The sequence below is a fragment of the Solanum verrucosum genome, unplaced genomic scaffold, assembly GCF_900185275.1.
Source record: "Solanum verrucosum unplaced genomic scaffold, falcon-dt-bn FXZP01000230.1, whole genome shotgun sequence".
NCBI classification, from domain to species: domain Eukaryota; kingdom Viridiplantae; phylum Streptophyta; class Magnoliopsida; order Solanales; family Solanaceae; genus Solanum; species Solanum verrucosum.
The window spans coordinates 2351511-2475047 of NW_026019954.1; the positions used below are offsets into that span (position 1 = coordinate 2351511).

A 123537-nucleotide genomic window follows, 5' to 3' on the forward strand; every position below is an offset into this window, starting at 1 on the left:
GATGTTCCATCACGGACCATTGTAGATAAAACCTCTTAAAATAAATGAGAGCTGTCGCCTACAAACAAGCATGAGAACTGTTTAACCATCTAGTTGATCCATTATAGTAGCAGATCCAATACTCAAAACTTTATACCTGAATCTTACGTGGGAACTTAAAGGCATCACAGACGTCTTGAATTTTGAACTCGTAGAAAGCCCTTAGAAGTTGTTCTTCTTCAACCTTGAGTGGTTTAGGACGCTTTTCAGCTAACATGCCAACCAAAATAGCAACCAAAAGAATGATAAGAATTATGATTATCTTCCAAGATTAAAGGAAGGCAAACAAGAAACTTTATAGTCTCTAGTTTTACTTTGGTCTGAAAATATACAATCTTACCACTATCTTTTGCGTCATTTTGAATTTCAGCATACGAGAACGACCCATCAATATCAACTTCCATTCGCGTTGTTCCATACTTCACAACAGAATTAGCTATCAGTATTATTAGTACACCCACAAGCACTATAAATCAGACCTATGTTCTGGGCCATAAAGTTTCAGGTAATGCTGCCTAAAAAATTAGGCAAATCGTTGAAGCAGAGAGAAAGGTAACATAATTGTTTGAAAAAAACATAATGCCGGCATACAGAATTTCATACACCAAACACATAAAATGGACAAGAAATTCTACTCTGTCTAACTCTATGGGGCAAGAATCGGACTTAAGACTTGGGCCAATCAAAAACGACACGTGGAAAGAAGAGTAGGTCAAGAGTGACTCAGCAGGGACAACACCAAATGCTATCCTCAGAACGTGACCAGTAAAGGTAATCCTATCAATGAAAAATCCAGAGTCAAGACAATCGGAGCCAGAGTCCTAGCGGCAAAGCCATCTAGCTCCAAAAATACGGGACCGGGCACCAGGTTGTGACCTAACAAGATAAGGTCAAAATAAGTTCAGGGGTCCAGCCGTTGTGTTGCCGAAGAGTCTGAGATCTCTGCCAGCTGTTGTGGAAAGAGCTGGCTCAATCTACGCTAGTCGATGGGGAAAGAGCCCAAGATCTCCGTCAGCCATTACATAACTGAAGTAAACGTGCAATTAGTGAACTTTATGAGGGCGGGAACCATAGAAGTTGCTCTCTAAGGTTTAGCTATGAAAAGTCTTACATCTACTCGTTGTAAACCATCCATGTTTTACTCATTTTACCAGCATTATACTCTTTCTTTGTGTTCTTAAGCTCTGAAGCTCTATGATTTCATTGTTCTGAATAATATCAATGAGATCAAGCTTACCCGATGACACTGCTAGCTATCAGAATCAGAACTCAGGTTCATTCTATTCACTTAACTTACTGTTTCATGTCTATACCATATTTGTTATTCATGTTGCCTTGTTCATATTGATTAAGCAAGTTACAGAATACAAACCATGTGTTTTGGACATCTCAATATGCATGTGCATGAACCACGTCTTAAAGATAAACACTAACTACAACAGCAAAAGGTCAAAGAACACAATCATATTGCCTTCATCAAAACAAAAACTAATTAGGTGAAAAGGGTATCTCAACAAAAGAAAAAATATCACACAGAAAATGAACAAGCAAATTAAACAAAAAAATATTAAGAAAATGAGCTAGCATACCTTCTCTAGTGCTTGTTTCACTCTGTGATTAGCAACTTTATACTTGTGTTTCTGCGAATACAGTAAACCATTCATAAACCCAAAAATTCAAATAAAAATGGGAAAATGAAAAAAAAATGATATTCTCCAAGATTTTTGATGAACAATTGTAACTCACAATATCTTGGGGAGTAAAAATCCACTTGGTTTTATGAGTAGATGTCACGAAATCAGCCATGTCTTCTCTCTGCCAATTCTAATTTTCGTTTGGATGTGATCTTCCAATAAACTATGCCATGGCCCAGCGTTTCATCTCTGGAATATCTTCAAAAATAATGTATAAACACTCCTAGATAGTGGTGTCAAAATAATTCTATAATCGATTGAACCAATTAAATTTAACCTAGTTACTAAAATTTTAAAATAAGATCACAGATTTCAGTATATATTTATAATTGTATCAAAACTAGTTGTTATCAGAAAATTGAAAAAACATAATAGTAGATATTCAGAAAAGCATCAGAGTAAAAGCTAAAGCAGAAAGACATTCGTCAAACAGACAAGCAATTCTTCTGCATATAAGCTAAGCAAAAGAAAATATTTAGAGGAAAATAAAAATAAATTAAAATTGTAAAGCAATACCCAAATTAGTGTTATTGACAAGTATTACAACACAAAAAAAAACTATCTCACGCATTTCCCTTGCTAATAACACAGGAAAAGAGCTGTATTTTCAGCTTCTTATGGAGTAGTATCTAATTTTAACACCAAATTAAAGCTTCCACCTCACGAAGGGGACAAGAAAGTACAGACCCATAAGAAAATAAATTGGATATGGGCTTAGTTTTAGGAAATAAATAGAGAAAAAATCCAGTTAATCGGAGAACTTACCGCAGATTTTTCGCCGGTGAAACGATCGCCGGAGTGACTAGCAGCGGGTTAATATACCGGAAGGGCTTAAGGCTTTGTGATGGAGGAAATTTAATAAGCACGGTACAGTGACTGTGAAGTGCTCTGATTTATTCATGCGTAAGCTATGCTAGTATAAAACATCTCGCACAATCACGTTACTCCCTCTACGTCAATTAATTTACATGAAACTTTTCGAATTTCGAGAATTAATTTTTATAATTTAGATTATTTGAATCTTTAGAAATAAAATATAAATATTCAAAAATTAGATTCAAAAAATTAACATAATTTAAGAAAACTTCGAATACATATGAAAAGATATCTTGCAAAAAATTCATTTGAATTTGAGATTCTAATAATATCTCACAAATTGAATTGGAATTTGAGTTGACTCACAAAATAAATTAGAAACATATTATTGTAATATTTTACTACCCTCTATTCAATTAATGTAAAGTTACACACTTCTTCTACCAAACATATTAATATGGTACTTTTTAGAGTTTCTTACGTCTTACATATATTTTAAAAGAGTGCCATAGAGGTATATCCTAGTTATCATATTTTATGAAAAAATAACTTACATAAATTTCACAGTGTAAAACCTAAATTACATTATATTCTTACTTTTTTCTATTTTACAAAATTTCTTAAAAATTGTAGATACATTATATTCAGTCGGATACATAAATTATGATACATAAAATAACTTAACTGTTGTGCTTAAAAAGGAACTAAATGTAAAATTAATTGTCAATCTCACGAATCACGCAAAACAGATTGATATTAATTATTCCAATTCGTAACAGATTCAGAGAATTCAAAATTCAAATCTTCTTCTCCTCCATCTATCCCAAATCATAACAGATCCAAAATACATGATGAATATATCGATTTTTGTTGAAATTTTCAGGAATTTGGGTGATCGATCTGAGTTATGAACGATATAATAGTGATGAAATAATTGTTAGGCAAACAATTTCTTTTGTGAATCTCAAATCAGCCATTACAACTGAATTGAATCTCAAATCTATCATTGATACAATAGACAAGATGGCTGGAGAGATACATTGATGATACATTCGGCGATTCATCAAGCCCCATTAGCTGATGTTCAAAAAAACACGAGAAGATTTATCAATAATGGTTCAAATTTGCTGAATCTGGCAATTTTTTTAGTTGTTCAAATAAGAGCAAAAAAGAAGAGTTTTTTGAATGATTGGGTTGTTAATTTGGTACAGATGTAGATGGAGATGGACGTCTTACTGGTGGAGATACCACCAAGTTCTTTGCTATGTCCAATTCGCCTCGACCAGAACTCAAGCAGGTTCTTTTCTATCTTTTCATGTTTCTCAATGCTTGAATAGTTAGAAAACTTTGATCAGTCTTGATTTAAAAACACCAAAAAAGATATTGCATTTAATGTATCATTGACTTATTTAATGTTTGCAGGTTGTTGCATCATCTAAATTTATTCTTTTAGTTTATGAATTTGGAAGAAGATACATTATTTAGCCTTGAGTGAGAAATATGTAATTGTGGGAGATTTCAACTAGACGAAATATCTTGTGCACACGCAATTGCTATTTTGAAGAGCAAGAATATCACAGAAGTGCATCCCCACTGCTTTGATTACTATATTGCAGTGAATATGTATTAGATATATTAATACATACCTAAGAGCAAGAATGTTACAGATATGCATCCCCAATTATATGGATTTGTTATGTATCCCTTTTATCTTTTTATTTCTGAATTTGTACATTGATATATAATTCGTTATACATTATTGATTACAAACTAATACATAACTAGTTTGACGTATATGTATTGTGTTTTTAGATCTCTGAGTTAGTGTGCTGATAATATGAAGTATCAGATACATGTGAATTTATTTTTTTATTTTTTATTTGTGCTTTAATAAGTATCTTTTGATGTTGAATTTGTATATGGATATATAAGTCATGATACATTAATGGTCACAACTTGATACATCACTAGTTTGACGTATATGTAATGACTTTTTAGAGCTGTGAGTCAGTGTGTTGTTGATATAAAACATCATGATACATTACTATTTATGTATCTTATTGTGTTTGTGAAAAACTATATTTTGTAGATGATACATTATACATGTAATTTGTTGTAAACACATCAAAATGTTCGCGAATGAGGGTATGTATCAACTTATATTTATATTTTGTATATGATATTAAGTATATGTTAGTTGTGTGATTGTTTGTGATTGATACATAAAAGGGATAAGAGTTTGAAAAATACCCCAACTTTGGTCGAATTTGTTGTTGCGATACTAAACTTTCATGAGGACCTATTACCTCCCTAGACTATTTAATACCGTATTTTTTACCCCCTGAACTATTTAATAGTGTATTTTAAAGGTATATATGTGCCCACGTGGACACATTACTATTTATAATTTTGCATTATTTTTTATGTCCACGTGGACAAATATATATGTTTAAAATACGGTATTAAATAGTCTAGGGAGGTAATAGGTCCTCATGAAAGTTTAGTATCGCAACAACAAATTCGACCAAAGTTGGGATACTTTTCAGACCCTTCTCCCTACATAGAAATACATATTTTATGTAATGTATCACTAATTTTTTTTAATGTTGACATGAGGTTGTTTCATTTGAGTATCTTTATTCAGACTATGATTCTAGAAAAAGATACATTGTTTGCCTAGAAAGATAAATAATCAATTGTGATAGATTCAATGATTCCATTACCAGATAAGGAAATTGTCTTGCCACCTCGATACAAAAGGATGCCTGGATGATCATGAAAAGAAAGAAAAAAAACTCTAGTGATAAGCCAACTACGAGCACAAATTGTTGTAGACGTTATAGACATGAAAGTCACAACACGGGATCTTGTACTTTCTTACCTAAAGAGAAGTGATACATTTCTTTTTAGAAAAATACATTCAAGTTCCAATATGATGAAGTGTTACTATTAATAAATAAAAAAATGTTCAACTTTGTGTACATTTCTTCTTGATAATGATTTAATCACACTGTTAAACTATTAAATTTTGTAAATCTAGTACAATATTTATATAATGTATGTTTTTTTTTTTTTGATAATAATGTGTTTGATACATCATGATTGTGAACGACTGTCGTGGTTAGATATCAAGTGTATCAATAACTTAATAAACAACCTCTTGAATGATAAAATTGTGTGATACTTAAATTTATAAAGCTTATTTGTATCACATAATTGTTAAAAGTATCCTATTTTGTATTGTGTACCACAAGCACTATAATTACAACAAAAAAAATCAAGAAAAATATACATACTGAGATTAAAAAAACAATATATATTGAAATTTGAATTCAAAATAACCAAATTTTTAGAGAAATATTCTAAAACTTAATTTAATGTATCTTAAAAATAGTAAAACATTCAAATGGATGTGTCCACAAATACATAATGACTATTCTATATTGACGAAGTAACCATTTATCCAGAAACCAACCTCCTAAGCTTGTTAATCCTAGATCATTTTCTTCAAAGATAACACACCACATAGCAGATGCAACGTTTCTATCCTTCTTTGGGGTTCTTCCACATTCGCCTTAAAAGATGAAGTTTTATCCTTCTTCGACTTCGTCTTCTAAATATTATGATTCGCCATTGTTAATGGATCCTACAACCTTTTGAATCTATTTTCAACCCAATCATCATCGTCGGAATCATAATGAGTTGATTAGAACTATTTTCATGAAAGTTTTCATCATCAACATCAAATACACAAGGTACCATACTAAAAAGAGGGAGCAGAATTCATATGTATCAGAAAATTGTAAATGAAAACATTAATTTTTTTTTAAAAAAAACGACATCTGAAGAACTAGGAATAAAAAAATTGATGAAGAAATAGTTCTACCTCTTTAGGAACTTGAAATTGATGAACTTGCAAGAGAACATATTTGAAATTAAAAAATTGAGTGATTGATGTAACTGCTGATATATGGGAGTGATTTTAGGCATGGAAATAGGAACAAAATCGTTGGATTGAAAGGGATGTGAATAATGTATCCGAAAAAGGAAAGAAAAAGAGGAAAATAGGGATTTTTGAAATATTTTGAAATGGTAGGGAATTTTAGAAAATATGGAAAGAAAGATTATGTAGTTAGGTAATTTATCCTAAATAATATAAGTTTGATTTATATTTGACCCGCTTTTGACTATGAGTTCCTTCTATGTTACCGTCATGTGACAAGAATGGTGGCCTATGCACTGGCGGATCCAGGATTTCCATTAAGAGAGTTCGAAAAGAAAAAGTAATAACTAAGATTTGGACTTGGAACCTCAAGGTGAGTTTTGAAACCCTCAACCATTAATGCCTCATTTGTTTTCATTAAGATTAAGACCTCTGAATCTGAATACGCGTCTGAAGAGATAAATGTATAGATCTGAATACACATCTGAATATTAAGATGCTATCTCCAAATCTGAACACTGAATGATTATTTGTTTTCAATATCTAAATGTGCATATGAAATCAAACATTATATTAATAAAATGTTATAAAAAATTCATTTCAACAAAAAATATTACTTTTTGATTAAAAAAAATATCATATTAATCAAGCATAACATTAAAAAAATCACGAATAAAAAGTATTTTACAGGCACAATATAATATCAAAAAGTTCAATAAGTATGATAAATACTAGTTGAAAAATAATAAATAAGGTATCACATTATCAACGCCTAACATATATTTTGGCTAATTAGAAAAACTAAAGAATTTTTATCTTTTTTCCGATAACCTTAATCCAATCCTCTATCTTGTGAACCTCTAACGTCATTCATGCTTTTTTGTAGTGGATACTTTCACAAACACACATGTACTGTATAATGACTTCCCATCCAAGTCCATCTAATTTTTCCATATATTCTTCAAATGTAGGTGCACTATTTTTTAATCAATAACTCCATAGCAGTAATCATCTTCTCATCAATTTCCAATTCAGACGAATAAGTTTTTTTCTTCTCCAAAAGTTTTTTTCCAGCTGAAACTGAAGATTGGAATGGAGAATTATTAAGAGCTCCATTATTTTTGTCACCAACTAGTTCAACAACAATAATATATTAGTGTTATCTCACAAACAGATTTGATGATCAAAGAGTTTCAATAAAATTATTGGCCTACGACAATTCTAATAAGAGACCTCTACATAGTTATTATTTTTAATTATGAATAGTATTTTTTTTCACTCAAAAACCTTGATGAACATCAATTCACTAAATATATTATTGCAACAAGTGTTCTTGACAAACATCAATACACCCTAAGAAAATTATTAATATAAAAAAAATACTTGTAAAGATTATGAAAACTTACCAGTTCAAGAGGAAAAAATTGGTGTTTGACTGAGAAAAGAGAGGAAGAAAATTTGTAGTTGTGAGAGCAAAAGTCACGCAAAGACCGAGAGAGGCGATAAAGTATTATTTTATAACTTATTAAATAAGTCTGAATGGTGTTAAAGACTCTTCTGCAGATCTGATCCATTCAGATCTTTTCAGGCCCATTGAGAGGCTTTTAAAAAAAATGGACTTAATTTTAGATTCAGACCTAAAAACCAAACACACTTAATGGACTGAATCTGAATGATTAAGATTCAGACCTTCATTAAGTGCCAAGCAAATGAGGCCCAACCTCTAATTTTTCATTCAGGAGGTTCAAAATCGATATATAAACATAAAAATTCTTTAAAATACCTTATGTATACAATGTAAGTTTTTGTCGAGGGGGTTCGGGTGAACTCTCAACTACCTCTAGGTCCGCCCCTTGCCAATGGCCACTTAATTATGCAAGGAAGGCATTCAAGTTGAACAACCTTCATAATAGTTCCTTAAGGGCCAACGACAGGGTATTAACTACTAAAACTCCATGCAGGAGCAAGAGCCATCCTTAAAATGATGAAACTGATGTTGATCCCTCACCACAATTTCGCGATTAAAAGCTTTTGTTAGTAGTTTTGCAGCTGAATGACAATCACTATATATTTTTAAGTTCTTGATTATTCTTATAGGAGGAGAAGGAGCCATAGAAATGAGCCCATAGGCGATTGCAAGCTTTTCGCTATGTCTAAACAGGGTACTTTCTTCTTCTTCTTTATCAATATCAAGTAAAACCTCATCTGTGCCTGGAGGCTGGAGCATAGTCCATTATTTTCAACCGCTTTTTCATTTCAGCCAACATTTCTTCGATTTCATTTATCTGACTTGTCTCCTGCCAATAATTCATGAACAGCACCATTTGGTTCAATCATACTACAGCCAGGAGCTTTAACAACACCCTGCCGCGTCATTGCTCCTCTAACATCCAGAACACTATCCCAATTGATGGATATATGTTGGATAGTAACACATGAAATCCATCATGATCTGGCTGAAGTTCAAGGAGGGAGCTTCCTTCCAACCCTTTCCCCCATTTCACTATTACCATGTTTTCTGCAAGCTCCAAGAAGAGCACCCCAAGTGGCAACATCAGGAGCTATAGGCATACTGTCAATAAGTTTCTCAGCTTCTTTGAGCAACCCTGAACGCGCAAGAAGATCAACCATGCGTACATAGTTCTTGATATTAGGTTCAACATTGTAATATCTGGTCATAGCATCAACGTAGGAGCGGCCCTCATCTACCAGGCCCATATGTCGACAGTCACCAAGATGGCAAGAACTGTCACAAATGTAACCTCATTAGGGGTTACACGTCCACATTAATTCCTTCATCTCATGAAACATGTCTAGTGATCTTTCCACCTGCCCATTCATTGCCAACCCAATAGGAAACCCCCTTTTTCTTCCATTCCATTGAAGACTTTCAATGCATTCTCCACACAACCACATTTCACTTACATGTCAACAAGAGTTGTACCGAGAATTATATTCACTTTGGGCCCATTATTTCGTATGTAAGCAAGAATCCATTTTCATAAATAAATCCAAAGCTTGTGTGTACATACTACATCCCACATTGCTCATAGCAAGAAAATAAAGCAGTCCAAGAAACCACATCTTTCTCCATCACTTCGTCGAATAATTGACAAGCTTCACTCATCCTACCAGACCTACCCAACAATACTAAAATCATAGAATTGAAGGGATGAATATCAATGCATTCTACTCAACTGTCCTCTTCCGATCCGTTGGTTTAGGAAATAACTCAGCTTTTCTAGGTGCTGTTATTCTTCGATTAGTAAATCCTGGCTCTATCCTCTTTAACATACATGCATATAAGTTAAGACATGAATTATAGGAATCATTAATTAAATCTAAAGTCTCTTAATGTCATGAATTTAATTAGTAATTTATTAACACACCTAATTAAATATTAACCGTTACCTTTGAAAGGTTCTGCACTTGGCGCCACCAATAACAGTCGAAACATAACCATTTCATCTTCTTCTTCCCCAAAAACAAAAAAATAGGGCATATTTTCTGTTTGTTTTTTTCCCCATTTCTATTAGAAAATTAATCCAAAACATGGGACTCCATAAAATTATTGTGATCACCATTATCATTTCCTTTCTCAGTAATACTGAATCAACTTGTCTTCCATTTTCTTGTGACGCATCCAATCCAGATACAATAAAATTACAATTCTGTAATTCCTCATTACCCGTTGATCAAAGAGTAGATGATCTCATTTTACGCCTGAATTTGGATGAGAAAATATCACAATTGGGTAACACTGCACCAGCCATTCCTCGGCTAAATATCCCTGCTTATGAGTGGTGGTCGGAGGCGTTACATGGCCTATCGATGGAAGGATTAGGGGTGAAATTTAATGGAAGTATTAAAGCTGCAACTCAGTTCCCTCAGATCATTCTTACTGCTTCTACTTTTGATGAACATCTCTGGTATCGCATTGCTCAGGTATAAATTGAATTTCTCTTTTTACGCTCTACTACAGTATACTTTATTGACTCTGTGGTTGATTTTATACACGACGTTTAATTGGACACACAACATTAAGCAGAGGAGGGATAGAGGGTTTGTTTGTGTGCATATATTTAAGTTTTCGAATCCCCTTGACATAAGATTTTTTTTAATCTTTAGTTTGAGGGAATAGTTGTAAAAGAATAATGATGTAGAGTTGATCATTTGGACCTTTCAGTTTATACCAAATCTGCCAAATCACTCATGTTATGATCTTCTATATCTGAATATTTGTGTTCCGTCATCTAGCTTATGTTCTTCCTGTAGCATTCAGAACAAATGACTCTATGAAATCTGGTTGATACTTCCACATTTTATGGTTAACGTAGGAGACATCTCTATTTTTCCCCCGGGTATACAAAGTAGTTCTAGCTACTTCCCATTTGATTTGGAAAACAATTTTTCTTAGAGTGATCACTCGATCATTGAAATTAACTTTTGGTATTTGATCGATAACATTTGTAAGAAGATCCTACAGATAATTGTATGGCAAATACAGAAATTCTAATGAACGCATTAAATAGCTAGTATTATAAGATGTTGTACTTTGCATAGGCAATTTCGAGAGAGGCAAGAGCAGTGTACAATGCAGGTGAACTAAAGGGAATGACATTTTGGGCACCAAATGTGAACATATTAAGGGATCCAAGATGGGGAAGAGCACAAGAAACAGCTGGGGAAGACCCGATGATGGTAGGAAAATACGCAGTGGCATATGTAAGAGGACTTCAGGGGGATAGTTTTGAAGGTGGGAAGCTCAAAGATGGGCATCTTCAAGCTTCAGCTTGCTGCAAGCACTTTGCTGCTCAAGATTTGGATTACTGGAACGGCCACCATCGTTTCACATTCGATGCTCAAGTCAGTAACTAACCTGCTATCACATGTTAAATTACTTTTATTATTCAATTTCACCTTTTGTTTACCAAAAAGATTGATATTGTTATCTAATACTACAATGTGTCATTCAGGTTACACCACAGGATATGGCAGATTCATTTCAACCACCATTCAAGACTTGTGTGGAAGAAGGAAAAGCTACCAGTCTAATGTGTGCTTATAGTCGTCTCAATGGGGTCTCAAACTGCGCTAACTATGATCTCCTGACCACGACTGCTCGCAGACAGTGGGGTTTCAATGGGTAAAATTTCGATGCAAATTAAGAAACAAATGTCTGATACCAAGTTATTACTCCTTATAAGATGTTAAATGATTTCAGCAATCTTAAAACTAACTATTGTCTATTGCTGAAAAGTTACATTGTATCAGATTGTGATGCAATTCGTGTTATGCGTGATTCCCATGGATACACAGCTGAAGATGCAGTTGCAGCTTCTCTCAAAGCTGGTAAGTAGTACTCTATTTAGTTTCTCTGCTCTCACTTTTCTGTAAACTCAATGATGTCTTTCCTGTTACTGAAAGACATCATTGACATAAAGTTCTATTTGTCTCAACTATCTGACCTTTTCTTTGTCACTTGCAATTTAGGTATGGATGTGAACTGCGGTTCATTCGTGGCAAACTACACAAGATTAGCTTTGGAAAAGCAAAAATTACAAGAATCTGATATAGACAGAGCTCTTCGCAATATTTTCTCCACTAGAATGAGGTTAGGACTATTCAATGGTGATCCAAAAACACTGGAATACGGTGACATTTCTCCTGCAGAGATTTGTAGTCAAGAGCACCAGGATCTATCTCTTGAAGCAGCAAAAAATGGCATTGTCCTTCTAAAGAATTCTGCCAAACTCCTTCCACTTTCTAAGATAAAAACAACATCCCTTGCTATAATAGGTCCAAAAGCAAACGATTCCGAATTACTTTTAGGTAACTATGCAGGCATTCCCTGCAAAAATGTTTCGTTACTCCAAGGATTTCAAGGCGTTGTGAAAAACATAGGCTACCATCCAGGCTGCAATTTTGTTAACTGTACTTCTGCTGCAATAGATGAAGCAGTAGATGTTGCTAAAAAGGCTCAGTATGTTGTTTTAATAATGGGATTAGACCAGCAAGTGGAAAGGGAGAACTGGGATCGCGTAGATTTAGGACTACCTGGACAACAAGAGATTCTTATTAACGCAGTGGCTGAGGCTGCTGTTGAACCTGTTATACTAGTGTTAGTAAGTGGAGGTCCTATTGATATTTCTTTTGCCAAGAACCACCCGAAAATCGGAAGCATCTTGTGGATTGGTTATCCTGGAGAAGGTGGAGCAGCTGCACTAACACAGATTCTTTTTGGTGAACATAATCCAGGTTAACTTAACTTCAACATCAATAATCTTTAGCTCTTAATCCGTTTGGTTGAAAAACTTGCTTAATATGCTAATCACATTTAACCTTACAGGGGGAAGGTTACCAGTAACATGGTATCCTAAGGACTTCATAAAAGTACCAATGACAGACATGAACATGAGGCCTAATTCATCGACTGGATATCCAGGGCGAACTTACAAATTCTACAAAGGGCCAAAAGTTTATGAATTTGGCTATGGTCTTAGCTACACAAATTATTCGTACAACATCACATCTGTCAGCCATGAAAAACTCTATTTCATTAACCAAACATCATCAGACAAGAGAAGAAAGCACGGTTCACATATTCATAATATTGCAGTTTCGAAATTTGGCTCAGAGGTTTGCAACAAGGCGAAGATATCGGTTAAGGTTGTGGTGAAAAACAAGGGGAAACTAGGTGGTAAACATCCTGTGTTGTTGTTTGTTAGGCATTCTGAAGTGAAGAATGATGAAGTTCCAAGAAAGCAGTTGATTGGATTCAAAAGTGTACATTTAGGTGCAAGAGAAAAAAGTAAGATTAAATTTATTGTGAGCCCTTGTGAACACTTTAGCAGGGCAAATAAGCATGGTATATCAGTAATTGATGAAGGCAAATACTATCTTGTTGTGGGAGATAAGAAATATCCTGTTACTGTTTCCATATGAAACCTTTAAATCACATATGAATATACAGTCCATAATGATTAGATCACACTTGTAGTGTGCATTATAGTTCTGTAAAGAGGATTCATCACCTTGTTGAGCAGAATAAATATGTTAATTTCTTGATTTTTATTGTTGTTGATTAGCTGGGTAATTGAGAGGTGTGAATGAGAAATGAACAGTTGTTTTCGTGATGAATTTACTTTTAAAATTTATGAGGAAGAGTGACATAAATGGAAGTTGGTTCCTCCTCCTTCTATGGTTCTTATGAGTTTGTGTTACATAGATTTTCAGTTGCAGACTGCCCAGCTCTTAAATGTGTCGATTTAGATCAATAGACTGGTCAATTTATCAACCGGTGATCTTCCTATTTTTCATCCGCTTGATCTATCTATCCAATTTCTTATAGTTAAATGAACTACATTATTTTAGTAAAAGCTAATTGAAAGCATATATTAAAATGTTCCATAATCTTTAATTTCAGAAATGTCACTTAATGTTGTTTAATGTATCTTCAATTATTTGAAATTGGTGCTCTAAATTATCTAACATGATTTTGAATATTAAATGAACGATATTTTCAATTACCTTGTAGCTCGCACAATTACTCGAGGCTATATTATAGAAGCTTTTTTTAATCCTTGAAATTTTGTTTATCTTCTTTAACTATTAGTACAATGTTAGGCATACTTCAGTTGCAGGGATTCAAACCCGCGCTGGCGAGCATGTCTCACACCACTGGTCCTTAGAGTTTCATTGTATCAAGGATGTCCAATGTATTAGATTTAACCGTCTTAAATAATATTTTACTTACATATACAGTATTTTTCGGACATCATTGGAACACTGTAGCTCCGCCTCTGCCCACACTCTCTTTTTAACCTCAAGGGTTTCCTAGTTATTGTTGTCTTGTAATACTTTATGTCCCTTTTTGCAAGGGGTTTATAGTTTTATACACTTGTATCCGCATACAAAGACGGAGTTTTAGGCTAAAAACATCATGAATTATGATTCAAACCTAAAGTACATCCTTGTATTACTATAGTAAACAAAATACATCCCTAAACTAATTCAAAAGTTGCAACAATCATCCATCTGTTTAAGTTTCTGTCAAAAACTAACGACATACACATAAACCACATCATTTTCTCCTTTAATTTCTCAATTTTTTACCTAACACGTAAAAGGCATTTTGACCTAGCTTAGCATATCTTTGGTATTGTGTGTTCCTTTGGAAAATAAGCTAATCTCTTTCAAGATGAAGAGAACAAAAATTAATTAATGTCACTCGTCAATCATATTAACCAATTGAAACACTTTTGGATAGAGAAAAATTATGGACTTGATTTTTGCTTTTATGTGTGAAGCACAACTATATATAGCGTAGAATACAAAGCTATAGCTCTTCAATTGTTAAAGGTGTAAAGAGTTAAGTATATGATTTCTCTATCCAAAAGCTTTAGGCTTTTCAGAAGGAAAGAAAAAAAGATTGTTGAAGACGAAAAGGAAGAATAGAATAGGGATATTTGAGGTGGAGGCAGTTAATTTTTGGCAGAAACTAAACAGAAGGGTGATTGTTGCAACTTTTAATTTTAAATTAGTCAAGGAATGTATTTTGTTTAGTATAATAATAACAGGGAATGTATTTTTTGTTTTTTAAGTACCCTAAAATATTTAAGCAAAGGAAATTCCTAAAATACCCTGACCCAGGGTAAACAGAGAAGTCAACTGGTAAGAACCGCCGCCGCTACTGTCTGGTTTCTGTCGCGGCTCTCCTATATATATATATACTAGATGGGGGAGGCCCGTGGCAAGCACGGGCCCAATAGTCAAAATATTATGCTTGTAAAAATATTAATACTAATGAATCAAGGGTGATACCTTTTGCAGAAGATGGATAATATCATATATTATATACTATTAGAAATATTTAGAATATGTACAACAGACATCAGTATGATGCCAACTTGAACGATCTGCAAATACTAACTAATGTAATACAACCAAAATAATGACTCTTACTTAGAAGAGTGATATAGCAGATGTTTCAGTTTTGATATATAAGATTAGCATGTCATTGTTTATCATATGTAGAGGATACAAATTGTGCAACAAGCTAAGAAATGTCTACTTTATAGTTTATACTTGGATCCATATGTGACTATTTAACACGTGTTTGCTCTTTAGTTCCTTATTTCTCTTCATCTTCTTTTGGATAGCCCCATTTTGTATTCACAAATTTTTCTGGTGCTTCTCTCTCTTCTTCACTCTTTGCATGTATCATCTCTCTTCTTGTGTGCTTGAAGATTTTGGGGCGTGACACTTTCAAATGAAGTTGAGACGGTCCGCAACCCTATTGTCATTTCCTCTTAAACTATATATCTTGAATTTCACTTATTTAAAGGAAAAGTTGAACAAGAAATTTTTAAAGCAAAATCTATCCTACATGCATAATGACATAAAATGTGAAAACTTGTTCATAAAATATTATGTGTGTCAAAAATATAGATAATAACTCATTAAGGAAATGAATATTACCGAAATCATTTCCAAACATCATTAGTCTCCTATTGTATGATCATCCTCTCAATTCCACAATTGTAATTATGAATATGATAAAGTATGGTGTTTTCGTATCGTCTGCCAGTCTACTAATAAATCAGAAGTTGCAATTCAAACAATACAAAAATAACGGAAGAAATTTAGATGATACTAAAAGCATAACTTCTATCTAAGAATAACTACTAAATACTAATACAACATCATCCAAAATAGAACACTATGGTTCCCTACAAATCTTAAAAGCTTGAAAAGGGTGTGAAATTGTACTTGAAGGCTTGAAAATTAGAGAATCTGAAATCAATCATTTTTCAATGCAGGTCTGTTTCTAGAAGTTGACTGTTTTTCTCGGTCACTTGCCTCACTCAGCAACACAATTGTTTAAGCGAGTGAGGATCCAAAAGTTCTAATTGGCAAGTGTATGAAACGTTTTTGAATTAGAGAGGAGTCAAATAGTACTTCCAGGAGGACAAACAGCTCATTCACGTTTCAAAATTCCTATTGACATTGATGAGAATTTCACTTACAATATTAGTAAACAGAGTTCATTAGCGACTCTAATTCAAGATTCAAAGTTAATTGTTTGGGATGAGCCTTCATCTTTTCCCTGTTGACACGTGTATTGTTATTTAGTTTGTAAGCAAACCACGTGCACTCCTGAACACGGCCACAAAAATTGTACTATGTGCGGGGATATTTTAGTCATTGAATAAAAGTTTTAATATTCTAGCCAAGTAGTATGTATGTAAAATTTCATACCATTTATAAAAATTACAAAAATCTCCTCTTGGATACATCCCTCCCATTATGAACCATGTTCATATATAGTTATGTATCCCACAATACAGAAATGGATCCAACACAACAACATAGTAGAAACAAATGTATCCAACAATAGAGGAATGTATCTCACACAACAGAATCAGTAGAGATCAATGTATCCGACAATAGAGGAATGTATGACACAACAACGAAGTAGAGACCAATGTATTCGACAGTAGAGGAATATATCCGACGCAACTGAATCTTAAGTAATGTATCATTTACAATGTATCGAACAATTGAGTAATGTATCTGAGAGCAATGAAAATTTCAAAATTATTGTAATTAAGAAGACTTCCGGAATAGGATGTAATTAGCACGGTATGAGATTTCTCTATTTTATACAAATTTTAAAGAACATTTTACCCATCAATTTTCTTTTCTCTTATTATTTTACTCCTATATTATATATTTATTACCCTTATTTAGAAGTGGCACTTCTAAAGGACTAACACAGCTTAAAATAATTGTACCTTGTGCTGAAAATGTGATGAGACAAATAAGGGCAGTTTTGGTATTGTGAGATAATTTCATAATTCATAATTCTATATCCTCATGTTCATTTTCTTAGTTTAATATTTCAGATGAGTTGAATTTTTCAGTTCAAATTTCAAGAAATTGAATCCCTAAATTATGTATTTTGACTTCAAAACTTCTAAATGCAACTTATAAGTATAAAGTATTAAATATTAATCAAAAATTAACATTGTCAATTTTGCTATTCTAAGTTTGGATTTTTCAGTTCAAAATTTAGAACATTATTATCCTAAATTTCAGTTTCCAATTCAAAACATCATGGCACTGTCATAATATTAGTTTTCCAATTTAAAATTAGTATATTATATCCTTATGTTTGGTCTTGAAATGTTCATCATGTAGCTCAAACTTGATGATTTTAATACCAATCTTCCAACTTGTATATCTATGTTCAACAATAATTATATATGTACAAAATAAGGCTACAGAATAAGGCTTAAAAGGAGGAAATGATTCAGACAATGATTGGTTCACATATAAGGTGAAAGGACGGCCACACTGGTTCATGTGTAGAGGAGGTGGGAGTGAATATATTATAATTGAGAAGCCAATAGAGAAGGTGATGTGGCACCTCTCTATTTCTTGACCTTTTTTTCTTCTTGCAAAATCATCTTCTTAACGTATACCTCTTCAATTATATAAATTCTATTCTTAAATTAGAATTAATAATATTCATAACTCCCAAACCTTTCATATTCATAACCTCTCAAGCCTTTCATATTTGTAACCTCTAATTATTTAATGTAGAAGGTTATATTAACACTATAAAATCACCCTAAAATTGTGTGTTATATTGTAGTGATCTTCAATTAGAGAATTAGTGGTAGACAAGTTACAATATTTTTAAGCTTTAAGGTGCATTATGTTTTGGAAATATGATTTCATATATTACTTTTAATTAGCAAGTAAGGCTAATATGTCAAAGCATATTTTTGTTTCTTTTGGATAAATTATTTTGGTTTGTTATTTTTATGATTCTCTTTATAACCATAAAAATGGAGATTCATTTTAGGAGTAATAATTTGTTATTATTTTTCTTGACTCTTGTATATAGGATGAAATGAAATCATCCAAAGATGGAGATTAATGGATTTTTAGCTATATAGATTGATTATTCTTTATTTTTTTAGGTGCTTAAGAAGTAATGTTTCTATTATATTATTTCCTTTTGGATTATTTATGTTTTGTCAAAAATGATTATATGTGTAGGAGGACTTATGATTAAATGTAATTTTCTCCTTATTCTTTATCTTTTTCTTCTTTTGCTAGATAATTTTTTTACTTATTTGATTATATTTTGCAAATTATAGGAGATATATCTATAATGAAAATGGTTAGACATTCTTACATAATTTGATTTTACAAGGTAAAATAATTTGATATGTCTAATATAATTACAACTCTTTCTTTGTTGAAATCATACATTTAATATTATTTGTTTGTGTTCGTGAAGATATAAATCTTGAGTTTTTTTTAAAAAATTATTTAATTTAAGGAAAAGAGTCTGATATAACCCTCAACTTTGTCATTTGAAGCTGATATGCCCCTCGTTATGATAGTGGCTCATATATACCCTTACCGTTATACAAACGGCTCACATATACCCCTACCGTTACAAAATGAGCTCACATATACCCTTAATTTAACGGAAGTGAAAAAAAATAGTTTTAAATTTATATTTTTGACTTTTAAATTTTTTAAAAATCATGTAGGGGTATATATGATCCTTCTAGCGAATTTCAAGGCATATTTTAATCTTTTTTATACATAAATTATTTTTTGAAGTCTTTGATTATCATTTTTTGAGTTTCTTATTCTTATTTTAATTTTTTCTTTCGTTCGTTAGTGTAAAGAGAAAATTTTAAAACCAATTTTTTTTGTGGCTATATTATAATTTAACACAATTTTTTTCCACTATATTGTTATTTAGTTTTTGTATTGAAAAAAATTTGGGACATCTATAATAAAGTTTACCATAATGAGGGGTATATCAGCTCTAATTGATAAAGCTGAGGGGTATATCAGGCCGTTTTCCCTTTAAATTTTTCTCTTTAGACCTCTATGTAATTCTTAGATAATTTGATTATATTATATTGATAACACTCTTCAAAAAATTTATTTCTTAATGTAAATTCATATCTCACTTTTTTGTTGATAATAGTAGTTTATTGTGTTTGTGGGCTATAATATTTTAAAACATAAAAGCATGAAATGAGTCGATGGATATTGATATGCTACTTAAAGAAATACGTACATATACTTTCATAGTTTGGTGGAACAATTTTTACTAACAAAAATGATAGAACATGAAAATGAAAAGTTAGTTTATAATTTTGAAAATACAATTGGTTTTATTAAAAAAAATTTATTTATTAATGTGTAAAATTGCAGTCTTTAAAATTTTCATTTTTGTTGTTTTTGAGGAGATTTCAAGTTGTTTATTAATAAGTGAAGTTGCAGTCTTTATATTTTTCATTTTTGTTGTTTTGCAGGAGTTTTCAAGTTATTTCAAAATTGCGTTAATTTATAATTTTGAAAATACAGTTAGTTTCTTTGCTTTCTATTTACTTATAATAGAATATTTGTCTGAATAACTCTATTTTTATTGTCTTCATTTTCTATAATTAATTTCTTTATTAGTGTAAGAATGTACAAATATAATTCCTATTATGTTACAGAATTTATTATATTGAATGCAATATTTATTTAAAACGTGAAATATACTTTTTAATATTTTTGTGTTTAAGCCAAGCAAAATTAAAAGAAATAGGAATTTGTATGTGTAATTTTTTTGAATCTTTTTTGCGTAGTTAATTGTCTTTTTTGTTCTGTTTTATGTTTATTTTTGAATTTATTTTCTTATATTCTTTTGTTTTCCCAATATAAGTTGTCCCAAAAAGTAACTACATGTCTGAACTTAAATATAATAATATATTAAGATACGGAAACTAACTAATTAAGATTATTATTTTTCATCATTTAAATATGTAAACTTATTTTCATTTAAAATGCTTTGTGTACAACTTCGTAGTGCCGTGTTTGTCCTCTAAAGTGTCACTTCTAATAAGGAGTAATATAGTAGTATTTTTTAATGTTTTATCGTAACGATAAATAGGGTTAATGAGAAATAGTTTTTTTATCTCTAAAGTAGAAGAGATGAGATCTGTTTGCACTTTACCATCTTCAGATTTTACTTTATAAGACTACACTAAATATATTTATTATTGTTGTTGTTCACTATCACAAACAGAGATCTTCACTACCGTGAACCAATTAAAAAATTGTGTTAAGTCCCCACGCGTCTATAAACTTGGTCCAATCTGATTGGCTATTCAATATCTTTCACTTTTGTATAAATACCTATACTATAGTTCTTTCTCATCAAACCACGTCTACTATTTAGGAAAATTTTATTTTCTTGATTTGCCTACCACTGATTTCTTCCATTGCTTTCTAAATTTTTATTTAAATCTCTGTATGGTTATACATTTTTTCTTTTTAATGGTTTTGAAATTTTGTCATCTGATAGTGAAGAATTTATCGTTCAAATTTCTTTATTATTGAAATTTTGTTGTCTGTAATCACCATTTGTTTTTTAGGGTTGTTTTGAAAAAACAAAAGGGTAAAATCTAAATGGGTCTACAATACAATTCCTAGAAATCCAACTTGAAAAATTATGTTAAAAATGGAAAATAAAAACTGAAATAAATTTAATTGAGAGTTATCCTCCGTCTGTTCCATTTTATGTGACACTTTTTATTTTTCGAGAATCAAATAGTTTAAGTTTGATCGAAAATTTGCGCATGGTATCTTAAATTTTTTAAAAATGGAATTTATATATTTGTAAACTACGTAAATATCAAAGTATTATAAGTCACAATAATTAATAATTCAAAATATTTTAAAGATCTATAAAAAATGTAATATCAAAGATTAACTAAAGAGAGAGTAAAAGGGGAGAATGGAAAGTAGAAAAAAAGAAAATTAAAAAAAATGAATATATAGAGAGAAACTGAGGAAAAACTCAGAAAAGTAATTCTTCATGTGAGTTGTTGTATATGTAGAAAGACACATGTAAAATTAATGAGGCACAATTAATTTTATAGTACAATTTGAAATGCTTTGTGTACAATTTGGTAGTGCCGTGTTCGTCATTTAAAGTGTCAACTCTAATAAGGAGTAAAATGAGTAATAATAATAATTCTAATAAGGAGTAATGAGTAATAATAATAATTGCAATGTTAGTCCTTGTAATTGTCATTTATAAAAGTTAATGTACAATTCTTTTTGCACAATGTACAAAATTCTATGCATGTTGTACAACCAATTTAATGCAGTGTTAGTCCTCTAAGTCTCATTTCTAAATATGAGTAACTAGATAATGTTGCCCGTGCTATGCACGGGCCCAATAATATAAATGGTATGTTTTGGGGCTAATAATCGAGTTTTTGAAGCGATTGTTTGCGTGGATAAAAGAATAAGTTTTTTTATCACAAACCTGTACTTTCTTTGATGCTATTTAAGACATAATAAGACTACCCACATACAACATTTTGTAAATATTTTATGTTGTCAATTATCATGATTTATAGTATTTTTACGATAGATTCACTTCAAGAATCAATGGAATTTTTTGTATTTTTTTCAAAACATATTTTATGTTGTCAATTATCATGATTTATAGTATTTTTACGCAATTTTAAATATAAAAAAAATAAGACAAATAAATTAAAATGGACCCAATTTATGTTATTTTTGTTGTCTCAATTTATGTGACACAAATGAAATTTGGAGAGTCATCCAAATTTTCATATTTTTTTTAAAAAATGTTTTAAGTTATTAATTATTGTGATTTATAATATTTTTATGTAACTTTGAAATAACGTACATTACTGGTCAATTTGTCTTAATTTATGTGATATGAATAAAATTACAAAATTAACCCTTTTAAAATGTCTTTCAGATATTTTAAGTTGTTAATTATTATGGTTTATAATACTTTTTTGGTAATTTTAAAATGATATGTGTTATTTTTTCTATCCCAATATATGTGAGTCTGATAGAATTTTGAGAATCAACATATTTTATTATATAACTCTTAAATATTTTAAATTGGTAATTATTGTAATTTTTAATATTTTTTAAGTCATTTGTAAATAATAAATGTTGCTTCCTTCATTGGAACTTTTCCATTTGTGACATATATATATTATTTTAAAAGGGAGTTTATGCCCAAGTTCTACTATATTTATATATTATACTTGGGCATAAACTCCCTTTTAAAAGTTCCACAAGTATAATATATAATATTCAAGATTGGAAAAGTCTCAATCTTGAATATTATATATTATATTTGACCCTAAACTACCTTTTATAATATAGTAGAATATATATATCTAACAGCCATCTCCGGCGGTATGTTATCCAAAAGAGCAATCTTGCATCTTTTGTTCTGCTATTTCTTTCTTTCTGTTCCAGGGACTATATTTTAGTTTTAATTTCTTCGATTAGGTTTTTACTCTTTCTCTTTTGGTTTCTAAACAACTCTATTGTTATTTATATATGTCCATGTTAGTCGTGATTGATTGTGGTAGTTGTAAGAACAAAGAAAACATGCAGACTTTAGCTCATTCTAAGTTATGCAGGTAATTCATGGGGAAAAGACAGCAACTTTCCATTAATTTTGCTCTAAAGAAGGTAATTAATGCTACAAGACTTGTGCTTTATGTATTTTTTATTTGTTTGTCTCATAGATTGATTTGATGAAACTGTTCTAATATTTAGTGTCCTTGCACTCAAGAAGATCGCATTAGTCAGTTGCCTGATGATATTCTGGTTTATATACTGTCTTTCCTTACCATTAAGGAAGCAACATACACTAGTCTCCTCTCCAAGAGGTGGTTACCCGTGTGGAAATATATTCCTCGACTTGATTTTGATGCCACCGAACCATTACACCAAGTATTTTTGAATCACAAACTAAGGAAAATGCATATGAAGAAGTATGTGAGATGGGTTAACCGTACTTTACACAAGTGTGAAGTACATAGATTAGACCAATTTCGTGTTTGCTTCGATTTAAACAAATTTTCCCAGCATGAGATTGACAAGTGGCTTGAGTTTGCCTTTGCTAGGCAAGTCCAGAGGCTAGAGTTGGACTTGTTAAAAGGTGGGAAGGAGACTCGAGATTTTGATTATTGCTACACTTTCCCGGCTCAGCTCCTTGGTCTCAATGATAAGTTGCCAGCTCTCTGGCATAATTTTATGTCTGTAAAGGTACTGTTATTGAAGTCAGTAAATGTGACAGGCGAAGTTCTTGAGTTCTTCCTTCATAACTGCCCGTTTCTTGAAGAAATGGTGGTTCATGGATCTGGAACGCTGGTAAATTTGCAAGTCATTGGTCCTTCCCTCAAGTTGAAACACTTGGAAATTTGGCGCTGCCAGTGTTTAGAATCACTTAAAATCCATGATACAAACCTTGTAACACTTGTGGCTTCAGCAGCAACCAAATTATTTCTCTCAAATGCTCCTATGCTGATCAAGGTAGAGATTGTTGGTGCATTCAGGCCTATTCTGAAAGACATATTGGCTCCGATTTCTTGTGTTCTCTCTCAGCTGGAGGTCCTCAAAATAACTTCCTCTGATGGATTGGTATTGGTTAGTGAACAAAAATTGTGAAATCTCTATCCTACTACTTCGCATGTGCTAATTGGTTCGTTTTAATATCTCCCAGGGGAATTACAAGTTTCCTGAATTTACCAAGCTCAAGAAATTTGTCGCTCATGTTTTTGCATGGAGAGACACGTCTCTCTTAGGTTGCACACATGTGATAGGGGCTGCACCACTGTTGGAGGAATTTGAGTTGAAGGTAAGTATCAATTTTAATTTGATCATTTTGAGTTCTGGTTCAAGAAATTAGTGCTGCTTGCTTCAACACTTCAATTCAGTTACATCACAAATCAACCTCAGGTAGAATAGGTTATGACAAGCTGGGCATGAATGTGTATTACTTCTAGTAGTCCCCTTCCTTATGTAGGTGTCCATTCTTCTATAGGTTGTGGACAGCTGAGTTGACTTAAGGCATTTATCACCTGAAACCAAATCTGATCTTTCACAACTCTTCCACTTAAAATCTCTTACCGAATTACTGCCTTAAAATCTTACAGCTCGTTTGGTATGGAGGTATGGCGGCAGAATGGAATTATGATTCTGGCATTTCGTTGGTATCACTAATTCTGTAGGCGCTTGTAATTGACCGATTCCCCTATCAATCAACGTTTTCATTTCAAAGACATTTCGTTATACAATGACTATCTTGCTCAAAAACTTGTCCAAAAACTTTGTACTGTAAACTCACTTGTCCTCATTTTGTGAACCAATTTCAAAACAGAACAGGCCAGCAGTAAGGTTGAGAATTAAGTTGCCATAGGTAGTGGATAGGTGGTCCTATGAAGGATGAATAGAGTAGAATAGAGGCTGTGGAGATGAGGACTTGGACAATGTTGTTGCGAATCAAGAGAACACTTGGTAGGAGGAGCATCAGGAGTTTGTATTCCAACTAAATGACTGAGGAATAGGTGTTTGAATTGATGGTATTTTCTGGTAATGGAGCCGGTGATATAGAGAATACTTGAGGTAGAGGTTTTATGTTGGGAAACAAGCTATTTTTGAAGAGGAAAGCTGACCCTTTTTTATGAAATAAATTTCAAATAGTTAATGGTGAGATAGAAATAGTATTGTGATAATTTAATAGAACCTCGTTTAGTGTAAAGCAGTTTTTTCATGAATACAATGTTCACAGACTCCAGCTGAGTGTTTCATTGGTAAATCAATTCCAGGTTTGAAAGTTCCTTTGGATTCCAATGTATATGGACCTGGTATGGGATGAAGTAACGGGGCAAATGTCTAGTTTATTTTATTTTCTGTAATTAAGCTATTTTAGAGTCTTATTATTTCTCAATAGCTTGGGTAGCAAGGAATTGCCTTGGAGGCATAGTCATCTCTCTTGCAGATGAAAGTCACAAGTTTTTGATGGCAAAATTCATAGTCAACAAGTAATTATTTCTGAAAGTTCTGCAGCCTAACGGATAGATTCCCTGAATAGAACTTTTATTTTGATATGACGTATATTATCTAATTCGGCGATTACTTATTTCTCAGCACACCAACCATTCACTTCATATACCTCGAGTATATTGGCCTAGGAAAAGATATTGTAAAAAGGAAAAGTAGGATAGCCGTCATTTATTTCCTGTGGAACTCATTGCCTTGGGACATAAAATAACTTTCAAAAATTTATGTGTAAGCACATTGAACAACATTTGAATAGTTGAAAATTAACTGTAGAATTACTCTATCTAAGTTTTTTCTTAGAATGCTAACCTGAAATGTGATCATAAGCAGGGAAGTTGATAACAGTCAAGAACAAGAATCCTTTAAATTTACTTCGAAGTGATATTTGAATAAAGCTACCTGGTTTTAATGTTGGAAAAGAAAATCATTTGAGATTTTGAAGGGTCAGAGAAAAGTTGAATGCTTTGAGTTTGAAGCACTCGAGGAAATAAGAACAAAGTACGAACAACTCCAAAAATTATCTTATCTAAAAGTATTTTGTTGTTTAAACAAATTTGAAATGAAATTATAAATGTTTACAGCAGCTTTCTTTGATCTCCTTGATTAAAATAGCAGAAGATATATGTTTAGATGTTTTCGATGTTTATATTTTGAGTTATGAATGTCCGGATGAGCAACTATAGATGCTGTCTGAGGGATGGAAAATCTATACTTGTGTTCTAGGCTATTTCTTTAAACGAGTTACTACTTTGGTGGTTATTTATGCATTCAGTTCATGGTTTGATAAAAAAAGATGGATGCTAAGTAGTAGAGATACCAAGAAAACATAATAAATAGTTCCAATGAGGGAGGGAGTTAAGTGGAGCTATGTTGCTCGGACTGTTCGACGGGTGCGTGTCGGATTGAAGGATTTGACATAGGTGCAGAAACATTTTTGGAGAGTCCGAGCAACTTAGAAGTGGAGGGAGACCAGATCTTTAGTTCCATTCTGGGCGACTTTGGGACAAATTGACCTGAATACTGGGTAATGGTATGTGGATTTTGCTAGTGTTATGTTGTAACTCGTAAGTTCCCATGAATTGCTTTTACCTTGATGGATGCCCAACTTAGTGATTCTTCTCATTTCCAATATACTTTTGTCATATTTATACTTGTGTAACTGTGGTTCAATTTTCTTGTTGACAGTTGGTTTGGTTCAAACCATTGAGGGTAAAAAGAGAGTGTAAGAAGATGGTAAGTTGTCCTCTCCGTCACCTCAAAGTGATCAGGTTGTGCGGATATTTTGGCCGTACGTGCGAATTTGAGCTCGTTAAATATTTTTTGGAAAATGCTATTGTGCTTGAGAAAATTATTATTGATCCTCGTTCTCAAATCGTTACTCCTGTGTTGTCACTTTCGACAATTGAAATGGAGCAAATGTCAAGAAATTTTGCTAAGCTCCAACTTGAAGGTGAAGTTCCTCCGCGTATTGAGTTGGTGATATTGTGACAGTAAGTTAATTACGAAATAACATATGTTTGTATTCAGTTATTTGGGCCTTCTGTTACACGTTTGCAATTAAAAGACATTTATCAATGTAAATTAGTACAATCAAGTATATATATTATTAAGAAATCACAACAATATAATGAATAAATTAGTACAATCAAGTTCATTCAGGAAAGAAATAAAATTAAGTTTGGACGGGTTGAAAACAACAAATTATTCTATCCAGATCGGGTTAAATTCTCTTCGTAAGAGGAGGGGGTGAATTCCTCTGGCTGAGGAGAATGCCTCGCCACAAAAGCGTCACTGGGAACTCATCCTTTTAATTGTACTAGGGGAATGTGGCCCGTGCCAGCACGGACCCAACATGGAAAACGTTATATCAAAATTTAATAGTTGAGTAAAAGTTGAATTGTTAATATGTATCATAAAGTGCAAAACGTACTTAAAGAAGATAAACTTTTTACATATTACTTAATTGTTTGACGATATTTGCTAAGGAGTCAAGTTTACAAGATAGGTATGTACATTTTATTTACATGATAAAAAAAATTCAATGCTTCGTACGGAAGGTTAACTAAGGTGTAGTCTTAGTTATTGTGGTCTTTGAACATAAGATTGAGACCTGTTACATTAGGTAGAGAAGATGAATTAGTGTAAATTTCATATATGACATATATTATAGTACTATTTTCAGGCTATAGCAGTAGATTTAGACTTTCAAGCTATAACATTAAAAATTTCAGGTTATAACAAATTCACAAATAAAAGAAATATTTTTATTAATTCGAAAAAAAGTTTAAAAAGAAAAAGAAAAGATAAACGAAAATTTTTAAAAAAAATGGAATTAGAGATTTAATTTGAATTTATTGTAGATAATTAATGATTAGCATTAAATAAGGGATTCAAACAAATTAACAATATTTTTTATCCTTATTTCAATCAAATCAGTTAAGATAAACTAAAAAATCAGATCATATTATTTTTTTTGTAGATAATTAATAAATAGCACGAATTAAGGGATTTAAACTAATTAAGATTATTTAGTATCCTTAATTCACTCAAATCAGTTAAAATCAAATAAAAATTCAGATTTTATCTTCTTCTTTTTTCAACGTTTCTCTCTCTTCAATTTGCAACAAAAAAAATTCAACGTTTCTCTCTTCAATTTTCAACAAAAAAAAATCCCACATTCGAGTAATTGAAGTTTGTTTCATCTTTGAAAAATCTTGATTTTGTTGTGATGGACAACTATGTATCAGTTTTAATCAAACATGGTAAAAGATGGGATCCTTCGGGTTAGTATTTATTATTGTTTAACGTTTGTTTTAGAATAATAGCGAAATGAAACAAAAATGATCAAATTGTCGATTAATTGAAGGTGAAGTCAGATTTTGTTAACTGTTGATATCATATTATGTTTACTGTTGTGAAATGTAAAAAATGTAGTGTTTTTTTTGTTTATTTGTTTATTTTGTATACGGTTGTTGTTTTGTGAAATTATAAATTTAATGTGATTTTATGAATAAATTTGATAGAATAAATTAAATTAAATTTCTATGAAAGTGTGCTAATTATTATGTAAAAATAGTTTAATTATAATGTTGACGAATTTATGAAAATTTATTTTATTTGATAATGAATTTGATAGTATAAGTCGAATGAATTATGTATGAAAAGTGAGTTAAGAAATATGTAAAAAAAATTTGGAATTCTTAACGAAGTATATTACAAGTGTTTTAAATTTGTATTAAATGTGAAATTGTTGAGTTTATATTAGTTTTGTTATTTATGTATAAAGTTGGTGACAATAATTAATTATTTGGGACATAGTGTGAATGAATAATCGTTTTGTATGAAATGTATATTAAATGAGTATGAAAATGTATAAATTTAGTATGAATGATGATTGTTGTATGAAATGTGTATCAAGTGAGTATTAAATGTGAAATATTATGTTTTGTATGAAATTTGTTTTGTAATGTACTGTCTGAATGATATTTGTATGAAAAAATAATGACGAGTGTGTATAATTTTGTTGTTATTATAATGATTTTTATGGATGAAATTTGTATTGTCTTTGGAATGAAAAGTTAATATTATTTAAGGTATTTCTAATTGATTTGTATAATGTTAGTCTAATTGTTATTTTTTTTTAATGAAACAGAGAATTATGTTGATTTTCAAATGAAATGAATTATATATGAAAGAGGGTTGCTGATGTGAAATTCAAAAGGTCCAAAGTTACTTGCAGTAGATGTTGTCAAATTAGCCACAACATGAAGCATGTTCAAATTATCCTATGCAAAACTAATGACTGTTTATTTGTTTAGACTTTATATAATTTTTATTTTATTTTGTCGTTTAGATTAATGTTTTGTTTTGATATGAAACATAATTGGTTTGAAGTGCATTATAAACTTAGGGGCCGTTTGGTTACTGGATAAGGATTGAGTTATTCAGGTATAAAATGTTGCATAACCTTTACCATGTTTGGTAGCATTTTTCTGTCAAAGTATAAAATTCAACACACATAATACTATGTTTGGTTAGAAAATTAGAAAACCACATAACTAATACATGCTTAAGTTATGAGTCAATCTATGTATTATTTTATGCAGGGTAAAAGATGGAATAAGTTATACCTGAATAACTAATACCTGAATAAAAATATAAATTGACTATTTTGCCCTTCACTCTCAATCAAATATACACTACTTATTTTTAGATAAACATTCCAATCCTCTCTCCATATCTCTAGATCTAGAATGACTCTTCAGCTTCCAGGCAAATAGATTGAAAAACTTTCAATCTGGCGTTCTTTCTTTGAGGTTAGAAGTTCTGAAACTCAAAATTTGGCTGATCTTGCTTTATTTTCTTCTTCTTCTCCTCCTGTTTTCTCTTTTTGTGTTTTTCCTCTTGTTAATCTGATGAGAGACGAATGAAATTCTAGATCTTCTCAGTATTTTCTAGTTAGGTTGATGTTTTAGTACACCCAAATTTGATGTGGGTTTTGTTTTGTTTGTTCAAAAATCGTGCTTTCTGAAAAATGGGTTCATTAAGTTTCGTTGTTTTAGCTTCTAAAACTGCAAAAGATGAACATGTTATTTGCAGTTTGACAAAATAGTATTAGTATTCTAGTTATTGAAGCCAAACAAAAATAACGATTTTACCCTGTTTTTCAATGTTACTTTTCATTTTCTTTTTAATAAAATTGAACATTCTAGTATGAAACCATCTATTACCTTCCTATTATACACATTGTGTCTGCAATAATTAGTTAAGTAACATGATTGATACTTTTGTTTCTTTTGGATTCAATTTGATAATGATGTTGCAATTTTTAAATGGAAAATAGGTGTAAATGGATTCTCAGCAATTGTGCGATGTTGAATGCTTTATGATCCTCGAGGAGATTGTGGTGCATTCGTATATTGTCCTTATTTGCTTTTTTATGGCTATTTACAGCATGTTATTAAGAAACCAATCTAGAAATAGACGGGTCATTCGATATAGTATGAGTGCTAGAATTCCTAAAATCTTGTCTCATCTAAATGTTCTCATTCGTGACAATGATATAGTATGTATTGACAAGCTTAGGATGGATAGAAATGCCTTTCACATATTGGCCTCCTTAGCCAAGAATATTGGAGGGTTGACTGATAGTAAAAATATGTCGAGTACTGAAAAGTTAGCAATGTTCTTAAATATTTTGGCTCATCACGAAAAGAACAGGTCTGTCAAAGTTGATTATATTAGATCGGGGTGGAGTGTAAGTCGAGCCTTTAATGAATGTCTAAGAGCTATTCTTAAACTAACTCCATTGTTACTTGTTAAACCTAATCCGGTGCTCGAAGATGATACTGATGATCGATGGAAATGGTTTAAGGTAGGTAAATTTCAATCTAACATTTGATTTACTACCACAAACTTGAAATATTATGGTGAAAATATTTTTACTTTTAATAGTCCTTTAGTATTTAGAGTTGAATTTATCTTATAGGGTTGTCTTGGTGCATTGGATGGTACTTACATTTCCATTAGAGTTGAAGCAATATATAAGCCAAGATACAGAACACGAAAAGGAGATATAGCAACTAATGTCTTGGGGGTTTGTGATAGAAATCTCAACTTCATTTATGTATTACCTGGTTGGGAGGGATCAGCCGCTGATGGTCGCGTATTGCGAGATGCTGTTGTACGAAGAAATGGGTTGAAAGTACCTCAGGGTATGCGAAATAATAGGCAGACCCTTGTCTATTTCTACTACATCAAAATAGAATAATATTTAAAGTAATTATATTATTGTTTACATTTTTAGGCAATTACTATTTGTGTGATGGAGGATATACAAATGGAAATGGTTTTCTGTCTCCCTACCGAGGATATAGATATTGGCTAAAGGATTGGCAGGGTGACAATCCATCACCTCGATGTCGAGAAGAGCTTTTTAATATGAAGCATGCTAGGGCGCGTAATGTTATTGAAAGAGCATTTGGACTATTAAAAGGACGTTGGGGAATTCTTAGAAGTCCTTCGTGGTACTCGGTTAAAGTTCACAATAGAATTATTAGTGCATGTTGTTTGATACACAATTTCATTCGAAGAGAGATGGAAGCTGACCCATTAGATGTGGAAATGGAATTCCACATGGAGAATCAACATGAACATGACAATATTAATACAATTGAAGCATCTGATGAGTGGACCACTTGGAGGGATGAACTAGCTCAGTCTATGTGGAATGAAAGATTGGGAAATCAATCTTTATAATTTTAAACTATGTGGTCACTTTTGGTGTGCTTCTGCACTTTTGTTTTTGGTTTTCCGCTCACTGTAATATGTAATAGCTTTAGTATTTTGTGAAAGCGAATGGTCAATCTTTTGTATGTCTCACATTGTTGTCTGTACAGACAAATAGTGAAACTCAATGTATATCTATTATTTTTTAATAGAAGTAGTGAATTTGTATATATGTCTTCACATTATCTTTTTCCTAGATCAATCAAGTTGTATTACAATTTATTTGGTTATAATTAAAATAATTTACTTGTAAGTTGTAACTTAGTATTACTTGTGATTTCATTTATAATTTTACAGATTGAAATGGCTAGTTCTGCTGCTGCAACATCTAACGTGTCCAGAAAGAGGGCAAGAAAATCAACACCTTCATCTCGAAGGGTATGGACTCCAGAAGAGGAACTTACTCTTGTAGATGGATTAAAGGAATTGTGTGTTAATGGTTGGAGAGGGGATAATGGAACCTTTAGACATGGATATTTAATGGAATTGGAACACTACATGAATGCTCGTCATCCTAACTGTGGATTGAAATCTCTACCACATGTTGATTCTAAAATAAGAGCATGGAAAAAGAGTTATGAAACAATATCGTTGCTAAAGAGTCGAAGTGGTTTAGGATTCCAATATAGTGATGGAAGTATCTTAGTTGATGATCCAAAAGTTTGGGATGACTTGATAAGGGTGATTTATAGTTATTTTAAAACATTAGGGAATTGCTACTTACTTATATTTTCTCTTGGTTAATGGATCTTTGTCTGTGGAATATTTTCAGTTACTTCATGTACTTGTTCTTTATTTTCTTAGGTTGATCCAAATGCCAAGTCAATGAACTTAAAAAAATGGCCATTATTTGCTGACTGGGAAGTGATATTTGGCAAGGATAGAGCTACTGGAGAGTTTGCCGAAGGGCCAGAAGATGCTGTTGAAGAAATAGAAAGAATTGAAGCTCAAGAAATTACTGATGGCATGTCTGTGGGATTTCCTATTGATGTTGTCGATGTAGATGATGCTTCAGGCACAAGAGAAGATCAAGCTGCTCAAGAGGAACCTAATGTATCAACTGGAGCAACACAAAATAGGCTTGCCAGATTTTAGAACTGTTGGAAAACCATTTGGACTAAATTTCCAAGTTAAAACGCCTAATTGCACAAACACAAAACGAAAGCCTCGAAACTCGAACCAGCCATCCTACTAGACCAAAAATGACCTTTCAGATCTAACCGCACTGACGGAATTCTCATCCGATCACTTTTTATTGAGAATATTGACTGAAGTCGATATTTGACTAAATTTCCAAGTTAAAACGCCTAATTGCACAAACTCAAAATGGAAGCCTTGAAACCCAAACCAACCATCCTACTAGACTAAAAATGACCTTCCGGATCTAACCGCGCTGACGGAATTCTCATCCGATCAATTTTTATTAAGAATATTGACTGAAGTCGTTATTTGACTAAATTTCCAAGTTAAAACGCCTAATTGCACAAACTCAAAATGGAAGCCTCGAAACCCAAACCAACCATCCTACTAGACTAAAAATGACCTTCCGGATCTAACCGCGCTGACGGAATTCTCATCCGATCACTTTTTATTAAGAATATTGACTGAAGTCGTTATTTGACTAAATTTCCAAGTTAAAACGCCTAATTGCACAAACTCAAAATCAAAGCCTCGAAACCCAAACCAACCATCCTACTAGACTAAAAATGACCTTCCGGATCTAACCGCGCTGACGGAATTCTCATCCGATCACTTTTTATTAAGAATATTGACTGAAGTCGTTATTTGACTAAATTTCCAAGTTAAAACGCCTAATTGCACAAACTCAAAATGGAAGCCTCGAAACCCAAACCAACCATCCTACTAGACTAAAAATGACCTTCCGGATCTAACCGCGCTGACGGAATTCTCATCCGATCACTTTTTATTAAGAATATTGACTGAAGTCGTTATTTGACTAAATTTCCAAGTTAAAACGCCTAATTGCACAAACTCAAAATCAAAGCCTCGAAACCCAAACCAACCATCCTACTAGACTAAAAATGACCTTCCGGATCTAACCGCGCTGACGGAATTCTCATCCGATCACTTTTTATTAAGAATATTGACTGAAGTCGTTATTTGACTAAATTTCCAAGTTAAAACGCCTAATTGCACAAACTCAAAATGGAAGCCTCGAAACCCAAACCAACCATCCTACTAGACTAAAAATGACCTTCTGGAGCTAACCGAGCTGATGTAATTCTCATCTGGTCACATTTTACCAAGATATTTGAAATTTAGTTAAAGTTTGACTTCTGTCAATATTCTTGGTATAACGTAATCAGATCAGAATTCCGTCAGCGTGGTTAGCTCCGGAAGGTCATTTTTAGTCTAGTAGGATGGTTGGTTTGGGTTTCGAGGCTTCCATTTTGAGTTTGTGCAATTAGGCGTTTTAACTTGGAAATTTAGTCAAATAACGACTTCAGTCAATATTCTTAATAAAAAGTGATCGGATGAGAATTCCGTCAGCGCGGTTAGATCCGGAAGGTCATTTTTAGTCTAGTAGGATGATTGGTTTGGGTTTCGAGGCTTCCATTTTGAGTTTGTGCAATTAGGCGTTTTAACTTGGAAATTTAGTCAAATAACGACTTCAGTCAATATTCTTAATAAAAAGTGATCGGATGAGAATTCCGTCAGCGCGGTTAGATACGGAAGGTCATTTTTAGTCTAGTAGGATGGTTGGTTTGGGTTTCGAGGCTTCCATTTTGAGTTTGTGCAATTAGGCGTTTTAACTTGGAAATTTAGTCAAATAACGACTTCAGTCAATATTCTTAATAAAAATTGATCGGATGAGAATTCCGTCAGAGCGGTTAGATCCGGAAGGTCATTTTTAGTCTAGTAGGATGGTTGGTTTGGGTTTCGAGGCTTCCATTTTGAGTTTGTGCAATTAGGCGTTTTAACTTGGAAATTTAGTCAAATATCGACTTCAGTCAATATTCTTAATAAAAAGTGATCGGATGAGAATTCTGTCAGCGCGGTTAGATCCGGAAGGTCATTTTTGGTCTAGTAGGATGGTTGGTTTGGGTTTCGAGGCTTCCATTTTGAGTTTGTGCAATTAGGCGTTTTAACTTGGAAATTTAGTCAAATAACGACTTCAGTCAATATTCTTAATAAAAAGTGATCGGATGAGAATTCCGTCAGCGCGGTTAGATTCGGAAGGTCATTTTTGGTCTAGTAGGATGGTTGGTTTGGGTTTCGAGGCTTCCATTTTGAGTTTGTGCAATTAGGCGTTTTAACTTGGAAATTTAGTCAAATAACGACTTCAGTCAATATTCTCAATAAAAAGTGATCGGATGAGAATTCCGTCAGCGCGGTTAGATCCGGAAGGTCATTTTTGGTCTAGTAGGATGGTTGGTTTGGGTTTCGAGGCTTTGATTTTGAGTTTGTGCAATTAGGCGTTTTAACTTGGAAATTTAGTCAAATAACGACTTCAGTCAATATTCTTAATAAAAAGTGATCGGATGAGAATTCCGTCAGCGCGGTTAGATCCGGAAGGTCATTTTTAGTTTAGTAGGATGGTTGGTTTGGGTTTCGAGGCTTCCATTTTGAGTTTGTGCAATTAGGCGTTTTAACTTGGAAATTTAGTCAAATAACGACTTCAGTCAATATTCTTAATAAAAAGTGATCGGATGAGAATTCCGTCAGCGCGGTTAGATCCGGAAGGTCATTTTTAGTCTAGTAGGATGGTTGGTTTGGGTTTCGAGGCTTCCATTTTGAGTTTGTGCAATTAGGTGTTTTAACTTGGAAATTTAGTCAAATATCGACTTCAGTCAATATTCTCAATAAAAAGTGATTGGATGAGAATTCCGTTAGTGCGGTTAGATCTGAAAGGTCATTTTTGGTCTAGTAGGATGGCTGGTTCGAGTTTCGAGGCTTTCGTTTTGTGTTTGTGCAATTAGGCGTTTTAACTTGGAAATTTAGTCCAAATGGTTTTCCAACAGTTCTAAAATCTGGCAAGCCTATTTGTGTCATTAGTTGCTCAAAGTCTAACTTCATAATCCATAACAGGATTGCCATTCAATTTTCATTCACTTCTTAGAATTGCATTAATCTTCCATTACTAACCAAAGGACGGATTGATTTAATGCCTCCAAAGCTGACCATTTCAATTGTGTATGGTAGATAGATAACTGTGACCCTTCATCACTTCTAATTAAAAACAATCAGATACATTATGAGGAATAGATAGCTATTGTAGATAGATAGCTGTAACCTTTATCAGAATCACTTTATTTCCATTCTTTACTCGAAAGTGCATTAGTTGCTCTTTATTACTTTCACCAACTATCAATCCAAAGGTTCCAATTGTGTATGGTAGATATATAATTGTAACCCTTCTTCACTTCTAATTAAATACAATCAGATACATTATATGCCTTTTTATAGATCTAAAATTACATTATCTTCTAAGCGGCAAATCTTGAAGAACGCTCAATCTAAATTCTTTCTTTGAGGTTAGAAACTTTTGAAATCTTAACCTTTTCTTATGCTTTCGTCTTCTTCTTATCATATTGTTTTTTTTCTCTTGTAAATCTGGTGAGAGACAAATGTAATATATGTGAAAATAAGTTAGTATACTTTTGTAGTGAATTATAAGTTAGTATAAATTGTGATTTTTGACATTCTTACAGATTAAAATTGGCAGTCCCACTAAAAGAAGGTCTAACATGTCTCAAAAAAGGGCAAGGGTGTGGACTCAAGAAGAGGAACTCACTCTGGTTGATGGATTAAAAAAGTTGTGTGCTAATGATTGGAAAGAAGATGATGGAACCTTTAAACATGGATATTTGATGGAACTTGAACAACACATGAATGTTTGTCATCCTAATTGCGGATTGCAAGCTTTACCACATATTTTTTTTTAAATAAGAGGGTGGAAAAAGCATTATATGACCCTATCGTTGGTAAAAAGTCGAAGTGGCTTAGGATTTCGATACAACGATGGAACTATCTTGGTTGAAGATCCAAAAGCTTGGGATGACTTCATAAAGGTGATTTACAATTGTTTAAATTATTGGTAAACTAAAACTAGTTAGTTATATTTTCTCTTGGTGAATATAATCTCTGTTTTTGGAATATTATCAGTTACTTCATATACTTGTTTCTTTTTTTTCTTAGGTTGATCCATATGCCAAGTCAATGACATTTAAGAAATGGCCATTATTTGTTGATTGGGAAGAGATATTTCGCAAGGATGGAGCTACTGAACAATCTGCCGAGGGGCCAGAAGTTGGTATTCAAGAAATGGAAAGAATTGAAGCTCAAGAAGTTGCTAATGACATGTCTTTTGAATTTCCCATTATTGTTATCGATGAAGATGATGTTCCAGCTATAAAAGAAGATCAAATTGCTCAAGGGGAACCTAGTGTATCAGCTGGAGCAACACAAAGTTCATGGAGTGCTTTTTAAGCATCAATGAACTTGATCGTTACACTATGGTATGTGATTATTGATGATAAACTTTAAACCTTTGAATGGTTTTTGGTGTAGCTACTTTGTAAGGTATAACCATGGCCTAGTTAAGTTTTATTTTGCCTATGTTTTATGTGCCAGTTTATATAATTTAACAATGAATTATGTAAGTTTCTTTCACGTTTAATGAAGGTGGGTCTAGTTTGATTCCGTGAGGCCACGGTACTAGAATTTTAAGTTTGTCTCAATGGTATATGTTAGATTTGTTGTATTCTTCATCTTATAAAATTTATTTTGTCACTATTTTGTTGCTTGAAAAATGGACTCTCAATTTTAGGATATGGCAGTATGTGAAAATTGTAACTGAATGAATTATTTAGTATGACGAAACTGAAATTTAGATTTAATGTACTCCATTATTATTTTGAAAATTAAGTAGACATTCAAATTGTTGAGGATATTGTCTATGGGTGAGGACAATGTCGATAATTGTTGAGGATAGTGTCCAGCAATAGATTGTTCTGTTGGAAGTAAGCATCCTCTATCAATGGTTCTTGCCATTGGAAGTAAGCCATATCTATCAATGTGCATATCAATGGCTTTGCTTGAAGTAAACTCTGGAGCTTCAACTAGTTCTTGCCAAAACTTTAGTAAATATGATCTCCTTCATCAAATAGAAAAAAACAAACTTCCTCATTTCTATATTATAGATTATTGAAGTAAAGGCTCCAAATATAATATCTAGCATTAGTACGCCGTGTTGCTAAGATGTTAACATATATGTATCTATTTTTGTTATATGTACACATAATTATATGTACTAGCATATCAATAAGTTTCAACTATTACAATATTGGTCCCGTGTTAACACGTTTCATATATATACATCGGTTCAACTATATGAGGAAGTTGAAAAATGTGGCATTTAAGTTTCTGTCCAAAATTTTGCCTAAACAAAATGCAAAAAATAAATAAAAATACAACGATAAGAAAGGTCTAAGATATAACAATAACAAATAATTTATTTTTAACAAGTATATAATGTTTATTAATTTTTAATATAACAAACCAAACACCCAAAAAAATTATTAAACTCTGCATAACTAAACTCTGCATAATTAAACCCTGCATAACTAAACTCTGCATAACTAATACCTGCATTACTAATACCTGCATAACTAATACCTGCATTACTAATACCTGCATAACTAATACCTGCATTACTCTAACCAGTAACCAAACGGCCCCTTAGTGTTTAATATACCATTCATTCTTTATACACTGTTCATTCATTAATCATATAGATTGCATACTGTTAAAAATAAAATTTATTCCAGCTTAATATATAAGATAGTGTAAACATTAGTGATAATTATAAAATGTAATTATGGTATCCTGAGTATTTAATTTAATGTAAGTTTACTTGAATATTAATTTGGTTTTCAACTGGTGTCCTACTATAAATAAATTTAAAACAAATTGCAGTTAGTGTTTCATTCCCACACTAAGTTAGTGTCATACACATATTAATCAAAATTTCATACACGTTTTATCCAAACAACATGTATAAAAATTGATAAATTCATATAATTACACAATTTATACCATTTGTATATCAATATTATATCACAATTCATACAATATCCAACAATAAAATATTAAACTCATAGGCATACACGTATTAATCAGATTTCATACACGTTTCACCCAAAAACATGTTTAGAATATAAAGTAAGCATAATGTGATTTTTTTAAGAAAAAATCAGTAGTTTGACAAATCATACCAATTTAATAATTTATACTATAAACACAGTTAATAGACAATCACACCAATGTTAAAACGCAATTCATACCATTTGCATACCATTATTATATCACAATTCATAAAATTTTCAAAATCAAAACATTTAAGCGTAGTCATACACATATTAATCAGATTTCATACAGATTCCATCCAATAAATGTACAGTTTGGAAACACACTGATATTTTCAAAATAGTATTTTGAAATTGTAATAAGCAAACAGTAATTCATATGTAAACGGTATCTGCCTGAAAGAAAACATATGATATTATATATCATCAAATACTTAAACACAAAAAAATTGTCCAAAAGTTAAAAAAAATAACTTTTTGTTGTTCTTCTTGTTGATGGTTTTGAAGATGCTCCAACTTCTACATTTGTTTTTTTTTTCTTTTTTTCTTTTTGATTTCAGTAACAAAATCAAAATCGGAATCAGAAGGGGTTTCAACAATTTTCCCCTTCCTCTTCTTCCCCTTTTGATTTGCAGGGGTGACCTTTTTTTTCTTCATTTTTTCTCTCTTTGTCGCTCCTTCAACTTAGATGAACCATCCGTCATCGAATTTTGAATATTCGCCGGATTTTCAACAATTTTAGGCGGGGGAGGGGAGGGGGGGGGGGGGGTTGAGTTAATATATTAAAATTTGAAACATGAACATCATCATTAGATGTTCCTTCACCCAATCTAGGACTCTTTTGAGGCGTTTCAATGGGTTTCTTAGACATAATTTTGTTGGGAATAAAATTGGACGAAAGATTGAATGTTGGTGTAGTTGGCTAGTGAGAAAAATGGGAGAGAAGAAGGTGAAAGTGGGGTGATAGCGTGTATAGTTGGATATGTGTGGGGGAAGGGTGGTGGGATTGACTAGTGGGATGTTATGAGTATAACATTAAATAAGGAAGTGTAATCAATGTAAAATCCCTATAATTGTGTAAGAGATAATTATGGGGTATTCTTTATTTAAATAATTTAATAATAATATAAAATTATAAAAAAATACTTATTTAATAAAGTAAAATTTAATTAATTTATAAATAATTAGTGATATGTTATAACCCGTAATTAAACTGTTATAAGCAAGAATTTTTTAAAAGTAGATTTAAAATCTATAATATTGACTCTTAAATGTGTATATGGGGTAATTTTTACAAAGATTTTTCACTGGCGGTAAAATTAAAATACAAGAGTAAGTTGCATTTGTAAGCAAAAAAAATGGTCTATAAACAAAATAGTTATAAGCTAAAAAATTTCATCAGCTAATTTTACTACGTAGTGACTACTCCTATATATATAGTGATGTGACCACTCACAAAACATAGAAAGGTGGTCACCGAATGTTTTTCCACTTCAAGCCTTCACTCCATTTATGGTTTGCAGATTTAATAGTAGCAAAATTGACAAGTTTCCTCAGTGGAAGATAAGCCAAAAAGAATGTAAGTACACCAAAAACGTGATGCAACGGATGAGGTCATTATTCTCTTAACTAGATCCCCAAATATAGAAAAATATTGATTAAGGAGCGTTTTTCTCTAAATGAGCTTTACGTGATATAAATTCGGATTAATCAGACTCTATCAAATGAAAAAATAAAAAAAGGAAGGAAGTAGATTTTAATATATTTTTTAGAACAAGTAGAATGTAGCAATATGAAGCAGACTTTGTCACTATTCTAGATAAAATAAAAGGAGCTCCACATATCCTAGGTTTATTTTGCAAAAAAAAAGACACTGAGATGGCCGGAAACCAAAATTAGGATAAAACTAATTCATCATCTTAAAATTAATATCAAATATTTGAAAATTAATTACGAGATCCTTTCTTCTCCTTCTTTTTCAACGGATAATGACCAATAAGTCATAACTGTTTTACGATTATAGTAATTGTGAAGCTTTCTTAATTCTCCACCATCAAATTCAAATAGAAAACATATCCTCAAAATATGTGAAATTCACCGATCATAAATGATTGAAAAAGAAGAGGCGCCACGGATTAAATTCATCATTGGCTAATTTTAGTAAATTGGCATCTTTACGTATTGTTACATTTAATTTTAGCCATAGTCAAGTACATTATATAAGTGACTTGTTTTACAGAAGAAACAGCATTAAAATCACCAAACAAAATGGGACACCCAACAATAACTAATAAATTCATTGTCACGTTTATTTCAGTGCTCCTTCTCCTCCGTACTGAATCAACTGAACCTCCATTTTCATGTGACTCGTCCAACTCAAATACAAGTTCATTTCCCTTCTGCAACAACTCGTTACCAATTTCACAAAGGGTAAACGACCTCGTTTCGCGTCTCACTGTGGATGAGAAAATCTTACAGTTGGTTAATGGAGCGCCTGAAATACCTCGACTCGGTATCTCCGCCTACGAGTGGTGGTCGGAAGGATTACACGGCGTTTCTAGGCATGGAAAAGGCACGTTTTTCAATGGCACCATTAAAGCTGCAACTCAGTTCCCTCAAATCATTCTTACTGCTTCCACCTTTGATGAAAATCTCTGGTATCGCATCGCTCAGGTATGTACTTATGGCTCTGTCATTTCTACTTGAAGGACATGGTTTTGTGAAGTAGGAAAATGAGTTGTTGGACATCGAAAATGTTTTGTTCGATAGAAGAAGCGCAAAAAATTACTATTGCTAGTTGATTAAACTTGTTGTTTTCTGTAGGCGATTGGAAAAGAGGCAAGAGCAGTGTACAATGCAGGTCAGCTAAAGGGAATGACATTATGGGCACCAAATATAAACATATTCAGGGATCCAAGGTGGGGGAGAGGTCAAGAGACACCAGGGGAAGACCCTATGGTGGTGGGAAAATATGGAGTGGCCTATGTAAGAGGACTTCAAGGGGATAGTTTTGAAGGTGGGAAGCTTAAAGATGGGCATCTTCAAACATCTGCTTGCTGTAAGCACTTCATTGCTCAAGATATGGATACTTGGAATAACTTCAGTCGTTACACCTTTGATGCTCACGTAAGTCTTAACTAACTCTGTTACTGCTGCACATTCATTTTAGCGTTATCTTGTTGATAGCTTAAGTTTGTTTACGGAGGAAATTTCCATTTTTGGAATGACAAATATACTTCTTTTGGCTCCCTGTGATATATATGCCACAACCAAGAAGGTTCGCACGTGAGAGGAAGCTTTTAGATTAGACGGTTCACACAATTCAATTAAGTTGTTAAATGAGGTTGTATTCACACACTTCAAGAGTAACATTTACAAGATTGTTAGCACTATTTCTGTTCTAATACATGGAGTTATTCAGGTCTTGAAGCAAGATTTGGCAGATTCATATGAACCACCCTTCAAGAATTGTGTGGAACAAGGGAAAGCCAGCAGTGTAATGTGTGCTTACAATCTTGTTAACGGGATCCCAAATTGTGCCAACTTCGATCTTTTGACAACTACTGCCCGTGGAAAATGGGGTCTCCAAGGGTAATTTCCAAAAAATAGAAGAGAATGTTTAATCATGTTTCATTTCATTCGTACATGAAATCTAACTGCATATCTATGAGACTAATTGTTACATGTAATTAAAGGTACATCGTATCAGATTGTGATGCAGTTGCCATTATGTATACTCACCAAGGTTATGCTAAAGAACCTGAAGATGCAGTAGCTGCTACCCTCAGAGCTGGTAACTGATCTATCGACTGTTTCTATTACTTTGCTGCTAAAGAGCAAACTTTTCTGAAAAACTAATTAGTAGAAAAAACAATAGGTTGCTTGTTTATGAAATCGAAGACTGAAAGCCTCACATCAATTATGTCTTGGCACTTTTTATTCTAAAGTGTGAAGTGTGACACCATGCATGTCGTGACAGAAAAAAGTTGATTGATGTACAACCCATTCTCTAGTGCAGCATGTTTTGTAAAATGCAGGACCATTGCATGCCCATGACTTGGTCCATTCTGTCCTGAAGCTGGATGGTCTGTGCATTATTGCTACTAGCATGTTTTCTGGCCTTTTTTATAAATGCTGTCATTTTTTCCAAAAGTTCTTCTCTCTTTAAGCTTTTTGGTACTATTGATCTATTTGAGATTTTTCTGGCATAGCATTTACATGCTAAAACATCTGTTATTATTATTTGTGAGTTGAAATTCAATACTTCCTATTGTCCAATATGAATGTAGGAAAGAAGTAGCATGCATGACTTTTCTTGGTAGAGATGAATTTGTTTCAGATGAATCCTTGATTGAACGTAGTCAAATTTCTACTTGTAAAAAAAAATGTAACAAAAGAGAATTGTTTATATTGCATAATGAGACAATTTGTCAAAACAATGTATGACAACTAGAATTTTTTTTCAAATCTAAGAAAATGTCATTGATGAAAACTAAATGTGTCTTTGTTCTTGGCAATGAAATTTTAGGCATGGATGTGAATTGTGGTTCCCACTTGAAGAAATACACAAAATCAGCTCTAGAGAAGCAGAAAATACAAGAATCTGATATAGACAGAGCTCTTCACAATCTCTTCTCTGTTAGAATGAGGCTAGGGCTGTTCAACGGTGACCCAAGAAAATTGGAATATGGAGACATTTCTGCAGCAGCGGTTTGTAGTCAAGAGCACCGGGCACTAGCCCTTGAAGCAGCAAGAAATGGCATTGTCCTTCTTAAAAATTCTGACAGGCTCCTTCCACTTTCAAAGATGAAAACAACGTCCCTTGCTGTAATAGGTCCCAAAGCAAATGATTCTGAAGTACTTCTAGGTAACTATGAAGGCTATCCTTGCAAGAATGTTACATTACTTCAGGGACTTCAGGGATATGTTGAGAATATAACGTACCATCCAGGCTGCGATTTCACCAACTGCACTTCTGCTGCAATAGATGAAGCTGTTGATATAGCGAAAAAAGCAGACTATGTTGTTCTAGTTATGGGATTGGACCAGACTCTTGAAAGAGAGAAGCTTGATCGGACGGAATTGGGGCTACCTGGTATGCAAGAGAGACTCGTTACAGCGATTGCTGAAGCTGCCTCAAAACCTGTTATACTGGTTTTGATGTGTGGAGGTCCAGTTGATGTAACTTTTGCAAAGGACAACCAAAATATAGGAGGCATTTTATGGGTTGGTTATCCTGGTGAGGGTGGAGCTACTGCATTAGCAGAGATTATTTTCGGTAAACACAATCCAGGTGAAGTTCATTTTAAACAATTCTTGTGGTTACTCTATTATGATGTTTAATTATTATCTATTGTTGGGAGCATCCTAAACATGCAACATTACATTACTTTGCAGGGGGGAAATTACCGGTCACTTGGTATCCCAAGGAGTTCAACAAAATACCGATGAATGACATGAGGATGCGACCTGTATCATCCTATGGATATCCAGGGCGGACTTATAGATTCTACAATGGGCCAAAAGTTTTCGAATTTGGCTATGGTCTCAGCTACACTAATTATTCTTACTCATTCGCCTCTGTCAGCAAAAACCAGCTGCATTTCAAGAACCCGAAGGTGAACAAAGTAACTAAACACAGTTCTGTTCTGAACATTGCTGTATCAGACGTTGGACTAGAAGTATGTAACAACGGGATGATAACAGTTAAAGTTGCGGTGAAAAACGGGGGAGAAATGGCTGGTAAGCACCCTGTATTGTTGTTTCTGAGGCACTCTAACACAGTAGATGAGGTTCCAAGAAAGACATTGATAGGATTCAAGAGTGTGAATGTGGAAGCAGGGGCAAATACCCATGTTACATTTGATGTGAAGCTTTGTGAGCACTTTACTAGGGCCAATAGAGATGGTATATTAGTTATTGATGAAGGGAAATATTTCCTTCTTGTGGGAGATGAGGAGTATCCTGTTACTGTGTTTGTATAATCTCCCAGATCTAAGTAAATATCAAGTTAAAATTAATTATGGAAGGTGACTTATCCAGTAATTTAGTGTCATACTCTATGTTCTCGCCAAGGTTTTCAATTTTTATTTGTCCCCTTCTCGTCTTTGATTTACATCACTAACGACAGTACCAACATGCATGTTGCCAGCAATATTCAACTGCTAATAACCGGATCTAACGAGTTAAGCTAAAACATGTGTCCTTGACCTCACTGTACCATTTTTCCGATAAACAAAACAGCGGGGGTACGTACATTGCTTCTGCTTCTTCAGAAAATCAATCCAATATATAAACTAACAATGTGTTTGAATTTCAGTTTTCAGTTTTAAACTTAAGGCGCTATGTATGTCCTGAAGTTTACTTTATTACATTGTGTCGTGATTATATTTTTTAGTTCAGAACTTCAGGATATTATGTCTTGAATATAGTTTTTCAGTTCAAAACCTTGAGGCCGTATCCTTAGGCTCAGTATATTAATTTTCAATTCATCCTACTACATTCCTTATCAGTAGGAATCATGACTAAAAAAATCTTATCAGTGTGTCAAAGTCAAGAAAGCGTTGAGGAGAAATTCCCCACAAAAGTTTGGCATTCGTACTTGTACATTAGAAAAAAACATGACATGTATTTAGCAAACATAAAAATCATATTTGTATGCTATAACTATAGTTTGTATAATTGCGTTTCATAGCAAATTTTATGTTTGCTATGGCTATTAATATGTATATTTCGGTATACATATACATAAAAAAATATGTATTTGAGTCTATTTGTATATTTCAGTCTACAAATGGGTCATGCATTTGTATATTTCGGTATACAAATGGATCCTGCATTTGTATATTTTGGTATACAAATGTGCCCTGCATTTGTATATTTCGGTATACAAATGGGATGGCAAAAATCATGGAATGTTCGATACGAATTACAAATAAAAGAAACTATGACTATAACATTTAATTTGAATTAATAGTTTCCTATTTCATACAATTTTTCCTATTTTGAAAGGCTATAGGACGGAATAATTACATTTAATTCGGGAAAAAAAAGTAAAATGTTTTGAGTCAAATGGTGATTAGGCAAACATATTTGTTGTTTTGCCATCATAAAACATCAAGTAAACGAGTTGAATTGAATTTGAATAAGTTAAAATAGATTGAATTGGTAAATAAACACGTTATTCATTCACTCAAAAGTTATTTGGGTTGAAATAAATTGGACTGAACTAAACCATAATTTGGATCATGACCCAACTTACTCGATTTTTACTAAGTTTTATTTGTTTGATTGTAAAGTAGTACCTTATAAAATTATTTTCTTCCTTTATCATGATTATATATAACCTATCAAATTAAAAAATAAATTCTTAAAAATACTTGTGAGTCAATACAAAAACATATTAACCCATTTTTTTATAAACTAAAGTGAATTTTCATTGGCTAATTTTGTCACATCTACTCCTATAGTGATGTGACCTAATTCACCGTTGCTATGATCCACTCACAAAACATCGATAGGTGGTCACCGAATGTTTTCCACTTCAAGCCTTCAATCCATTTACGATTTGCAGCTTTAATAGCAAAAATGACAAGTTCCCTTAGTGACCACTAAAAAAAAGTAACGCACAGGTTTTGAATTCGAGTCTTTGAATATAAAAAAAAATCTTGGGTAAGAAGCACTTTCCCTTGAATGGATTCTATGCACCATGCATTCGAATTAATCAGACTCTAATATAAATATCGAACATCATAGAAAAGGAAAAAAAGGAAGGATAAATATTTAAAAACTACATTTGAAAATTAATTACGACAAAAATGAATCTTTCTTCTTCTCTTTTTTTCAACCAATGATGACCAATCAATCTTAACTGTTTTACGGCTCTATTAATTGTGAAGCTCTCTTAATTCTCCATCGTCAAATTTACGTAACAGACATCAGTAAAAAATATCCTCAATGATATTCACCGATCATAAATGATTGGAAAAGAATAGGCATATTTTCTAAGTATAGATTGCATTAAATAGGCATCACGGATCAAATCCATCATTGGCTAATTTAATTTAAGTAAATTGGTATCTTTATTTATTGTTACATTAAATTTTATCCATAGGCAAGTACATTATATATAAGTAACTTGTTCTACAGAAAAACACAACAAAATGGGACACCCAATAATAACTAATAAATTCATCGTCACGTTTATTTCAGTGCTCCTTTTCCTCCGTACTGAATCAACTCAACCTCCATTTTCATGTGACTCATCCAACCCAAATACAAGTTCATTTCCCTTCTGCAACGCTGCGTTACCAATCTCACAAAGGGTAAACGACCTCGTTTCTCGTCTCACTGTAGATGAGAAAATCTTACAGCTCGTTAATGGAGCGCCTGAAATACCTCGACTCGGTATCTCCGCTTATGAGTGGTGGTCGGAAGGGTTACACGGCATTTCTAGGCATGGAAAGGGGACGCTTTTCAATGGAACCATTAAGGCGGCAACTCAATTTCCTCAGATCATTCTTACTGCTTCTTCTTTTGATGAAAATCTATGGTATCGTATCGCTCAGGTACGCCCTGTCATTGTTATCATGTTTGTTAAAAGATAAATTTTACTCTATTATTTTTCAACTTTAGGGCGTATCACCGGAATTCATCATAAATTGGCTTAGTTTTGTATTGGTTGTCAATCTATATCAGCCAGACGTACACGGATCGTGAATTCATGAATCGTGATCGTGTTTACGCTATAATGTCACATAAAATGTACTCCTTCTGGTCCTTTATAGTTGTCATGTTTGTCTTTCACACCTCTGCCTCTACCGTATTCTTATTTATTAGTTGATCTTAATTTAATATTTCTGTTTTTTCTTTCACCACATTAATCTCTCTCTATTGGAGTAAGGGTAAGGTGGAACAAACTAATTAAATTCTATCTTGATTTTTTAAAATTCGAAAGTATTTATAGATAACTTAATGATCCTACAATTTGAATGACATGTATTAAAATCATATCTACTTGAAGTTATGGTTTAAAGTTGGAAATAAAATTATTGGACAGAAGAGGAATGTGTTTGTTGGATAGAAAGAAGAAAATTAGTACTAGTTTGTTAAACTTGTTGCTTTCTGTAGGCAATTGGAAGAGAGGCAAGAGCAGTGTACAATGCAGGTCAGCTAAAGGGAATAACATTATGGGCACCAAATATAAACATACTCAGGGACCCAAGGTGGGGAAGAGGCCAAGAGACACCAGGGGAAGACCCTATGATGGTGGGAAAATATGGAGTGGCTTATGTAAGAGGACTTCAAGGGGATAGTTTTGAAGGTGGGAAGCTTAAAGATGGGCATCTTCAAACATCTGCTTGCTGTAAGCACTTCATTGCTCAAGATATGGATAATTGGCATAACTTCAGTCGTTACACCTTCGATGCTCAAGTAAGTCTTAACTAACTCTGTTGCTGCAGTACATTGATTTTAGCTTTTAGCGTTATCTTGTTGATAGCTTTCAAATGTTTAAGTTTGTTTACGGAAGAAATTTCCATTTTTGGATGACAAATACTCCTTTTGGCTCCCTGTGATATATATGCCACACTCAAGAAGGTTCACACGTGAGAGGATGTGTTGCATATCTAGAATAAACTTTAAGTATGTATCTCCACAAAAATAAACTTTTAGATACATTAGATGATTCACACAATTCAATTAAGTTATCAAATGTGGTTGTATTCCCACACTATTTTTGTTCTAATAAATGGAGTTATTCAGGTCTTGAAGCAAGATTTGGCAGATTCATATGAACCACCCTTCAAGAATTGCGTGGAACAAGGGAAAGCCAGCAGTGTAATGTGTGCTTACAATCTTGTTAATGGGATCCCAAATTGTGCCAACTTTGATCTTTTGACAACTACTGCCCGTGGAAAATGGGGTCTCCAAGGGTAATTTTCCAAAAATAGAAGAGAATGTTGAATCATGTTTCATTTCATTCATATGTGAAATCTAACTGCATATATATAAGACTAATAGCTGTGTGTAATTTAAAGGTACATCGTATCAGATTGTGATGCAGTTGAAAAAATGTATACTGAGCAACATTATTCTAAAGAACCTGAAGATGCAGTAGCTGCTACGCTCAAAGCTGGTAACTGATCTATTGTCTGTTTCAATTACTTTGCTGTTAAAAGAGCAAACTTTTCTAAAAAAAACTAATAAGTAGAAAAACATTGTCTTGCTTGTTTGTGAAATCGAAGATTGAATGCCTCACATCAATCATGTCTTGCTTAATTCTAAAGTGTGAACTGTGACACAACGCATGTCGTAACAGAAAAAAGTTGATTACTTTATAACCCATTCTCTAGCTTGCATGTTTTGTAAAATGCAGGACCATTGACATGCCCATGACTTGGTCCATTCTGTCCTGAAGCTGGATGATCTGTGCATTACTATTATTAGCATGCTTTCTGGTCCTTTTAATAAATTCTGTTGATTACTAAAGCATCTGCTATTATGATTTGTGAATTAAAATTCAGTACTTCATGTTGTCCAATCTGAATGTAGGAAGATGAGAAGTAACATGCATGACTTTTCTTGGTAGAGATGAAATTTGTTCCAGACGGATCCTTGATTGAATGTAGTCAAATTCTACTTGTAAGAAAAAATATTATAAAAGAGAACATTTATTATGCATAATGAAACAATATGTCAAAACAATGTATGACAACTAGAAATTCCTAAGAAAACTTTGTTGATGAAAACTAAATGCGTCTTTGTTCTTGGCAATGAAATTTCAGGCATGGATGTGAATTGTGGTTCCCACTTGAAGAAATACACAAAATCAGCTTTAGAGAAGCAGAAAGTAAAAGAATCTGACATAGACAGAGCTCTTCACAATCTCTTCTCTGTTAGAATGAGGCTAGGGCTGTTTAACGGTGACCCAAGTAAATTGGAATATGGAGACATTTCTGCAGCAGAAGTTTGTAGTCAAGAGCACCGGGAACTAGCCGTCGAAGCAGCAAGAAGTGGCAGTGTCCTTCTAAAAAATTCCAACAGGCTCCTTCCACTTTCAAAGATGAAAACAACATCCCTTGCTGTAATAGGTCCCAAAGCAAATGATTCTGAAGTACTTCTAGGTAACTATGAAGGCTATTCTAGCAAGAATGTTACATTATTCCAAGGACTTCAGGGATATGTTGCAAACACAATGTACCATCCAGGCTGCGATTTCATCAACTGTACTTCTGCTGCAATAGATGAAGCAGTTAATATAGCCAAAAAAGCAGACTATGTTATTCTAGTAATGGGACTAGACCAGACTCTTGAAAGAGAGAAGTTTGATAGGACAGAATTGGGACTACCTGGTATGCAAGAGAAACTCATTACAGCAATCGCCGAAGCTGCCTCAAAACCTGTTATACTGGTTTTGATGTGTGGAGGTCCAGTTGATGTAACTTTTGCAAAGGACAACCAAAAGATAGGAGGCATTTTGTGGGTTGGTTATCCTGGTGAGGGTGGAGCTGCTGCATTAGCACAGATACTTTTCGGTGAACACAATGCAGGTGAAGTTCATTTTTCAACAATCCTTGTGGTTACTCTATTTCCTCAAATCATGTTTAATAGTTATCTATTGCTGGAACACTTGCTAAACATGCAAGACTACATTATTTTGCAGGGGGCAGATCACCAGTCACTTGGTACCCCAAGGAGTTCAACAAAGTACCAATGAATGACATGAGGATGCGACCTGAATCATCCAGTGGATATCCAGGGCGAACTTACAGATTCTACAATGGGCCAAAAGTTTTTGAATTTGGCTATGGTCTTAGCTACACTAATTACTCTTACACATTTGCCTCTGTCAGCAAAAACCAGCTGCTTTTCAAGAACCCAAAGGTCAACAAGGCAACTGAAAACGGTTCTGTTCTGAACATTGCTGTATCAGACGTTGGACCAGAAGTATGTAACAACGCGATGATAACAGTTAAAGTTGCGGTGAAAAACCAGGGAGAAATGGCTGGTAAGCACCCTGTGTTGTTGTTTCTGAAGCACTCTAACACAGTGGATGAGATTCCAAGAAAGACATTGATAGGATTCAAGAGTGTGAATTTGGAAGCAGGGGCAAATACCCATGTTACATTTGATGTGAAGCCTTGTGAACACTTCACTAGGGCTAATCGAGACGGTACTTTAGTTATTGATGAAGGAAAACATTTCCTTCTTGTGGGAGATCAGGAATATCCTATTCCTGTATCTCTATGATCTCCCAGATCTAAGGATTTTAGTTAGTATTAAGATAATAGCAAGTAAAAATTAATTATGGAAGGTGACTTATATATGCTAAATCTGCCAATATTTGCAGAAAGAAATTAGTTCTACTCTAGGTTTATGACAAAATATAGGTTAAATGTGACAAGTGAATTGATGAATGATTGTTTTAATTAGTACTATCAATAAATATCATGCCTTAAGTATCATCCTTTATCATAAATTCTACTTTAATTTTGAATAGTTTAAAGGATGATTAGTCCCTATCCTTTCTACCGATGAATATGATTAGTCCCACCATTAATTATGTTAGAATGCTCATGGATTGTCATTGTCCTACTCACTCGTGTAGCTTACCTCCACCAACTGCATAAAAATTATTCTTTAAACTTACTCTATATATTTTACTAAGTTTTAGGTTGCTGATTGTACATTTAATATTTGCATTTCGTAACAGGGGTAAAGCGCTCTTTAACAAGATCATTTTAAGTTTTAATAAAAAAAAATTATTTTGTGTTGTTGGTTAAAAGAGTATGAGATCAACATGATTACTTTTTACGTATGTCAAGGATTATTCCTGTTAAAGGGTATGTATCAATGACCAAAACAGTCCAACCACCATATATTAAGGATCATTTTCGTAATCTTCTCTAAAACGTGACAACCAAAACTTTTCTATCCAAGAACGCAAAAATGAGCTCCATTAATTAGTATGATCTTAATAAATATGGCCACAAAAAGTGTTTAAAGTTAGAAATTCTTGATACTTTAATAACGAATTAACTGAACCTTCGAATATTGTGATAAAATTATTGGGAATAGAGCACGATATGTCCGTCCACTTCACAATTTAGAACGATATATCTATATTGCAAAAATAGCTTACATATACTTCTATAAATTGTTCAAATATATCCTTACTGTTACACTCTTATATGCCAATAAATTTCTTAAAACATGACTATTTACTATTACCTCGAATGATAATCTATATTACTTTAAAACATGACTCCGTACCAATTATGATTGAACTTTTTATCTTTCGTTAAAAGACCACATAATAGATAAAATTATTATTTACAATTTATCCTAAAATATTATTTAGTTACATTTAGTAAAATAAAATTTGATACGACGAAAAAGGAAGAAGAAGAAGAACAAGTTGTTGTTTTTCTGGTTGAAGGTTAATTGTCAATACAATTGGAGTAGGTAAAACAACACGGGAAAAAAGGATAAAAATAGGAGAATAAGTATAAAATTGAAAAAAAAAAAAGATTTAATATTTAATTTGAGAATAAGTAGGAAACTTATTAGTAGTACTGAACTTCCTTTAGTTCCTAAGTATTAATTAAACTGTTGAGAATTTTTTTACAGTTCAGAATAGGTGATTTTTTTAAAGTTCCAGAGAAGTGTTGAAACTTTTTTTCATATTTATCATTTTTTTAATAAGGTTCTTAATTACTTTACATTTTTTAAAAGAATAATTTAAAAATACTCAAAGGAATAATAACAAAAATAATCTTTAATTTATGTTCTTAAATATTTTTCTTTAGGGTTGTTTGTTGAATTTAGTTTATTTGGAATCCATGTTATTCTAATATAATAAATAATTTATGAAAAGAAAATTAAAAATCCTTCATATTTAGATAACTCCGTTTAGTAGAAAATTATAGTCTAATTATTTAGAAATTCAAGCCACACTATCCTCACTAAAACATAAACAAATGTAGTATTCACCTAAGTTATTAGGGCTCGTTTGGTTACCAGATTATTTTATCCTTCTTTTTTTCTTTCTTCCATACATGCATTTATAATGAATGAGAAGTTGGTACTATGACTAACCAAATCTAAAAACGAAGTACAAACTAACAAAGCAAAAAGTATTAATACTAAAGTTTCTTCCTACTCTCGTTTTATAATAAATGATGTTTTATCTTGGACACATTTCTTACAAATATTACTCACTTCTATAAAGTAAAAAGTATTTTTATTAATTTGTCCTTAATAAGATATTAAATAATTTCTTGAAAATTTTATTTATTTAAATAAAAGTAAAATTAAAAGAAAAAAAAAATCAATATAATGAGATGGACCAAAATATCCCTCCATGTAACTCATTTGATCAGAACTTCAAAAACACATAATAATTTATATTTAGCTAATCATTTTTTTAAAAAATTATTAATATTGAACACCAACTTATGCTTAACCAAGTTTTTTAATGTACTTTTAGAAATAAACTACTTCGTTTGCTTCTGAATAGTAATGGCTTATGCAATTACTTTCAAAGTACTTTTACTCTTTAATTTTTAAGTCACCTAAGATAAAGATTTATGTTAAGTTTAGATATACACATAAAAAAAATTAATTTAAACATCTAATTTAAGTATATCAATCAAATATTCTAATTGGGAAAGTTACTAATGAGTACTGACCACTCATAACTCTGACTTAATATAAAATGGGTCGAAAATTAAAGTACTACAAAGAAATAACTTACATATATGTGTACTACATGAGATTTAAAAACTTCTCAAAAATATTTTTTTATTTATAATAATTTTTATTCAAGTATATAATACATGAATTTTACTTGATTTGCAGGGATATAAAAGTTCACGCTCAAAATTAATATAAAATAAAATTATTTTTTTCTATACTCGATTTAATCTGCACCAAAAATCATCCTCATTAGATAATAAAACTTATTTCAAAATGCTTTAGGCTTTAAATAGACATCTACTTAAAATTAAATGGATAAATTCAATATTGTATATCCAAAACTAGTAGATTTTATCTTACACGATATAAAAAGTAAATAACTAATATGACTTGGCATGCCAATCTAGATTTTTTTTTTATAAAAAAAGAGATTATTGTCTTTCTAGGACATAAATTTATAGTCCAATGATTTTATAAGAAAAAAAGCCAAACTCTAATGAAATATTTTCAATGGTTGAACATTCAAAAGTAACTTTAGTGAAATATTCTTTTACTACCAATTTTTTTAAAAACGATATAGTTTCTTTTTTCCCTTATAAATAAGTTCACCTCTCTTTGTACCACTCCTAACTCCAACTTCTATTTTCCCCCATTTTTCACTTCACAATGAAACTTCACATCTCAACTCTCATTACTACTATTCTCTTATGTCTATCATTCGTTTCGATTGTTGAATCAACTCAGCCACCCTTCTCTTGTGATTCGTCTAATCCGCAAACCAAATCGTTAAAATTTTGCCAAACAGGACTTCCAATTAGTGTACGTGTACAAGACCTTGTTTCTCGACTCACACTCGATGAAAAAATATCTCAACTAGTTAACTCAGCCCCTGCTATACCCAGACTCGGTATTCCGGCGTATGAGTGGTGGTCGGAGTCGTTACACGGCGTTGGTTCTGCCGGAAAAGGTATTTTCTTCAATGGGAGTATTGCCGGAGCCACCAGTTTTCCCCAAGTTATTCTCACTGCTGCTACTTTTGATGAAAATCTATGGTACCGCATTGGTCAGGTTAGTAACCAATTTAAAAATCTGTTTGTTTAATTTTTTACTTTTATGCATTTTGAATTCTTAGAGCCGCGATTTATTGAGTTCTGTCAAATTCGTAAATAAAATTATAGTTCAGTTGATTGATTATTTGAACTTTGATCTTGTTAGTGAGGATTCAATTTTTTTACCTCCATTTCCCACCTTAAAAGAAACAATAATAAGGGGAGAATTGATTTTGAAGGCACTAATAGTATTTTATTAAATTTTAAGCAAAAAATAAAATAAATATACCTTCTTAATTTTGTGATTTAGAACAAATACACCTTATCTTTAACAGCGACACGTATACATTATTGTTTTAATATAGACTATCTTTGCTTTAAATTGTAAAGTTGAGCGGAATAAATTTACCCATATATTCTTATTTTTATGATAAGTTAATTTTACATATAAGATATCTAAAAATATCATTATTTCCTATTCAATTTATGAATGATCAAAGAGATTAGTAACTTGAAATATAAAGTACACATTAGGTATGTAGGTTAGTATAGTACTACATTTTGATTGTGTGTCGGCGGATCTATGGGAATTTATAGTGTCTCAAAATTCAATTATTGTTACTCCATTTTTTAATAAAAAATAAAAAAAAATATTTTTCAGTATTAATGATTCATTTAAAATTCAAGTAAAACAAAGTTGAAAGAAATAATCATCCATTATACGAAATCTTTACACCATTAGATTAAGTTTACTTACCATAATAGACGCTTGATATAATAACCTAGAAAATAAAAAATAACATGTTGTAGTGTAAAAATGTGAATTAGGTGATTGGAGTAGAGGCAAGGGGAGTATACAATGCAGGTCAAGCAATAGGTATGACATTTTGGGCACCAAATATAAATATATTTAGGGACCCAAGATGGGGAAGAGGTCAAGAGACACCAGGGGAGGACCCAATAATGACTGGCAAATATGCAATTAGGTATGTGAGAGGAGTACAAGGTGACAGCTTTAATGGTGGACAACTTAAAAAAGGTCACCTTCAAGCTTCTGCTTGCTGCAAACATTTCACTGCTTATGATTTGGATCAATGGAAAAACTTGGATCGATTTAGCTTCAATGCCATTGTAAGTTACTCTTTCTTTTTTCTCGATATAATTGTGATGTTTGAATCAGTTTGTGACGTATGTTATTCCTATTGCACATATTTTAAGTATTGCATTTTTTATAGTCTTTTTTGTTAAATGGCCAATGAGTAATCAGTATTCAACCATTCTTCACTACTTTCGAAGTTTAGAAGACTTTATTGTCTTGATATGTTATGTACTTTTCCTATCATGGAAACAGTGGTCACGGGATTTAATTTTCTGAATTATTTTTAGGGCAACAACCTTATCTGTCAGATCTTTTTTAAAAGAAAAATATTATTTAATGCTTAAAATTTGGAGGGAATAATTCTTAAAATTTTAGCATGGAAAAAAGAATGCTGTTTACTGTTTACTAATACTATATTTTGATATTGGCGGTGGGATGCAAAAAAAAAATAATTGAAAATATAATTTGTCAACATTTTGATGGACCAATTTCAAAAAACTGGCCCCTTTAATATTTGGTTTTTTCTTCTTTAAAATTAGCATAATTCATCTCTAGTCGAATAAATATATATATTTATTGATTATCATGTTGATGAATGACCATAGAAAGGTAAAAGTCTCAAGGTCAAATTGTTCATTTTCTATTTATTATTGCACAATAAGTGGAGTGGATTAGGGAAGTCGTTTCAGTCTATTAGAAATAATTTTTCTTTTGGTAGGAAAAATAAAATTTACATAGATTTCACTATAATTATACTGAATATATAATTATTGATAAAGAGTCGTATTTGGACCAGACAAAAAAGTGAGCGTGCCAATGTCCACTATTGAATAAAAGATAAAACAAGTCTTTGTCTTCTTTTTAGGATTCACACTTTTTCTCAATAGATTTCTCTTAAGTTTGAGAAAATTGGAGTATTTAATCTTCAACATTTAGTGGAAAAAATGAAGAATGAGAATGATACTTTTTTACAATGTACTTTTATTCTTTTTGTCACATTACTTCAAGATTTAAGGAATCTACAAAAAAATTTTATAGTAGTAATTTTGTACTATAAAGTTTAGTATATTTCAGTTTCACTTTTTTTTCTTTTGCAATCATGACCTCTGATTTTTCTTATAATTACTTAGGTTACCCCTCAAGATATGGCAGATACATTTCAGCCCCCTTTCCAAGATTGTATACAGAAAGCACAAGCCAGTGGAATTATGTGCTCTTACAATAGTGTTAATGGAATCCCAAGTTGTGCTAATTATAATCTTTTAACTAAAACAGCTCGTCAACAATGGGGTTTTCATGGGTAATTCTACTATTTACTGCAATTAAACTCTTATAATTAACTGACTTCAATTTATATACACTAGTAGTCTTTTAATATATATAGAAGTTAAACTCGTTTAAATATGATAGGTACATTACATCCGATTGTGACGCAGTTCAAGTCATGCATGATAACCACAGGTATGGAAATACACCAGAAGATTCAACAGCATTTGCACTTAAAGCTGGTATGATTTGACCCTAAAACCTTTTTTTTTTACTTTTTTATTTAATGATGTGACTAAATTAAGCTATGATAATAATCAATATCACCAAAAAAAAGTTAAGTGGAAACAATCCATGTGCTCTCTGGGCTCGATTGGGCCTACAACAATCTCAACACCAATCTTTTGAATTTATTTGGGCCCAGGCCCAATGGTATTGGTTTTGTGGGCTGAAAGGGAGCAAATAAAGTCCAAAATGAAAGCAGTAGGGGACTTCTATAATTTAAAACAAAATTAAAATATTTTTTGTGTCTCTATTTGTTTGTCTTGTTTTCCTTTTTAGTCCGTTTCAAAAGAAATGTTTTCTTTTCTTGTTTGGCAACTTTTTAAATTCTAACTTTTCTACGTGACATGTTTATGACCACAAGATTAAAGGATATGTTGGTAAATTAGACTACAAGTTTAAAAGTCTACTTTGTTTTTGCAATATAAACTAACCTTGTAAGTGGTTGAGCCACATATACGTGAGGGGTGTCAATTCACATCTCTTTGTCAGAAAATTACATTGTGTAGCTAGATAAAAATATTTTTATGTATATGTATTACATATTGACACACATTGGCTTGTGTGCGATTTTACTTCTATATATTTTGACGCCTCTTAGTCAAAATTCTGACTCCGCCACTATAACTATGTTGTTTCAAAATGTGATGGGAATTGAAATTTCACAGGCATGGATATAGACTGTGGGGATTACTTGAAGAAATACACAAAATCAGCAGTAATGAAGAAAAAAGTATCACAAGTTCATATAGACAGGGCTCTTCACAATCTTTTCTCCATAAGAATGAGGTTAGGATTATTCAATGGGGATCCCAAAAAACAGCTCTATGGAAACATTAGTCCTAGCCTGGTTTGTGCTCCACAACACCAAGAACTAGCCCTTGAAGCTGCAAGAAATGGCATTGTCTTGCTCAAGAATACCGGCAAGTTGCTTCCTCTTTCCAAGGCGAAAACCAACTCCCTTGCTGTCATTGGACATAATGCCAACAATGCTTATATTCTTCGTGGGAACTATGATGGTCCTCCTTGCAAATATATCGAAATTCTCAAGGCGTTGGTTGGTTATGCAAAGTCAGTGCAGTACCAACAGGGTTGCAATGCGGCTAACTGCACGTCTGCTGACATTAATCAAGCTGTCAACATTGCAAGAAATGCAGATTATGTTGTTTTAGTCATGGGGTTGGATCAAACTCAAGAGAGGGAACAATTTGATCGCGATGACTTAGTGCTCCCGGGGCAGCAAGAAAATCTCATTAATAGTGTTGCTAAAGCTGCGAAGAAGCCTGTTATATTGGTGATTCTCTCAGGAGGTCCAGTCGATATTTCTTTCGCAAAATATAACCCTAAAATAGGAAGCATTTTGTGGGCTGGCTATCCTGGTGAAGCTGGAGGAATTGCCTTAGCTGAAATCATATTTGGTGAACATAATCCTGGTAAGACTAGATCACTTCTTTACTACTTTTTCCCCTTCCTCAAACATGCTTGATTTTGATAACGACAACGTTTTTCTTAATGTCAGGGGGTAAATTACCTGTTACTTGGTATCCTCAAGCCTTTGTCAAAATACCAATGACAGACATGAGGATGAGACCTGATCCAAAAACAGGTTACCCCGGTAGAACATATCGATTCTACAAAGGTCCCAAAGTTTACGAGTTTGGATATGGTCTTAGCTACACAACTTATTCCTCTGGATTCCACTCTGCCACTCCAAACACAATCCAGTTAAATCAATTATCATCTGTAAAAACAGTTGAAAATTCAGACTCAATCCGTTACACGTCTGTGGATGAAATAGGAAGTGACAACTGTGAGAAGGCGAAATTCTCAGCTCATGTTAGTGTGGAAAACTCAGGGGAAATGGATGGTAAGCATCCAGTACTACTTTTTGTGAAACAGGACAAAGCGCGAAATGGAAGTCCTATCAAACAGTTAGTTGGATTCCAAAGTGTAAGCTTGAAGGCAGGGGAAAATTCACAACTTGTGTTTGAGATCAGTCCTTGTGAACATCTTAGCAGTGCTAATGAAGATGGATTAATGATGATAGAAGAAGGATCGCGTTACCTTGTCGTTGGAGATGCAGAGCATCCTATTAACATCATGATGTGAAACCAAAAAAAATTGGTTGCAAAAGGTTATTGTTACTATTTTGAATTTCAAGAATCCTCTCTAAATACCTATAGGAGTGGCAATGTTGCAGCAGCAACAGCTAAAGTATAGATATCAAGATGAATTTGAGCTATTATCTCTTTGTCTTGCTAGATATCTATTTTATTTTCTCCTCTTTTTTTTCAAGAACTCGAAAAGTTTTATAAGAAATTCAAGTACCAACCACAAGGATTACCTGATTTTAGTTTTGCCACAAAAGGAAGGGAAAATGATCAATACATCATTACATTGTACTTGGCTGGCATTACTGCTAGCAATAAGTTGTTAAGGATGAGTATAGTAGTTTCATTCCGAAATATATAGTCTTATAGGGCCTAACAAGATGAGTTTCAATCTTGTCGGCTTTAACTGCCTTCAAAACAAACAAAGGTGGAACTGTCTAATGCACAATACAACCATCCCGCGTTCGGGAAACATTCAATCTTCCCTTCTTGTGTATTTTATGAGGAGCCATGGGGAAAGACTATTGGTATTCATTCAGACTAGTATTCAAGATTTAAATGTAACCTTTAGGACAAGGTTCAAAGTTTTGTGAAAAGATGTTAACATTGCCTTGCTTTTGGTTTGGAATGAAATATGAACAAAAAATGTTTCTAAATAATATAAGTTGCTTAAAGAAATATGAGCAAAAATTAGCAGCACTAATGGAATTATGTAGACTTTTATCAACACTACTAGTGGATATCATTATGAATTATAGAACAATGTGAGAGGACTAAACAAAAAAAAACTGCATATATCCTTACTAACATATAAGAGAAGTCTTGAACGGGTTCAAGTCGTGGAATCAGTTATTAATATCTGCTACCTTGTTCACATCACACTTGTTCGAGTACAGCCAATCCTCGCAAACTGACCTTTTTATATTTGTACTATGCTAGGTTGTTACAGAATCCATAATTAGCTACAAATACAAAGTTTTAAAAAAGTGATTGTGCCTTAATATATGACATTGTACAAATAACGTGCAAGCCTTAAAAGGGAAAAAATTGAAATTGAATAGGAAATATTTTTCGATCACTTTACTTGATGGAATTTTGTATATTTTATATATAGAAAGAGGCTATATCTAATTAATTAGCCGTCCAAAGGAACTAGTGCAAAATTCTTATAAGTGGAAAAACAAGAACCAAACTTTTCCATTTATTTCATTTTATTACCACTAATATATTTTGTAGCTCTTCATGAGTAGGATCAAAACTAAATGGTCCATTTAAGATTCATCTAACTATATAAAGTTATGGTCCATTTAAGATTCATCCAACTATATATATCTTCCCAAATCATAAATATGTATTAAAATATTCTTGTGAACTCAATAGTTAGCATATATTAATTTAAATATATTTTAAAAATTCATAAATTTTAAATTTTGGATCGTCTTTGAAAGTATAATTGAAGACATCTATCTCTAATTAGTAAATTGCAAGAAAATGAAAAAGTCAAATGCTTTTTTCTCTAGGATTCATTGTTGACTTTGATTCTTTTAATTAAAAGCTAATGGTTAAGGAGAAGATTCTCAAGAATTTCAATCACTTTAATTTTTAATTAATCATTTGATAATAATGTACCAAACTACCCATGCGTTGATCTATGAGTATGACTACCAAAGATAATTTTTTTTAAATGCAGCAAGAATTGAGTCATGCTATTTGCAAAAAATAAGTATAGAAGAATCTTTTGGTTCTCGACAATTATTCTTCCTACTAATTACTATACTATTTATTTTTTGTTAGGGTAAGGTTCAAGAAATAGTTGTAACTCAATAGCCACGAAATAATCATTTTAGGATATTCATTTTGTTGACGGATGCTTTTATTATCCTGGTAATAATTTTATATATAAAAACGATCTATACAAGTTAGGTAATTAACTACGTATTTTAAAGCTCAAACATATAGTTAAAACTCAAACATGATTATATAGAAATTCTGATTATTTTTTTTAGCTACAAGTTGTAGTAGGTTATTTTGCTGCTTATAGATCCATACTACATCGATTTTTGATAAATCTGATAGTGTAAAAGTTATTATATTGTTGGTTAGTATTTAAAAGTTAAACTTGTTATTTATTTAAATTCTTAAAATTAAGATCATCTCTAGATACATTTAGCTTGATATATATATATATATATATCCCTAGAGAGACTTCCCTTATTATCCACCAACTGTATCCAGCTACATATAATATTAGGGAATTCAATGTCAAATGTATATTAAACAAAATTTGGAAGTGGAATCTGGTTGTTTATGGGATTTTCAACAGTATAAAGAGAAATATTCACCATTATACTTTACCATGAATATAATATATGATAAATAATTGGCACTTTCTATATGTTTTTCGTGGTTGAAGTCGAAGTGACAAAGTGTTAAAAAAACACTTGAAATAAATCAATTCAAATAGACTTAATAGTTGTTTTCAAATTATGTTGCCTTTTAGATTCTTTCCTCCTAAGGTTTTATTGTTATTCATTCGAGAGTCATCAGTAGCGTGTCATAAGATTAAGAACACGTGAATCAATTTAATATATGATGAATTCAAGATTTAAGTAAATAAATTCGTGATTTAATAAGTTTATAAAGGACAAAAATTTAATTGAATAAACGAAAGAAAAAAAAACAGTAAGATCTGAGTATTATTGTTCAGAGTCTTGGTTCCAGATATAGCTTTGTGTCCTTGGGAGCAAAGACTTGATCATCAACTAATACAAAGCAAGAGAAACCTTGGAGTCATTTTATAGTGAATAGAATAATAATTATTATTTATAAGCAACAAATGGAATAGATGAACCAATAAGAAAGCTCCACATATCACTACGAGTGTCAACTGTAAAACCTATTGTGATTTGCGGAATCTAATTGATATTTATTTATTTATTCTTGATGCCTTTACCTTGACTCATTTTTAGTTTCACTCTGATGCTGGATGTTCTTTATTTTGAGAGTCCGCCTAACTAATCGATCGATAATTATGTTTTCTCCCATGCTTGTTGAATGTCTTCAGAAAGTCATGCGCCTCTCCATATATAGTTGTAGGGAGTAGGCATTTCAAGTGTATGAACTCTCGTACCTGATTCTGATCGGTTCATGTAAGTCATAAAGCTTATCACAAATATTATGTGATAAATAATTGACCAAGACATGTCATTTTAGACATTTAATGGATTTTGTTTAATTCTTGAATTTAACTATGATTGTCATTTGAACATGTGATATCATCTTTTTAGTTTTAAACTTGACAAGGATGCCAAGTCATTTTGACATGTGGCATAAGTTTGGCCCTCAAAATGAAATGAACCTTGAATTGAGTTTAATAAAATAGACTTATTTAATTGTGCAGTTCAAATTAATTATTTAATTGATATAAGCGTAAATTTAATCTAAATTTTATATAAATTTGACCCAATAAAATTTATGTGTCTATACTATTATTATTTTTATTTTAAAAAGACAATTGTCTTAATTTTGTGAACGTATAAAAGTCTAATTTGAATATATTGCTTTTGATAAAATAAAAGAATACGTGAGTATACAATCTTGACGAGCACTCGTATAAATAAATGAAATAGATTTGAATGTCTTGACCAATTTTATTGATATATTTATTATATTGATGCATTAAACACTTTTTTCAAGAAATAAACCACAATGGGTGAGTTTAGTTTATTTATTTTCATGGCATAGAATAAGTTTACTAAAACTAGAGATTATTATGAACTAGTATGATTTTTCTCTAATGCATTGTATCTAGGCAATCATATTCAAAAGAGAAAATTACATAATTAGGTGGTACGCCAGAAAACATTAGATTTTTAACAAGGTAAGGATCATGCACCATCCACATTTTTTAAAAATCTTTTCATATGTCCAAAATTTAAATTTACGATTTAATTATAGACATTTTTGAAAGTTTACACTTTATTGTATTATCTCCCAAGTCCCAACATTTTAGTATGTTTGACCAAGTTTTTAAAAGTAGAAAATATTTTTAAAAAAATTCAAAAAGTAATTATTTTAGAAAATTAGTTTGTTTGGTCAAATTTTAAGGAAAAGAATTAAATATTTTCGAGTAGTCCAAAAAAGTTATTTTTCAAAAATAAATCTCAAAAGCACAAATTACTGCAAAATATTAATAAAGTGTCTTTAAAATTAATTAGGTAAACATAAATTGTTATTATTGTGAAGTATCTTTTTAGAAAATATTTATGATAAAAAATACTTTTTAAAATTAAATAATTTTTGAAAGCTTAATCAAATAAACAAATTACGTTGGTTCCGTTGTTCCTAAGTTGTCATAAGGCGAAAGAGAAAAAGGGATGTTCATATGTTCATAACATACCAATCGGTGAATTGAATATATTACTCCATATATTATAGTAATTGACGTTTACCGTAAGAGCTCATTTGATATGAAATTGGTAATTTGAAATTAGCGTTTATATATGCAATTTGAAAATTATAACTTTATATTACATATCCAAAAACTTATTAATTTTCGTAATGTGGAAGAATTTATTGCTCGTGATAAAACCCCAACAATAACAATATAAACAAAGTAGTCATGGGTCGTGACTAGAATTCGTTGTAGTGAATAAATCCTTTATATGTATACTAAGTTTAATTTACAACATAACATGTAAGAACTACTCTAAGTTTTATAAAGCAAGAGATTTTAATGAAGTAACTTAAAAAAAATTGACGTGAAATTCATTTAAGGTGTCATATATATACCTCCTCTTTAGAAGCTTGTTAACCTAAAAGTCAGTCAATCCTAATTAACCTACCTCATCAATCCATTTTATGCTAGGGACATTACGTACACCTTCCTTTAGGGACTTACCGCCATCACTAAGAGCCCGTTTGGATTGGCATAAAAATAACTTTTAAGTAAAAAATAAAAGGTCAAACTTAAATGACTTTTAAGTCAAAAAATAAAAAGTAGGGGGAGACCTACTTTTGGTTTTTAAGTTATTTTTAACCTTGTCAAACACTTCCTAATTTATATTAAGTCATTTTTTACTTATTTTAAGTTATTTTTATATTTGTCAAACACTTTTAGAAGTCAAAAACTGACTTGAAAATAGGTTTGACTGACTTTTAAGTCAATCCAAACACCCTCTAAGTTTATCCTATCGGCAGGGCGGTTCAACGAAATATGTGGCCTAAAGCCAATACATAAAAAAGGCATAATTATATTTTACTTATTTTATTTTATATGTTTTAATTTGACTCGGCATGAAGTTTTAGATATATAAAAAAACTTTTAATATAATTGTCTAATTAAAAGTGTATATAACATACAAAAAATATTTTTTGAATATGACATGATATTTATTTAGAAAATTTTAAATTTCGTGAGCAGAATTATTATTTTTTACAATAAATTTTAACTCTCTCTATATATAGGGAAAATTGTATATAATAGCAAACTATTAATTCAAATTAAATGCTATAAATATAGTTTGATTTAATTGCACCTCATAGCAAATTGTTGCTATTTCATCTCTCTCCTGGTGAATCTCGCTCGCCACTCTAGTTCTCTCCCTCGCCTCTCTCGTTTTTTATACAAACGCAAGTGTATAAAGTGTGTTTGTTTTTGTATAAAGTGAGAGAAAATTGTATATATACATATATTTTCGTTCCCCTCTCTCCCCTCTTCCAGATCTCGCTCGCCACTCTCCCAGATCTTGCTCTCTCACTCGCCTCTCTCACTTTATACAAAAAACGTAAATTGTATAAAATGCGTTTGTGTTTGTATAAAGCGAGAGAAAATTGTATATATACATATATTTTCGTTCCCCTCTCTTTCCTCTCCCAGATCTCGCTCGCCACTCTCCCAGATCTTGCTCTCTCACTCGCCTCTCTCACTTTATACAAAAAACGTAAATTGTATAAAATGCGTTTGTGTTTGTATAAAGCGAGAGAAAATTGTATATATACATATATTTTCGTTCCCCTCTCTCTCCTCTCCCAGATCTCGCTCGCCACTCTCCCAAATCTCGCTCTCTCACTCGCCTCTCTCACTTTTACAAAAAGGTAAATGTATAAAATGCGTGAAAATTGTATATATACATATATTTTCGTTCCCCTCTCTCCCCTCTCCCAGATCTCGCTCGCCACTCTCCCAGATCTCGCTCGCTCACTCGCCTCTCTCACTTTATACAATTGATCTTTTTGTATATGTATACCAAAGCAGATTATACAACTGCTTACTTTTGTATATGTATAGCGAAATATACATATTTATGTTTGCTATGGAGCGCAGGTATGCAAACTTTGTTATAGCATACAAATATGAATTTTGTGTTTGCTATATGTAAAAGTTGCTTATATATATATTGGTGAATTTGGGGCCTTGAAAATTTTGGGGCTTAAAGCAAGTGCTTTAGGCTTCAGCTGGCCCAGCCTATTAGCGTAATGAGGGAACACATAATACAATAATATAATTGTCATGACTACAAGGCTTATAATATTATTCAATATCTTCTTTATTTCAACATGAGATTCGCCTAAAATATCATGTGCACCTTATTTTAAGAAAAATGCAAGTCAAAAAGCCTGTCAGTTTTGTTTGCATTCGAACTCACCTGTTCGTCCTTCGTCAAGACTCTCCCTAATACTAAATCTTTTAATAACGTGTAAACTATTAGATAATAAATAGATTATACCTAAGACACGAAAAAAGAATTTGAACTCTAGAGTATGTATGAAAATACCTTATTTACAACATTTGAACATTAAATATTTAGGTCAAATTAATTTTTCCTTATGCACAAACGATATGAAACATACTTATATAATTATATCATCTAAAGAAAATTGCATATAAACATATATAATGAAATATGAATCCTAAACCACCAATCCTAACATTACTTAGCCTTTCGCGTGGATCTGGAGGCTCCACACGATAGAAAAACACAAAGTCTTCCTAATTTGTCTTTGTGCTCAGGGGCGCTTGCCTACCTGCGCTTAATTATCTACATTATATTGGTATTGATCATATCGACCCTTTGTGCCCAGTTTGTTACCTGGCTCATGAAACTATTGAACATGTTTTCTTGGAGTGTTACACATTGCAAAAAATATTTGGGCATAAATATCTCCCATTTACTTCATCATAATGATGAGCTGGCTGGCTACTGCTTCTTTCTCAATAACATGCACCATCTATAGTTGGAAAGGCCTCCTGCCCTTTGCTCTTTGGTACATCTGCCTTAATAGAAACCATAATGGTAAGACTGATTTCCCCTCTCCTATCTTAATTCGGAACATGACCATAAAATACATCACCTACACCCAGTTGCCTAGTAATCTGGATGCTACCATGTCTATTGACATTCAATGGTTTCTATCCCAACTCAGGTTTTATAAATTGAACACGGATGGCTGGCTCCTTCTCAAAAAACAAAGTTATATGAGGCATTGGGGGCATCATCCGAAACTCTAGTGGAGGTTGGATGGTCGGCTTCTGTAACATCCCGTAACTAGAAAGAAGTTAAAAAGTGTAAATAGTCATTTTTGGAAAGAATATAAAAATCTGAAAAATTCATGGCATATAGTTATTCGTTCATACTCGTTTACATAGAGTGTGATCAATAATGCAACATTTGCATACATACATGCAATACAATGAAACAATTACAAACATATATCACACAAACATGAAATCACAATCATCACCTACCTCGAACAAAACTTGAATCCCTAAGAAGCTTGATTCTTCCTCTTCCGGATTCTTTCCGCTTGTTCTTGGTCTACAAACAATCATAATAATACGATGATCAATAAACAAGACCCAATTACCTGGATTCTAATCAATAATAGATCAAACCCTTGATCCCCATACCCAGATTGAGGCTTTTTCCACCATAAATTCCAGATCAAAATCTTCTTCCATTGATAATCACCAACGAATTTACATTCTACGGATCAAAACATGGATTCGGGGAGTAAAAACCTTACCTTTAGCCTCAAGAATGGTGAAAAACGGTCAAGAACTTGCTTGGGGTCGTCTCCTAGCTCTCAAATTCGAAACTTGCAAAATAAAACAATTTTGGAGTTTATTTCCGACTTAAATCGCGATTGTCCCGCCACAACAAACCTCATCCCGCTACAGCGGGCCCATCCTAGCGGAAATAATCCTGCCACATCGGCTTGCACGAAAACAGTGAGTTGAATTAAGAGTTCCAAACCCCCATTTCACAACACACTTTCATCCCATGACACTCAGAACATACCTGTTCACGCTAAAGTCAGTTTCGAGAGTTCTACTCGCCCGAATTCAATTACGTAAAGTCGTACGGGTTCCTTAACGTCTTAGCTATCTACTTATGTGATCAAAATCATAATTAGATCACCCAATTGTTACTAGATATCCCTAAACCTTACTGACTCCTATTTCGTCCAAATCTCGACTAGGTTGAAAAATTTCAAGTTACTACGAAAATGTTTTCCGGCCCAAAATTTTTCCCTGCTGGCTTTTCTATAACGACGGAAACAAATCGTTACCCTTCATCATAATTTTTATTAGGATAAAAAACACAAAACTCTTTTGGGAATATGGCGAAATTGTCATTTACACATGTAAACTAGACGAGGGGATTATTATCTTCTGAACGTAATTTTTTGTATTATTACATGCTTAAACAATGTGAAGGTCCTATTATCCCCTCCTCCCCCTCTTCTTCGAACTCAATTTTGTTCATATTATTTATATCAATATTCAAATTTTCTTTTAATTACACATGAACAATATGAAGGTCTTTGCATTATTATGTCATTTAAAAATTACATATAAATGTATATAATAAAAATTTAAAAATTTAGTTTACACTAAAGCAAATCAAAATCTATGAAATTTTGTACAATTAGTAACTTCATCAATATGATACTAACATTTTAGTGAATGACAAATAGGAGAGTCAAATACAATTTTTCTTATCCTATCAAATAATTTCATCAGAATTTTTCCAAAACAGTCCAAAAATATTATTATAATTTTTTTAATATATAATTTGCCAATTTTCCTTGGAAAATTATTTATTCTATTAATATAATCAAGAACACACCAAATTAGCCTATTTTCCTTGGAAAACTATTTATTCTATTAATCTAATCAAGAACATACCAAATTATATTTTAAATATTTATTTAATTTAAATTTGTTAAGAAGTTTAGAAAGAAATACTAAAAATAATGTTTTCATAATAAAAATAAATATTTCAAATGATATTTGTTTATACTAGTGTGACAATTTTTTTTTATTAGATTTTGAAATATCAAACAAGATGTGAATTACGTGGGAGACATGTTGAAATTTTCATTATATACAGTTGTATTTATAAAAACATAACAACACAAGTACATAACTTGTTTATATCAATTAAATAAATATTAATCATCTATGTTGAAGTTAGAATCCCCTTTTAAGCACTTACAATATGAAAATTGATTAAGTTGACTTGTTACATCATTTAGATATTAAATATTTAATTAGTGTTTTTAAAAAATATAATCACGCAATGACAATATGAGACATACTTGCACATTAATTATGCCATTTAAAATAAAATTACATGTATATAAATAGGAAAAATTACTAAAATACACGTCTTATGTTTCCCTTATTTCTAATATTCCTTTCTATTTCTAAAAACCTCTAAAATCCCTTATTTCTCTCCTAATTCTAAATTATTTTATAATGTATATGAGCTAGTTTATAATGTATCCGAGCTAATTTTTAATGTATCCAAGCTACATATTATGTATCCGGTTTATTTTATAATGTATCAGAGCTACATATTATGTATCCGATTTGTTTTACTTTTTTCAGGGATTAATGTAATTACAAACTAAATAGGGATAGATTGTAATTTCATATTAAAACTATGTGATTCCTAAAATTTATACATATAAATATCTATAACAAAATAAGAAAAACATTATATTATTCGGTGAGTTCCTTAAAAAATGACCGTTTTCTATTGGATCAATACAAACCTGACCTTTTGTTTAGAGCAAATTAAATTACACAAAATATGTGACATTTCAAATTAGTTGCGTATAAAATTAAAATAAATTAATTCATAGTAACTTCATTAATATAATAGATATTGATATTTGGTGAGTGATAAATAGAAGAGTCAGATATAATTTCTTTTCACATCACCAAACTATTTTATCATAATAATTTTTCCAAAATAGTCCAATGATATTATCCTAGTATCCTATAGATTTTGTCAATTCTTAAAATTTTATTTATTTTCTATGACAAAACTTTTGTTTTATTGATTTAATTAAGAACATATCTAAGAATAAAATAAATAAATCTATATACATTTAATTTGTCTTAGTTAAGTGGTTTCGCAAAAAAAATGCTAAAGAAGGAAAATATAATGACAAAGCAAATATTTGTATGATAATTTTAAGGCATAATACATAAATATGATCCTTAACTTGCTTTAGTGGATAACTATGCCCTTCAACTTTGAGTGTGCACAAATACACTTAAACTTGTATAAAATTGAACAAGTAAACACACGTGTACTACATGACATAATACACGTAGGATGACATGTAAGATCCTAGTGCCATGTAGGACGAATGTGTCCATTTGTTCAATTTTATACAAGTTTAAGTATCTACTTGTACACACCCAAAGTTAAAGACCATAGTTCAAGGAGCACATCAGCACAATATGTACAAATTTCAGTTGGTTAATATAATTATCAGTTTTGACCCAAAAAAAATAATTATGTATTGCACTAACATTAAAATTAGGCATAATACATTAACATGACCCTTAACTTGACGTCAGCTAGAAATTATGACCTTTAACTTTGAGTGTGCACAAGTAGATACTTAAACTTGTATAAAATTGAACAAATAGACACACACATCCTACGTGGCAATTTGCATACTACGTGGTGTCCAATATGTATTATGCCACATAGGACTCATGTGTCTACTTGTTCAACTTTATACAAGTTTAAGTGTCTACTTGTGGACATCAAAAGTTAGAAGGTATTAATGTGAAATGAGGCAAGTTAAAGGTCACATTAGTGTATTATATGTGAGATATATTTGATTCGCTCGATCTAGTAAAGCACCAAATTCTTGTCGTGCCTCTCCATATTTAGGGTTTGAAAAATAATAATTACTCGAGTTGTATTTGATTCACTCGATCTAGTGAAGCACCGAATGCATGTCGTGCCTCTCCATATTTAGGGCGCGACAAAAAAATAATTACGCGAGTTATGTTTGATTTGCTCTATCTAGTGAAACACTGGATACTTGTTGCGCATCCTTATATTTAAGGCGTAACGAAGTATAATTATGTGAGTTATGTGATTCAATCAATCTAGTGAATAACCGGGTGCTTGTTGCACCTCCCCAAATTTAGAGCGTGACAACGTATAATCGTGCGAGTTTTTTTATTCTCTCGATCTAGTGAAGCACCTGATGCTTGTTGTGTCTCCCATATTTAGGGCATGATAACAAATAATTATGTGAGTTATATTTGATTTGCTCGACCTAGTGAAACACCGAATACTTATCGTGCCTTTCCATATTTAGGACGTGACAAAAAGATAATCACGCAAGTTATATTTGATTCGCTTGACCTAGTGAAGCACCAAATGTTTATCGTGCATCTCCATATTTAGGGTGTTACAAAAAGATAATTATGTGAGTTATGTTTGATTCACTCGATCTAGTGACACACCAGATACTTGTTGCGCCTCCCAATATTTAGGACGTGATGAAGTATAATTAGTGAGTAATGTTTGATTCAGTCGATCAAGTGAAGCATCGGGTGCTTGTCGCACCTCGCCATATTTAGAGCCTGACAAAGTACAATCACACAAGTTTTTTTTTATTCTCTTGATCTAGTGAAACAATTGATGCTTATTGTCTCTCCCATATTTAGGGCGTGACAAAAAATAATTACGCGAGTTATATTTGATTCACTCGATCTAGTGAAGCACCGAATGTTTGCCTCCCCATATTTAGCCCGTGATAAAAAATAATTATGCATATTATATTTGATTCTCTCAATCTAGTGAAGCATCGAATGCATATCGTACCTCTCCATATTTAGGGCGCGACACTATTATATATGAACTATACTAGATAAATTTACATAATCATATCATCTAAAACAAAATTACATATAAACATCTATAACACAATAAAAGAGACAATTTATTTTGCTATAGAGCAAATCAAATTACAAAAAAAATAAATATAGTCTTTTCTAATATCATTAATGTATAAAATTAAAATAAACTAATATTATAAAAACTCTATCAACATGACATTAATATTTTGATAAGTGACAAATATGATAACCACATATGAACCTATTCACACCTTACCTATTTTCTCTCTTGGAAACTTTCTTTAATTAATCTAATTAATACATACTAAAAAATGAAAAATTAAATCTCTCTTCATTTTCCTTTTTTTCCTTAAAAGTCCAAAAAAAATAAAAATTTAAACACGAATCTCTTTTATATATACTATTGTTAAATGTATCTAGACAGAAAATCATGCAAAACACTAAAAGAAATAACAAATTTACTCTCCAATATTGATTATTTACACTATGTAAATAAAGAAAAACCAAAGGGTATTTACGTACACCAAATCATTATTATACTTCTTATGAAAAAGACAAAGTAGGTTTAATTTAATCAAATTAAAAAGATAAAGTGAACGCCGTCAGATTAAGTATCTGCCGGAAAAATTAAATTAACGGTGATCGGCGTTTTCTCCGGCGGGCCACATGGGCTTTGTATTTTTCCTATAAATAGGGCTCTCCCCACTCTATTCTCTTCACTTTCATTTGTGTTCTCTTCTTTCTCTCTCTAGAAAAAACTCTCTGTTATTTTTCTCTACAGATATACAAAGCACAAAAACTATATAGTAAAAATAAGAGAAATTTATTATTTTAATATAAATAAAATCAAAATTTTATTTATATTAATAATTTTTTTTTTCTCTTTGACCCTTTCTAGATTTCGTGGTGCTGTTTGGAGGTACTTTTCCCTTCTCTTTCTCTCTCTCTCTCTCCACACAATTTGATTAATTAATAATAATAATATATAATTAATAGTAAAAGAGTAAATAAAAAATAGATCGAATAAATTTTGTTGAAAAATAGATCGAAAAAGTGACTATTTAGTGGATTAAATTGGGTTTGATCTGAAGTGAATAGTGTGTGTGGAATTGAGAATTTCTTTGGTAAATTGACTAATGGTTTGTGTAAATTTTTAATTTTTTTTGATTGGTTGTTAGATTATTGGAAACCCTAATTGGAATTGGTTAAGATTGTATCTGTTTGATGATTTTTTTTGATTGGTAGGGTTCAATCTGGTATTCAACCTTGAAAGGTGTTAGGGGTGATTTAGTTGGGTGATAGTTGTTGTTAGCTGTATTATTTATGTACTGAGTGTATTTTTGTCACATTGGTTGGATTTGTTTTTGATGCATCATTCATTTTGTGGAGTTGGGTACTGTTTGTTGCATTACTTACTGTATATTTTATTGTGGGGAAATGAAAAGATAGGACTGCTTATGTGTTGTTTTGATGAGTTTGTAATGGTGGATTAATAGATGTGAATGATTGAGGCTAGGGTTTGTTAGGGGAATATGGGTAGATCTTTTGGAGGGCTATGAGAGAATATTGACATACAGAATTTTTAGGCATTTGGATATAGTTCATATACAGATTGGAAAAATCATATGTGTAATATAGGAACGAATTGCACCCAAGGGGAATGGGTGTGGCCTAGTGGTTAGTGAAGTGGGTTTGAGAACATTGAGGTCTCAGGTTCGAATCCCAATTGTGAGGTGTCCCATTTGTCTGATACCTGTTGCTGGTGGGAGGTGGTTACTCTTGGAATTAGTCGAGGTGTAAAAAAAAAGGAGAAATATAGGCACCAATTTTGAAAAGAACTGATAAACTTTCTTTGGAATTTGTGCAATCTCTGTAGCCCATTTTCCTTCCTCTTAGTTCTGTAGTTGTTTTTCCTCGTATTTGGTTGTTGAGGCTCATTCGTAATTGCATGGTGTTGCATAGGATTTGAAATTGCAGATACTTTTAGGGCTTGAGCTTGGTGATGATTTTTCAGTGTCTTTTTGCCTTCTCTTTATTGTTTCATTGATTATGACACAGTTAATCTTTGTGCTACTGTAACAATCAAGATTCAAGAGTTTAACTCCCCGATCATAGCATGCCTGAGTTTTTTTTTGGTTTTCCTTTTTTTTTTTCTGCTGAAAGATGAATTGCTGATTGAAATATTAATTTGATCATGCAGGCTATAACTATACGTTCCTGTTTTTAAGATTTTGCAACTGTAGCTGTGACTTGTGAGTGCTGACTGCTACTAAAGAAATTCACTTGCTTCATGATTTTAGTAGTCCAAATAGACGACGATGATGTAAGCCTTATGTTGTAGAGTGAATTGCAAACCTATGTGTTTGATGGATGTGACTGTTGTCCTTTAATCAAGTTTGTTGCATTCCCCAAATTGCAGTCTTTCTTGCTTTTAATGATCTTTGAGCAATAAAGAGGTGTTAGAATAGTTGTCGATAGCTCTGCGAGAATTAAATATTTGCAAGAGGTGGTGGTATAAGCTCTTTTTGTTCAGTGTATATGCAATTATATTTGAGATGGGTTCTAAAGGAAGGGCGTTGTTTGATCTTAATGAACCCCCTGCTGAGGATGAGCAGGTTAATGATGGTGTCCTCTGTTTACTGCCTCAGAGAGCAGTTCCTTCTTCTAGTACCAACACTTCTGAGTTTTTGGCATCGTCTGTTGATCCTCCGGGGATAGTAAACAATCATGCATTTTCCCATGCCTCTTCCGTTTCAGGTTTTCAGCCCTTTGTTCGGTCAAAAGGTGCAGAGGCATCTAGAGCTCCCGAGGAACATGGGAGTGCTGGGCCTTCAACTTCGGGTGGCGCTTCATTATCTAAATCAAGTCAGGAACATACAATGAAGTCTTTGATCCAGCCAGATCTTAACTCTCTTGATATGCAAGTGACTGAAAAGGAAGAAGGTGAATGGTCTGATGCAGAGGGTTCAACATATGCAGATAAAAATTGTGGCTTGAATGATAAGTCGAATACTGATGTTGATAAAGCTTCGCAGGAGAAATCAGCAGTTGAGCCGGTGAGCAATAGTGATAAAGTTGGCTCTGTTGATAATGCTTCTCAGGATAACGAGAAAGGGAATGGTGAAAATTACAATATTTCTTCTTTAGAATTAGATCGTGATACAAGTGACAGGAAAAGCAATAGTAGCAGAAATTCTGAAACCAGTAGTAAAGCTGATATCACCATGGATGGTCAGGAGGATTCTGGGCAGGTGCCAAAGCATAGAGAGATTCGAGGTGTTGAGGCAAGTCATGCATTGAAGTGTGCTAATAATTTTGGTAAGCGTCCTAAGGTTGACCAACAGAAGGAAGCGATGCTGGGAAAGAAGCGCAGTAGGAAGACCATGTTTCTTGATTTGGAAGATGTTAAACAGGCAGGTTCTCAAAAAAGTATTGCTAGACGCCAAAATTTCCCAGCACCTGTTACAACTCGCATTGTGAAAGAGTCTCGTAATGTTCCTTCGCCTTCTGAAAAGAATGGGGAAAAGCAGAGTCAGGTACTTGTCAAAGATATGAAACAAATTGATTCAACTAATGAAGGAAACTTACCTGTGGAATCTAATGATTCTAGATCTGAATCCAGTGCTGATGTGAACCTAGCACCTCTAGGTCGGCCAAGACGGTTGAATAGTGCTACTGACCTCACGTCTGAGGCTCAAACACCACCTATACCTAGACAGAGTTCTTGGAAACATCCCACAGATCAGAGGCAAAATAGAAATTCACAGTTGCCTGGTAGGAAGCCTGCTCTGACCAGTCAAAATTCCATGGAACCAAAATTGGGAGCCAAAAAACCTCCATCCAAGAAGCAACCTATAGTAAGTAGCCCGTGCCAAGATACATCTGTAGAACGCCTTATTCGTGAGGTGACAAACGAGAAGTTTTGGCAACATCCAGGTACTTTTGAGTTCCACTTGATTATTATTCTCATCTTTTATCATTGTGATTATTACCATTACTTTTTGTTGAATCAAAATTTGCTTCGTTAGTCTTCTGTCTTGAATTTTTTTTTCTTCTCTGTGCTTTTTAAGCTATCTTAGCATATAAACTTTTTCTTGTTGATTCTTGTTTGGGGTATGTCCAGCTTTCTGATGCTCCAACTTAGGTTTCAATAGAGCATTGCTCTTACTGTGCCTAGTAAGGTAAGTGATGGGAGATAGGCATTTATTTTATCAAAATTTTGCATTTCCCTAGAAAATTGTTAGAATGAGTGGTGCACAAGCAAATCCCTTCACTTTTTCTTGTGCACTATAATAATGATTGTGTCATGAGATAGTACAGAATTCATCTTTGCTCTAGGTTTTATTCGAAGAAGCAAGTATGTGTTTTTTCCCACTGGGCACTGGACCGAAGTGGTCATTCAAGATCTACTAACCCTTTAAACTTCTTTTATGTTGTATTTTTCATTTTTCAAGTGTTCTGGATCATAAAACTTTCTTTTTGTTTTCATTGGAAAGCTATAAACTGGTACCATTTTACCAGCTGAACATTGTTGCATCTCTCTTTCTTGTATGATCAGTCAGTTCCTTATGATGGTTCAAGTGTATTCAATAACATGTGTTTTATACTACCACTTTCTTCTAGGTTGTTTTACTGGCCATATTTAGCTTCCTGTCCTATGGGATGCTTGGTGAGGCAGGATTTACTGTTTTAGTTTATTAAGTAGTGGTGTTTATATTACTCAGGCCCATGCATAGCAAAGGGGATCCTCCAGCTTCATCTGGTGGGCATCTCAATCATCAGGATAGCTTGTGGGATGGAAGAATTTTTTGTGTCATCTCAAAGTTGGCTATATGATTATTAGTGTATTTTTCATGATTTCCATGACTAACCTGTTCATATGTATCAGGATAAAGTTCTGAGTACATCTATGTGTTAGCTAACTTTATTGTTTAATGATTCTTCGGTTTGCTCCTCTGAAGCACCTGTTTAGGCATGTTGAGTAGTGAGTCGCATTGTACTGCTCCTTGAGCCTCATAAGGATTTTTTTTTTCAATTTCTTATTTGCCTTTGTTATGTCAAAACGTGGTGTGGTGCATGAAGCTCCATCATATGGTGTATTATTAAGGGGTGAACTTCTCTCTTCATGTCAGATGAAGCGGAGCTTCAGTGTGTACCTGGTCAGTTTGAATCTGTGGAAGAGTATGTTAAGGTGTTTGAACCCTTGCTCTTTGAGGAATGCCGGGCACAGCTGTACAGTACTTGGGAGGAGATGGCTGATACAGGAACCCATGTGAGGGTCCATATTAAAAATATTGAACGGCGAGAAAGAGGTATAATGTGGCAACTTTATTTATATATTTATTTTATCCTTTGACTTGGATATGAAGAACAACTTTGTTTATACCAAATACATATTTGGGAAGCTATTCAATTCCCTCATCATTCAGTGGGGACGAAGGAGGTCGAACAGTTAATGTTGTGACTTTGAGCTGCTCTTGAGGGATTCATTTTTTCATTTTATCTCTAGGTTTTCGAGTATCAAGCATGACAAATTTTACTGTATTGAGGATAACAGAAGTGTTTGGGAGGTCCACTTAATATAGCTTACTCTTAGAATGGCTTCACTCTGAGAGAGTAAACACACACACACACACATTAAAGAGAAAGTTTAAGAGCCGGGAAGTTTTGGTCGGCCTGGCTGAATTTCTTTTCCTCCCTTTCTAATCAGCACTGTGTTCCTTCTGCACAGGATGGTATGATGTAATCCTTTTTCCAGATTGTGAGTGGAAGTGGTTATTCAAAGAGGGAGATGTAGCAGTTCTCTCCACTCCACGTCCTGGATCAGGTTGGTTCTATATAACATTCTGCTGGTGTGTATTTCAAATTCCCCATGTTTCTTCTTAATATTTCCGTACCAATTAAGCAGTCCGATCACGGAGAAGTGGCACCTCAACATTCGGGGATGGTGATGAGCCTGAAATTAGTGGTCGTGTGGCTGGTACTGTGAGGCGACACATACCTATTGATACTCGAGACCCTGCCGGAGCCATCCTGCACTTCTATGTTGGAGATCCGTATGACACCAACAGGTCAGTGATTAGGCTTTTTAATTCCTTCCGCCTTTGTTACTAGTGAGCTAAACGTCTTTGTATTTTGTTCTTTCAGCAATATTGGTAGTGATCACATACTGCGGAAACTGCAACCAAGAGGCATCTGGTTTCTGACTGTTCTGGGTTCTCTAGCTACCACCCAACGAGAATATGTAGCTTTACATGCATTTCGGCGTCTTAATCTACAGGTTATATCTTAAAGCCAGCTCTTTCCTGGAAATTACTTTTCTGCCTGTTTACCAGTTTGAATAAAGAATTATGGTCTTATGTGTAGATGCAAAATGCAATTCTTCAGCCCAGTCCGGAGCACTTCCCTAAGTATGAAGAGCAGACACCTTCAATGCCTGACTGCTTTACACCAAACTTTACTGACCACTTGCACAGGACCTTTAATGAACCACAGTTAGCAGCAATCCAGTGGGCTGCAACGCATACAGCTGCTGGAACTAATGGTATGACAAAGAGGCAAGATCCATGGCCTTTTACTCTAGTTCAAGGGCCACCTGGTACAGGTAAAACACACACAGTGTGGGGAATGCTGAATGTCATCCATCTTGTTCAGTATCAGCACTATTACACAGCATTGCTCAAGAAACTAGCTCCTGAAAGCTATAAGCAGAATAACGAGAATAACTCCGATAATGTTGTTACTGGATCCATTGATGAAGTCCTGCTAAGCATGGATCAGAATCTCTTCAGAACCCTCCCAAAGCTATGTCCAAAACCTAGAATGCTTGTCTGTGCTCCTTCAAATGCTGCAACTGACGAGCTTCTTGCACGTGTTCTTGATCGTGGATTCATTGACGGTGAGATGAAAGTTTATCGACCTGATGTTGCACGAGTTGGGGTGGATTCCCAAACGCGTGCCGCCCAAGCAGTTTCTGTGGAGCGGAGGACTGAACAGCTTTTGATGAAGAGTCGTGATGAAGTTTATGGGTGGATGCACCAGTTGAGAGCTCGTGAAGCTCAGTTGTCGCAGCAGATAGCTGGCCTTCAAAGAGAACTAACAGTTGCTGCAGCTGCTGGTCGTGCACAGGGATCTGTTGGAGTTGACCCTGATGTTCTTATGGCTAGGGACCAAAATCGAGATACTCTATTGCAGAACCTTGCGGCAGTGGTTGAGAATAGAGATAAAATACTGGTGGAGATGTCCCGCCTTCTGATTTTAGAGAGTAGGTTCCGTGGTGGTAACAATTTCAACATGGAGGAAGCTCGTGCTAGTCTGGAGGCTAGTTTTGCCAATGAAGCTGAAATTGTTTTCACTACTGTCTCAAGTAGTGGGAGAAAATTATTCTCTCGTCTTACCCATGGTTTTGACATGGTAGTCATTGATGAAGCAGCCCAGGCCAGTGAAGTAGGAGTCCTTCCTCCTCTTTCTCTTGGTGCAGCACGATGTGTTCTTGTTGGGGATCCGCAGCAGCTTCCTGCTACGGTTATCAGCAAAGCAGCTGGAACTTTGATGTACAGTAGAAGCCTCTTTGAGAGGTTTCAGCAAGCAGGCTGCCCAACTATGTTGTTATCAGTGCAGTACAGGATGCACCCACAAATTAGGGATTTTCCGTCTAGGTACTTTTATCAAGGCCGCCTTAGTGATAGTGAAAGTGTTGTGAATCTGCCTGACGAAGTTTACTACAAGGAGCCTTTACTGAAGCCTTATATCTTTTATGACATTACACATGGTCGGGAATCACATAGAGGTGGATCTGTTTCATATCAGAATACACATGAAGCACAGTTCTGTCTTCGTTTGTATGAGCATCTTCAAAAAACTTGTAAATCTCTTGGTGTTGGGAAGGTTACTGTAGGTATAATCACTCCATACAAGCTGCAACTTAAATGCCTCCAAAGGGAGTTCGGGGATGTTTTAAATTCTGAAGAAGGAAAGGACATTTACATAAATACTGTGGATGCTTTCCAGGGTCAAGAGCGTGATGTTATTATAATGTCATGTGTGCGTGCCTCAGGTCATGGGGTTGGGTTTGTTGCAGATATACGGCGAATGAACGTTGCTCTTACTCGTGCAAGACGAGCTCTTTGGGTATGTTACTTGGGTCTCTGTTTATGTGCATAATGCTATATAGTCATAATATATATGTGCAAACGGCAACATGAGTCAATATTAACTTTAATCTTTATTGTTCTCTTAACAGGTAATGGGTAATGCCAATGCTCTGGTGCAATCAGAAGATTGGGCTGCATTGATTGCTGATGCCAAAACCAGAAAATGTTACATGGACATGGATACTTTGCCTAAGGACTTCTTGCTACCCAAGGCAGCTTCTCATGCTGCTCCACCGACCAATATGTCTAATAATCGAGATTTAAGATCTGGGTTACGACATAGAATATATGATCCACACATGGAGCCCAGGTCAGGAACACCTTCAGAAGATGATGAAAAGCCAAATGCATTACATGTAAGGAATGGAAGTTATAGGCATCCTAAGCCATCACTGGACAATTCGTTGAATGATTTTGATCAACCTGCTGATAGATCTAGAGATGCCTGGCAAAATGGTATACAAAGGAGGCAAAATACAGCTGGAATTGGGAGAAGAGACCTGTAGTTGGTGTCCATGAATATGTGCCACATATCACAGGGACCAATCATTTTTGTTCCTGATGGTGTCTTTGCTCCTGGCTAGGAGATTGGTTGATGGCACAGCTACACATGCTGATCTTATGTGCAACATGGTTTGGTATAAAGTACTCCTTGGTGATGCAAGAATGGAAGGCTATATGGAAGTAAGAAAGCTGTTTTTTTTCCAGAAGACTTTGCTCCTGGCTTGGACAGAGGTTGATAACACAGCTGGTCAAGCAGCAGATTTCGTGTTCAGAATATTGTTTGACAAAAGAATTCTTGTCAATGAAGAGAATGGGTGGGTATGTCAGAAAGGAAGAGATCCTGGTTGATTATGGTGGTACTGTTGGAAGCTTTAACCAGTTAATGGGACTTTGAGCATGGGAGCTCGCTCAGTCGTGCCTGAAGTTCTTTTGCTGACAGATTATAATGGTAAATGTTTGAAATAAATGATTGTTAGTATATGCTTGCTTCGGTTGGGATGAGAAGGAAAAAAGCTTATCTCAGCAAATGATCTTGAATATTCAGCCATTCAGCTGGAAAATGGCAACCCTCTATGATTGCTTCTCTGTTGATGATATATACCATCGAGACTGACCCTAGAGACTTTGCAGCATGGTGTAAGTAGTATGTCTGGCCTTGACAAGACAACTAGTCCATGAAAGAAGCCCAGGACAGAGAGGGAACTGAACTTGGCCATGTGGGGATATTGTTTCAGAAAGTTACCAAACTCATTGAAGGCTCTGAACATGGAACTCTGGTCAGATGGCAAGTCTGTGATTTGCAGAACCATTACGAGCTGCTGATGAGCAAGTCACAGGAACACATATAAACTGACTGAGTAGAGTCCCAAATGTTGATATGGGGGGACCTGGAAGATAGCAACTAGTTCTGTACATATTCGTGTGGAGAGCATAATTCTTTTCATTAGGTGGTAGTCTCATACTTAGGAATGTTGCAGTGCTTTTTGTTATCCTTCTCAAATGAAATCTTGAAGTTCATATCTTGTCTTTTATTAACCGTGTCCCTTTTCCATGTTCAATTCATTTATTGTATGTTCGATCACATTCATCAATGAAAATTTCAACAAGGATGGTGCGTTTTAGTTCAAAATTCTCTCAACTACGTGTAGCACTTTCATCAACAAATTACTCCTGTGTTCATATAACACTTCTAAACTGACATTGTTAATGATTTAATACACTACTGTAGGAATGCTTAATGTTGCTAAAACTATTCCTAGTGTGGTTTAAAGATAAAAAAACAAAAATAGCTTACAAAACAAATACTAACATATGTATTATAATAACATATTTGAACGTATATAATAACAAATTCTCTTTCCTTTAATTTGAGGGTTGTGTATAGCGAGATATAGCTTAATTATGTAATGAAATGAAATGAAGCAGCATTTTGGTTTCAGAAGCGAAGTGTACTGTGTTTGCACATATAATAATATTGAAATGCATTAAATTTACTCTATGTGTTCACTTGTATCCACATTCCACGCGTAGTATACAATATCTCTACTCTACACATATGTGCTATAAACTCCAACCTAACGTTCTATTATGTACTATAAATTACGACTATAAAGATTAATTAGAGTGTAAACCTTCTTCAATTTACCTAATAGTTCGCTCCTTAGAGAGTTAGAGTGTAAAATTTTCTATGGTTAACATGATTGAGACCACTCTGCCACTTATGTTATTAGTTTCATATTGGACTTGATATTGTAATAGATAGGGACGTAGGGTACTAATCTATAGAACCTTTGAAAACTGAACTTAATAACATTGCACTCATGATCTGATAAAACTAAATATAAGACATAAAAATTGGAATTTTCAAAGATCCAAATATTTGTAGTAAAACAAATATCCAATCTAAAATTCATAAATTTTAAAAATAAGATTCGAAATCCAGTATCCATAATCCTAAAATTCATATCAAATATCTAAAATATTCGATTTTAATTGGATTTTGGGATTTGCCAATCCCGCCGCCCCACCCCTACTCTTAACATTTAAGAGACAATACGCTAAAAATTTAGGGGTTTGTGTCTATGTGGTAGCTTTGAATAATTAACGCTCTATATTTGAATGTCGTTTAATCAAGGACACACATTAAATCGATCAACTAAAAATATAAAAATGCCGTTTAATCAAGGACACACATTAAGTCGATCAACTAAAAATAACTATATGCAATAGTTAAATATAAAAAATATTATTAATTATTTAATATTCAAATATATTATATGTATATCATATATTAATAATATACCAAAAAATATATATTTCCAAACTATTATTTTAGTGAATGATTACTTATGTCAATTTTTCTAAATAAAATACAAGTCTCTTAGGTCCCATTTGGATTTGGCTTTAACAAACGTTTTTTTAAAAGGAATTTATTTTACGGCAAAAGATTGTGAATGTTGAAATTGAACAAATTAGTTGACAAACCGTTATGTTAGTAGCTGTCTTGTGTCTTATTTTCAAACCATAAAGAGTTTCTACTTTCTAGAGGAATATTCTAGAACAATGTAGTAAACAAACAACTCATGTTCAATTTTATATTTTATTGAATTTAAGTTCGATCAATAAATGTTATATTTCTTTAGAATAGTTTTGTGATAATGTATTATATTTTTATTATGAACTTTTGCTTATTTTGTAAGATTGTAAAAGAAAATTGGAGCAATTTTAATAGTTTTCACCTATTAGCTAGGTTTTTATATTAATGAACAAACAATACAACTAAAAAATACAAACGGTATGTCCTAACAAAACTTCAACTTTATCTCATATGATTTCATGTCATAATTTCAAATCACGATTTCATTTCACATAATTAAACGACCCTTAAATAAAAAATAATATAATACACATGGCGGAGTGATTAAATGTTAATCTCTTATAGTAATTACTTCAAAAGCGTTCTTAGGTTATGGTAGTGTCACACTTTACTAATTTTGTATCTATATAGTATCACTTTTCATTCGAATAAATATAGAGTAATTCAATTCATTTTTGAAAAAGAAATATTCCTGACTTTAGTTCACATGGTCACTACATAAAAAGTGGTCTTTAACAACAATTAATTAACGGTAATAGTTTAATTGCCGCTAAATATATATTTTTAGCAGCAATTAGTACTCTTTATATATGTCCCTAAAACCTTTAGTGATATTGAATCTAATGACACTTAACAAATGCCGATAAAGACTTTAACACTCTTTATTAATGTATCTATTTATTGGCGTTAAAAGTTATTTTTGTTATAGTGGGTCCATATCAATTGCATTGACCAATATATAAATTATAAGCCATGTCCTTACTCCTTAGGTGCAATTTTGGTTCAATTACACAGTTACACTGACCTCATTTTTTGTTCAAGAATGGACCAGGTTAGCTAATTGTTAAAGTGTTTAAATCAGACATGTGTATTATATCACAATTTTTTAATTTGATTCATTAAAAGTGACGTATTTTAAATACTCTGAAAATTTTAAGTAACTTAAAATATTATCGTGTTCAACCATATACCACATGAATTTGGTGTCTAAGTTTCAAAGATAAGCTCTATATTATTGTAAATATCACTCCTATTTATAAGAATTAGGCAAAAAAAAAAAAAAAAGCTATAAAAGAGTTGTCATTCATTAATTATCCACTGAATTTTTTAGTTTACAGAATTAAAAAAAATGTCAAACCTAAGAATCACTTAGAAATAAAAATTGCTAGTAGTTGTGCACAACATAAAGTAATATATCCCCCATTTAAAATATTTAAAATTAACAGCAATGGCTACGAAATTCAAGGATAGATCAGTCTTTTTCTTATATATATATAAAGAAAAGAATATCCGAATTTGCATAATAATTAAGGATCTAGGTGGGAGTCCCATACTCTTCCAATTTTTATAATTTTAAAAAGAAAAACGTGGAACAAGATAAAGAGAGATGAGATTGGTGGGTATGGCAAATTTATATGAGATTGGCCCCTCATTTTTATTTTTGGGTGTTTAGTACGGTTCTGATGTTTGATTAAATTCAATTTTATATTGAGAAATTTCACTTTTAATAAGTAAAATATTTTTCATCAAAGACGATTTTATACCAGTACTAGAGTTTAAATACGTCTAATAAGGAATGAAAAAAATACTTATACAACTATCATGTAACCCTTGGTAGTGGAGTGAATCCAATCGATTCCATTATCATTGATTCATACTATCATTCTATAACTAATTTTGTTAAGGTTATCTAAAATGTTTTCAAAGTTTAAATTTTGAATTTATCTGTACGTGCATTTATTGCAGAGTGGGTGAAAGGGAGTGGGGGGGCTAGCTAGGCCCTTGTGAGAGTTAGCATGTCAATATGGGTCTGCATGTTGTAAGGTCTTGGTGACATTATTATTTTAACAAGTTGGAAACTTTCTTTTGTTTCTATTATTCATTAGAACAACTTTGTTTGTCCTTGTACTTTTACACTATGTTTGGATCATTGTTATCCATTGTATTGTATTATATCGTTAGTATATCTACAATGTTTGTTTTGATTGTTACTTAAAATGTATTGTATTATATTGTTAAATTTCGTTGTTACATAACAATGAAAATCCCTATTTTATGGAACAACCGATTTGATGTGTTCCCATTGTTACTTAATTTCTTTTTCCAATTATATCTTTACATAATATTTCAAAATACTATTTTACCCTTTATCTTATATTATTTAATTCTAGTCAAACCTCCTACCCTAGGATAATTAAGGATATTTTAGTAAATTTATCAATTACAATACAGTATGATATAATCAAACCAAACAATTAAAATGTTATTAAACAACAATAAACAATACAATCTAGCCAAACATTGTATCTACCATACAGTACAGTATAATAGAGTATAATACATTATAAAACGATGAATAACAATGATCCAAACAGAGTGTTAGCACCTAATTGGCTTCTGTCATTGCATAATTATTTTAGTAACATTGATAAAAAGAGCTTCTAAGTTTTTTCCCAATAAACTCAAATTAAATCACAAACGCAATGAGTAAACTAATTTATTTATATATAATATATATGTCGGCAAGAAGATTTCACAATAAATACTACTTAATTCTACAACTTATAAATATATTTTGAGTTGGACGATCACACGTGTGAATATTAATATCGAACTCTATCGTATTGTTAAAAGTTATGTTGAGATAGATAAATATGATGATTCGAGTTCGAGCATAGGAATAAAAAAAATCTTGGTACAAAATGTTTCTTTCTTTAATAAGTCTTATATTGCATGAATTCAAATTGATCGGGGAATTAAAATTGGTACCAAACACATAATAAAAAACAAAACGAAAACTAATATTGAGAAATTACTTTTTTTTTCTTTTTACATATATTCATTCGGTATTCAAAACTCACTAAACGAATTGTTCTATTTTTTTCGCAACATAAAGTCCACGAAAGAGGAAATGTTCCCTTCTGAAGATTTTTTATTCAGAGAGTGTGAACATAAGATCTCTCATTGAGAAATAAGAGTGGATGAATGACAAGACAATTACACGTATTTGTTGGTTGTGTGGAGGACCGTTCAAGAACATTAATGACCTAAAACTAAAATCAAATGGAGGCCTTAAATATTTTTAAAATATATATATTTTTTTTTATGAAGTCTATTCTTCTCGCTTTTTGGGATGCAAAATTGATAAAAAAATAATTTATAATCATTCTTTTAATATATTTTTTTTCAATTGATAATCTAGTTAATTCAATTAATCTTTCATGAGACATAGACATAGTACTATAGATATGTCAAACTCGTAATAATTTGTTTATATGAAAAGTTTATTTTTTCTACAAACAATACTCAATAAACAAAACAAAAAAGTCCTCAATTATTTTTTTAAAAACCTATTACTCCTATTACTATGTTAAAAAAATAGGGTTCCTTAAATTTGGAGTCTTAAAGTGCATGTTTATTATAAGACTCTTTAGAACCGTCTTTGGTTAGACGTGAACAAACTCCCATATTGGTGTTGGGTATTCTTAATTAATGATGTGATGCTTTTAGAGAAAAAAAAACTTGCGTGATAATATCACATTATATTAAGAATATTTTTAGACTGTTTTAATCCAATAACTGAGATTGATATTATGATTCAACGAGATGAATATAAAAATAACAAAGTCATCACATAGGGTCAACTTAATGTCTTTGTTCGTCTACTTGTCGCTTTGCTACCTTTATCCACAGCTTCAAGGACACATACACAAAAAGAAATTATTGAGCTTTGATTGCCATATATACTCATTGATATGAATATATAATGACACATAATCAATTTTCAAATTAACGCATGGATAGTGACGAATCATATAAAATTTAACTTAAGAGAGAAATTATTGTGTGTATGTGAACAAAATCTACATTAATAAGTGAATTTTTTATTTAAATATTTCAAATATTTTTAATGATATGAGAGCTTTTGAAAAAAATTAAGCCTAGAAAATCATTAAAAAACTATTGCACTTGGCACTTCAGAAATTATGTTAAAATAGTTTTATAGATTTTTTATTTTATTTTTACATATTTTCTTGAAAGTTGCACTTTTGTTCTCTTTATATTTTTCTTTCTTCTCTTTTTTTTTTTTTTTTAGCCCTTTCGTTTCTTCTCGAGTTCTCGTCTATGCCAAAATAGCACACTAGTAGTTAGGGGGTGGGATACATACCACTAGAGTTGTTCATAGTTATGGTTAAAAAACTAAATTGAATTGCAATTCGAATTAAACTGATTAAAAAAATCGATATTTGGTTTGATATGGTTAGGTTTGGTTTTACATTTTGAAAAATCGATACTATTTGGTTTGGTTTTGATTTTACTAAAAAATAACTGCAAAAATAACCAAACTAAATGGATAAATTAGATATATAAATTTTATAATTATTTATATATTATTCATAAATAAAATATAAATATTTTGTTAAATTTCAAGTAACTTAAGTCGTTAACTTTACCATTTTCTCAAGCCCAACACGTAAATTTTAGTCCATCTAATACAATCATAAGTCCAAGTCCATCAAAATTCATTACTTTAGTCTTTACCTACCATACATTTCATAAGATAGTTACAACTACTCTTAATTGAATCACTTTGTTCTTGTAATGATAACTTTAGTAGTATTGTTTAATTGAACCAACAATAGATTTTCAGTGGATTGTTCATGTACTAGGTGTTTGTGTCTATCAAGATATGTATGTCCTCAAAAATTTATTACTTTCAAATTGGAAAAACTAAACCAAACCGTTAATAACCAAACCCACGGTTATTTTTTTTCATTTGATTTGGTTTGATTTTAGAAATTTAAAAAACGGACTAGATTGGTTTGGTTTTGGTTTTAACCAATAACCAATCCAAATCGAACCACGAACACCCCTACATACCACGTACTATATCGATATGAGCTTTTTGATATTCTAATTTTTGATATTATGATATTTTATACGAATTTTATGAAAAACAAACTTTAAAATGCGACATAACAACAATTAAATATATTGAATAAAATTCACTAAATAAATTTAAAAAGAATAGAATAATAGTAAGTAGACAACTTGACGAACTGAAAAAAGGCTTTGAGGGACCAAAAGTAAATTACCTTACCTGCTTGCTGATTCAGGATTTTACGATTTTGACCATTTTGTCCTTTATCGTCACCAGGTGGGACCATCTTCAGATTTTTCTCACATGCTGAGTTCTATTCATAAATCTAAATTATAATATAATATGAGGATTATTTCCCATCATATATATGTTTGTTTAATCTCTGCCAAAAACTGTATAATGTATAATGACCTCTCTAATATCTGCCAAAAACTGATCTTCTTCCAGTGGATTCTGGTTCTTCATCATTGAGGAGATCTTCTTGAACTTTATCCAATTCTTCAAATTTACAGTTACCCAGGTAACAACTACTCAATTCTCTTCTGGGTTTTTTATATTTTTGAAAATGACTTCTGGGTTTTTTGATGCCTGTTTATTGAATTCTGTGATCACTACAACTATAGGAATCTTGATTTCTGGATTTTAGAAATCATGAGTTAGTTGATTGGACTTAAAATTATGTTAAAACCCCATAAAGAGGGTAACTTGTTGATGTTTGCACTGTATACTGGAAAGTTTGTGCAATTGGAAGTTTTCAATTGCAAGGTTTGGTCTTGGTTGTGTAAATCTCAGGCTACGTCAAGAATGTAAGAAAAGCAAAGTGGTGGTGTTTTTTTTTTTTTTTTTTTGGTAGAAAAAGTGAAGTGCTGTTTTTTTGGGAATAAGAGTGACTGAAATGAGGATGTGCACTTCAAATATTACCTCCGGACATGGCAGCTTCACCTAAAGTTGCTACTCGTGTTTGAGCGAACTGATTTAATGGATGATGATTGATGACTATCATTTCATCAATAACAAGTTCCTTAGTGATAGTAGAAATGAAGAAGAGCTTGATAGATTCTAAATGTTGTTTCTGATCTCTTGCAGCTAAACCATTAATCTAGGTTTATATTGTTCCTTAACAACTTAGTGGACATTGCAATATTTTGATGTTTACATTTACCTGTTGCGCCGTCTGGGAATGTGAACAGGAAATCATGTTAGGCATTAACACATTTTTCCTCCTCAAAGCTTCTCTTAGTTTGAATCTTGACTTTTCAATCTGGTAATTTGAAGATTTTATACCAAACGTATTGCTCTGTAGAGTTTTTATCCGTCAAATATCTTGTATGACATAGCATGTGATGCCTAAATGGCTTAATGACATATTTGACAATTGAAAGGGGAGTGCTAAACTTGTGGTGGTGGTGTCTAGTATAAAGTGTTGATCAAGGAAGTGTGGGTAAAGAGAATGTTTTATTATCATTTTCTAGTTAGAACTTAGAATGTCATCAGCTTTGACTTTGGACTTCATATATCAATATCAGAAGATTTGTTGCAAACTGCTGGTGAGTTCCACGTTGAGGTGCTAATGTACTGGTAGAGGAACTAGAATCTTTAATGTGATATATCATAAGATATTATGATGAAGATACATAATGAGTTTTTTCATGCTTTTTAACATGGCTTACTAGTTTAAGGGCTAAACATTCAAAATATTCAAATTCCGATGTTAGTTCAATGGAAGCTAACAAATGAAAACATGTTAAGGCTAGTAGTAAGATGATAAATGAGGTTATACAAAGAAATTGTGGTCACTGCTAGGCGATTATGCCTTCCCCTGCATGAGTCCCATGAACGAATGAAGGCTGATTAGGTTTTGTCATCTACTATATAGTGCTCAATAGATATCCTGGTTACACAAGTCGCAAACAACAGACAGCAAGTTTCTTGTTAGCATTATAAAAGGAAAAACAGATACGAGGAATGTTTTGTAAATGTGATTTGAACTTCGTGCAACTAATGTCATTTCTTATATGATCCTAACTTCAAGGTTTATGTTCAGAATTTGCAATCCCACACAGTTGCTAATACGGGGAGGTATTTCTTCATATTCATATCTTGCCAAAGTTCATCACTCTAACGGGGAAATGGTTCTCTTCTCCTTTATGTCCTAGACAACAAAGGGCTGCCTGAATAAATAATTATATGGGCTTTTATTTATTTTTGTTTTTTGATCTTAAAAAGATTTTGATAAGACAATGAAAAAGTTGCAACTATTTTCTGCTACATTTATGAGGGGAGGGGTTCCTTTCAATTCTTGGCTCTTGCTTGAGTTGTGTTTTTTCTGATCCGTGGTTATAGCTGTGTTCTTGTCAGGCTGCACTATTACAATGAAACTTTACTTTGTAGTCATTTTCATTACAGTGTGCAGTGGTTGAACTGTTTTGATTACACCAGTAAAGTTCCCTGAAACTATGAGTACTGGTCCAACAAAATCTACGCCAAATGGCTTTGAGAATTCTTTGAGACCGGAAGAAGAACAGAACAAGGTATCTCAATTTGTAAAGTTCCGTTCATGGTTTTAAGCTGGATTGTGCTAATAAACAGTACTTTATTTCTAACAGATTGATGAGATGAGAAAGTTGATTGGGCCGCTTTCAGGTAAGTTGGCCCTTTATTGTTCTGATGCATCCATTTCAAGATATTTAGCAGCTCAAAGCTGGAATGTGAAGAAGGCAGCTAAGATGCTTAAAGCATCCCTGAAGTGGAGACTGGATTTCATGCCTGAAGAAATTCGCTGGGTACTGTTACAGAACCCCCCCCTCTCTCTGTCATGTTCTTTTTTACCATCTTCAAAAGTGTCTAGATGCTCGTTTGACACTTATTTCTTGATGAACTTTTGGAACCTGCATTTATGGGTCTTTCTTTCTTTTTCTTGTCCTTTTCTGTTTTGTGGAGGAGAAAGAATGATGCTTTTATTAATTAAAATTAACTTCTTTTGAGATTTACACCTCCTCAATCGGTAGACCTTTGGCATGATCTGCTTCATAATTATTATTTATCGGTGACATTTTTTTTCCGATAAATTGTTTTGTGCATTACCTCAGTCTGTATCTGCAGGATTGTAACCTTGAAACGTGATAGTAGTATTTGTACTGATCATGTTGATAATAGTATCCTCTGTTCTTTCTGGCTATTTTTTAATTCTTTTTAAAAAGCATTTCTTTGATACAGGATGATGTGGCTAGTGAAGCAGAAACAGGCAAAATTTATAGGTCAAACTATAAAGACAAGCATGGGAGGCCAGTTCTTGTCATGAGACCTCGTTGCCAGGTAGGTTTCAGTTTTGCTTTTTCTTTCTTGGGTAAAATAGTGTGTTACAATCATATCGCGTATGATTTTCTAATCCAATTGGTTAATTGAGATAATAATTGCAAGGAAAATGAACATTTAAAACCATTTAAACTCAGTTATATAGGCCTCAAAGCTACAATGTCTGTATCATTCTTTTTGTGCTATTTATATTACCTCTATTTCATGAACTTGATTCAAATTGATTATGCTCGTCTGTCTGTCAGCAACTAAGAAATGTACTTCAAAAACTGCATTAATAAGTTATACTGATTAATGTTTGGCTACAAGGAACTAACACAAGCTTGATAACATTTTGAGTCTCTCCTTGCAGAACACTAAGTCTGTAGAAGGACAGATGAAGTATTTAGTATATTGCATGGAAAACGCAGTTGTAAATCTCCCAGAAGACCAGGAACAGATGATCTGGTTGGTTGATTTTCATGGATACACTCTGTCAAATTTCTCAATCAAGGTGACAAAAGAAACGGCTCATATTTTGCAAGACTATTATCCTGAAAGACTGGGGATAGCTATTTTATATGATGCACCCAAAATATTTGAACCATTTTGGAAGGTAATTTGCCCTCAAACTTGTTTAAGTTAGCAGTTGTTAATTTTGTGAATGTTACACTACAGGATTCTACTTCTTTATAATGTGAATTTTGATTATAATCATTGGCATGGACTGTGACCTCCAATGTTAATATTGAAACAAAAGATCATCTTGACAATAAGAGATTTCCTGACACCAGATAAAAGGATATCTTTTGGTATCTTAAGATTGCAGCAGTGAGGCTCACTGTCAGGTAAATGCCAAAGAAAAATGTTCATGCATGGGGTTGTCATGAGAATTGCATAACTGATGACATGGTCAATTGGTGTTTGCAATTGGTATATGAGCTGTATCACTTTTTAATACTCCTCTATCAGTCTTCTGTAGGCCTAGTCCTTTACTCTGGGTCTATGAGTTTGCTGGTAGCTTGTTATCATGCAGACTGGGATTAGCTTTGTTTACCTAAACTGAGCCAAAGTTGTAGTTACTTCTGGCTTTCTGGGACTCCAAGACATTGTCTGCATGTCTTGCATAGTTGTAATTACTTTTTAGAAATTCAGTCGTGCGTAAGATGGCTGATGGATTTTGGTGCAAACAATGGCTTTCCCAAAGGACAGAAATGCTGAAACTTTGAAGGCTAGTGTCTGCAGTAGAAAACTTAATTCATGTATTGCGATGCATGGAATAGAGTCAGAAGAAAGAGGACAATGTTGTCAATCAGATGATCATGGACTTCTATTTTCACGAAATCTAAACACACACTGAAACAGAGAAACTATAAAAAGTTAAGTGAGGAAAGAACGGCATGTGAGAACTGAATCAGGGCTTTTGATGAAAGCTAGTTTTACTTGATCAAGAAAAAATAACTGGATAAAGATAAGAGGCCTTCTGAAGAAAAGAAAGAACAGAGGAACCAGGATTGTTGACAGATGAATAATAAAAGCAGGAAAGTATGAGTTATGTATTAATTACTTATCCTCCCCCAAGATTTGGTTGGGTTATTTAGCAACCATTAGAGCGAAAATATATTCCTGCTTTAATTTTAAGCATTCAAGTTGCTGCATTACTTAAGGTTACATTTGCTTTATTCCAAAGGATTCCCTTTGGAGTCTGTTTTCTCAAATATTAAGATGACACATCCCTTATTTGCAGCATCTCCATTTGATTACCAGGCAACCAATTATTTTATTTATCTAAATGGTGCAGCTAGCAAAGCCTTTTTTGGACCCAAAGACTGCGAGCAAAGTCCAATTTATGTACTCAGATGACCCCAAAAGCAAGAAAATGATGGAAGAACTGTTTGACATGAGTCTGGTGGAGTCTGCATTTGGCGGAGGTGATAAGGCTGATTTTGATGTCAATAAATATGCTGAGAGGATGAGAGAAGATGATAAAAAGTTGTCTGCTTTCTGGAAGAAAGATGATAATTCTGCATCAAATGCACAACCAACTGTGACAGCTGATCCCTCTTTAGAGCCAACAAATTCTGATTCTGATTCTGAAGTCTTAGATGAGAAAGTAGAGAAACCTTCTCTTGATGTTGATGAAGAGGAATTATCAATTGAAGAAACTTTGCCTGGAACTGCGAATGTTAAAGCAGTGTAACTAGATGCTCACAACATGGGCAAACTAACCATTTCTCCAAATGGTTCAGAACTGAAGTGTACTCAGCAGAGAACATTTTGATGTAATGAGTGTGATATGCTATAAAATGAATGTTGTGCCACTTTATACTAGGTAGTTCTTTTGGATGTTTTGCATGTACCAATTCTTTTAACACAAGAAAATGTGGAGACAGTAGCTTTTGCAAAATGGCAGTTCATCAAATTGCTTTTACTGATATGTGTATAGTTGATAGCAGAAGAAATGATTGAAGTAGCAGTTGGAATATTAATTTGGCAATATGAATAGTTCAATTAGTGTAAATTACTACCATTTGAACGTGGTTAACTGACAATAATATTTGATCATAATGTAAGTCTTTTCATCTCCTTAGGAATTAAAAGGATCTTTGGTTTGCCTTCTGATCTCATCAACAACCTATTTCTTAATTCTTGGTTTAATAGTAGTTCTTAATTGAAATATATTTTCTTATGGGAACATAACATGTGAAGAGGTTGTCAAATATCTAGAATTTGTTTATCCAAGATAAGAATTCATGTATAAGTTTTTTGTATGTCTTAAAGTGAAACCTGACAGGGATGGCTATTTCATATTTCGTGCTCATTTTGTCATTGTCCTGTTGATGTGTTGGGTTCGGGAGGAAAAAAAATAATTCCTAAAGTGATATAGCTTTCAATTAAAGTATCTTTCTGAGTAAACTATTTTGTGTTACAAACTTAAAATAAAAATTGAAGATCAACATGCAACGCACATTCAAAGAAAATAGCATAATGTAAATGGAACCACATAGCTAGCTGAGAAAAGAAACCCCATGCATATTCTACATTGTCTTATTTATAAGCTGTATAGATGAACAAAAACACTAGTAGGCTCATTGTCTTTAATCTGTCTACTCATACTGATCAAAACCAACATATTCTACATTACAATTCACATATAGAACAACATTTATGAAAGGCTAAAAGTGTTGAGTTTGTTTGGCCTATCTATGTGAAGACTACATTAAACGAAAAAACAAATCACTCCCATTTGTAAGAGAAACTAGTCTTCAAGAGGCATATCAAATCTACTTCAACTGAAAGCAAACCCCTGCACAAACCATGAGATAATTAGATTCAAGAATCATAGCAGGTGGTTTTCAAGGAATAGAACACCAGTAAATCGCCATACCTTGTCATGTTACTCAAACATATCATCTAGCTTTTGTCTGTACTGAGCCAATTTCTGTGATTATGAAAAAGAAAGGAGTACTTGGTCATACAAAGATAATCAATTAGCTATTATCGGTGAAATGCTAAAATGCAGGACTTTAACAAATGTAAACACTATTTGCTTTGCATTTTACTATGTTCCTTTTTGACTTATTTCTTCTGTACCCTATGCCTGACTGAAGAATATCTCAATTAATGTTGGAGAGGTGAGAACCTGAGGATTCTTACTCAGACAACTTAAATCAAATGAAACTCCAAAGTATAGAAGCAAGCACCGCTGTTTGGCCTTTGTTAGAGGTAGCAGCAACCTAATTTTCCGATTCTTAACTATATGATTACACAGCTTCATACTTGTTTAGCAAACTATATGAAGTTCAAAACTTTGTGCTATAACCCAATTGTAATGCCCAATAATAACCTCTGCATGTTCAAAGCTATTTTTCTTAATCGTTCCCTTAAGCAAATTAACCAGTTGATCAACATGATTCTTTCAGGGTCACTTTCATCTAACTCTTCGTCAAACAAGAATGTGACGTCTGCACAAAGATGAAACGACTTCAAACATAACTTTGAGAATTTGCATACCTTCGTATAAGCATAGACTGTTGCCTCAGTTGGGGCTGGAGGACTTCCTCTGCGAATAAACCTTCCTTCTTTGAATATGTAAAGCATGGGGATTCCAGTGGCAAGCTCCAAACTTATAACCTGATAAGAAGAGTTTCAATTCATAATGTTTCCTAACAGGACAAGACAAAAAAAAAATGCAAGAGATTCCAATAAGTTTGAAATTCCACCTCTTGGGATGTTAGCTTGTCAAGATACATAATGATGGACCTCAATGAGTTCCCATGGGCTGCAATCATTATATTTTTTCCACTTGCCAGTTGGGGTTCAATCTGCAACATTACAGCAACAATGTCATTTCATAAAACCTAAAACAGGATTGATAATATGATGGAACAGAAATATGCTTCAGCTTACGTGCTCTGTGAAGTAGGCAACAGCTCTCTCTGCACACATTTCCAAACTTTCTCCGTTCGGAGGAGGAATATCATAGCTACGACGCCACTCATGAACCTGCTCACTTCCATATTTATCAGCTGTTTCCTGCTTATTAAGACCTTGTAATTCCCCATACCTACAAAATAGCAAAGTCATACATCAGAACCATCAACTGATATATAAAGATCTAGGAAAAATAACCTTGGAAGGAGAAGATGTTTTTACATTCTCTCATTTAGTTGCCAAGCTGTTACAACTGGTATACATTGCATGTTGGTATCTTCACTAAAGATCTGACTCCAAGCTCCTGCTTGTTCACTCTCTTCATGAATGATAGTTGGCACCTAAAATTGACATGAAAGTGGCAATGATAAATATTTTAGGCTACCAATACACTTCAGGGCAGAAGGATAAACCAAACTGAAAGGAGTCTACTGGAGTTTGAAAGCATGTATAGGCAAACGCACTAGGCTTCGAATCAAACCATAATATTTCTATCTATTATGATACAGTTTCCCCCAAACACATCTTACCCTTGTGAAATGAAAGTAAGAAAAGTCCAAATGTTACAAGCTTTAACCACAAAATTACCTTCTTGCGGCGGTGCTGAGTCATGGCAAGCATGGCAGTCATTTGAGCACGAATCAAAGCAGAAGTATAGATCATGTCGACAGGTATATTACTAATTCGTTTCCCAGCTTCAACGGCCTCTTCCACACCCTTTGTAGTTAAAGGCACATCTACACAACCAGTGAACAAGTTTTTTTCGTTCCACATAGACTCACCGTGTCTAATCAGGATCAAAGCAGCTTCACCTGAAGGGAAAAGAGGAATATGGGAATCAGATGTGGTGCTGCAGAGTAGCTTAAAACAATCATATAATTTATCCCATGAAAATCATTTCCAGGAAGGGGAACAATTACTTCTTAATGTGATAATGAAAGAAATGATCACAGATTCTTCTTATCTTATGCTGTGCGTATGATTATTTTGAAAATAACAGTTCAAGAGATGGACTATCATACTTGTTTTCTTGTTGGAGTCACTGGTGGTGGCACTTGATGGTGCTGAAGCTTCATCAAACACCGTAGCCTGAGAAGCAGAGGCTTGAATTACACAAGTACTTCTCTTTCTAGAACAAAAACTTCCTCCTCTCAACAATCCCACATCAACCTTGAAACCCTTGGACACTGATCTAAAGGAAACATGCCCATAATCAGGACACAATCCAGAGTTACCATTATTTCTACAAGACTGAAGAGTCCCAACCGATTGGTAAAGTGTCGTTGCAGCCATTCTGAGATCAGAGAAACCATAATTGTCAATGAAAAGTTCATGCAAATCAAAAACAGCAACATTTCAAGTTTTCAACTAGTAAAGATGTAACAAGAAAGTAAAACACAGTTACTCAGAGAAACAGAGAACTAATTCTTGAGTTCCAATAGTTCAACACAAAATGTTGCCCTCTTTCATAGGAACAATTTCTACATCAAGATGAAAATGAATGTGCAATAAACACAAACAATGCCAAAAGGAAAAGCATAGAGCAAAATCCCATCAATTGAATAACTAAGCATTACCAATAAATTTAGCAATCAAGATAGATCTAATTCAAGATTAAGAACTACGAAACCCACTGACTAACGAGTAACAAGATATGACATCGATTAAACAAAGTGGGGTTAGCCCATATCAAATCATACACACATTACACCATCAGATAAAAGCAGAAATCGTAAAAATCACAAATCAACCCATTAACATCGAACGTATCGAAATGAAAACAGAGCTCACATAACCAAGAAAAAGAAAACCCAGTTAAGATCAACACCAGAAAATGCAGAATATACAAAGAATTAATTAGAGATCGTACGCTTATTTATACAGCCAAACGATGCGAGAAGATGCTTGTGAGTTGATGAAGAAACCAAAGCAATACAAAATGGAAACGATGCTACCCAAGAAAAATCTTGTTTTCCCCCCTTTTTCTTCTCTTTCTTTTGGTGCGGTTAAATGAGGGAAAAGGAAAAAGGGTGTCGAGTTTATATCAAGAAAAAAGTTGGCGGAGAAGAAGATGTAAAAAAAAAATGCTTCACATTACATGCATCAAATGGTATAAAGATTCAGTTTTTATAGGGTAAAAAGTGTCTGACAAATCAAGATTAAGAGGGAAAATGATGGGATGCTTAGGAGAAATCGTTTTCTTGAAAAAGAAAGAAAGAAAAGCCAAGAAACTTCTCCCAGAAAGTGTGTATATGCAGTTGGCAATTGGGTGTTGAGAAGAAATGAAGAATATAATATAGTGTCTCTATATGTGGGTAGGTAATGCCTCTATGCTCATTTTGACCATCTTTTTACTCTTTTCCCATTTGAACTCCCCTTTTTTTCACTTCCTATTCCTTTTTTCTCCCTTAATCGTGACGTCTGAATCCGATTACATATATTGAATAAGTTTATTCATTAAAAACTTAGACATATGAATAACGATTTTAGGGAAGATGTTGTCATAATTGTAAAGCAATCTCTACTTTAGTTTTGATATTTGTCAACTAACAACCCTTTTGGTCAAGTTTATGCAAAGTCAAAGTACTTGTTTGTTTTAGAGTTCAAAGTATTTGGTCAAGATTAAAAAAAAAAAATCTTTTTAATATAAAAAAAAAATAGTGAAAAAAATAATTTTTTCAATAAGCATTTTTGAAAATACTGATTGAGTATGAATTGTTATTTTAATATTAGAAAAATTATTTTGCTGAACACAAATTACTACTCTTCAAAACTTTTTTTTGAAAAACACTCTTTGAAAGTTGATCCAACACAAACACTTAAAAAGTTTGACCAACGTGTACTAATTCCCTAAATAAAAAAGGAAAAATTATATTTGAATTTTCCCTTGAAATTTTGTGAGTGGAATGTGGATAGTGAATGAGGGTGAAAATATAAAATAATATTTAATCATACGTTATTATTTTATAGTTTTAAGTTATATATATTTAATATAAAAATTATTTACGCGTGAACTTCTTTGATATGCAAAATTTACACCAAATTGCTTATTATAACATGTAAATATACCATGATATGTAAAAAATTTTAACTCTTATTTTTATTATCCTAATAAGCATTTCGTAACAATGACTTTCAAATCCTAACCCCCTTTAGAAATTCTCATATACCACAAGAAAAGGGGAAGCAAATGTCTATGGGACTAATATATATCTTTATTATTAATCAATCACATTTATTTAATGTTATGGGACTATAGTGTGTATATATATTTATTTAATCGATCACATTTTAAAAAAATGTAAATAGTGAAAGGTTGAATTCAAAGTTAATAAATGGTTGTTAGTATACAACCCTTGAAGGGGTCTTAGGGACTTAACCCTTTCGAGTCTCAACAATACAACTGACTTTTAATTTTAATACAAAACATATTTATTTGGCAACTCTTCAAAAATTGGCCATTAATATCACCTAACTACTGCACGTGCCTCCTTTTAATGTCACGTGCTTATAATGTTTTGTTCAATAATATATGGCTGCTAATTCCATTTCCACCCACCTAACATACTGCACCTCTACCTTCTAGCACCAACTACCAATATACTCCGTTGGTTCCGATAATTTTGATTTTGATCTTTGTAATATATGATTTAACGTCATGTGCTTTTGGTTCTTCAAATATGTATAATAATACAAATTTAATATAACACATGATCAGTTAGACAATTGAATAGTTACTAATACTTAAAAATTGTGAATATTCATAAGTAAAGGAATCAAAAGTAAATGTATCAAGTAATTGAACTATGCTTAATCAAATATTACAAGAACCAAAATTTGAATTTATCAATAATTGAAAGATCAAAAGAGTTATTATTAACCCTTTCGATTCATGTACATGATATATCATTTTCTTTTTTAATTCGTTTAAAAATTAGTGACGAGTTCTTAAATTTAAAAATAATAATTGACTTATTTTTTTTATTTTTATCATTGATGACAAACTTTTATAGTTCATCAAATATTATGACATGTGGTTAATACTACATGTGTCCTACGTAGCATGCTATATATGACAATTCATGTCCTATGTGGTGTTCTACATGCATCATATCATGTAGAGTGTATGTGTCTACTGATTTTCAAGTTTAATTATTTTCTACTTGTACACACCCATAATTGAAAAACATAAATATCAATTAAGATTAAATTAAATGACACGTTTACGTATTAGGTAAGAATGTGATAAGGACATGAGGTAATACTAAATTTATTAATATTAAATTAAATTAAATTTATGAATACCACAAATGAGTCATAAATACAATGATGTTTTATTGTATCCACGGATTAAAATATTGAATCGCCTTTTTAATTAATTTTATATTGGATTGTTGACATCCTATCGTTTCTTCGGAGTAGATTTTTATATTGTTACTGAACTAATAGTTATTATTTATTTATATATAATTATTATATGGCAACTCAGATTATGGTCAAACCTAATAATAAGTTGGTGAGGCCAAAGAAAGATTCGGAACTCGCAAGAATATGCTTTTTAAAATTCAAACTTAGTCGACCTAATGTCTACTTCCCAAAAAGCAAAGTAAATTGGTTATACTTCATTATACTCATTATTATTTTTCGAATTAATCGCGTGGATGCAAATTAAGTTAGATTTATAAAAATAGTATTAAAGACGAGTGAATTAGGTTTGATTGGATTTTCTTTCTCTTTTGGCTAGATCAGGTAAACGAAGCAAATACCCCCTTTATATATTGGAAAAATTACAGAAATCTCACATTTTAGTTTATTTATTACCACTATCTCCTATAAGTTTTACAAATCTCCAAAATCTCTCATTTTCGCGCATTAGATTAGTGTATCTCGCACATTAGATTAATGTATCAGCGCTTATATTATTATATCTCGCGCATCAGATTAGTGTATCATGTATAAAATGTAATGTATCTTACTTAACGATTAATGTATCTCGCGCATCATATTAATGTATCAGCGCTTATATTATTGTATCCGTTTGATGAATTTCTGTAATTATAAACTTTTAAGGAATAAATTGTAATTTTTCCTTAAAAATATGTGATTGCTGTAATTTGTCCTTATATATTTGTTCATTATTTATGTGTCGAATTGATGTTAGCCCAATAGTGAGACCCGGTTTTTATCCTATACAATTATGCCCTTCATATTGACTGTGTAAGTCTTGATCTCTTAAGATTATGATATATGATGCCTGTTAACTAATTAATTTGTTATTAGGTTAAGTGAGGGAATTTTTTAAAATAGGGACGTATTTGGATCAAAGTAAAGACATATATGAGCTAAAATATTAACAAAGGAAAAATCTGATCATTTTTGCATAGGAGAGCATATTCAATTGTTGGTTATACATGAGTCATCATGTATTAAATATGAGTTTTTGGCTAATATCATTCCTGAAGTGTGACTTAAATCTAAAGTACATCCTTGTGTCATATAAGTGAACCAAAAATATCCTTGCACTATCCAAAACTTGTAAGATTCATTCTTTTGTCTATTTTTTAAGAAACTCACACCACCAACAAAAAAAAGGTGCCAAGTTGAATGAATAGTCAAGTTGGGTTATTTTTCTAATTTTTTGAAATTAAGGGTTTAAATCATATTTAGAAAAAATTTATTTAAATTATAAATATTCTTTGTAAAAGTATGGTTAAATACAACTCCAACTTCAAAAATTTCAAATAAAGTAATTATTTTTTATTTTCATAACTAAACGCCTACGTAATTTTCCTAAATTTCCAGCATTTCTGTACATTGCATAAAATGTGAATTGCATTGTATATAACGTACATACATACTTGATATTTTATTAAAGAAAATCTCTAAATAGTTGGGTGTAATATTTTTAAAATGAATTTCATTTACATAATCTTTCTAACCATCGGAACCTACTGTATAAATATTTTAAGACTTATGTATTGTTGCAAGTCAATTAACTTGATGATGCAAAACACATATAAACTGACAATACACAAAATTTAAATTCCAAAAATGAAAGATTCGAAAGATTCATTTCCGATTCATATCCTTATTCTTTTTAGGTAACTCTGATCTTCTTGTCGTGGCTAAGAGATGACCAAATAATAAAAATATTTATTGGTTCAATTAGTTTTAACAAAAATAGATTGAATGATGATTCTTGCTATTTTTTTGGATAGTATAAGGATGTTTTTTGCTCACTTAAATAATATAAAAATGTACATTAGATTTGAGTCATAGTTGAGGGATGATTTTAGCCAAAAACTATATTAAGCAGGTTCTCTTTTTTTTATTAATGCATAATTAAGGCATATTTAAGTTATGAGGAATTTACATATTATTTTATGCAAGTTAAAAGAAAAATAGCTACTCAACTTAACTTATCCGTGTAATATTAATACCTATATAACTAATCCTTACATAATTAAAAATATCTGCATAACGACCCCTTAGAGGACAATATTGTTCTATCTGAGTCAGTACTACAGCTGAGTTTTTGGACTTGTTAATTAATGTTCCATTGCTTGTTTCAGCTAAATTTTCAGGCACTAATTAACGCATAATTCACTCTTTGCAGTAAATGAAGTATGGCGATGAAGTCAATAACAGTTTCATTGAATTTATTTCTGCTGACCAACTATGCACAGGTAACAAAATGTCACATTTATAATGCAATTAACTTCAGCACACAACTAAGAATTCATACATTTATCAGGGACATTGATTTTGAGAAAAAAAAGAAAAAAAACAAGCCCGATACACTAACCTCCCATTATGCGCAAGGTTTGGGAAAAAGGACATTGATTATGTATTCTAAGTAGATAGAACTATATTTTCAAATTACCTAATCATAGCTTGTTAATTTTGGTTCCTGTATTTTATTTTTTCTATAGTGTACAAGTAATGTAAGATGTTGAAAGATGCATGCCCTTTCAAATTGGGAAAAAGTGGAAGTCCCATAAACATTAGCTCAAAGTTGCACCACTGTTTCAAATTTTAATACAGAGAAAGTCCACATCATATTAGCAATTGTTTGAATTAAGAAAGTTTGATAGCATGACACACTCAAATGCCCTAATAAAGTTTGGACTATCAAGAAATAGACATATACATCATCTATAGACTATAGGGGGACGGAGAATGGGAGAAGGGGAAGAGGCGGGTAGTTGTGTTAGTAATCGCGATTGTGTAGGCACCACGAGTTCTTTACTTTTTTGGTGGGGGTAGAGGGCTTTTGTACATTATAGCACAAGTCGTGACTACTTTATTAACCTTGATTGATGCCTGCAAAACTCTGCCTATAGGTTAATTCCCCTGTCCGCTTTTATGGCGCGACAAGGGGTTGTTACGTTACATAAGCATTTTGGATAGCAGATATCAACAAATAATCATCATATATCATCATATCATCATCATATATCATATATTACTAAAAGTGGGAACAAAAAAAAGTTGAAAGTTGAAATATCATTTTGCCCCTACACTAAATTAAAATATTATAAATATTTAGTTAATTACATGTTTAATTATTAGTGATAATCAATTATTACATTGAGTAAATGGAGAGACTTCATGTGTTCAAAGGAAGATTGTTTACTCTTCCAGATTTTAATGAAAGTTCATTGCATATATTTAATATTCTTAAAGTTGTTCTCTTTTATCTATTTTTTGTCCTTTGAAACCTTCAAATATTTAATTTAAAACTTTAATATGTCTTTTGGTATTCCTCTATTTTTATCTATATAAATTCATCTTTTAGTTTCATGAAACTCACATCCAAATTATCCTTTTCATTTTATAGTTAAAGTAGTGAAGCCATCAACATCTAAAGTATATGATATATCTACCTTAGTCTGATTATTTATCACTTTACGAAAATAAAGTGATTTTTCTATTTGATTCATGCTTTAGTTTGACTCGATGGAGAAGCCTTTTGAATTTTGATTGAATATGAGACAAGGTGTCGACAAAAACTTGGAAAATGATGTACCGATTTTGTATTTCTTTTTTCATTTATATAATGCTATGATTAAAGTGTTGAGAAGGATATGTATGTTATTTTTTTTCTTCTTTGTTTATTTTTTTATATTTATCTATTAGTCTTCTTTAATTTAATTTTCTATAAAAAGAATTATTATCATAACATTTATTTGAGATTGTTGCATTTTAGTACTCATTACACACATGTTTTCATTGAATTTTAATCGTCCTAACGAATTTATAAAATATTGCATGAGACACACGTTTGTTGCATAAATATTAAATAATAATATTTTAATTATTATAAATTGTTAGTTATTTATTATAAAGACAATGAAAGTATCATTATATTCATTTTAATAGTATTTGACCTTTCAATTTTCCATGTGACTTTTCATGTTTCCATAATTTTTTTGAAACTCCAAAGATGAAAAGTTAGATTCATTTTAGCCCTAGGCTAAATTGAACATTCTAATTAACCAAATATTAAATAAATAATATTTTAATTATTATTTGAATTGTTAATTATTTATTATAAAGACAATGAAAGAATTATTATATTTATTTTACCCCTAGGCTAAATTAAATATTAAATAATAATATTTTAATTATTATTTGAATTGTTATATTAAAAGTGGGAAGAAATTTAGGGAAAAGTTATATTATTGTTTTACCCTATATTAAATTAAAATATTATAAAATATCTAATTTATTAAAGATTCTATCTTAAATGAAGAATATCATATTAAGTTTTACAATAATATAATTAATATGTATTTGAGTATACAAACAGATCGATTAATTTACTTGCTACTGCCACTTATTTCAATACTCTAGAATGATTTATCATTTTTCCATACCAATTCAATGTTTTAAAGTTCTTTTCAACTTCTAATAGTAAGCTTTCAGAATTTTATAAATAGTCAAATCAGTGAATCATGCTAGACTAGATCCATTGATGTTCTCCTCTTCTTGGGCTGCTAATAATTATGTCAGGCAGCAAATGCAGTTAATAGCGCTACTGGCATGAACAAATGAAAAATATATATGTATATCACATCATGGACATCTCTGTTCAACATTTAGGCTGCTAACTCTACCTTTATTTTGTTTTACCTTTTAATTTTGCATTTAGTTACTTAGGTTTGATTATTATTAAGATGGTTTATGTTTCTGATTTGAAGAAGAGGAGGAAGTTGTTTTACTTCATTTGGGTTGGAGAGATCCAATTTCCTAATTCTCAGAGAGTTTCACGGAAGGATGTCTGGACGATTACAGATATTTTTGGACTTTTCCAATTTTGAATTACAATGTTATTTCTTAGATTTTTTAATTATGCATAATTAATAAAACTGGCCCTATGGGTCATATTAAACAAAAAAAAAAATCTCCTTAATCGCCCGACTTATTTATCGCAGTAACATTATGATCTGTGTCCATAGACTTAGACAAAAAGAAATTGAAAGAATAATGTCCTTAACATGGCCTAAAATTATCTTGTCGTTTTAGTTGAATAAAAGAGGTTGCAAGATTCCAAAAACTGAAACTTTCTATTTTAAGTGCTAATTTATTTTTCACTTTGAAACACTGTATTTTTTTTGTTCTCTCAATAATTATATTTTGTAATGTCATTGATGAAGTTGCATACACCTCTAATTGGTACAAATAAGTTAATGTCTAAATAGTGATTTTGATCCTTTAGAAAACATATTTTTATGTGAAAATTTTGTATTTCTCAAAAAATATAATTTGAATTGTATTTTATGCTATTATTATGTTGTTGTCTTGGCATACATAAACTTTTAAACAATTCACACAATATAATATGTGCAATGCACTTACATACTGTGAATTAGAAATTACACGATCTTGATCATGATAGAACAATTAAATTAAATATCAGAATGAAGTGAAACATACATTAAGAACATCATCTATCAGAAAGTAATTGTAATCTCGTTACACATTGTGCTTAATTAAAATATAGTTCTTCAACTTTACATGCTCAAAGATATCTAATGATTGTAAATTTAGATTTGATGTTATTTATTATACACATGTATTGATATGAAATAAATGTTTAGAAATTACCGAATTTTTAGAAGGGAATTTTATAATGGATTTCACTTTTCCCAAAATAAGTCACAAAACATTTAGAAATTACCGAATTTTTTGTACCTATTATTCTTGTTGTTCTAGGATCTTCAACCATCCTCCTCTTTCTCTTCTCTTCTACTTTAGTTTAATTTTGCTTATCTTTAATCTAATTGTAATTTTCATTCAATTTAATTGCCTTAGCTCTTAACACATGACTTCCAATTTCATTTTACTTCTTTAGCTCAGTGTCACAGACTTAGAGTCAAGTTAAGAGAGCTTTTAAGAAGGTTTTCTATATTGCCGGGAAGATTACTTACAACTTGTTAGGCTGTCTTTACAAAATAAGAGTCCCTCTATTTATACTACTTCAAGGGGGCTAAGATATAAATAAAAATTATTATACAAGTCCTTATTTATTTATTTATAATCTAGTCCCTCTTCTAGAATTCTCTATTAGTCTAGAGTATTCTAAAGCTTTCTAAAATATTCTCTAAGACATTCTAGAGTCTTCTAAGAAAAGCTCTGTTAGTCTAGAGAATTCTAAAGCTTTCTAAAATATTATCTAACGCATTTTAGAGTCTTCTAAAAAAAGATCTAGGGAATTCTAGATATTTTCACTAACTTCTCCATAACTCTAGATTCTTCCCCCTTATTTTTATGCCAAATTAATATACATGACCGTGTGATGCGTGGTTATTTTACTTAAAAATTAAATTATCAAAAAAATTACACATTTAAAGAAGATAACAACAAAAAATTAGTATGATTTATGCGAAGAGCTTTTAGTACAAACAATATTTATGTTCTAAAATCTTTATTGTAAAAATTATTAATAACAATTTTTGGTATTAAATCATTATGTTACTTTAGTTTTAAGCGAATTCATTGTACAATTTTCATATTATCCCTAATATTCTTTTTGTAAATATTGTTTGTTCTATGGTTTAATTAGTTTTCCTCGTACAGAATTTTACATGTAATAGAAATAAGGTTATATTAATTTGAATCCAAATAATAAAAAGAGATATTATTTTTAAAATATTTTGCTTATTAAAAATCTACTGAATTGTTTTTTATATAATATGTGATAAGATGCTAAAATTTCATTTCACTTTATTTTCAATATAGAATTTGAGATTATATTCAAATAATTTTATTTCCTATATGAAAATTTATTTAATTTTTTTTGTATTTTATTGTGTTGCTAGAAATTCTTTCATTATATAATTTTGTTTTTTCCTGACTTTATCTATTAAGAATTAAGTTACATGATATTATGTATTGCATGATTTCTTTATACATTATAATTCATTTTTTTAAAAAAAAAATCTTTTTCTTCAATGATATTTTTACTAACTTTTTTATTTTTTATTTTTTATTTCTTTTATAGTTCAAATAATGTCATTATTAAGCTGTGATTATATATGAAATAATTCTCTTACATATAAAAAATTGAGTTTTACCTTGAAAATTGAAATATCAACGTGATAATTTGAATTTTATTTTTATTTCAAATATGTTTTTCGAGAGTTTTTTTATTGATTAAACATTTTTATTTTTGTTGTGTTGGTTTGTTAGCATTTTAATATTAATATTTTATTATATTAATTTGCACCTTTGTCCGTTTGGCAGTATCTATACTTACTATGTGAGGTGAGCATGTAGCATGCATTTTAAGAGTTACAATCCTCACTCTTAATGTGACATTTCATCTACAGTCAGTTAGGCTTTATTGCCATTCTTCATTAGTGATAAATGTTGTAGAGAACGTTGGGAAGTTATGGTCTTTGTGCAGCATCTTCCTTTTGTCCGTTGAGTCTTTGCACGTTGGTGGCCCTTAGTTGCCCATTTTACTTCACTATTTATTCCCCATTATTCTTTGTAACATATGTAACTCCTAAGACCATTATCTTCACTATTTACTATCACATTATCTCCCTATTCATTGCTAGGAAGACTTCTTGTAGTATTAATAGTGGTGGTCTTCATTTGGTTGGGTGATACAAGAAAAATATAGAGTGAAAGAGTTAGTCAAAAAGAGAGTTCTTATTAATTGAAGGGAGGTGTTCTTTTTGTGGAGCTTTGGACTCAACTCTTGTCCAGAGTTGTTGAGTTATACTTTGTGCTAAGGCTGTTGTATCCTAGAGGGGACAAGTCAAGAAGGACTATTGTTGGACCGGTGAAAACATTTGCCGCAGTGGGATTGAATCTCCTTAAAGAGAGCGAGATATCCGCGCCTTAGCCTGAAGAGATTTATTTCTTTATTTTTATTTTCAATTGTAATTTTATATTTTTTATTAATTTGTAAGATTTTCACTAACATGTTGTTATATAGTACGATTTCGATTACATGAGGTTATTCATATAGAATGATTTTTTTGATATTTCAAAATACTTTCTCATCTCAAATTTAAATGTTTATACTTTAACATTGAAATTATGTATTTATATGTTTTTTTATTTTCTTGTTCATATCTATTGTTATTGTGCTAACCATTTGTCATGTGTTCATTTTTTTTAAAAAAATTCACTGTCCTTCTCTATTACTCATCTTCTAATATTATGTAGATAAATATATAACTTCTCACTTTCAAACTTATACGAAATTCTTATTATGCTTTTATTTTATTAATCAAAATTCTTTCATTATTTAAATTTAACAAATGTTATCAATTACTATATGAAATATAATCTCATCCAAATTAGAAAGTGCATGTAGCATATTAGCTTTTATAATTAATATTTAATAACTTTTTAGCATAACTTTTATATCAACGAAGGATGGAGAATGAGGAAATTGCATTTTTTTTAAAATAAAATAAAAATAAAAAAAGTAAAAATTTATATCAATAATTACCCAAGGTATGACGACATCTTCATTTCTAAATTATCTCAAGTCTTTCATCTTCTCCAACAATACTCATATTGATTTTATTCTTTCAAAATGAAACACCTATTGAATCGTTAAAAGAATATGAAAACAACATAAATAAGGAACGCCAACCAAATTTAAATGGTAATTGAGTTTAGTATGTATATTCATCTAATAATCTAATAAATCACTTAAAAAGAGACCATTTTAATTTAGCATAAAAATGAACAGAAAAAGGCTAAATTATGAAAAAAAGAAATATTAGATGTCATGCAAAGTATTAAATCGACGAAACAATTATCACAACAATAATTCATGTACCAACAATATTAAAAGGTGGCGTACATGGTCCACTACCATAAAATTCTTCAGAATTCCTCCATTTCTTTATCATTAGTTTCTTCTTTTTCCTCGTTGCACCGGAGAGAATGATGGTCCTTCGCCTTCAACCATAATCAAATAATTTAACATAAAATAATTAAGAAAGAGGGCATGCAATTAAGAAAGAAGACATACATACATACATACAATACACTACTATATTTCCACTCAATTTTCTTTTTTGAATGTGGTTTTTGTTACACATTTTTGAATTTATATTTTGAAGAGTTGGTTTAAGAAGATGTGGATGATAATGTAGTTAAGAGTAATATTTTTTTCACAGATATGGCTTATGAAGGTTAATTGTTTTTTAGGGATAAGGTTAATTATTATTTGAAATTTAAATTTTAAATTAATTATTTAGTATTTTGTGATGGCTAGAGCTTTCTTTTTATCTATAAAGAACGTGGTTCTGCATCTTCTTCTTCTTTTTTTTTTTTTAATTTTTATGACTGGAAGATTTTTTTATATATTATTTAATAAGGCATGTGATCGAGATGAAATTTTAAATATTAAAAAAGGAACAAATCTATCTCTTTTTCCCTATGAAGATCAACTGTTTTTAATTAATTTCTTACCAATCTATTTTTAATATTATAAAATTATGTGTATTAATTAAAAAAAAAATTACAGTTACATCACCATAATTTTTAAAATTGTTTTAAAATTATTTTCATTTAATTAAAAAATGTGTTTTTGTGGTGCTGACATGTGACACTTTTTCCTCTCTTATTATATATAGATAGAAGATAGATTTGAAGGGCAAAGTGGCTAATCATGAAATTTATATGTAAATTGAGTCAATCTAACAATGAAGTTAAAATATAGGCTCAATTTAAGTAGGCATTTGACTATATATCGTAAAAATAAAAAGATTTTTTTTTTCTCAAAGTGAAAAATACTACTTAAAAATTGGGAGTTGCCTTCGAAGAAAATGAAAAAAATTTCATGGGCAAACGAGCCCTGAGGCTATGAGAAAGTTTTCATCATATTGTAATTCTGCCTCGAGCATTACAGAAGAATAGTTTTTTTCAGTACTAGAAAGAGAAATAGATGAACGCAGATAAAATGACCATTTGTTTCTGATTATAAGTCAATTCATACTATTTGAGTTGGTGCTCTTTTCTCAACAACCCAATTTCCTCAAATCAACATAATGTACCTGTTGCAAGATACTATGGCAACAAGAATGAATCCATGCATAAATATAGTACAATACGATATATTATAAAACAATACGTAACAACCATTCAAACTAGTCGCAAGGTAAAAGAAAATTTGTAAGGCATAAATAAGTTATGTCCTAGGCTTAAGTTATGCCTCAAGGCAAAATAAACTAAGCCATGACACAAGTTATGTCCTAGAGAATAAGTGTAGTGACACAAATTATACCTGAAGGCAAAACAAATTAAGTACAAGGCATAAGTTTAGTGACCCGAGTATGTCCCAAAGTAGAAGTTCAGTGGCTCAAGTTATGCCACAAGGCAGCTTAACTTCTGTAAATAAAAGTTCTCTATAAGTCTTGTCCGGTAAATTAGAAATTATGCGTGAAGGCATCTAAAAAATTTTGCTTGCAAAGTTAGTTGTGCCCAACAAACTTAGTTCATAGTTAAAGAATACTTTGGCCCGAGAATTTTCATTAAATAAGCACAAAAATTAAACTCCACACGAAATACGGACAGTGTGCAAAAACTTGCATTTTAACTCATTTCAGCCCAAATAACTTTTCTCCCATTTTGAGCCACCCAAATTCAGTCCAATGTGCACAACGAGGGCTGGGCATAAAATATTGAAAACCGAATACCGAATCGAATAGAATTTTTTGGTGATTTGGTATTCGGTATTGGTATGGTATACAAGAGTAAAATTTTAGAATTGCGATATTCAGATTTAGATTTAGTATGAGACATTAGTACTATTTGTTATTCGGTATTTTCCGAATACCAAATTATTTAGTCCATGAAAGTCATATATCAGCAGGTCTATTACTCATTAGTACAAGTCCAAATAGAAAGTTAAAGAGTAAACATAACCAACTCAAATACATATGTCTTTCAGTTGTGTCAATTTATTTTTCTTATTTGATGATCTTCTATTATATCGCGTCTCCACATAGAAAAATGAAAATAATTGAAGCAATAGTATTAACTTTGTAATATAAATACCGTATCATACCGAAGTTTAATTTACTGATTACTGAACCGAAATTTTAAATTTTAATATTTGATATCTACTTTTAACTATTAACTGAAAACTTCAAACGAAACCCCGAACGTCCACCCCTTTGCCCAACTCATCGTGCCAACTAAGAGAGATATAACGTATGTTTATAGAAGACGAGAAACACTTACAAATTATGGTATGCGGTGCAATGGAACCAAAATTGGTGACAACATAGACCGATCGACAGAAAATGATGGAAAATTGTAAAGTGTCCCTTGTGCCCTATGACAACTATATACCTTAATAATATGCCAAAAATATAACACATGATCAATGTTGATGATGATAACAAGGGTGGGTCAAGGACAAACATATATAAAAGAATCCATATGTGTGTGACAGAGACGTGAAAGAGCGGCACAAAACAGTTGGAAATAACGACATAACTTTTCCATCGTAGACCGATCGTATGCTTATATGTACTTGGACAATTACCGTAATATCAGAGTCAAGTTTATTCATACTCCAATTGGACCTGAGCGTGAAGGGGATTGTTAGAGTAGATTAGAATCCCACGTGACTTGGGAATGGACGATTGGTCTGCTTATATGGACTTTTTCAATGTTTTAAGCACATTCCTAAAAAAATGTACCAGAATGAATTTTTGGATAATTTTCATTTCATACAGAGAGCAGAAGCAGTAGAAAACAAAAGAAGTAAAAGGAAAGGTGGGATCATCTAGCTAGAAACTGTTTTCTGTTCAATTTGGTTTATGTAATAAATATTCATATATATATATAACCATCAGAGCTAATATTTGTTTAAAGATTGAATTTTGAGTCAAATCTTGAATTATCATTTGAGGCCAAGACTGGTTCCATGGAGGTCAATGCTGGACTAGTTGCAGGCAGTCACAACCGGGATGAAATAGTTGTTATTCGCCGTGATGGTGAATTCACTGTAAGTAATCATTTGTGTAGTTCTTGTTGTAGTGATATGAATATGAATATGATTATGGTTGATTAATAATGTTGATTTATGGTCATCAGGCAAACTCTATGCAGCAGCAGAGTGGTCATATTTGCAAAATTTGTGGAGATGAAGTGGGGTTCACAATAGATGGAGAGCCATTTATAGCTTGCAATGAATGTGCTTTTCCAGTTTGCAGAACTTGTTATGATTATGAGCGTCGAGAAGGTAGCCAACTTTGTCCTCAGTGCAAAACTCGTTTCAAACGCCTAAAAGGTAATGTGTCATTTTAAGTTTCTTCCTGTGAAATGTTATTTGGTACTGTGTACATATATATTTCTAATTCTTGGAACATTTTTATAGGTTGTCCTAGAGTACATGGTGATGAGGAAGAAGATAACATTGATGATGTTGAAAATGAGTTCAATTTTGCAAATGATCGCGTAAAACATGATTTCCAGTGTTATGGTTTTGATTACTTTGAGCAACACATGCCTTCTCGTGACTCGAGACATCAACTTCCACAAGTTCCTCTGCCCAGTGTTATGCATATGCATTATCATGTAATGGTTCTTTAGCTATGATAATGTATTGATGAACAAGACTAAGATAACATATATACATTGCTTTGCAGGTAGATACTGATATCGATCCAGATAAACATGCATTAGTACCAATTGGTTCAGCAGGGTACGGTGGCAAAGGGGTACTTGCCCTTCCCTACCACTACAACACCAGAGGTAATACACTATAATAAGACATTGAATGCAAACTCGGAATATATACTATTTGCAGGGATATTGATGAATTCTTGAATTTTTGTTTCTGCAGTGCCACCAAGGTCTCTGGATCCTTCAAAGGACTTAGCTGTTTATGGCTATGGAAGTATAGCTTGGAAGGAGAGGATGGAAAGTTGGAAGCAAAAGCAAGAGAAGCAACAGATGAAGAAAGACGGAGAGGATGGCGAAGATGAATTTGATTTATCAGTGTTAGTTTTGCAGAAGCCAACATCTCTTAACTTGTTGAAAATTGTATTATGTGCATTTTAGTTTCCATAATATAATATTTATAACATGAATAGATAAAGTCAACTTCCAGTTAATTTTTTTATGCAACTCCCAACTCCCAAGTCATTTCCAGATTTTGATTAATATGGAAGCAGTTAGCAGCTAGTACTATTTAATGTGTTAGTGAAAATGTTGCTGCATCTTCTATGTATTTGATGTGACAGATAGAGATCCAAACATTTATGGAATTGTCATATTGCTGATTTTTGTATTACTGTTTGTGAAATCAGGTTAAATGAAGCAAGACAACCATTATCCAGGAGATTGCCAATTCCATCTAGTCAAATCAATCCGTATAGAATCATCATCATGATTCGGCTTGTTGTTCTTGGATTTTTCTTTCATTATAGAGTCACTCATCCTGTTAACGATGCGTATGGATTGTGGCTAGTCTCTGTAATATGTGAAATTTGGTTTGCTGTCTCATGGATTCTTGATCAATTCCCTAAGTGGCTTCCCATTGACAGGGAAACTTACCTCGATCGATTGTCCCTCAGGTACTGTGCTTAGTCAATTTTACTCCTCTATCATGTTCACATTCTCTTTGTTAATCAAGACTCAAGAGTAATTTATGTCTTTTAGATATGAAAAAGAAGGTCAGCCTTGTCAACTTTCTGCAGTGGATATATTTGTGAGTACAGTAGATCCACTTAAGGAACCTCCTCTGGTGACTGCAAACACGGTTTTGTCCATTCTAGCAGTGGACTACCCTGTCAATAAGGTGGCATGCTATGTATCAGATGATGGGGCTGCTATGTTGACCTTTGAAGCATTATCAGAAACAACTGAGTTTGCCAAGAAATGGATTCCTTTCTGCAAGAAATATAATATTGAGCCTCGCGCTCCTGAGTCCTACTTTTCTCAGAATATGGACTATCTCCAAGGCAAGGTTTTGACTTCATTTATAAAAGAGCGACGAGCAATGAAGGTAAGCTATCATGAGTCATGACTCCCCAGATATTTCCAGGACCTTAAGTAAAAAAATACTGTCTTTTAGTTTCTTTTGAATAGAGTTTACCTGATATTGCAGAGAGATTATGAGGAATTTAAAGTACGCATAAATGCTCTGGTTGCTAAGGTGCAAAAGGTTCCCGAGGGAGGTTGGACGATGCAGGATGGGACTCCTTGGCCTGGGAATAATATTAGAGATCATCCTGGCATGATTCAGGTGCTGAAATTTGGATGTCATTATTAATATTGGCTATTTTGTTCATTCTAGCTGTAGTAATTTCTTCTTATGGTTATCATTTCCAGGTCTTCCTAGGCCAGAATGGGGGGCTAGATACTGATGGTAATGAATTACCTCGACTAGTATACGTATCTAGAGAAAAAAGACCTGGATTCAACCATCACAAGAAGGCTGGTGCAATGAATGCTCTGGTTTGTAATGCATAAAGTTTTTACTTTTGCTCTATAGATACGCGATATTTCTGCTTATGAGCTTAAAATCTATTTGACAGGTCAGGGTGTCTGCTGTGCTCACTAATGCTCCTTATTTATTAAATTTGGACTGTGATCACTATATTAACAACAGCAAAGCTATTAGGGAAGCTATGTGTTTCATGATGGATCCAACGCTTGGGAAGACAGTTTGTTATGTTCAGTTCCCTCAGAGATTTGATGGCATTGATAGGAATGATCGGTATGCTAATAGGAATACGGTGTTCTTTGATGTAAGTGCATACTTGTACAATCAATAACTACATATCTGCTTAACATTTCTTCGTACTTGAGTGAAGAGTATAATTGCTTTTACATGAATCAGATTAATATGAAAGGATTGGATGGTATTCAAGGACCTATATACGTTGGAACTGGATGTGTGTTCAGACGCCAGGCACTGTATGGACTCGATGCACCCAAGCAGAAGAATGCTCCATCTAGGATATGCAGTTGCTGGTTAAAGTGGTGCTGCTGTCAAAGCTGTTGCTCCGGAAAGAAAAAGAAAAATAAGAAGCCTAAATCTGAGGTCAAGCCTCTTTTAAATGACGAAGACTCCCTGGCATTAACGGTCTCTCAAGAGGTCACACAAGGTAAACTGATTCAGACATCCTTCTGCATACTGTGCTAGTACCATTTAATTGAAGTTCCTCACTAGCCAGTTCAATTGTTTTATGTCAATGTGGCTTGAGCAGGTGAAAATCGAGCTCTTATTTCTGACCACAAGTTAGAAACTAAATTCGGGCAATCTCCTGTTTTTATTGTATCAACACTGCTAGAAAATGGTGGGACTCTTAAAAGTGCTAGTACAGCTTCTCTACTAAAAGAGTCCATTTATGTAATAAGCTGTTGCTATGAAGATGAAACAGAATGGGGAAAAGAGGTACTAATTCTGATCCATCTCGCTTTCTAATCGTGTTCAAAATGTACTGATTGTTCAATCTAACTACTTTGAAAATGCAGATTGGCTGGATATATGGTTCAGTCACTGAGGACATATTAACAGGCTTCAAAATGCACTGTCATGGCTGGAGATCCATATATTGTATGCCTAAAAGGCCCGCATTTAAAGGATCAGCACCGATCAATCTATCAGACCGTCTTCACCAGGTCCTTCGATGGGCACTTGGTTCTATTGAAATCTTCTTTAGCAGGCATTGTCCTCTCTGGTATGGATATGGTCGTGGTCTCAATTGGCTCGAACGTTTCTCATACATAAACGCCACCATTTATCCATTCACGTCTATTCCCCTTGTCGCTTATTGCACTCTACCTGCTGTATGCTTGCTCACAGGAAATTTCATTGCACCTAAGGTAAAATCCTTATATTTCCATTGATCAAGTTATATTGAACTCATCAAGAAAGATAATTCATTCTGTTAAATGTTGCAGCTTGACAATATTGCTAGCTTGTGGTTTTTGTTACTTTTCATTAGTATTTTTGCAACAAGCATTCTTGAAATGAGATGGAGTGGAGTAGCGATAGATGAATGGTGGAGGAACGAACAATTTTGGGTGATCGGAGGTGTTTCAGCACATCTATTTGCTGTGTTCCAAGGTTTACTAAAAGTGTTAGCTGGTGTGGAAACAAACTTCACAGTAACATCAAAATCCGGAGACGATGAAGAATATGCAGAGCTTTATGCATTCAAATGGACAACTCTACTCATTCCACCAACCACATTGTTAGTCATAAACATTATAGGAGTTGTTGCTGGTATCTCCAATGCTATAAACAACGGGTACGAGTCATGGGGACCGTTGTTTGGGAAGCTGTTTTTTGCAATCTGGGTGATTCTTCATCTCTATCCATTCTTGAAAGGACTTGTTGGTAGAAACAATAGAACTCCTACAATCATCATTGTCTGGTCAATCTTACTTGCTTCCATATTTTCACTTTTGTGGATTAGGATTGATCCATTTTTGGCGAAAACAGACGGTCCACTTCTTGAAGAGTGTGGATTGGACTGTAACTAGTTTGTGAGTATAGTAGATCCACTTCTTGTTGCTTTGGCTATTTGGTTTTTCTTTGGGATTCTGTTTCATTAAACTTTTGTACAATCCATTGAGCTATATGTATGTCAATAGAACTCCAGCAAATGATCTTTTTTTGCACAACACATAATGAAGGCACTACTACATGGTCTATCATCGCTCACTATTATCAACTACTATCATCGTGATCGCCTACCATTATCAGCTATCACCCGATGCCATTACTACAATAAACCGTCACCACCACTGGTCACCATTACAATTATCACCACCATTAACACAATAACCATCAATCACTATCGATCATCATTATCATGGTCTTCACTATATATTGCCAAACACCATTATCATTTACTACACCATTAGTTATTCATATTATCCACCACAAGTATCAAACTTCAGAACCATCGATCACTTCCATCAGCGACCATATTAATACCACTAGCTATTACCTACAACACCTGTTAACTTAGGAAAAAATCATGTGTATATATGTATATCTATTTTGAGAATTAGACAGAAACTAGGATATAATTAATTGTGTTCCCATGAGGAACATATGAGTGTTCTTGTGCCATTGGGACAAGGCCTCGGAGCTGCTTGTGAGACCAGGGTTCAAATCTAGCTAGAGCACTATTTCATTATTTTTATTTTATGTTTTACTTAGAAACTAAATATTGGTGCACTCGAAGTCTTCAAATCATGGGCTACGCAACAACCACCGTCACTAGCTATCAACATCACCAACCACCACATAATTTTTAAAAAATATGTTGTTGATATAATTAGATTAATCTAGAATTTTATTAAACTTTTTATTTATTAATTTTTAAATAAAGACAACAAAAAAAACTATACTTACAAGTTACAAATGTTGAAAAACAAATAACATAATTATTTAGTATATTCAAATTCAAACATTTAAATCTTAATGCATATTTTAATATTCAATATTTTAATTTTAATAAAAGCAAATAAGTCCTTACATAATTACTGAACAGACAAGTTCCAATATATGACCATGGAAGTGTCAAGTTCTAATCAATAATTGAGATTAACATATTCCAAAGATAAGATTTGTTGTCGTCACATACCAAGACAATGAATTAAGCCCTTAATTGCTAATTTACTATACGTGGAGCAGTGCTTCCATTAGTTTTTTTTTTCCCCATGATGATCACTAATTAAACTGTATTTATTATCAGACAAGTGTAACTTTAATAACTGACCAAATTGGATTCCAAGGTATATAGTATAGATTAGCCTTTTTGAAGGCATAATTACTTTGCCAATTAATTCCTATCCCATGTTAGTGCCAAACATATATCACTATCAACTACCAACAATTTCAATTGGCAATTGCAACATTTAATTTATTGATTTGTATTCATCATTAGTTATATATGATGCTCTTAAAAATGAGCATAAACGATCCATTAAATTATATAATCTCCTTTTACTGCTCATAGGAATGTATATAATTAAAGTCACTTTGTAGTGATCAAAGAAGTAAAAAATAAATAAAGAGAAAATGACAAATATTGCCCTTTCTATATGTTTGGAAGTAGATTCAAAATAATCTCTTAAATATGCACTAAATTGTTTTGGACCCATGAGTTCATCAAAAAATAATATTATTAGTCTCCGTCAAATAAGGATGTGCATAGGTTGGTTCGATTCGATTTTATGTACTATTGATTTGGTTTTCAAATTTTAAATAAGTCAAACTAATAATCAAATCAATAAGATTTTTTCTTATCGATTTTTGATTTATCGACTATTAATCCTTAATGGTTCGATTTCGGGTTAACTAATAAGAAAATGTTCATAAAACAAATATATGACTTCTCCAACAATTTGGCACGACAGAACAATAATGTACCTTACGTAATGCTCATAAAATAGCAACAATAAATAACTAACATGAAAAAAAACTTGTACAAGTGCAACACAAATGAAAGATTTAGGATGAATTGAAGACTAAAAAGTAAAGATAGTAACCAATAAGGTACTGATATTGATACTTAATACATGTAGGGGTAAAGAAGTAAATTACTATAGTCTTAATGGGTTATCTATTTACCCATAACCCAATATTAAAAAATCAAAACCAAACCGATAATCCAATATTTTTTTTTATATATAAAACCATTAAAAATACGTTAACTAATAACCCAATAACAATAAATCAAGGGAAAAGGGTTTGATATAATCCTCAACTTTGTCATTTAGAGATGATATACCCCTCGTTATGAAAGCGGCTCATATATACCCCTACTATTATACAAATGGCTCACATATACCCTTTTCCTCTGACGGAAATGAAAAAATTAATTTTAATTTAATTTTTTAATTATTATTTTTTTTTAAAAATAATCCCATATGGGCATATTTAATCATCCTCAAACATATTTTTTTTTTTACTTCTTTTTGTTTCAATGACTAATATAGATTTATTATTTTGATGGTCAAATTTATTTATGTTTCACTAAAATTCTTGTAAATTTATTATAGATGACCCAAAAAAAAATTCCAAGTACAAAACTTAAATTACAATATAGCCGAAAAAATAGTTTTAAATCATAATATAGCCACAAAAAAATAGTTTTAAGTTTTTTTTTATATTAAGGAATGAAAGAAAAAAATAAAATAAGAATAAGAAACTCAAATAATGATAATCTAAGAAGTCAAAAAATAATTTATGTGTGAAAAAGATTAAAATACACCTTGAACTTTGCTAGAAGGATCATATAAACCCCTAAATGATTTTTAAAAAAATTAAAAGTTAAATATATAAATTTAAAACTAATATTTTCACTCCCGTTAAATGAAGGGTATATGTGAGCTCATTTTGTAACGGTAGGGGTATATGCAGGACCGTCTTAACCCCTAGGCCACTAAAGTCATCGCCTGGAGCCCCATATTTTTGGGGGGCCCATTTTTTAAAAACAATTACTTCTATGTTATTTTAAAAAATAAATAATAAATAAATAAATAAATATATATATATATATATATATATATATATATATGTACTATGAGTGCTATGATTTCTATTAAGGAAATTGCATATGAGATGAAAATGAACTTGAATTTCGTAAGAAACAACTTAATGAAAATATGGATTACAAAACCACAAAGTCCCTTGAAGAATCTTTTAGAATTGATTACTTTACATATGTAGAGTAGATCAAACTATTTTTTCACTTCAAAATAGATTTGAACCAATTGAAGCATATGAAAATATTTTTGATTTCTTGTTTAGTGGTAAAATATTGAGATCACTAGATAATGAGAATTTTAAAAAATGTTGTGTTAACCTTGAACTTTCTTTAACACGTAATAGTTATTCTAATATTTGATGATTTAGATTTATTTTTTGAATTAAAAGTATTAAGAGATATGATACACGTAGAAGATAGTCATCTAATGAAAATACCCAATCAAATAAAAAGACTTGATTCTTTTCCAAATACACATATTGCTTATAGAATAATGTTAACAGTTCTTGTAACCTTTGCCTCAGCCGGAGGAAGTTTTTTTAAATTAAATTTGATTAAATCTTCTTTAAGATCAACGATGTCTCAAGAGAAATTGAATGAATTAGCTATATTATCATTTGAAAAGAAATTATTAAAACAAATTGATTATAAAATAGTACTTAATGACTTCGCATCTAAAATAGCTAGAAAAGTAGATTTTAAATAAAAATACATATGATGAAAAACAAAATGTTAGGGGCCCTCTCTTAAGTTTCGCTTTACGCCCCTAATGTTGTTGAGTCGGCCCTGAGTATATGTGAACCGTTTGTATAACGGTAAGGGTATATATGAGCTACTTTCATAACGAGGGGCATATCAGCTCCAAATGACAAAGTTGAGGGGTATATTAGGCCTTTTTCCCATAAATCAATAACAATTTTTGCAGCTTAATTTATTGATCGGTTCAATTTTTGCACACCTCTATCGTCAAATATTTACAGAACTTTGTATGTTAGTAACACATAGAATCTTAATAGCTCATCGATTGATTGACTACATAAACAAGCGGTTGAAGAATTAATTTATATTCTTCCCCCAATGACTTCTTCAATTTTCAAAAACTTTCATAAATGTCCACTCTTAATTATCAATCATATCAATAGTTTAGTATATTAATTATCAATCATATCAATAGTTTAGTCTATTAATTTGCTTTGTATATAATGTGTTTGATTGCGCTATATCGATTTACTCTGTATTAGAATGAATTTATTTCAGATCATAAACTTTAAAAACTTATTTTCTTTTTTAAAATTTGTGTCAACTCAAACTAGATTAATTAAAGTGGAACAGAGAGAGTAACTTTTTAAGTGAAGAAACCAAAAGGAGGTGGATTTTTTTCCCCCCTAAAAGTTGTCCATCATAAAGTAAAAGAAGTTAAAAAAAAAAGTAGGGAGATGATGATTCATGAAATTAAGGAATTGCTTTCATGACGTAGTGCACTTTAATTATAAACTAGTGAATTAGTGGAATTTGCTCACGCAACTCCACTTTTCAACTAATTCATTCATCATCCTTCTATGATGCAGTCTCAATTAATTATCATATACTATATAGTTCTTGATATATATGCTGATGAAATGATGTAGGACTTGTTTCCAATAAGACCTAGATTTTCTTTTTGCTTATTAAGCCTAATCTTTTATTGATTATGACATGATCCAAACATCAATTTTGTGACACAAAACGTTAGTAAGAATGCTAAGTCACGTTTATGGTTCAAAGTCGAGAGATCAAAAGTCAGAACTATTTAATTTTTAAAGTAAAATTAATTCGGAAAAATGATTTCCACCCTAGAACGAATATATACGTATTAGAAGACATATGGTGTCGTCAATTTTAATTTAATTCCAAGTTAAAAAGGACTATAGGTCCAAAAAAAAAAAGTTAAAGTATGACTGAGTGTGAACTAGTGAGACCTTATTGACTTATAGTGAATCTAACATACATAATTTAATTAAAGTATAGCAGACGGCAGTGTGTCAGCAATTCACCGCACGAGCACATACACTTAACCATAACAGCCCCCCCACCTCCCCCCCCCCCCCTATTTTTTTACTGTATCTTTATTTTTTCTTATTGGCTTTTGGACCTTAGTGTATATGACAGACAGGTTTGAAATTGAGCTTCTACCTTGTGATGATGATTCGAAGGGTTATTCAAGTGGTAAAACATTTAATTTTAAATGTCCAGATACATATATCTAGAGATATATGAATTAAAATTAGGTATAATTTATTTTAGATATGTTATATCTAAGTGATTTTACATGCATCTGAGATACTAGACAAATCTCGTTCGCCTCTTTCATCTCCCTCCCATCTCACTCGCCACTCTCTTATGCATATGGTATCCCAGATACATACCGATACATGTCTCTAGTGTGATTCACATGTATCTAGAATACATGACTATCTTGCTCGTCACTCTCCTATGTATATGATGGTATTCCAAATACATGTGAATAACACCAGACACATACAAATACATGTATCCAGTGTATCGAGGATATATGACTATCTCGCTCGTCTTCATCCCTATTTTAGTTATCTGATAGCAATAATACATATATCTAAATGTATATTCGTCAAAATATGGAAGAAATTCTTAATTAATTGTAAAATATTTAATTATTTAAAAGTATAGATAAAATTAATATATGTGATATGAATGTATGTCTAATAAGATAATTTTCCCTTTAAAAATACCTTGAAATGACGAGATAAATTGTCACAATTATTTCCTTTTATTCCAATTTATTTGTCTGATTATTTTAACCTTATCGAACTCCGTTCCTCCCGTTTGTTTATCCGAGAGAGTTAGCACCAATGCTTTACTTCTTAAATATTCTTCTTTCAGAAAAAAGAAAGATTAAATTGTTGGTTCGTGTATAGTTCATTAATACTTATATACTTACTTTAATTATAAAAAGGTGTTTATGATATGGTCCCCTCAATTATTTACTGATTCTAATTTTTGTGATACCTTGCTCACCATCAGTCTTCCTGTGTCCTAGACAAAAAATTCAAAAATAAGTAAACATATAAATAACTAAAGTAATTAGTTTTCTTTCTTCTAGAAAATTATTTTTACACTAATTGAACTCCGTCATTTGTCTAACCAAGAGAGTTGGCACACTGCTTTGTGTATGGGTTAAAATTCAATTTTCAAGTTCAAACGTATCAAAATGTGACGTGTGACCATCAGAATCTAGTTAAAACTAACTCAGTGACGTTGAGATTGAGTGTGGCTTTGTGTAAGGTTAGATCTATTCTTTTGAAGTTTGAGACAAATCTAGTTCGAAGCAAGGAGATCAGAACAAAAAGTTTATTGATAGTCGATATAAATTCTCTAATGTAATGTTACATAACAATTCACAGGCCCTTTATTACTTTCTACAAATTCAATTGTTATCTCGAATCACCAATTTAGGGTTATAAAAACTTTGGTTGCTTGAATATATTTTTCGGGAAAAAAAAATGAAATTGAAGATTCTTGTATTGTTTATATACTTTTATGTTTTCAATATTAAAAGAAGACTATGATCTGGTCCCCTCAATTATTGACATATTCCAATTTTTAATAATAACTCGTTTATCATCCTCTTCTTTCCTTCCACAATGTACTAGACAATTCAAATTAAAAAAACAATACAAGAAATCCAAATTTAAAAAAATAATAAGAGAATTTATTTTAAACAAGCATACTACTTTTACGATGATTAAACTCCGTTATTTAGATAACCACACTACTTTTATGTATCATTTATGTTCTAGCTCCCTCGGTTATTGATAGATTCTAATTTCTCTCTTCTTGGATACAACAATTAATTACATATAAGCAAATTTTATCTCTTCCTTGTAAAAATAGAGAAATTGTTTATTTCTAACGACTCACAAAACATACCATAGCAAATTTGGAAAGAAAGTATATAAATAACAAGAAATTAAATAAGAAAAGAAAAAGGACCTTATAATACATTTTTATTATAATAATAATAAGGCAAAGAAATGACAATAATAAGGGTACCATTTTTATATTCCCAGCTGGCTTTACTTTAGATGGGGTTCTCATTGCTGGCCTGCCCCAATCAGAGGGACAACAGGTGTCACACCACTTACCA

At 32.2% G+C, this 123537-nt stretch overlaps 12 protein-coding genes and 1 pseudogene across 16 annotated transcripts in view; 10 read left to right on the top strand and 3 right to left on the bottom strand.

Moving 5' to 3' along the window:
• LOC125814163 (cyclin-H1-1-like) overlaps positions 1 to 1956 on the bottom strand; it is a 5580-nt gene extending 3624 nt beyond the window's left edge. The window contains exons 1-5 of the mRNA XM_049493620.1: positions 1786 to 1956; positions 1629 to 1679; positions 380 to 458; positions 137 to 249; positions 1 to 58 (exon numbers count right to left, since the gene is read on the bottom strand). The exon at positions 1 to 58 is cut by the window's left edge and continues 16 nt beyond it. Of these exons, the coding sequence (XP_049349577.1) occupies positions 1 to 58; positions 137 to 249; positions 380 to 458; positions 1629 to 1679; positions 1786 to 1845 (361 nt within the window). The 5' untranslated portion in view covers positions 1846 to 1956. The remainder of the gene's footprint in view (positions 59 to 136; positions 250 to 379; positions 459 to 1628; positions 1680 to 1785) is intronic.
• A 6481-nt stretch (positions 1957 to 8437) lies between these two features.
• Positions 8438 to 9491, bottom strand: LOC125814114 (putative pentatricopeptide repeat-containing protein At5g40405; annotated as a pseudogene).
• A 553-nt stretch (positions 9492 to 10044) lies between these two features.
• On the top strand, positions 10045 to 13437 carry LOC125814115 (probable beta-D-xylosidase 7). Its single transcript, XM_049493568.1, has 6 exons — positions 10045 to 10437; positions 11056 to 11358; positions 11469 to 11638; positions 11753 to 11844; positions 11986 to 12750; positions 12842 to 13437. The coding sequence occupies exons 1-6, from the start codon at positions 10045 to 10047 to the stop codon at positions 13435 to 13437; spliced, it is 2319 nt and encodes a 772-aa protein (XP_049349525.1).
• A 9567-nt stretch (positions 13438 to 23004) lies between these two features.
• LOC125814116 (FBD-associated F-box protein At5g38590-like) lies at positions 23005 to 26913 on the top strand. Its single transcript, XM_049493569.1, has 6 exons — positions 23005 to 23049; positions 23137 to 24003; positions 24086 to 24220; positions 24519 to 24575; positions 25154 to 25216; positions 26611 to 26913. The coding sequence occupies exons 1-6, from the start codon at positions 23005 to 23007 to the stop codon at positions 26911 to 26913; spliced, it is 1470 nt and encodes a 489-aa protein (XP_049349526.1).
• Positions 26914 to 29720: 2807 nt separating this feature from the next.
• On the top strand, positions 29721 to 31733 carry LOC125814220 (protein ALP1-like). Its single transcript, XM_049493681.1, has 4 exons — positions 29721 to 29741; positions 30269 to 30799; positions 30914 to 31139; positions 31232 to 31733. The coding sequence occupies exons 2-4, from the start codon at positions 30275 to 30277 to the stop codon at positions 31681 to 31683; spliced, it is 1203 nt and encodes a 400-aa protein (XP_049349638.1). The 5' UTR covers positions 29721 to 29741; positions 30269 to 30274; the 3' UTR covers positions 31684 to 31733.
• A 283-nt stretch (positions 31734 to 32016) lies between these two features.
• Positions 32017 to 32808, top strand: LOC125814117 (uncharacterized). The gene is made up of 2 exons (XM_049493570.1): positions 32017 to 32394; positions 32518 to 32808. The coding sequence occupies exons 1-2, from the start codon at positions 32017 to 32019 to the stop codon at positions 32806 to 32808; spliced, it is 669 nt and encodes a 222-aa protein (XP_049349527.1).
• An 8282-nt stretch (positions 32809 to 41090) lies between these two features.
• On the top strand, positions 41091 to 44806 carry LOC125814118 (probable beta-D-xylosidase 7). Its single transcript, XM_049493571.1, has 6 exons — positions 41091 to 41495; positions 41646 to 41948; positions 42244 to 42413; positions 42518 to 42615; positions 43351 to 44115; positions 44220 to 44806. The coding sequence occupies exons 1-6, from the start codon at positions 41091 to 41093 to the stop codon at positions 44804 to 44806; spliced, it is 2328 nt and encodes a 775-aa protein (XP_049349528.1).
• A 2170-nt stretch (positions 44807 to 46976) lies between these two features.
• LOC125814227 (probable beta-D-xylosidase 7) lies at positions 46977 to 51286 on the top strand. Its single transcript, XM_049493686.1, has 6 exons — positions 46977 to 47389; positions 47952 to 48254; positions 48585 to 48754; positions 48860 to 48957; positions 49607 to 50371; positions 50485 to 51286. The coding sequence occupies exons 1-6, from the start codon at positions 46985 to 46987 to the stop codon at positions 51069 to 51071; spliced, it is 2328 nt and encodes a 775-aa protein (XP_049349643.1). The 5' UTR covers positions 46977 to 46984; the 3' UTR covers positions 51072 to 51286.
• Positions 51287 to 54141: 2855 nt separating this feature from the next.
• LOC125814167 (probable beta-D-xylosidase 7) lies at positions 54142 to 59543 on the top strand. The gene is made up of 6 exons (XM_049493623.1): positions 54142 to 54587; positions 55397 to 55699; positions 56798 to 56967; positions 57078 to 57175; positions 57884 to 58648; positions 58735 to 59543. Exons 1-6 carry the CDS (start codon positions 54186 to 54188, stop codon positions 59322 to 59324), a joined length of 2328 nt encoding a protein of 775 aa, XP_049349580.1. The 5' UTR covers positions 54142 to 54185; the 3' UTR covers positions 59325 to 59543.
• Positions 59544 to 72305: 12762 nt separating this feature from the next.
• Positions 72306 to 81164, top strand: LOC125814084 (uncharacterized). Of its 3 annotated transcripts, none has more exons than XM_049493533.1 (8): positions 72306 to 72426; positions 73708 to 75443; positions 76640 to 76819; positions 77239 to 77334; positions 77413 to 77578; positions 77655 to 77787; positions 77874 to 79637; positions 79750 to 81164. In XM_049493533.1, exons 2-8 carry the CDS (start codon positions 74063 to 74065, stop codon positions 80164 to 80166), a joined length of 4137 nt encoding a protein of 1378 aa, XP_049349490.1. In that variant the 5' UTR covers positions 72306 to 72426; positions 73708 to 74062; the 3' UTR covers positions 80167 to 81164. The 3 variants fall into 3 exon arrangements, with proteins under 3 accessions (XP_049349490.1, XP_049349492.1, XP_049349491.1); XM_049493535.1 differs by having other exon boundaries at positions 72307 to 72426; positions 77416 to 77578; XM_049493534.1 differs by lacking the exon at positions 72306 to 72426 and adding an exon at positions 72506 to 72631.
• A 6872-nt stretch (positions 81165 to 88036) lies between these two features.
• LOC125814231 (uncharacterized) lies at positions 88037 to 93251 on the top strand. The gene is made up of 6 exons (XM_049493690.1): positions 88037 to 88162; positions 90049 to 90173; positions 90249 to 90425; positions 90859 to 90957; positions 91310 to 91552; positions 92738 to 93251. The coding sequence occupies exons 2-6, from the start codon at positions 90099 to 90101 to the stop codon at positions 93134 to 93136; spliced, it is 993 nt and encodes a 330-aa protein (XP_049349647.1). The 5' UTR covers positions 88037 to 88162; positions 90049 to 90098; the 3' UTR covers positions 93137 to 93251.
• A 699-nt stretch (positions 93252 to 93950) lies between these two features.
• LOC125814196 (2,3-bisphosphoglycerate-dependent phosphoglycerate mutase 1-like) lies at positions 93951 to 97604 on the bottom strand. Of its 2 annotated transcripts, none has more exons than XM_049493651.1 (9): positions 97241 to 97604; positions 96393 to 96664; positions 95959 to 96182; positions 95593 to 95711; positions 95347 to 95503; positions 95160 to 95261; positions 94951 to 95070; positions 94325 to 94378; positions 93951 to 94243 (listed from the first exon to the last, which is right to left on the bottom strand). In XM_049493651.1, the coding sequence occupies exons 2-8, from the start codon at positions 96661 to 96663 to the stop codon at positions 94334 to 94336; spliced, it is 1038 nt and encodes a 345-aa protein (XP_049349608.1). In that variant the 5' UTR covers position 96664; positions 97241 to 97604; the 3' UTR covers positions 93951 to 94243; positions 94325 to 94333. The 2 variants fall into 2 exon arrangements, with proteins under 2 accessions (XP_049349608.1, XP_049349609.1); XM_049493652.1 differs by lacking the exon at positions 97241 to 97604 and adding an exon at positions 97162 to 97200 and having other exon boundaries at positions 94003 to 94243.
• Positions 97605 to 111630: 14026 nt separating this feature from the next.
• On the top strand, positions 111631 to 116356 carry LOC125814204 (probable cellulose synthase A catalytic subunit 6 [UDP-forming]). Of its 2 annotated transcripts, none has more exons than XM_049493661.1 (14): positions 111631 to 111862; positions 111952 to 112147; positions 112235 to 112440; positions 112506 to 112611; positions 112703 to 112859; positions 113169 to 113435; positions 113521 to 113866; positions 113969 to 114106; positions 114193 to 114318; positions 114399 to 114611; positions 114704 to 114971; positions 115074 to 115261; positions 115342 to 115692; positions 115771 to 116356. In XM_049493661.1, exons 1-14 carry the CDS (start codon positions 111782 to 111784, stop codon positions 116353 to 116355), a joined length of 3228 nt encoding a protein of 1075 aa, XP_049349618.1. In that variant the 5' UTR covers positions 111631 to 111781; the 3' UTR covers position 116356. The 2 variants fall into 2 exon arrangements, with proteins under 2 accessions (XP_049349618.1, XP_049349619.1); XM_049493662.1 differs by having other exon boundaries at positions 112235 to 112434.
• The last annotated feature ends 7181 nt before the right edge of the window (positions 116357 to 123537 follow it).

Coding starts and splice junctions, on each gene's coding strand:
- LOC125814231 (XM_049493690.1), top strand. CDS start 90,099: ATGAGTACTGGTCCAACAAAATCTACGCCAAATGGCTTTGAGAATTCT. Junction 90,174..90,248: donor CGGAAGAAGAACAGAACAAG/GTATCTCAATTT, acceptor TATTTCTAACAG/ATTGATGAGATGAGAAAGTT. Junction 90,958..91,309: donor TCATGAGACCTCGTTGCCAG/GTAGGTTTCAGT, acceptor CTCTCCTTGCAG/AACACTAAGTCTGTAGAAGG.
- LOC125814084 (XM_049493533.1), top strand. CDS start 74,063: ATGGGTTCTAAAGGAAGGGCGTTGTTTGATCTTAATGAACCCCCTGCT. Junction 75,444..76,639: donor GAAGTTTTGGCAACATCCAG/GTACTTTTGAGT, acceptor TCTTCATGTCAG/ATGAAGCGGAGCTTCAGTGT. Junction 76,820..77,238: donor TATTGAACGGCGAGAAAGAG/GTATAATGTGGC, acceptor CCTTCTGCACAG/GATGGTATGATGTAATCCTT.
- LOC125814167 (XM_049493623.1), top strand. CDS start 54,186: ATGAAACTTCACATCTCAACTCTCATTACTACTATTCTCTTATGTCTA. Junction 54,588..55,396: donor TATGGTACCGCATTGGTCAG/GTTAGTAACCAA, acceptor AATGTGAATTAG/GTGATTGGAGTAGAGGCAAG. Junction 58,649..58,734: donor ATTTGGTGAACATAATCCTG/GTAAGACTAGAT, acceptor TCTTAATGTCAG/GGGGTAAATTACCTGTTACT.
- LOC125814196 (XM_049493651.1), bottom strand. CDS start 96,663: ATGGCTGCAACGACACTTTACCAATCGGTTGGGACTCTTCAGTCTTGT. Junction 95,712..95,958: donor CTCAGCACCGCCGCAAGAAG/GTAATTTTGTGG, acceptor TGTCAATTTTAG/GTGCCAACTATCATTCATGA. Junction 95,504..95,592: donor TGGCAACTAAATGAGAGAAT/GTAAAAACATCT, acceptor GCTATTTTGTAG/GTATGGGGAATTACAAGGTC.
- LOC125814115 (XM_049493568.1), top strand. CDS start 10,045: ATGGGACTCCATAAAATTATTGTGATCACCATTATCATTTCCTTTCTC. Junction 11,845..11,985: donor TGCAGCTTCTCTCAAAGCTG/GTAAGTAGTACT, acceptor CTTGCAATTTAG/GTATGGATGTGAACTGCGGT. Junction 12,751..12,841: donor TTTTGGTGAACATAATCCAG/GTTAACTTAACT, acceptor TTAACCTTACAG/GGGGAAGGTTACCAGTAACA.
- LOC125814220 (XM_049493681.1), top strand. CDS start 30,275: ATGGATTCTCAGCAATTGTGCGATGTTGAATGCTTTATGATCCTCGAG. Junction 30,800..30,913: donor ATCGATGGAAATGGTTTAAG/GTAGGTAAATTT, acceptor TTTATCTTATAG/GGTTGTCTTGGTGCATTGGA. Junction 31,140..31,231: donor TGGGTTGAAAGTACCTCAGG/GTATGCGAAATA, acceptor TTACATTTTTAG/GCAATTACTATTTGTGTGAT.
- LOC125814227 (XM_049493686.1), top strand. CDS start 46,985: ATGGGACACCCAATAATAACTAATAAATTCATCGTCACGTTTATTTCA. Junction 47,390..47,951: donor TATGGTATCGTATCGCTCAG/GTACGCCCTGTC, acceptor TGCTTTCTGTAG/GCAATTGGAAGAGAGGCAAG. Junction 48,958..49,606: donor AGCTGCTACGCTCAAAGCTG/GTAACTGATCTA, acceptor ATGAAATTTCAG/GCATGGATGTGAATTGTGGT.
- LOC125814204 (XM_049493661.1), top strand. CDS start 111,782: ATGGAGGTCAATGCTGGACTAGTTGCAGGCAGTCACAACCGGGATGAA. Junction 113,867..113,968: donor AAGAGCGACGAGCAATGAAG/GTAAGCTATCAT, acceptor CTGATATTGCAG/AGAGATTATGAGGAATTTAA. Junction 115,262..115,341: donor AAACAGAATGGGGAAAAGAG/GTACTAATTCTG, acceptor TTGAAAATGCAG/ATTGGCTGGATATATGGTTC.
- LOC125814118 (XM_049493571.1), top strand. CDS start 41,091: ATGGGACACCCAACAATAACTAATAAATTCATTGTCACGTTTATTTCA. Junction 41,496..41,645: donor TCTGGTATCGCATCGCTCAG/GTATGTACTTAT, acceptor TGTTTTCTGTAG/GCGATTGGAAAAGAGGCAAG. Junction 42,414..42,517: donor GGAAAATGGGGTCTCCAAGG/GTAATTTCCAAA, acceptor ATGTAATTAAAG/GTACATCGTATCAGATTGTG.
- LOC125814116 (XM_049493569.1), top strand. CDS start 23,005: ATGGGGAAAAGACAGCAACTTTCCATTAATTTTGCTCTAAAGAAG. Junction 24,004..24,085: donor TAACTTCCTCTGATGGATTG/GTATTGGTTAGT, acceptor AATATCTCCCAG/GGGAATTACAAGTTTCCTGA. Junction 24,221..24,518: donor TGGAGGAATTTGAGTTGAAG/GTAAGTATCAAT, acceptor AAAATCTTACAG/CTCGTTTGGTATGGAGGTAT.
- LOC125814117 (XM_049493570.1), top strand. CDS start 32,017: ATGGCTAGTTCTGCTGCTGCAACATCTAACGTGTCCAGAAAGAGGGCA. Junction 32,395..32,517: donor TTTGGGATGACTTGATAAGG/GTGATTTATAGT, acceptor TTATTTTCTTAG/GTTGATCCAAATGCCAAGTC.